Source organism: Talpa occidentalis, unplaced genomic scaffold (genome assembly GCF_014898055.3).
Source record: "Talpa occidentalis isolate TD23 unplaced genomic scaffold, MPIMG_talOcc4v2.1 talOcc4.11, whole genome shotgun sequence".
Taxonomy (NCBI): Eukaryota; Metazoa; Chordata; class Mammalia; order Eulipotyphla; family Talpidae; genus Talpa; species Talpa occidentalis.
In genome coordinates, this window is record NW_023601104.1 from 705,332 (window position 1) to 837,049 (window position 131,718).

A 131,718-nucleotide genomic window follows, 5' to 3' on the forward strand; every position below is an offset into this window, starting at 1 on the left:
TTAATCATGGCGATTCTGAATTCTGTGTCTGACAGGTGAAAAAGCTCTTCCATGTCTTTGTGGTTTGGTTCTGGGGGTTTGTTTCCTCTCTGTGTTTTGTTACTCTGAGGACTTGCTCCGCTATTTATATTTCCCTTTCTCATTGTTTATTTGTATTTGGATGCTTTTGTTATATGTGATTCCTTATCTCTCACTGTCCTGGGCATTTACTTGATGATGGGTAAAGCTATTGGAGATTTGTAGTACCTGGGGTAGTGCTGTAGGGCCTTCCCTCAAGCACTTGCAGGACTGGTTTCATTGGCCAAAATGGCTGGGAGATTGTTGGGTCAAGAGGCTGAGTTGCTGTGACCTTGTCCCACCTGTTTCTGGTGGCCAGGAGAGTGGATGATTACTGAAGATCCTTCATGTAGATGAGGCCCTGCGCAGCCTAAACTATGGTGTGCTTCTGCTCCTGAGGTGCTGGCAGCTGAGCACTGGATAGGGGTGTACTTCCTGCTGCAGCTGGGGCCTGGTGGTGAGTGGCAAGCTCCTTTGCATACTAGACTGGGGTGTGCATTTGCTCTTGAGGAGCTGGTGCTGGACCTGGAGTCAGAGGTGCTTACCCTACGGTTGTTGAATATCTCTAATGTAGAACAAGTCCATGCATAGCCTAGACTGCATCTGCTTCCAAAGCACTACTTGCTGAGCACTGAATGGGGTGCATTTCCTGTGAGCCAGCACTGAAGGATAAGCCCCTATGCAGTTTGGACTGGGGTGCGTTTCTGTTCTTAGACTGGTGGCTGAGCACAGAGTGCCCTTCCTGGGTGTTGCTGGGGGCCAACATTGAAGGGAGTGCCCCAGTACAGCCCAGAGTGGTGTGTTCATCTGCAGCTTAAGTGCTGATGGCTGGGCTTAGAATCAGGGATGTTTATCAGAGAGTTATTGGGGAATGTTGAAGATCCTTGATACATAATGAAGCTGTGTATTGCCCAGTCTCTGGCCTGATCCTGTTCTTGAGGCACTGAGTGGGGTGTGCTTACTTTGTGTTTTTTACACTTGATTTTCATTAAAAATTGATATTTGTGAGTTTATATTTTCCCCAAAATTTAGAGAAAATTTGGTCTCTCTTCAGAAATATCTTTTTCTGCCCCACTCTTTCTTTTCTAGAATTTGGTTTTTTTTTTTTGGGGGGGGGGAGGTTTGTTTTTGGCTATGTGCTTTGTTAAGGAAATACTGATTTTGTGATTATTCCCCACTTTAAGGCATTTTGTCCTTTTGCATATATGGAAATCCGATTATGAGAAAGAAAATATTGCATGTCTGTGCATAAAAATATGGAGTGAACAATAAAATGTATTGTGACATTTGATTATTGATATAAAAATGAGTATGGAATGCTAGTCCATGCTATTAAAGTATCAGTTCTATAGAGAATAAAAGTTGAAATGTAAAGGGCAAAGTTTTGGGCATTGAAAAAAGATTTATAACTTCAGAATAGAGAAATTATGAAAATATAATGGAATACATTGCCTATAAAAATTGATTGATAAATTTGATGACATTAGGTTGGTAAATTTGTGTATAATAAAAAGAACTATCATAGTTCTAACACTAGAATTTGAATTGCACTGATGATAAAGTGTTTAATGTTGTTTTACAAGTCTGTGATTTTAACTTTGGTTTCGATATGCATAGTTCTTTTGTCTTATATGATCTTCTCTTCTGCTATATTTTATCTTCTATTAAAATCTTCCGGTGTATGTTTTATTCATATGTTGCATTTTACATCTCTACCGGTTCCTTCTGGTTTTTTTTTACAGTTTCAACTTCTCTGTTTTCATTTGTTCTTTTTTCTATGTATAGTTTCCTTTATTTTCTTTAACATATTCATGAGATTGATTGAAGTCCATTATATTTGTCATTTCTCTCTAATTTTTTACTGACATTTTTTCTGAGCATATTACTTGTGCTATTATTTTCTTTATTTTCACCAATTTATTACACAGTTTAAGTGTTGCGGTGATAGGTATCTGGATTTTGTTCATTTACTTAACAAAATGTATAATTTTTTTTTGTCCTGTGAGCTTTTTTTTTTTTTTTTTTCATTATGTTCACCAGAATTTATTGACTAAACACTGCAAATAATCAACCCCAAGTCAAAGGATAAGAGAGTAAACTCCATCTATCGTGAGGTCATGGTGAGGCCAGGCTTAAAGATGATACCCAAATCATGTAACTATACTAGGAGAACAGTCCCTTGATGAAAACTTAGAAATTCTAGCAGAATACACATAGTAAAATTTAGAACAAAAAATTATTATGATTGGTAATATTTTCCCATGGGATATTTTCCCCTATTGTGGTTTCCAAAACCAGAATCCTTTCTTAGAAGCATATTCCTGGTTACTTCTTTCAGACTTTTTTTTTTTTAATATTAAATTTTATTTTTATATTCCCCCATACAATTGCAGCCCCCCCCATTCTGACCCCAATCCTTCCCCTCCGCCCCCCACCCCCCAAAAAGTGTCTCTGGTTCATAGTTTTTTGTTGATTTTGATTTTCACTTTCTTATTATATTCATTTTCCTGGTCCCTTATTTAAGTTTCTAGATTCCTGCTATGAGTGGGACCATCCGGTATTTTTCTTTTTCTTTTTGGCTTATTTCGCTGAGCATGATCCCTTCCAGTGCCATCCATGTTGCTGCAAATTGCATGTGTTTATCTTTTTTGAATGCTGAGTAATATTCCATGGTATATATGTACCACATCTTCTTGATCCAGTCATCTATTTTTGGGCATTTGGGTTGTTTCCAAAGCTTAGCTATTGTAAACAGTGCTGCTATAAACATAGGAGTGCAGGTGCTCTTTGGAATTGATGTTTCTGTGTCCTTTGGGTAAATACCTAGGAGTGGAATTGCTGGATCATATGGAAGCTCTATGTTTAGTAGGTCCAGAAATCTCCACACAGCTCTCCATAGTGGTTGGACCAGTTTGCACTCCCACCAACAGTGCAGAAGAGTTCCTTTTTCTCCACACCCTCGCCAACATTTGTTGTTGCTAGTTTTTTTAATATGTGCCATTCCTGTGAGCTTTTTTTTTTTTAACTCATTTTGTTTTTAAACTTTGTTAGGTGGTCCTAGAGTGCTAGATTGACCCTAACCATAAAGTCTCACCTTTGTGAATAACTATTATGTTGTTACCAGTTATAGTATTTGTAACTCAAAGATCTCTCAGTTTTGTGCAAGCTTTGATAGTTGTTTAGCATATTGTTCCCTAGTTGTTGCTTTTTCCCCAGCTGTCAGAAATTTTGCCATGCCTTTGACAATTATAGCCAGAGACTATAGGACCTCTGAAGAGATTTCTGGATTTTATCTGCACATATATCTTCTTCTTTTTTTATTCTGCTCTCACAGTTTTTAACTATTTCCATGTCTATTAGACTTAAATTCTTTTTGTTATTCTTCTTCTCCTATATACAACTGTTTGAAATGTACCTTTAGGCAGAACAATGAGGCAGTCATGATTTTTCCCCTTTTTTATAGGAAATAATTATACATGAAATACAGCAACTTAATATATAATTTAGGAATTTTTATAGATGTTTATAACAAAGGTCAGTATGACAGTTGTTACTCTGTCATGACTGAATACAAAAACTGTCAAATCCAAAAGTGAAATTAGCATTCCCTTTTACCAGTGTTATTTTTGCTGTCGTACTCACCATCATCTGTAGTACTGTATATTTTAATAATTTTCCCCACATTCTCTTTCTTCTTCTCCTATCAGGAGGTAAATTTCATGAGGATTTTTGCATTTACATTCCTGCTGGCAATTAGTAGGTTTTCAACAAACATTTGTTAAAGCATTAAATGAAATTGGATTATGACTTTAGTGATTCATATTACTGGGATTTCTTTGGCCCCTTCAAAAGAGAGAAATGGACCGAGTATTACCGTCATAAATCAGAAGTCAGACTCAAGGCATGGTGGTCTGTTCCAAAATTCATAGGATAGGTAGTGAAGGTAAGGCTGCAGGCATTTGTCTCAAGATAAGCTAAAACTTGAATTATTTGGTCTCTCCCCAGCCAGTTGTATAATAGCAAAGACAGAATTAGCAGGTGGTTTAAACTGTATGTATGTGGTCTAGACCAATTAGTAGTGTTCTATGTGACATATATGTAAATGAAGAATCATAAAGAGTGCATGTGGTTCCTTGAAATTTTTGAGATTCAGACAGATCTTTTCTGAAGAAGGGTTCTATGGGTTTCAGAGCTTTGGTTATTGCTGGAATTTAGCTGGAAAGGATCCATCATTGGGCTGAGAGCACTGAGAAAAGCAAGATTGGTGCTAAAACTGTAATCAGTAGACTAAGTTTTAGGACAAAAGAAGAAGAGATTAAACTAGAACCTACATTTATGGAATAGATTGTCACTGAGCTATAGTTAACATGAAGGTAGGAATGGGGGAGGGAAGGAACTACTAGTTAGAGCCATTTCAATCCACAGGCTTTCAATGTGGATAACCAGACCTTTGTGTGCTATGTTGACACTCTTAGACATCACCTTTGATATCCACTAGTAATCACTAGCCTAACAGATTCCATTTTTGTGAGTATAATTGACTATCAAGAAGATTTTCACAAATGGGGCGTGGAGCAAAATGGGAGGATTTGAATCATGTGTATATGCATTTATATCTATATATCCGTAGATTTGAATATGTATACATACATACAAATGAATATATGAGAAAGTTCATATGCATTTTTTGTATTGATATATATATACAGACATGCAAGAATTTATATTGGTCTGAGAATTGAATTGTGTTAGGGTTGGATCAGAATTGACCAGTGGGCCTAACGATGGAGATGAGGATCTAAGTTGAGCACAGGAGAGACTGAGAAAAGACATAGGACTTTAACTATTACAGAATTCTGATTTCAAGGTGGTTTTTTTTTTTAAGATTTATTTATTTATTTATTTATGCAAGAACCGGGGTACAGGCTAGATGTGTGGGAGGGTAAGAAGTTTCAGTGGAGACAGAGTGGGGAGCAGAACAGGCAGGCTGACGAAATACACTGCTGAGGGGAGCAGCGGGCGAGACAGGAGAGGTCTGCCTCGCCATGTGGGACCCTCACCAGCCGGCCAGGATTGAACTGGCACTGCAGAGGCTGCAGACAGCTTCACAGCACGGCACTCAACCACCTGCACCACCAGGGGAAGCCTTGATTTCAAGCTTTAATGTAAACCTAATGTCAAAGTTGAGTGTTAAATCTGTTTTTGATGCTTTGCATTTTTTTTTCTATGTCTTGGTTATTTACTTCAGAAATTCATTCTTTATATATTTGAATAGTTGTGTTATTTGTGTGCAAAGGTGAGTGAGATAAAGTATACCCTTATAAAGTTTACAATATATAAAATAGGTAAATTATTACATGAATAACCATTATATGTGAAGAGTATCCAAAATAGCAACAGTAAGATAAGCATAAGTATTAGATGAATTCCTGGGAGAATAAACTAAGTTATAACTGAGGTTAGTCATGGAAAATTGCTGATAATAATGATGATGGTGATAATAAATATATAAACACAAAAAATGTATTATATTTATTGAGCTTTTACTATGCCCAATATGAGCAAGATTATAAAACAATCTATCAATGTTCATTGTATTGGTATTCAAAGAACAAAAATTTGGATAACAGTTTCTGTATCTAGTAATAAGGAAACAACTGAGTATGGTACATGATGCTCTCAGAAGAATTAAAAACATGGCATGTGCTTGTGAAACATAATGTGAAAATAAGTCACAAATTGTAGATGTAGAGTATACAAGTTATTTTTGTGATTCATGCTTATATAGAGAAAAAATTAAAAGAAAACACGAACATGTGTATGTGTGTTTTGACAACAAAAATTAGAAAATCTTTTCTATTTTTATATATTTGCATATATTCTCTTATGGAGTTGTGTTGCTTAAAATAAAGTGGAACAAAGCAATTTAAAAAATTTCAAAATAGCAATGTTCTTATATGCCAGTAAATAGGTTTTATTGTGGGGGGCATGCAGAACTTTGAAACTTTTTTAGACAGGAAATAATAGGTTATAACAGCATGTGTAATTTGATTATATCAACAAAAGCAATTCTCAGGCAGTCATAACAATTATAGAGAACTCTAAAGAGTTTTTGTTTATAAATACCATACTTAATCTGTATTTATAGTATTAGAAGTTAAAACAGTGAAAAATTTTATTTTTTTAAATTTATATTCTTAGTTTTATTTTCTTTTCGGAACACTTAGTTGTCATTTTATTTTTCTTTCCAAATTAAGTTTATTAAGGTAAAGTAGGTTTTGTTTTATTTGCTCTAGGGGTTTTAGGTTCAGACCTCATGAATGTATACTTTCACACTCTGCCAACCACCAATGCCCCAACAATCCACCGCCCTATACCTTTTGTCCTTGCCTCCCACACTCCCACCCTGCCACCTTTCCCCTCTGGTTGCCTCAGTTTTGCAGTCAGAAGTTAAGAGTCTCTTAAGTGTTTGGTTTTGACTGACCCTTTGTTATGTTTCTCTGTGTTTTACATATAAGGAGACCATCTTGTGTTTTGTCTTTCTCATTCTGACTGATTTTGCTTAGCACTGTCTCTCCAGTCCATCCAGGTTGTTGCAAATGGCAGGAGTTCATCCTCTTTGATAGATCAATCATATTACATTATGTGTATATTTTCTGATCCACTCCTTTGCTCTTGGGCAGTTAAGCTGTTTCCAAAATTTAGCTTTTATAAGCAGGGCTCTAGTGAACACAGGAATGCACATATCCCTTTGAATTAGTGTTTTTTGCATAGATACCTAGGAGTCCATTTGGTGGGTCATATGGTAGATCCATTTTTAATATTTTGAGGATCCTCTATACTGTTTTCCATAGAGGCTGGACAAATCCACATGCCTCTACATCCTTACCACCATTTGTTATTTCTGGCCTTCTGGTGTGATCCATTCTCACAGGTATGAGATTGTATCTCACAGTGATTTTGATTTGCATTTCCCTGACGGTAAGTGATGATGAGCATTTTTTCATGTGCCTGATGGCAATTTGTTTGTCTTCTTTGGAGACTTCTCTATTTAGCTTTTCCAAACTTTTTTTTTTTTTTTTTTTACTGATTTGTAAGTTTTTGAGTTGTTGAGTTCCGTGAGGTTTTGGTGTATTTTGGGTATCAACCCTTTGTCAGATGTGTTACGCAAATATTTTCTCGCATTTATTAGCATGTCTTTTTGTTTTACTGATAGTTTCTTGAGGTAATCCCATTAGTGTATATTTGCTTTACTTCTGTTGCCTCTGTAGACCAATTACCAAACCTATTTCTGAAGTCAGTGTCCTAGAGTGTTTTATGTATTTTTCGTCAGTATATTTTAGAGTTTTGGGTCTCATATCCTGGTCATTAATGCATTTAGAGTTAACTTTTTTATAAGGTGTTAGATGTTGATCCAGTTTCATTCTTCTGCATGTGACTGTACAGTTTTCCCAACACCATTTGTTGAAGAGACTGTCCTTTCCTCAGTGTATACCCTTGGCTCCTTTGTTTTAGATTAATTGTCCAAATAGGTGTAGGTTTATTCTGGGCTCTCAGTTCAGTCCCATTGGTCTCCATGTCTGTTTTTGTTGCAGTACCATAGTACCATAGTATTTTAATTAATGTATTTTTTGTGGAATAGTTTCAGGTCTGGTAGTGTGGTACCACCACTGTTCCTTTTTTTTTTTTTTTTTTTTTGTGAGGATTGCTTTGGCTCATTGTTTTTGTGGTACCATGTGCATTTTATTACTATTTGTTGTATTTCTTTGAAGAGTGTGTTGGCACCTTGATAAGGGTTACATTGAGTCTATATGTTGCTTTGGGTAGGATGTCCATTTTAACAATGTTTGTCCTCCTAATCCATGAGCAGGAAATATCCATTCCCTTGTGTCTTCTTCTGTTTCTTTTAACAGTGTCTTACAGGTTTCATTGTATGGGTCCTTCATCACCTTCTTTGCTAAGTTTATTCCTAAGTATGTAATCTTTTTTTCTTTTTTTTAGTTGGCTTGTTTTTGCAATTGTTAATGGGAGTGCTTAGTTAAGAGCTAGATTGTCAGTCAGAGGTGAGCTGAAACCCCACCGGAGCCAAGCCCTGCAATTGCAGTGAGACTAGCCCAGAGGGGGATCCAGCAACTGCTGGGGAAGACCGTGCACACATGGGAGCTTCCCCAGACACACCATCTTTAAGATAGGGAGATTCACCTCTGGACCTCACCAAAACTGTCAGAGCTTCCGACATCTCAGAAGCAGCTCACCAAAGAGATGCTGGCCAGTATCAGAGACACAGTGTCCCAACGCATAGGACAAATCAGAAAACAAGAAGCAGGGAGAAGAAAAAACTACAAGCAACCAGGCAAGCCCTCAGGAAAAAGACATACCACAAAAAGAAAATCAACCACAAGACTGCAACAACAGTGAGCTGGAAAAACTTCTGAGCCTTCCCAAAAGAGAATTTAAAATTTCCATGATTAAAAAACTGAAAGAAGTCAAAAATGATATGGCAAAAGTAATCAGCGATCAGAAGAATGAAATTGAGTCCCTAAAGAAGGAAGTGAAAGAAATGCAGGAGATCAAAGATTAATGGAGGAGCTGAAGAACTCTGGGAAATGCAGTGAAAGCTGAATAGATGAAATGGAAGAGTGAATAAGTACTCTCAAAGACACAGAAATAAAAAGAACCAAAACAGAAAAGGAAAGAGAAGTACGAAGGAAAAGACTGAAGAAAGACTTCGGGAACTATCTGACTCCATGAGGAAAGGAAATATCAGAGTTATAGGAATCCCAGATGGAGAGGAGAGAGACCTAGCAACAGAGAAAATGTTCAAGGAAATAATCGAAGAGAAATTCCCAAGCATGAAGAAGGAGCTGAAAGTAGACATACAATAAACAAGAACACCACCAAACTTGCATGATGAAAGGGAAAATACAGCAAGACACATAATAGTAAAGCTTCCAAGAATCCAAGACAGGGGAAAAATAATGAAGCTGACAAGAGGGAAGAAACAGATAACATTCAAAGGAAAACCAATCAGGCTGACATCAGACTTCTCCAAAGAAACACTACTGACAAGGAGAGAGTGGAGGGACATAGTCAACAGACTCCAAGACAGCAAACCAAGAATACTCTATCCTGCAAAGCTTTCCTTCCTCTCTGAAGAAAGAATAAGGACTTTCCCAGACAAACAGAAACTCTGAAATTTTATTACTACTAAACCCCCACTCCAGAAAATATTACAAGGAGTCCTAAAACCGGATCCAACAGAGGGATGAATAAGAACAAAACAAGACAAAAAATAAAACCACAGAAAAGACAAACGAAATGGCAAATACAGATGCTAACATATCAATATTAACTGTAAATGTGAACCGACTAAACTCCTCAATAAAAAGACAGTCACAGGCTGGATAAAGAAACAAAACCCAATCTTTTGTTTCCAGGAAACAATCTTTTGTTTCCACAACACTAAAGTTCTAAATAAGGATCTAGAGCTCATGGGCTTGACAGACATCTATAGAACACTAAACCCAAAAAAATCTGAGTATACATTTTTCTCAAATGCACACGGATCATTCTCCAGGATTATTTTTTTTGTTTTGTTTTTTTATAGAGGCATGTTTTTTATTTATTTATTTGTTTTTGTTTCTTTGTTTATACATGCACTGGGTACAGTCAGAAGCACGGGAGGGTGAGAGAATTCACCAGAGCCAGAGCAGGGAGCAGAGCAGGCAGAAGAACCAAAGTACACTGCTGAAGGGAGCAGCGGGCGGCAGGAGAGGTCTGCGCGCCATGTGTTACCCTCCTCTGGTGGCCGGGGAGCAGCCGGGGATCGAACCGGCGCCGCAGAGGTCGCCGGCAGCTTCGCAACCCAGCGCTCAACTGCTGCGCCACCGGGGAGGCCCCATTCTCCAGGATTAATCACATACCAGGCCACAAGACAAGCATCAACAGATACACTAAGATTAAAATCATACCAATCATCTCTTCTGACCATGAAGGCATCAAAACTAGAAATAAAACATAAAAAGAAGTAAGGAACCCTCCTACCTTATGGAGATTGAAACCCACACTACTGAAAGACCACCGGACTAATGAGGAGATCAAAGAAGAAATTAAAAAATACTTTGAGTTAAATGACAAGGAGGATATCAATTTCCTAAATGTACGGGATGCAGCAAAAGCAAAAGTAGACATACAAGAAACAAGAACACCAAACTTCATGATGAAAGGAAAAATACAGCAAGACACATAATAGTAAAGCTCCCAATAATCCAAGACAAGAAAAAAATAATAAAGCTGACAAGAGCGAAAATACATAGCAATACAGGCTCACATCAACAAACAAGAAAGGACTCAAAGAAACAGTGTAATCTCACATCTCAAAGAGCTAGAAAAAGAACAATCAAAAAAACCCTAAAGGCAGTAGAAGAAAGGAAATAATAAAAATCAAATACGTGAAATAGAAACTAAAAAAAATCCAAAAGATTGACGAAACCAAAATCTTTGAAAAAATGAATAAAATAGACAAACCCCTACCCAGGCTCACAAAGGAAAAATGGGAGAAAGCCCAAATAAATCGAATCACAAATGAAAGCGGAGAAATCACAACAGACACAGCAGAAATCAAAAGAATAATCAGCTACTGTTATGAACAGTTATATGCAAAAAAGTTCAACAATCTAGAAGAGATGGACAAATTCCCACAACTTTACAATCACCCAAGGCTAGATAAAGAAGATATAAGACACCTAAACAGCCCAATTATAAGCAGTGAAATTGAAATGGTAATCAAAACCCTCCCCAAAAACAAAACCCCAAGACCAGATGGATTTACAAATGAATTCTACCAAACATTCAGAAAGGAACTAGTGCCTATCTTTCATAAACTCTTTCAAAAAATTGAGAAGGAAGGGATAATACCAAACACTGTCTATGAAGCCAACATTGCATTAATACCAAAACTGAACAAGGGCAGCACACAAAAAAGAAAACTACAGGCCAATCTCTCTAATGAACACCGATGCAAAAATCCTCAATAAAATTTAGATATCAGAATCCAACAATGTATTCATAAGATTATTCACCACAACCAAGTAGGATTTATTCCAGGGACACAAGGATGGTTCAATATCTGAAAATCAATCAATGTAATCCAACACATGAACAAAAAGAACATATGATAATATCAATAGATGCAATAGGAGAAAGCAAAATACAATACCCATTTATGATAAAGACCCTTGAAATTCTCAGGATACAAGGAACATACCTCAACATCATAAAGGTGGTATATGACAAGCCCACAGCCAATATCATTCTCAGTGGTGAAAAGTTGAAAGCACTTCCATTAAGATCTGGAACAAAACAAGGATGTTCACTGTTACCACTCCTTTTCTATATAATACTGGAAGGCCTAGCCAGAGCAATAAGACAAGAGAAAGACATGCTACAAATCCAAATAGGGAAGAAAGAAGTAAAACTATCACTATTTACAGATGATAAGAAACTATGCATAGAGAACCCCAAAAACTCCACAGAAAAACTAGTCAAACTAATCAACCAATTTAGTAAATTAGAAAGATACAAAATCAACACACAAAAATCACTAGCCTTCCTATACTAAAACAATAAATCTAAAGAAGAAGAAATCAAGAAAACATCCCTTTTCTTATTGAAACAAAAAAAAAATCAAATACTTGGAAATAAATCTAACAAAAGAAGTAAATGACCTATACAAAGAAAACTATAAAACACTGTTAAAAGAAATAAGACACAAAGAAATGGAATGACATCCCCTGCTCATGGGTTGGAAGAATTAACATTATCAAAATGGCCATGTTACCAAAAGTAATTTACAGATTTAATGCTATTCCAATAAAATGTTCAAAGACATTCTTTAAAGAAATAGAACAAATATTGATGAAATTCATATGGAGCCACCAAAAACTCGAAATAGCCAAAGCTGTCCTGAAAAAAAATAAGGGAATGGAAGTAGCACACTACCAGGCTTCAAACTATACTACAAAGCCATAATAATCAAAACTGCTTGGTATTGGAACAAGAACTGACATATAGACCAATGGAACCGAATAGAAAATCCAGAAATAAACCCACAGATTTATGGTCAATTAATCTTTGACAAAGGAGCAAAGAATATGCACTGGGGCAAAGAAAGTTTGTTCAATAAATGGTGCTGGGAAAACTGGGTCGCTACATGCAAAAGAATGAAGCTTGACTACTACCTCACACCATGCACAAAAACCAACTCAAAATGGATTAAAGAACTAGACATAAGACCTGAAATCATAAAATATATAGAAGGAAATATAGGCAAAACACTACATAACATGCACCTCAAACATATCTTTAGAGACCCATCACCCAAAGCAGTGATAGTGAAGGCAAAGATAAACAGCTGGGTCTACATCAAATGAAAGAGCTTCTGTACAGCAAAGGAGACAATAACCAAAACCAAGAGAAACCCCACCAACTGGGAGACATTTTTGCACCCAAAACTAATGATAAAGGACTGATCACAAAAATCTACAAAGAGCTGACGAGACTCAACAAAAATAAATAACCCAGTCAAAAAATGGGCATAAGAGGGGCCTCCCTGGTGGTGCAAGGGGTTAAGACGCAACCTATGAAGCTATTTGCAGCAACTGCAGTATGAGTTTGATCCTGCAGCATGAGTTCGATCCCCAGGCAGGGAATAACCGACATGGTGCAGCAGACCTCTTCTAACTCTCCCGCCATTCCCCTCAGCAGTGTATTTCGGTCTATCTTGCTGTTCTGTTTCCCACTCTTGTCTCTGCTGAATCCTCACCCCCCACACCTCTGGCCTATACCCCAGTTCTTGATTGCATAAATAAATAAATCTTTTAAAAAATTTTTTTAAATGGGCAGAAAAGCTAAAAAGAAACTACTCCAGAGAGGAAATGCAAATGGCCAATAAGCATATGAAAAAATGTTCAGTATCATTGATAATCAGGGAAATGCAAATCAAAACTACAATAAGATGCCACCTTACACCATGAGAATGGCACATACTAAAAAATCTAGCAACAACAAATGTTGGTGAGGATGTGGAGAAAAAGGAACTCTCTTGCACTGCTGGTGTGAGTGCAAAATGGTCCATCCACTGTGGAGAGCTCTGTGGAGCATCAGTCTGCTAAATATGGAGCTTCCATATGATCCAGCAATTCCACTCCTAGGTATTTACCCAAAGGACACAAAAACATTAATTCAAAAGGGCACCTGCATCCCTATGTTTATAGCAGCACTGTTTACAATAGTTAAGCTATGGAAACAACCCAAATGCCCAAAAATAGATGTGGGATGAGCAAGATGTGGTACATATACACAATGGAATATTACTCAGCAATCAAAAAAGATAAACTCATGTGGACCTCCCCTGGTAGCACAGGCAGTTGAGTGCTGCGCTGTGAAGCTGTCCACAGCCTCTGCAGCACTGGTTCTATCCCGGCCGACCGGCAAGGGTCCCACATGGTGAGCAGACCTCTCCTGTCTCGCCAGCTGCTCCACTCAGCAGTGTATTTCGTCAGTCTGCCTGTTTTGTTCCCTGCTCTGTCTCTGGTGAATTCTCTCACCCTCCTGCACATCTGCCCTATACCTCGGTTCTTATATAAATAAATAAATAAATCTTTTAAAAAAAAATTAACTCATGCTATTTGCAGCGAGTTGGATGGAGCTGGAAGGGATCATTCTCAGTGAAATAAGCTAGAAAGAAAAAGAAAAACACAGGATGGTCTCACTCATGGCAGGAATTTAGAAAACCTAAATAAGGAATCAGGAAAAAGACTAATTATAATAGGATAAAAATCAAAATTAACAAACAACTATAAACCCGAGACATTCTATAGGGGTGGTAGGAGGGAAGGGAGTAGGATCAAAACAAGGGTGTCGGATGGGGGAGAAAGGAGTAGGATCAAAACAAGGGAATTGTAAGGGGACTATAACCAAGATGAAAATGCATACATTGTACAAAAATGAAAACTGATGAAAAAAATACACAAAATTAAAAAACCAAAAATAAAAAAAATTGAACATAAAAATTTTTAAAAAAGAGCTGTCAAATCTTCTATATATAATGTATGTTCAGCTCTATTGTATACTTATAAGAGAATGAGAGAAAAACTTTTGACCTTGTGTTTCTCTCAAAGTCTCTGAGATACTTCAGTATCATATCATGCTGGGTATTATGCAAGAAGGAACTCAGTAAATGGTAACTGTTAGGTTGCTTTGTTAATATCATTAAAATACTGAAAACACAGGCTAAGGAAATTTAGACCACTTATGTCAAAATCATTTGGGATCTTTCTTTAATACCACATTCCTGGGCTTCACCTGTTGATTCTGATTTATTTGGTTTTAGAATCAACATTATAACAAGCTCTCAAGTGCTTGTAATTTCACCACCTATTTGATATCTATTGTTATGGGAAATCATGGACTCTTAGAACTAGAAATGTCCCTGTGAATTTAGCTAATTCTTTTCTCTCACAAGTAAGGAAAACAGGCTCACGAAATATGACTTTCCAAAGATCACACTTCAAATAAAAAACTTCTTTCCCATCAATAGATGATTGTAATAAGATGTGACATATATGCTCTATGAAATACTATTCAAGTTATTAGGAAAAATGAAAACCAGTAATTTACAGTAGAATGGAGGGGTTTTGAGAGAATTATATGTATGAAAGCAGATCAGAATGACAAGAACAAATACTAGACATTAATAGATAATTTTTGCAAAGTAAAATACTTAGAAAAGCTAGCAGACATAAATGCAGTTAGGATTTTAAGGTTAATGGAGCAGGAGGAAGAAAGGGATAAGGATATAAGAGGGATGGCATGGGCTGCAGAAGAGGATGTTTTTGCAGTTATTTTCTCATGTTTTCATTCTGCTGATAGAGCATCATTTCCATTAATATCAGAATCATATCCATCCTGATTTCCTTTTACAGTGGACACTGAAAATTTCGGTCAGATGGTTAAGCAAATTAAACATCTCTGCTAAAAGCAAAACAGAAACTTCCTCACACAATGTAATTTGATTATAGTTCAGTAAGGATTAAAATAAAATACCATAATGCTTAACCCAGACATGTGGTGGAGGAGATGGATAGGAAAGGAAATCTGAGATAGATGATGTGGACGTCCCAATGGGAGTGAGGAAGACTCTAGAAAATGTTAAGTATATGGTGGTGATTTTGAATAAAATAGAGGCACCCATAAAAAAGAAGATAATTTTTCCTTTCATGACAACATGGATAGCTCTCAAGTGTATGCTACGAAGTAAGAGACGTCAGAGATATACTGTATGACCGCACTCGTGTTTAATGCAGAAAAGTAGAACTCAGAAATGGAGAGTAGAATGGTGGTCACCATGGCCTCAGATTTGGAGGATTTTTATTTATTTCTATACTGTTCCTCTATGCTGTTCATGTAAGATGTACATGAACAGTTACCTTATCAACCTTGTTAATATATACTGTATGTTTAATGCTTAGTATAATAGGTGAATGTTGGCCAAAGGGTACAGATAATTTCTGGGCATAGAATGTCCAGAATGTAACCATATTGTATTATATATGTATTATATGCTTCAAAGTTGCTAAGAGAGTATGTCTTAAATGTTCTCCCCATACACAGAAAATGATGATTATGTGAGGTAATAAAAGTGTTAAGTGACATGACTGGGGTAGTCATTTCCCAGTATATATGTGTATCAAATCACATTGTATACTTAAATTACATAATGCTGTTTGTCATTTTATCTCAGTAAAGCCTGGGGGTAGGGCAGATAGGAGCTTAGATAGAGATAATGTGGCTAAGGCTACAGTAAGTTGACTTGAGCTCTTTAAGGGGCATCCTAGAACTGGTAGACATTGTTCCCATTTTAAGCCTGTTCAATGTCTACTTATTCTTTTTAATTGAAATTTATTTTTATAAGAATGGTTGTATCTTATTCTTTTTTAAAAATATATCTTTTACATCATTATGTATTCCCTGTAAAATTCTCGCCACCAATTCACCCGTGCACCATCACCGTAGTTCCTTGGGCTCTGCTCTCCCGTTTTAGTCCCTTTTCCTCCCCCTTCCTTGCAGAATGTCTCTGATTTATAGTTATAGTGCTAATTTTTTAAAAATTATCTTCCTATTCTTCGTCATCTGATAGTCTGTGTAGATATTAATCAAGCTATGCTGCCCCCTGGTGGCAGCGTCATAACTGGGAAAATCTCTCAGAGTCACAGGAAAAATAAAAAGTCTCAAAAGTGGAGTGTGCATACCCAAATTTGTAAAATGCAAATGCTAGTGTCAGAGAATACAAACTTGGAGGATTAATATAGACTCAAATTATGGAGATCCTTAATGTTACTTGACAGGTTAATGGGAAAGGAACCACTATAGCTATAGTAACAAGGGGAGTAATATAAGGAATTTAGTGATTTGGAAAGATATGTCACATGTGGTATAGTGGTAGAACTAAAAGGTTGAGAACTTGGGTGAATAGGAGTTTATTTTACTTATCCAGCCATGCATTAATTGTGCATTTACTAATAGGCATGACTAAAAATAGATTAAAAAGGACGTATTCAAGAAGTATTTTAATAAAATTATATTGGATGGAATATTGATTATTTGAAAAAAGTAAATGAAGGTATGTTTGAAATTTCAAACATAGATACTACTGAGAAATGTGGTAAAGTGAATATACAATGGTAAGAATGAGTTTATTTTTAAAGATATCAAGGACAGTGTGAAAGGTGAAATAAAGATCTTGAAGAGTTTGACATTTGGACTTGAAAGCTAAACTTATATATTAGCATTCAACATTAAATTGCAATTATTGAGAATAGTTAATATTAAATGGAAAAAAAGTAAGGGCTTGCAGAAGGCAGCGAAAAGTCACAGGACTGAATACAAAGGGAAAGCCATTGTGTTTGGTGCTAATGCAGCTCATGTGATTTTCAAGAAAGTATTTTTTATGAAGTAGAATATTACAAATAAGCTAATTTCTGTATCCATTCTTCCATTGCTGCCGTTCTCTTTTTTTTTTTTTCATATATCTCGGTTGTTGGCACTTGATGTTCCCTCTACCCAACCTGAGCTTCCTCTAAATGTCCCTGGGACTGGTTCCTTCATTTCATCCTGTCTTATGCTTAAATGCTTATTTTTCAGATATCTTCCTTTATTATGCCTTCTGTAAATCCCACAACTCCTCAACACACACTTATATATCCAGTCTCTTTGTATTAATTGTTCTATTTTCTTAATAGCCGCTATTATTTTCAGATACTATCATTAAATTAATTTTTATTTATTTCTATACTGTTCCTCTATGCTGTTCATGTAAGATGTACATGAACAGTTACCTTATCAACCTTGTTAATATATACTGTATGTTTAATGCTTAGTATAAATTAGATAAATTGTGGATACTCAGTAATATTTGTTGAATGAATTAGTGAAACAATGAATGTGTGAGAAACTGAGAAAGAAATAATGGTACTAAATCAAATTTCATTTGCTTTCCTCTGAACTGAAATTATTTCGGTATATTACATATTGGCAAAACTAAAGTGAAAAATGAGACACAGGAGTTTTAATTCTAAGAAGAAACTTTACTTCTGTAACACTATTTATATTTTTTGTATATGTTTGTAATAATGCTTGTCGCCTAATATGTTGTATAGATTATAAATAGAAAAGCCTTTGTCTCATGGTCTGAAAGATCTTTCAGACTGAATTTTTTTTTAATTAATTTATTTATTTATACAAGAACCGTGGTATAGGACAGATGCGTGGGAAGGCGAGAGGATTCACCAGAGACAGAGCAGGGAACAGAATAGGCAGACTGACGAAACACACTGCTGAAGGGAGCAGCTGGCGAGACAGGAGAGGTCTGCCTCACCAGCTGGCCGGGATTGAACTGGTGCTGCAGAGGCTGTGGACTGCTTCATAGCGCGGCGCTCAACTCCCTGCGCACCGGGGGAGGCCCTTTTCAGACTGAATTTAACATGTAATCCTGGTCATATTTTCAGGATATCTGAAAGAGTATATTATCATGTCCCAAAATATTCACTAATAGGAATGGGACATTGATAATTTGATTTAGAGTCTGTTTTGGTTAGGTAATTCCTTATTTTAAAGTATGTACCTTAGAATATGGCTTTAAGTAAAGTGGAATTTGATATTTATTTTTGGAAAGCAGAGATTGAAACTTATAATTATTAGCTCAGATCTTGATCTATTGCAAAAAAAAAAAAGACCTCATCTTGTCAGTTACATTTTTTATGAACTTTCTACTAGTATTAAGTTGCTAAGTCATTCTCTCCAGTGACTAAATATCATGCAAATCATGCTGCATTAATGTGGGAGTAAATGTCAATAATCTTTTAAAATAATCATTGTTAAATATTGTAAAGGTAATGTGGAGGAAAATTTAGAATAGATTAGAAGATTAGAAGACAACTTTAAGCAAAAATGTTGACTATCATGAAAGCAAATATAATTGTCTTTGATGTTTACATAGTTATATGTGACTGTTAAATTTATATGTTCAACAATTTATTATACTTGAGCAGTAATAGTTGGAGACTTCAGTACTCCACTTTCAGTAATAACTAGGGTAACTAGACTGCAGATTAGCAAGATAATAAAAGGCTTGAACATTATAAACTAGACCCAATAGATGTATGCAACCATTGCATCCCAAAACAGCACAATACATACTCTGCTCAAGTGTACATGGAATATTCTCCCACACATATTCTCCCATATATATTAGACCACAAAACAAATTTTCATAAATTTTAAAATATAGAAATCATACAAGGTATTTTTCTGACTACAGGGAAATGAAATTAATAATAACGAATACATCTGGAAAATTCACAAATATAAAGAAGTTAAACAAGACACTTTTTTTAAAGATTTATTTATGCATTCAAGAACTGGGGTACAGGCCAGAGTTGTGGGGGTATGAGGATTCACCAGAGACAGACTGGCGAGCAGAACAGGCAGACTGACTGAAATATACTGCTGAGGGGAGCAGTGGGTGAGTCAGGAGAGGTCTGCTGCTCCATGTAGGTATCTCCTTGGCTGGGGATCGACTCGTGCTGCAGTAGCTGTAGATAGCTTCATAGGTTGTATCTTAACCCCTTGCACCACCAGGGAGGCCCCCACCATCTGCTTTTTTTTTTTTTTTTTTTAATTTTTTTGAACAATATTTGCTTTCCCCCACCCCCTTAGGTTGAGTCCCCATAGGATTTCCTTCCCCAAGGCACCCATGCACCATCACCATAGTCTTCTCTTCTCCCTCCCTCCTCCTGATCTCTCTCCCTCCTCCTCCCTTGCAGTATGTCTCTGATTTGTGACTGTAAACAAGACACTATTTTTTTTTTAAAGATTTATTTATTTATTTATTTATTTATTTATTTATTTATTTATTTATTTACACAAGCACTGGGTACAGTCAGAAGCGCAGGAGGGTGAGAGAATTCACCAGAGCGGGGAACATAACAGGCAAACTGATGAAATACGCTGCTGAGGGGAGCAGCGGGCATGGCATGGCAGGAGAGGTCTGCGCACCATGTGGGACCCTCTCTGGCGGCTGGGGATCGAACTGGTGCTGCAGAGGCTGCGGGCAGCTTCGCAGCCCAGCGCTCAACCAGGGGAGGCCCTAAACAAGACACTCTTTAAGGGTTAAGCAGCTGGAATTCCCATACTTAGCTGATAGAAATACAGATTGGAATGATCACTTTTTAAGTATTTTGGTAATTGAAGGTTAAGTACATGCTTATCATATGACCCAGTAATCCCACTGCTAGATATTTATCCAAGAGAAACCTGGATAAGACATTTGCCCTTGCAACAGCTTGTATGCCAATGTTCATGGTAACTTTATTTATAATAGCTTAAATCTGGAAAGAAGAGAAATATGTAGCTGGTGACTGGATACCAAGCAGTCAAAAGGGGTGAACCAGTAATACATCCAATATGAAATGATCTCAAGAGATTTGTGTTAAATGAATTAATCCAGATACAGTAAGGCATGTGTGATTGTAATAACTTGGTATTCAGAAAATGATAGTAGGAAACAGATGAATGGCTTCCAGGAACAAGAGAATTGGGTACAAGATTGACTACAAGAGATTCAAGAAAATTTTGTTGGGTGGTGGAAATGTTCTGTCTTACAATTTTGGTTTTGGATATCTTTAGTAAAACCTCATCAAATTATATACCTAAAATTAAAGTTTTTTATTATATATAAATTATACTTAAGTAAAGTTGACTCTAACAATGAAAATAAAAATTACAAAGACCAAAAATATTAACACTTTGGAGCCAAGAAGTGAGAGAAAACACTGTTACAATGAAATAAGAATTTTTTAAGAGTAACTCAAAATGGAAATCAAAAACTACTTAAAATTTGTGACAGTAAGAGCATGATACTTAGAAGATATGTTCAACACTTAGCTCAGAAAGAAAACTTCAGTTTTAAAAATTTTGTTACCAGTTGAAGTGAAAATAACCTCAACAACTCAAGTTTTTCATTTAACAAATAATGCATGCTACTTATAATGCACCTTATATCTTTATAAAGATAAAATCATAAATGTTGATAAAACTAATTCTTTGAGAGTATCAGTAAACGTGAAAGGCCAACAAAAAATAAAACCAAATAAACAAGTATCCCATGTTATGGCTGAGAAAGAGTATAACCAAAATGACTTGGAGATTGAAAATGAGGGCTGCAGCATACAATACTAAAATGATAAAATTTTGAATCTTATTAAAGTAGGTCCTTGTCTAAGAAATAAATTGTAAGTATTGTGACAGAATTTCTGTTCCCTCAGCATAAATTGTATTTTCCTTCTTGTTCAGCACCGTTTACTCCTCTCAGCTTAAAATGCCATTTCCTCTGTTCTTGTGTTGAGATGGCTACCTATTTTTCAAGCAATAACATGTTGCATGTCCTTCAGGAAACTTAGCTTGCCATCATAACTGGAAATGAGTACTTGTGACAGTGCTCATCTGTCACCAACTCTGCTCTGTAGAATTACATATCTTTCAGTGCTCTTCCTTCTCTTTTGGAGAGTAAATTCTTGAATATTCCCACAAATTTGTCTCTATCGTCTATCTATAATCCATCCAACCATCCATCTATCCATCCATTCCTCCCTCCCTCTTAGTATCTCTTATAGTCTAGTTTATATAGAGTAGGAACTTTGGAAATAAATATTAAATTGATTGCTAAAAGTGAATTAAGAAGCTTAAGAAAAATTGGATGATGAATTTCTAGTTATGTGCATGAGTAGTAGAATGGATTTAGTCCTCCTTACTTTAAGTTCTAAGAAATGTGTGTTTGGGGGCCTCCCTGGTGGCTCGAGGGGTTAAGCACCCCACTATGAAGCAATCTGCAGCCTGTGCAGCACCAGTTCGATCCCCAGCCAGCCAGGGAGCAACCCACATGGCGCGGCAGACCTCTCCTGACTCGTCTCCTGCTCCCCTCAGCAATGTACTTCAGTCAGTCTGCCTGTTCTGTTCCCCACTCTGTCTCTGGTGAATCCTCTCACTCCCCAATCTTTTTTTAAAAAAAAGAAAAGAAAAAGAAATGTGTGTTTTGATAGAACAGTCTTCTCCTAAATCTCAATTTCTTCTTCATAAAATGAGGATAATGCCATATTAAGGTTTGTAGACTATGGCAATGAATGTATGGCTCCAGGACAATGGTTGGAAAATATTAAGTACTTTTTGAATAAGGCCTCAATTACTTGCACCTACAGAGTGGTTATTCCCCAATTTGATATGCCTTAATATTTTGGGGCTGATAGCAGTAAACGTGTGTAGGCTGAAACAATACATGTTTAATGTTTAAATCTAATTTAGTTCTTCCTTCATTCCTTAGCATAACCTGTGCTAGTTGCTTTTCGCTCATTAGGTCTGTGTCATTTGCATTCTTCACTTTTTTTTTTTAATCAATCATTTTTTTTTTATGGAGCAATGTTAACTTTCTCACCTGTCATTGCTGTCTGAATGGGTATACTTTGTGACTTATTCTTTCATGAATCAGTGGAGTAGTTCTTTGAGACTAGGTCCCTTTGAGTGGGAATTTACAATTTAAATTAACATGAATTAACATGTCTTTTTCATCCAAAAAGAGAAATTGACAGATTAAGTGACTATTAGGCTGATTACCTTTAGATGGCTCCCAATTACTAGTTCAGGCAAACTGGAACCTAGCTAGACAATGACAGTGAAGTGTTATTTCTGATTTTTTTCAGACCTGTGGCATTTAATCAATGTAAGCAACAAAACCAAACTAAAATCTTTGAGTGGCTTGTCAACTTATTTCCACATCCTTTGAAATTACTTCTAACATTGCATGACTTTTCTTTGCCTTTATTTTTGCATTACATATCTCTGAAGGTGTATATAGTTAATGTGCCACCAACCTCTCTCTCTCTTTTTTTTTTAAAGATTTATTTATTTATTTATTTATACAAGCACTGGGTACAGTCAGAAGCACGGGAGGGTGAGCGAATCCACCAGAGCCAGAGCGGGGAACAGAACAGGCAGACTGATGAAGTACAATGCTGAGGGGAGCAGCGGGCGGCAGGAGAGGTCTGTGCGCCATGTGGGACCCTCGCCCAGCGGCCGGGGATCGAACCAGCGCTGCAGAGGCTGCGGGCAGCCTTACAGTCCAGTGCTCAACTGCTGCGCCACCAGGGTGGCCCCACCAACCTCTCTTATAGAAACTTAATGTGGCCTCAAATTTAATTATACTGACTTCAATATTTCAGAAAACAAGCACCATCGTATACTAGGTCTGCAAACTTAGAAGTGTTCTTAAGAATCTGTTCTCTGTCTTGTGTGAAAATAAGTATTTTTCAGTCTTTTGGGATACTATTGATAGTATTTTAAAGAAACAGTTTCAGAAAGCAGAGTGTTAAAATTAAGGTGTTCCTGGTCCTAGGAGAAGAAAACACCACCAAGATTTTATTTTGTTACAGAAATTAGCATCAAAATAACAGTGATAAAACTTTTTCTTTTCAGGGCCAAGGAATATGAGAGTTTAATAGAAACATCAAATTCTGGCTCTGACTCACCTTACAAGGCAAAGTGAGTATTTTATCCATCGTTCTCACTCTCCATCTCTTCTCCTTCTGCATGTTACCAAGGTTTATCTGAACCATCATTGTTTGCCTGTGACCATGGACTTTGTATCTGATACTTAGAACTTAAGTCTCCTAAGACAGTAGTATCCCACTGGGGATTGTTTTGACAGGAGACATTTTGCTCTGTCTGGGGTATGTGATAACATGTTGGTTATCACAACATGGGGACATGGTATTACTGGCATCCAATGCATAAAGGCCAGGAATGCTGTTAAACATTCTTTAGTGCACAATGTCAAAGGTGCTGAAGTATAGAGACCCTCTTCTGACAGAACAGATTCTGGCAAGTCCGTGCTGGTACTTGCTCTGAAAAGATCTCTTCAGGACATTCAAATCATTGATAATACATTACATCATTATAATAGCAATAAAAAAGTAAACTTCAAGAATAAACTAGCAAGAAATATTAAGGTTCTATAGAAATGAAACTTTAAAATGTTAACAAGAAATACAAAGAAAGACTTATATAAAAGACAAATTCCCTTATAGACGACACATATAATACATTTTCTATAAGTTCCCCTATAAATGTAATATAATTGCAATAAAATAACAACCTTTAAAAAGGAGATATAGAATCATTTTAAAGAACATGTGGAAGCTCCACATACATATGGAATAGACTGGAATCAACCTTTCTCCATGAAACAACGTTAAAAAAAAAACTGAAACAAGTTCTCAGCGAAACCCAGATGCTTTGAACTGGCTATATGACACCAGAACTTTTACAAGATACCCAAAATCCACAAAGGGGGCAAAAGGAAGAGTCCATTTTCTTCAGGCCTCAGGAAGCCCATCCCCCCAAGCCAGCAAATACCCCCAGCCAGGACTGGGGCCCCAGCTCGAAGCCCCCGGGGTCCCACCATACATTTGAAACTACCAGATACCCCCAGATGCGCAAACCAGACCTCGGTATCAGTTGCCAACTCCTCGGGATGGGACAGAACTCTACTTTTCTCTTTTTGTCCTGAGCTACAAGCTAGGAGTAAACCACCACCACATTGGGAAGCCATCCCACTCTGCCTTCTGCCACCTAGAAAACAGGGCCACAACACCAGCCACCAGCACCTCTAGAGCAGCCACCAGAACCACCACTCTAGAGCAGAGCAGAGGGAATCCTGAGATACAGCTTTTGTGCTTTTTCCAAGATTGTGAGCAACAATCTTGAAAGATCAAGCACCAGGACACACCACTCAGCTGGCCCACACCTCTAAGCAGACCAGGTCATGACTAAAACTTTGCATTGCCATGTCCTACACTGGGGACTCTCAGCTATCTCCAGCTACACCAGGAAGTGAATCCCACTCAGCCTACTGCCCTCCTGGCAGACAGGGCCACAGCCAGAGCCTTGTGTTGCCAGGCTGTACATCAGGGATCTTTGGATACCCCAGTTGGTCTGTTTGATAAAAGCCACACGACATGATATGAGCCCTAGCCCCCACCCAGCTGCCACAGTGACCCAGACAGCATGCAGATTCACCCATGCCCAAGTAAGAGTAGTGGGACATCCTGCCGGCCAGCAGTGATCTGGTGAACAGGACCATGGGAATCCCCGCCCCCAAACTTGCCCATATGCCACAGTGGCCCAGGGAACATGCAAATCTAGTCACGGCCTGTAACAGCACCCAGAAATCCTACTGACCATCAGAAGTAGCCAGTTGGTGTGACTGAAGGGAGAGCAGCAAGAGGACCCACCCTCACCTCCACCCACCACCAACAGCAACCTAAGGTCCAGGCAGACCCATACACGCTCTGGTAAGAACACACAGGGTCATGCCCAATGACACCAGTGGCCACATGGCCCTACTAGAACAAGCACTAAAGCAACAATAGGGAGAAAGAAAAATATACTTGGTCAAGTAAGCTATCCTGGGAACAGTACACCACAGAAAGAAAATCAGCTTCCAGATCCCATGACAATAAAATGGAAGAATTTCTCTCCCTGGCAGATAAAGAATTCAGAATCACCTTAATTAAAAAAACTAAAAGAAGCATAAAAGAAACAGAATACTGAGAAATACAATCAACAAACTGAAAGATGAGAATGAATCTTTAAATAAGAAAATAAAGGAACTGCAGGATGTTAAAAGATCAACAGAGAAATTAAAAAATTCTAGACAAAGTCATGAAAATAGAATAGATGAAATGGAAGAACAAATCAGTATTTTTTTTTTAGATTTATTTATTTATGCAATAAGAGCTGGGGTGTAGGGTAGAGGTGTGGAGATTGAAAGGATTCACCAGAAACAGAGTGGGGAACAGAACAGGCGGATTGACTGAAATACACTGCTGAGGGGAGCATTGGTTGAGCCAGGAGAGGTCTTCTGCGCCATGTGGTTCAGCTCCCTGTCTGGGGATTGAACTCCTGCTGTAGTAGCTGCAGATTTCTTAGCCCTTTGTGCCAACAGGAAGGCCCCACAAATCAGTATTCTTGATGATACAGATATAAAATGAGTCAAAAAAGAAAAAGAGAGGAACAAAGGAAAGAATGAAGAAACACTTCAGAAATTATCTGACACCTAGAGGAAAGGAATTGCTATATACATACATACATACATATTCCTATATATGAGTTACAGGAATCCCAGGAGAACAAAGAAACCAGGGAACTGAGAAGCTATTCAAGAAAATAACTGAAGGGAATGTCCCAAACCTGAAGAAGGAAATGAAAATAGATATACAGGCAACTAGAAGAACACCAAACTACTATAACGAAAACTACAGCAAGATGCATAATAGTAAAGCTACTGAGAGGCCAAGGCAAAGAAAAAATAATGAAGCTGATGAAGGGAAAGAAACAGGTAAACTATAAAGGAAATCAGTCAGGCTGACATCAGACTTTTCTGAAGAAACACTATGGACAAGAAGAGATTGGAGCAACATATTCAGAAAATTCCAACACAGAAGGTGCTAGTCTAGAGTACTTTATCCTGCAAAGCTCTTTCCTTTATGAGGGAAAAATAAGGACCTCCTCAGACAAACAAATCTACAGAAATTCACTATTACTATACCCCCACTCCAAGAAATATTACAAGGAGCCTTAAAATCCAAACCAACAGAGGAGTGAGCAGGAAGAACTGAACAAGGTGGTGAATAGAACCACAAAATGACCACCAAAATGGCAATAACAAACTTCTATGTATCAATAATCACCCTTAATGGACTGAACTCACCAATAAAAAGGCAGAAAATAGATGGCTGGGTTAAAAAACAGAATCCAACCTTCTGCTGCCTCCAGGAACAACACTAAAGCTCTAAAGATAAACATAGATTTGAAAGTAAAGGGTTGGAGAACAATTCTACAGGCAAATGGTCCCCAAAAGAAGGCAGGGGTAGCCATACTTAGATAAAACAGACTTCAAACCAAAAAAGGTGACACGAGACAATGAAGGACACTATATAATGATCAAGGGGATAACAACACTAGAAAGACACAACGTTCATCAATATACTCACCAAACAAGGGAGCACCAAATACATTAGACAGTTACTATCATCTCTGAAAACAGACATTGGAGAAAATATACATGTGGTAGGAGACTTCAACATCCCACTCTCACCATGAGGTAGATCAACAAGACAGAAATTAAACAAGGACACAAAGCCCTAAATGAAGATATAGACCACATGGGCATAATAGACATCTATAAGACACTGAAGAGATAAGGACTCCATGGAGACACCAGCAAATAGCCAAAGGCCAGTGGTAAGCTTTTGCAGAAAAGCATGCACATTCGAAAAGCATGCGCGGATCTCAGCTGTCCAGGTCCCCGTGCCCGCGACCTAGGTTCGTGGGGAGATGCACAACACATGGGAACCTTCACTGAGGTGAATGACCCTCACTGAGTAGTCAAAAACCAGGCTCCCGGGCACAGGAGCAGGGTGCAAAAGGTGCCATTTCTGTTTCTGTGGACATTGAACTGGGCTACTGCCCACATCCTGGATCTGAGGGCTTCGGAACTGATAACCGGGGCATGAAATTCAGGGCCTGGAATCCCCACGACTGTGGGGCACAGGACAGACAGCTCTCCCATGCCATTGAGGCACTCCATGCCACCCCCACTCTATTGCTCAGGGACCCACGGAAGGGGAAGGGGGGCGTAGTTCTGGAAGGATACTAGGAAAGATCTCTGGTGCCACCTAGTGACCAGAACAAAATCACCAACTTCCTGATAGTGGGAAGGCAGGGATCCCAAAACTACCCTCAGGCTCTGAGAGAGGATGGGCCATGCAAATGGGGGTAAGAAAGGAAACAAGGCTTGGAGCAAGACCCCATTCTGGAACTGAGAGCCAGGTGCAGGATCTGGGCCTGGGACACATCATAACAGTGGGCACTGCACAGGGTGTCAGCCAACATTTTGGATCTGATAGCACTGGAACTGACACCTACGCACAGAATTCAGGTCGCGGGATCCATACAGCTGTGGGCACAGCACCAGTGAACACAGGGCAGACACAGCACCACCAGCTTGAAAAAGAGCCCCTCTGTTGAGGTGCTCCCCTCCCCCCTTCTTTTCTCAGAACCACTGGGAAAAAGCACAGTTCAGCAAGTACAGGTCTCTGGCACCACCTAGTAACCAGAACAAAATCACCCGCTAGCTGATTCCCTGCTGGAACTGAGTAAATACAGAGGGAGGGAACTGTAAGGGACATTGCCCAGCAACACAGCATCAACCCCCTGGTGGGGTTTGGCATATGGTCCTGGACACGGTCTGGTAAACAGTTTCTGAAAACACTGAAGGAGCACCCCAAAAAGATTCCTGCCAACACCAGTGGCACAACGTCCCAATACTTAGAACTAATTAGAAAGCAAACAGCAGGGAGAAGGAAAAATATAAATAACCAAGCAAGCCTGCAGGAGGAGGACACACCACAAAAAGAAAAAAACAGTCATCAGAACTCAACAATAATATGGTAGAACTTCTTGGCCTGTCAAATAGAGAATTAATGATCATCATGATTAAAAAGCAGAAAGAAAATGAAAAAAAAAAATGGTTTGAGACAAATAATCACTGAACTGAAGAATAAAATTGAGACCTCAAGAAAGGAAAGAAAAGAAATGGAGGCGATTAAAAGATTACTAGAGGAGATAAAGAACTCTGGGAAAAGCAATGAAAACAGAATCGATGAAATGTAAGAATGGATCAATACTCTCGAAGATACAGAAATAAAAACAGCCAAAAGAGAAAAGGAGAGAGAAGTGCAATGGAAGAAGTATGAAGACATTCTTTGACAATTATCAGACTCCATGATGAGAGGAAATGTAACAGTAATAGACATTCCAGATGGTGAGGAAAGAGACAAAGGAACTGAGAAATTATTCAAGGAGATAATTGAAGAAAACTTCCCAAGCATGAAAAAGGAGATGAAGATAGATATACAGGAAGCAAGAAGAACACCCAGTTACCACAATGAAAAGAAAACTACAGCAAGATACATAATAGTAAAGCTTGCAAGAGTCCAAGACAAGTGAAAAAACAATGAAACTGGCAACGGGGACGAAACAGATAACTTAAAAGGGAAAACTAATCAGGTTAAGTTCAGACTTCTCTGAAGAAACACTACGGGCAAGAAGAGAATGGAGTAACATATTCAACAAACTTCAGCACAGCAAATGCCAACCAAGAATACTTTACCCTGCAAAGCTCTCCTTCCCTTTTAAAGAAAAAATAAGGACCTTCTCAGACAAACAGAAACTCCTGAAATTCATTACAACTAAACCCTCACTCCAAAAAATTCTACAGAAGTCCTAAAGCCAAAACCAACAGAGGGATGAACAAGAAGAACAGAATAAAGCAACGAATAAAATCACAAAGAAGGCAAACAACATAGCAAATCCGGATGCCAGCGTATCAATATTAACTCTAAATGTAAATGGATTGAACTCATCAATAAAAAGACATAGAGTAGCAGGCTGGATTAAAAAGTAATAGTCAACATTCTGCTGTCTCCAGGAAACACATTTAACCATAAAAGATAAACATAGACTGAAAGTAAAAGGTTGGAAAACAATACTACAAGCAAATGGTCCAAAAAAGAAAGCAGGAACAGCTATACTTATATCAGATGAAATAGACTTCAAATTATAAAAAGGTACAAAGAGACAAAGATGGACACTACATTATGATCAAGGGGACAATACACCAGGAAGAAATAACACTCATCAACATATACTCACCAAGTGAAGGCGCACCAAAATATATTAGACAATTATTATCAATTCTGAAAACAGACATTAAAGAAAATACATATATAGTGGGAGACTTCAACTCCCCACTCTCACCAATGGACAGATCAACAAGACGAAAAATAAACAAAGACACTAAAACCCTAAATAAAGAAATAGAACTCATGGACTTAACAGACATCTATAGGACACTGCACCGCAAAAAATCTGAGTATACATTTTTCTCAAGCATGCACTGATCATTCTCCAGAATTGATCACATGCTGGGCCACAAGATAAACATCAACAGATACATGAAGATCAAAATCATTCCAACTATCTTCTCTGATCATAAAGGCATCAAACTAGAAATAAATCATGAAAAGAAAACAAGGAAACCTCCCACTTCTTGGAGATTGAAATCCACACTACCGGAAGACCGCTGGACTAATGAGATCAAAAAGAAATTAAAAAATACTTTGAGTTGAATGACAAGGATACCACTTTCCAGAATGTATGGGATGTAGCAAAAGCATTAATAAGAGGAAAATATAGAGCAATACAGGCTCACATCAAGAAACAAGAAAGAACTCAAAGAAACAACCTAATCTCACATTTCAAAGAGCTAGAAAAAGAACAACCAAAAAAACCCTAAAGCCAGTAGAAGAAAGGAAATAATAAAAATCAAAGCAGAAATAAATGAAATGGGAATAAAAAAAAAATCCAAAAGATCAATGAAACCAAAAGTTGGTTCTTTGAAAAAATAAAATAGACAAACCTATAGCCAGGCTCACAGAAAAAAAATGGAAAAAAACACATATAAATAGGATTATAAATGAAAGAGGAGAAATCATAACAGACCCAGGAAAATCAAAAGAATAATCAGAGATTACTATGGACACTTATATGCAGACCTATTCAACAACCTAGAAGAGATGTACAAATTCCTAGAACAATATAATCATCCAAAGCTGGACAAAGAAGAAATAGAACAACAAAACAGACCAATTGCAAGTAGCGAAATTGAGGCAACAATCAAAGCACTCCCCAAAAACAAAACCCAAGGTCCAGATGGCTTCACAAATGAATTCTACCAAACATTCAGCAATATATTAATGCCTATGCTACACAAATTCTTTCAAAAAATTGAAAAAGAAGGAATACTACCAAATACATTCTCCGAAGCCAACATTACAGTAATACCAAAACCAAACAAAGACAGCACAAAAAAAGAAAATTACAGGCCAATCTCCCTAATGAACACTGATGCAAAAACCTTCAACAAAATCCTTACCAACAGAATCCAACAATGCATCAAAGGGATAATACACCACAATCAAGTAGGAGTCATCCCAGGGGCACAAGGATGGTTCAACATATGAAAATCGATGAGTGTTATCCAACGCATCAACAAAAAGAAAAATAAAAATCACATGATCATATCAATAGATACTGAGAAAGCATTCGACAGTCCAACATCCATTTATGATGAAGGCCCTTGAAATTCTCAGGATAGAAGGAGCATACCTTAACATGATAAAAGCCATATATGACAAACCCACTGCCAATATTATTTTCAATGGCAAAAAGCTGGAGGCCTTTCCTTTAAGATCAGGAACAAGACAAGAATGTCCTCTCTCACCACTGCTCTTCCAGTGGAGGTCCTAGCCAGGGCAATAAGACAAGAGAAGGATGCACAACAAATCCAAATAGGGAAAGAAGAAGTAAAACTATCACTATTTTCAGATGATATGATAATATTCATAGAGAACCCTAAAAACTCCACAGAAAAACTACTCTAAATAATCAACCAGTTCAATAAAGTAACAGGATACAAAATCAACACACAAAAATCAGTAGCCTTCCTATACACAAACAATCAATCTGACGAAGAAGAAATCAAGAAAACCATCCCTTTTATAATTGAAACACAAAAAATCAAATACTTGGGAATAAACCTAACAAAAGAGGTGAACGACCTATACAAAGAAAATTATAAAACACTGCTAAAATAAATAGAAGACACAAAGAAATGGAAAGACATCCCCTGCTCATGGATTGGAAGAATTAACATTATTAAAATGGCCTTCTTTCCCAAAGCAATATACAGATTTAATGCTATTCCAATAAAATTCTCAATGATATTCTTCAAAAAAATAGAACAAACACTGAAGAAATTCATATGGAACCACAAAAAAAAAAAAAAAAACAAAACTGCGAATAGCCAAAGCCCTACTGATGAAAACAAAGGAGAAAGGAGGTATCACACTTCCAAACTTCAAGCTATACTACAAAGCAGTAATAATTTAAAAACTATGGTATTGGAACAAAAACAGACACATATAGACCAGTGGAATTGAATAGAGAGCCCAGAAATAAACCACACTTATATGGACATCTGATCTTTGACAAATGAGCAAAGAATATGCAGTAGAACATGGACAGTTTGTTCAGTAAATCGTGCTGGAAAAACTGGACCTCCACATGCAGAAAAATGAAACTAGACCACTACCTCTCACCATGCACAAGAATCAACTCAAAATGGATAAGAGAACTGGACATAAGACCTGAAACCATGAAATATATAGAAGAAAATATAGGTAAAACACTACAAGACATACATACATCGCAATAACATCTTTGAAGACTCATCACCCAAAGCAAAGATAGTCAAGGAAAAGATAAACGCCTGGGATTACATCAAACTGAAAAGCTTCTGTACAGCCAAAGTGACATTAACCAAATCAGAGAGATACCCCACTGATTGGGGGAAAAATCTTTGCACTCCATTCTACTGATAAGGGACTGATACAAAGATACACAAAGAACTCATATGACTGAACAAAAACAAAATAAACAATACAGTCAAGAAACGGGCAGAAGAACTTAAAAGACACTTCTCCAAAGAGGAAATGCAAATGGCCAATAGGCACATGAAAAAATGTTCACCATCCCTTATTATCGGAGAAATGCAAATCAAAACCACATTGAGATACCACCTAACACCAGTAAGAATGGCACATATCTTGGCCTCCCTGCTGGTGCAGGTAGTTGAGCATGGTGCTGAGAAGCTGTCCACAGCCTCTGCAGCATGGGTTCAATCCTGGCCTGCTGGGAGATGCCCACATGGCGCGTCAGACCTCTCCTTCCTCGCTTGCTGCTCCCCTCAACTTGTGTATTTCGGTCAGTCTGCCTGTTCTGTTGCCTGCTCTGTCTCTCACCTTCCTGCACATCTGGCCTGTACCCCAGTTCTTGTATGCATGAATAAATAAATCTTAAAAAAAAAAAAGGCACATATCAAAAAAACAACAAATGTGGTGAAAAAGGAACTCTCCTACATTGCTGGTGGGAGTGCAAACTGGTTCAACCACTCTGGAAAGCTGTCTGGAGGTTTCTCAGTCTACTAAAAATGGAGCTACCATATGACCCATCAATTACACTCTTAGGGATCTACCCAAAGGACACAAAAACAATGATTCAAAAGACAACCTGTACCCCTATGTTTATTGCAGCACTATTTATAATAGGTAAAACCTGGAAACAAACCAAATGCCCAAAAACAGATGACTGGATCAAGAAGATGTGATATATAGACACAATGGAATATTATTCATCAATCAAAAAAGATAAAATCATGCCATTTGCAGCAACGTGGATGGAGCTAGAAGGAATTATGCTCAGTGAAATAAGCCAGATGGAAAAAGAAAAATATCAGGTGGTTTCATTTATAGCAGGAATATAGGAATATAGGGGAACCAAGTAAGACATCAGTGTAAAAAAATAATAACAGTACAAAATACAACAAAGCAAAAACAGACAATTATAAATCAGAGACATACTGCAGGGGAGGAGGCGGGAGAGGGATCAGAGGGAAGGAAGGAGGAGCACAGGGGACTGAGGTGATGGTGCACGGGTGCACTGGTGAAAGAAATTCTATGGGGACCACACCTGAGGGGGTGGAGGGAAGCAAATGTTGTTGAAAACTGAACAATGTTGTAAAATAATAAAAAAGTTTTATTTAAAAGAAGAAAAGACACTGCACACCACAAAATGGAGTACACATTTTTCTGAAATGCACATTGATCATTCATCAAGACTGACCACATATTAGGTCACCAAAAAACAACAAATACATGAATATTGGAATCATACCCAGTATCCTCTCTAACCATGAAGGCATCAAACTGGAAGTCAAGTATGAAAAGAAAGCAAGGAGCTTCCCCATTATATGGAGAGTGTACAACATGCTACTGAAAAACCATTGGGTTAATGAGTAAATCAAAGAAGAAAATAAAAAAATATCTTCAGACAAATGACAAAGATGACACAACTTACCTGAATATATGGGACTCAGCAAAAGTGGCATTAAGAGCAAAGTATATAGGGCCTCCCCGGTGGCACAGCGGTTGAGCGCTGGGTTGCGAAGCTGCCCGCGGCATCTGCGGCGCTGGTTTGATCCCCAGCTGCTCCCTGGCCACCAGAGGAGGGTCCCACATGGCGCGCAGACCTCTCCTGCCGCCTGCTGCTCCCCTCAGCGGTGTACTTCGGTCCTTCTGCCTGCTCTGCTCCCCACTCTGGCTCTGGTGAATTCTCTCACCCTCCCACGCTTCTGACTGTACCCAGTGCATGTATAAACAAAAAAACAAACAAACAAATAAATAAATAAAACATGCCTCTATAAAAAAAAAAGATTTATTCTGGATACTTTCATATTTTGAAAAAAAAAAAAAGAGCAAAGTATATAGCAATGCAGGCCTACATCAAAAAGCAAGAAATAACCCAAAGAATCAGCCTAATCACCTGTCTTGAGGAACTAGAAAAAGAACAACAACAAAAAAAATCCAAAAGCCAGTAGAAGAATGGAAATAATAAAAATTCAAGCAGAAATAAATGAAACAGAAATAGAAAAGACAATCCAAAAGATCAATGGACCCAAAAGATGGCTCTTCAAAAAAAAAAAAGTGGACAAACTCCTAGCAAGCCTTACGAAGAAAAAAAGCAAGAAAACCCAAATAAGTGGGATTATAAATAAAAAGAAGAAATTACAACAGAAACAGCAGAAATCCAGAGGATAATTAGAGATCATGATTTTCAAAGCTCAACAATCCAGATGAAATGGACAAATTCTTAGAACTATGCAAACACTCAAAACCTGACAAAGAAATAGAAAACTTAAACCAATTACAAGCAGTGAAATTGAAACAATAATCAAAGCCCTCCCAAAAAACCATAGCCCATGAGCAGATGGTTTTACAAATGAGTTCTACCAAATGTTCAAAGATGAATTGGTGCCTATCCTACAAAAACTCTTTCAGAATTTCAAGAAAGAAGGAAAGCTACCAAGTAGGCCAACATTACACTAACACCAAAACCAAACAAAGACACACAAAAAAAGAAAACTACAGGCCACTCTCCTTAATGAACACAAATGCAAAAATCCTTAGTAATTTCTTAGTAAAATGAATCCAGTAATGCATCAAAAGAATTAAATTTAAACATCACAACCAAGTGACATTTATCCCAGGAACAAAAGGATGGTTCGGCATCCAAAAATCAATCAATGTAATTCACTAAATCAACAACAAAAATTAAAAACCATGTGATTATATCAATAGATGCTGAGAAAGCATTTGATAAAGTCCACCATCCATGTATGATGAAGGCTCTCAAAAAAAATAGGATAAAAGGTATATATCTTAATAAAAACCACATATGACAAACCCACAGCTAACATCATCATTCATTAATGGTGAAATATCATTAAGATCTGAAACAAGACAAGGATGTCCACTTTCACCACTGGTTTTCAAAGGAAAAGTTCTTTAATGAAATAAAAAGTGCTATTTCTGTGAACGCATGCATGATAAAAAGTGCTGTGAACGCATGCATGATAAAAAGCAAAACAGCCTTATTGCCGATATGGACAAAGTTTTCATGGTCTGGATAGAAGATCAAACCAGTCACAACATTCCCTTAAGCCTGAGCCTAATTCAGAGCAAGGTCTAACTCTTCAAGTCTGTGAAGACTAAAATAGGTGAGGAAGATGCAGAAGGAAAGTTTGAAGCTAGCAGAGGTTGGCTTATGAGGTATAAGAAAAGCAACCATCTCCATAGTGTAAGTGAAATAACAGGTCCTGCTCTAGAAGCTGCAAGTTATCCAGAAATTCTCACTAAGATTACTGATGAAGATGACTACACTAACCAACATATTCTTCAGTGTAGATGAAGCAGTTTTATATTAGAGAATGCCTCAATCCCATTTAGGACTTTCATAGCAACACAGAAGTCAGTGCCTTGCTTCAAATGACAAGGTGACTCTTGTTAGAGACTGGTGATTTTATTTATTTATTTTTTTTAATCTTTTAGAAATTTTTAAAATTTATTTTTTATTTATATATTTTTTATATGATTGCTCATTTTTAAGCAGTGTTTGCTTCCCCACCCACCCCCAGGTGTAGTCCCCATAGAATTTCCTTCACCAGTGCACCCATGCACCATCACCTCAGTCCCCTGTGCTCCTCCCTCCCTCTGATCCCTCTTCTTCCCCCTCCCCTGCAGGATGTCTCTGGTTTATAATTGTCTGTTTTTGCTTTGTTGTGTTTTGTACAGTTATTTTTTTTTTACACTGATGTCTTATTTGGTTCCCCTGTATTCCTACTATAAGTGAAACCATCCGATAGTTTTCCTTTTACTTCTGACTTACTTCACTGAGCATAATTCCTTCTAGCTCCATCCATGTTTCTGTGAATGACATTAGTTTATCTTTTTTGAAGGCCAAATAGTATTCCATTGTGTATATATGCCACATCTTCTTGATCCACTCATCTATTTTTGGGCATCTGGGTTATTTCCTGGTTTTACCTATTGTAAATAGTGCTTCGATAAACATAGGTGTACAGGTGTTCTTTTGAATCAATATTTTTGTGTCCTTTGGGTAGATCCCTAGGGGTGAGAGTGCTGGGTCATGTGGTAGCTCCATTTTTAGTAGACTGAGGAACCTCCAGACAGCTTTCCATAGAGGTGGGACCAGATTGCACTCCCAGCAGCAACATAGGAGAGTTTCTTTTTCACTACATCCTCGCCAACATTTGTTGTTGCTGGTTTTTTTGATATGTGCCATTCTTCCTGGTGTGAGGAGGTGTCTCATTGTGGTTTTGATTTGTGTTTCCCTGATTATAAGTGATATTGAGTATTTTTTCATATGCCTGTTGGCCATTTGCATTTCCTCTTTGGAGAAGTGAGAGACCCGTGATTCTAAATGGAAGCCATTGTTTGCTTACCATTCTGATCTAGGACCCCTAAAAAATATGCTAAAACTACTCTACCTATTCTCTATGTACGGAACAACAAAGCCTGGATGACAGCATATTACATGGTTTACTGATTATTTTAGGCCCACTACTGAAACCTACTGCTCAGAAAAAAAAAAAAAAATTATTTCAAAATAATACTGCTGGGCCTCCCCAGCACAGCGGTTGAGCACTGGGCTGTGAAGCTGCCCACAGCCTCTGCATTGCCGATTCAATCCCCAGGCACCTGCGAGGGTCCCACATGGCATGTAGACCTCTCCTGCTGCGCCTGCTGCTCCCCTCAGCAGTGTATTTCGTCAGTCTGCATGCTCTGTTCCCCACTCTGGCTCTGGTGAATTCTCTCACGCTCCCGTGCTTCTGACTGTACCCAGTGCTTGTATAAATAAATAAATAAATCTTTTTTTTAAAAAATTTTAAATTAAAAAAAAAAAGTTTAAAAAAATACTGGTCATTGACAGTGCATCCAGTTCTCCAGACCTCTGATATGTGCAAAGAAATGAGTATTTTTCATGCTGCTAACACAACATCCATTCTGCAGCCCAGGTTCAAGGAGTCATTTTGACTTTCATGTCTTATCATCTAAGACTATAGATTGTAAGGGTAAAGAAGCTACAAATAGTGATTTCTCTTTGGATCTGGTAAAGTCAATTGAAAATGTTGGGAAAGGATTCACCATTTTTAGTTGCCATTAAGAAAGAATATTCATGATTTCATGGGATGAAGCAAAAATATCAACATTTGTATGAGTTTGGAAGAAATTGATTCCAACCCTCATGGATGACTTTGCGAGGTCCATGGCTTCAGTGGAGGAAATAACTGAAGGTGCGGTAGAAAAAGTAAGGGAATCAGAAGTGTCACCTGAAGATGTGGCTGACTTGCTGCAGTCTCAAGATAAAACTAATGAATGAGGAGTTACCTCTTACTGATGAGCAAAGAGAGTGGTTTCTTCACATGGAAACCATTCCTAGTGAAAATGCTGTGAGCATTTTGAAATGACAGCAAAGGATTTAGAGTATTACATCAACTTTGTTGAGAACACGGTAGCAGGACTTGAGAGGATTGACTCTAACTTTGAAAGAAATTCTAACATGGATATGATACTATCAAGCAACATCTCATGCTACAGGGAAATCTTGTGAGAGGAAGAGTCAGAGGACCCACCAGACTTTATTGTTGTCTTATTTGAAGAAATACCCACAGCCATTCCAGCCTTTGCAAACACCATCCTTATCAATCAGTAGCCGTCAACATTGAGGCAATACCCTCCACAAGCAACAACGGAGACCCAGTCCCTTCTTACACTTTTACAAATAGTCCATAGTGATCCTAAGGAAAACCCCCAAAACTTTACTGTAATGAAAGTGAATGTTTCTTACAAAGATGCATTTCTATTTCATATTTACCAGTAACAGGTTTGAACTTAGAGTTGTTGGAAATTGTTCTAGTGTTGAGAAAAAATATCTGACCATACAGCCTTCACCACAAAGCTGTTTACCTGACATATACTTCTCATGTTCGAGGCCAGGAGTTTCAAAGCCTCCACTTTTTTTTTTTTTTTTCATGCTAGAAAAATTATCTGCCAGAAGTGACTCAAATAACAATTTTTATGTTAAAAACTGCACCCTTTCTAAACAGCTCCCATTATTGCCCTGTAAGGGAAATACAGCTTTCAGGGCTTGACTCCTGTGACCCTGTATAATAATTTATAGTATGAATCAAAGTCAGATGCTTTTTACTTCAGAGAGGCTATATTATTTGTTATATTTCTGTGGAAGCAGGGAATGAAACAGAGGCTTAGCTCATGTTACCTAAGCATCCCCTTGATTTGGCATTCTTCCTTGAAGGGTAGGTTCATATGAATCCCAGATTTGATTTACCTCAGGGTGAAATACAAACCTCTTATACTCTGTGAATTAGAATGGTCCTTGTGCCTCCCTAAGTACCTCTGATTTTCAGTGGAATGTGAGCATTCTTGGTAAGAATACTGTTAGATTCATATGCATCCATTGCTGTGGCTGGATATTTAGTTACATGGTGTGCAGGCTTTATTCAGCCAAAAGCTGAAGTGACTTCTTATCTGTCACACAATGAAATTCACTGCCAATATTGTTCCACATGATAAGGTCAGTAACTTTAATTGGATAGGACTGCTGCCCATATTCGATTAGAAGGGAAAAATATATTATTCTATTTTTGTCTTTTTATATTCCATTTTTCCTTTTGTTAGATTGAGACATCCTGTCAATAACAAGAGGTTTTGTTTTGTTTTGTTTTTTTAAAGATTTATTTATTTATTTATATAAGAACCAGGGTACAGGCCAGATGCACGGGAGGGTGAGAGGATTCACCAGAGACAGAGCGGAGAACAGAACAGGCAGACTGACGAAATACACTGCTGAGGGGAGCAGCGGGTGAGGCAGGAGAGGTCTGCTGCACCATGTGGGACCCTTGCCAGCCAGCCAGCCAAACCAGCGCTGCAGAGACTGCAGGCAGCTTCATAGCATGGCACTCAACCCCTGTACCACCAGGGGAGGCCCAACAATAGTGGTTTTTAGGGAATATTTACTTTATTGAATTGTCTTAAGTACATTACATATCTCTGATCTTCAAAAGCTATGAAAGGAAAATACATATATTATCTCCACTTTTAAGATGAAGAAACTGAGATTCAGACTAGTTACATGCTCTCCCTACAGGTTTACATATGTGATATGTACTGGAGCCAGAAACCAAGCATAAATATTTTTGGTTGTATTCAGTCTTTGACTTGTCAAAGTAAAACTTCATATGGGTAGCTTAGGTTTAAACTGGTGTTACCATTGCCTTTTTGAACTACATTTGCTGTTATATTCTTTGAGAAATTTTTAGTCTTACAAAAATAATTTTTTAGGTGAGATTGTATTCTAGAAAATTATTCATTTGTGAATAAAAATTTCTTATTTGAATAGACTAATAGGTTTGGAAACAAAAATATGATATTTGAAAATCAAAACCCTAGGTTTCAAGTCCATTAAAAGCTTTTACCAGTTGCAAAACCTTGAAAAAGTCACCAAATTTCACTGAAACTTACTTTCTTCATTTTTCAAATGGGGATAATGCCAATTGACAGTACTTTTGAGAGATTAAATAAGGGTCAAGTACATAAAATATGTTGAAACCTATGAAATTATGAATATTACAAAATTAAGAAATTTCTTCTTAGACCATTATTTCATGTCTGTCGAGTGCACTTAAGAGGAAGTATGTTAGGTGGAATGGATAAGGCAGTCAGTGGGTAGATGAAATCCCATTCACATGAAGTTAATACTTTGTTTCTGTACCAGCCAGTATCGTAACCTCTGGCGACATAGGACCATTTAAATTTAAATTATTAAAATTCAGTTCCTCAGTCATTCTGACTGCATCTCAAGCACATAGTGACCACATTTGGCTAGCAGTCACTGTGTTGGGCAGTAAAGAGCATTCCTGTCACTGCTTTACATTCTGTTGTAAAGTTCTGCACAGGAGAGACTTGTGATGACTGGCAGAAGAGTCAAATCAGAGGAAGTAAGGCTTGAGCTAAGAAGGGAAAAGTTGGAATTTTTAAATAGTATGAAGGGGATGGAAGCATTTCAAAAGGAATAAATGAAGAGTATTTGTAAAGACCGTTGAAGCAGGAAGAAGAAATGAATTTAGATCAGAAAGTCCTCATGCGTGCAGAGCCTGTATGGTAGGAATGGCCCTACTTGGGAGAAATTCATCGTCTTTGGTTGTAATGGAGAAGCAAAGAGTGGGTGAAATGCAGATTGACATGTAGATTTGTGGTAGAAAATGAGGATTTTCATGTCCCAAGAGCTTCCATTTTCTATGTAAAATGAAAGATTTTCCAGTGAAACCTAGTGGTATAAACAGATGGGTGGAGTTTGGGAGAGATTGGGGGATGTGTGAAGCAAATCTTCATGGAGAGATTGTAAGAATAAGTGAACAGAGCAGATGGATTTAGTAAGATCTTAGATCTGTAGTCATACCAATCTTTAGTGTGGTATGACTTTTTCTTATCAGCAGTGGAAAATACTGGCAGATGTTTATTAATCCAGCTAAATGAATTAACGTATGCAAGGTAATGAGAATGTTTCCTGGCCCACAGTGAGAACTAACATGCATCACTGACTATTACTATTACTGGCATTTACACAGTAGGAGTAAAACAGAACAACAAACAGGGGATTAGCATCTTTACAAGAAAGTGATTGTATTTTGGCCCATGGAATTATATATAAAAATGGAAGTGAAACATTATTCTTATGGATAAAAATGATAAAAAAAAAATCTGGGAGAGTATCTTTAGATGGGATGCTCAAGCAAGGGAAAAGGGAAGGGGACTGCAACAAATGACATTCAGCAGAGGCAGGGAATCCCCAAATTGTCTGTAAATTAGAACACAGGGAATTAAACATTGAGAGTTTTCAATTCTTAGAACATCATATCCAAGCCTATCTTGAAGATTTAAATCAAAACATAAACACCTCCTGAGGGTCTTACATTCATCTCCTGTGCTGTCATCCTCTTACTCATTCCTCATCTCCAATACTGTTCTGGTTTAAGCGTCACACAGAACATGGTAGCCATTGTTCCAGCTAATTCTGTGGATTGACAATTCTGTCCACTATCTTTCTCTTATGCCTTGTGGACTAGATTGGTGTTCCTGAATAAAGTAGGTCCAGCCTGATGCGTAGCTTGCATTTGCTTCCCCTTGGGTACTGTTAAGTAATTTCCTATACAATTATCAAAATACCTTTTCTTTCAATATGTTTAAGAAAATGAGGTATTACAGTGTAACGTATTAATGTCATCCTTTCATTTTGTATTGAAGACTTCAGCGATTAGCCAAAGATCTTCTAAAACAAATTCAAGTACAAGACAGTGGCTCATGGGCAAACACGAAAGTTTCTGCTTTAGATCGTACCCTTGGCGAGATCACTAGAATACTGGAAAAAGAGGTATGTATCTAATCTGTGCCGTCTGGTCTTCATCTTTGTGATTCTTTCTAACTATGACAGAATTATAGAACTATGAGGCAGACTCTCAGTATATGTGTTTCTTCTGTATTTCCAAATGGTCACCCATCGGTGGATATTTTTCCCTTTTGTCTTAATGAAATTGAAGTTTTTTTCAGTTGTTTTAATTAAAGTCCTCAATGGCAAAAAAAATGTTTTTCAGGTCATGGTTTTCTCAGTCATAGCTTTTTGCACATCAACATGAAATAATTTTAAATGAAATCATAGTAATAGATACACAATTTTAAGGCAAAAATAAAAGTCTGAATTATAAAGCTCATAAATCACAACCAGATATTCAGAAAATGTCAATATCCTTCCTATTTCCAGCAGAAAAATTGACATTTTTTTTAATGACAGCTTAAAAAATCCTTAATGATTTCTAAAATAATATTATTCACCATGGAAATTTTAAATGTACAAAGAAGTGAAATTCCCTGTGATATTCAGTATTAAGATTTTATTGTATTTTCTTATAATCCTTTTACTGTGTATTTAAAAAATTATTTTATCTGGATAATTTTATTACAAATATTTTCCCACTTATTTAAAAATTCTTGTAACTAAATGGGCCTATCATGGTTTACATTATGTACATCTCTCCAGTGTTTTCTATTTTGTATTTAAGTTAATGATTATCTTTGTTTATTAAGCTGCATTTATTTTTGTTTTCTGGGCTTAAAATTTATTTTGTAATATTTGATATATAGAAAAGAATCCAGTGATAACATGACATAAAGATGGTGACCAGCTATGAACTCACTACCCACCTTAAGAACTTGGCTGTTCCTAGTATTTATGGCTCCCGGTGTGAGCCTTCCTTACCCGCACCCCTGCCTCTGCGGCTCTGAGGGGTAACACTGGACCAAATTAAAGGCGTGGGTAGCCTTTCCCTTTTTAAAAAAACTGGCTTCATTGCTTTATCACATAAATGCATTGTTCAATAATAAATTACTTAGTTTTCCTTGTTTTTTAACCTTTACAAAATATTATGCAGCAGACTGACTTCCGTGGGTTTTTTTCCCCCAATTAAAGTTATGGTTGTAGATTTTATTTAAGCTTATAAATATAGCTGTTTGTCATTTATGTATTCTGTTACATAGTGAGTACTTCACTGTGAATGTTACAATTCTTTTATCCATTCTCCTAACAATGGAAATTCATTTTCTGGATTGGATATGAGTGTGTATTGGGTGGGTGGGGGTGTGTGTGTGTGTGTGTGTATGAGAGACAGAGAGAGAGAGAGAGAGAGAGAAGAAAGAGAAAAGAGAGAGAGAACGCTACTCAAACAATCATACATCAGAGCAAATGAACAAGAATTTCTTTAGAGAAAGTAGGGAGTCTCCAACTCTAATCTGCATCATAATCACCTAGAAGACTTACTGAAACATAGATTGCCAAGCACCACCTTAGGATTTCTGATTCAGTGGACCTGAAGTGGGTTTCAAGAATTTGTATTTCTAGCCAATTCCCATGTGGCATTGATGCAGCTGCTTCCAGGATCATACCCAGATCATTGCTTTGGCCTTGGGTACATGCTTTATTGTGGATTCTCAGGCGTGTGAATGCCCCAGTGTTCAAGGTAGTGCTCAGCTGTGTTTTGGCATCAGACAATACAACTCCTTGTAGGCGCTGACAGCAGCAGCTTCACTGTGGCATTGTGGCCAAGCCATTAGATTGTTTTTCTGTGAAACACACCCCTTTTTAACCTTAAGGAATTCAGAAACTGGTCATGTCAAACACATACTCTATGGAATGTATTTTAGGTCATGGTGATTCCTTGTGAAAAATCTGATTTTTAAACAGTTAACACATACTGATAAATTTTGTTTTGATTAAGGCTACTTCTTCTTTGAACTAACAGGTTAACAGGTATTTGCTTGAAGATACCACTATGTGTGCTTTATTTCATGATTGTTTTAGATTGAAGTAATCACAGATTTTTTTGAGACAAATGCAAAATGATTTAAGAAAGGCATTTAGTATGAAAATCTAAGTAAAGTCATTTCATTCACTGAGGGGCAATTTACTAGAATACCACTGATTCCTTCTAACTTGGGGGAGAAAAATGCTGTCTGGCTCCCAGTCTAAATGGTGTGTATCAGAAGCCTTGCTGTAATACTGTCCCGAGAGTATACACTTCGGGACCACCTAAGAGTCCAAACTTAGCTACAATAAGATCCTTTTGCTACTTTTATAACTAAAACCCCTTTTACCTAGCCAAAACAGACTCACTTTATGTGAAATTTCATTGTGTAGACTTATACTGACATTTCAGTGTAATTCAGCTGATGATATTTATGATTTAGTCTAGGAATTGTAAATAACCATTCCTTTTTGTTTGGAAAACTGCCTGGAGTAACAAAATCATTAGAGCCAAAGCCAAGTACCCAATGAAGGATTTGCAGAGAACCTAGAAATGACAAGGTGGAGCTGGAGGGACTTGGGCAGGCACTCATTGAGGCATGGTGAGAGATGAAGCTTGAGGTCTTTAACCTCTTAATTTGACCTTAGTACACTGAGGTTTTCTATTATTCCCTTGACACAGTTTTCCTTCATAGTTTTTTTCTGAAGTTTTGAGCCTGTGTTAGAGTTAGTGGGTTAAACTCGTGAGGCACAAAAAGAGAGCTGGGTTTTATAATACTATGTGTCTTAGGCCCCCTGTCATATGGGGTTCTCTGATTCTTTCAGACATAAAAAGTTTAAAAGCTTTATTATGTAAGTCATACATTTAACAAGAATTAGCCACTTCTGTAAGAAATACTGTGGTCTAGGTTATACACAAACTCTACTAACAAAAACACCTAAAAATGCTGGAAAAAATGAAAAATAATTTATTTTTTTAAGATTTATCTTATTTATTTATACATACAAGAGCTGATGAGTAGGCCAAAGTTGCAGGGAGTGAGAGTATTCACCAGAGATGGAGTGGGGAGCAGAACAGGCAGATCTACTGAAATATACTGCTGAGGGGAGCAGCGGGCGAGACAGGAGTGGTTTTTTTGTGCCATGTGGGTAGCTCCCTGGCCAGGGATCAAACTTGTGCTGCAGTGGCTGCTGATAGCTTCATAGTGCTGAGACTTAACCCCTTGCACCACCAGGGAGGCCCCCAAAAGTAATTTCTTTAAAAGCATCAAAGAACTAAAAAGAAATTAAAGAATTACCCAAAAATCAAGAATTTAGAAGTTTGTGCATATGAAGAATGCCCCAAGAGCATTTTCCAGGCTGGCAAATGTGACTCACAATTTTATAAGCCTGAAGGGTGAGGGGACAAGCGTGAAAGCCTACGGGCTGAATAGGTTATAAAGTCTTAATAGGAGTATTTCCCTTCATATCATAATCATAAACCCTTCCACCCCTACCATCAAAGACTAAAGAGAAAGCACCTTGGCATCATATAGAAGCTATAACCATAATGCAATTCTGGAGTAGATTTGCAGCCCAAATTCACATCACTGTATTCTTTCAAATGGTGAGATGAATTTAAAATAGTCCCAGGTTGACTGATTAGTGGTTTACCTAGGAACCTGGCAGAAGAAATTGCAAGTCTTCATTGGAAGAAAACATCTTTCTCCTAGGCTTCAGTTAAGTTCTGTCAGATTTATACAAACAAATGGTTACAATCAAAAAAACACAAAAGTAAGTCATTATGAGTGGAACCAACTGAAATTAATACTGCTGGACTTGGTAAATACCGGTCACAGATAATATAAATGTGCTTTTTATCTTTTAAGAAAATGAAAGACACACTTGAAAGTATTTATGGTAATGGATCTAACAATAGTGACAGTATAGGTAATTCAGAATAGTCAGTTAATAAAGCTAGATGAACTATGAACTGGAACAGAATTGTTGACAAAGTAGTAAAGAATTATTGGGCCAAGATTGGGAACATGGCCTTTTGGAACTGAGCACAATTGATGATCCAAAATAGGAAAACGAGAAGCTGAGTAGTAATTTGGACATCTTAGAACTAAAGAGGGAGAGGGTGTGTTGGAATCTAGGACTGCCAATTGTGAGGACTCTGACCTTACAAACAAATGTCTTGGGATAGCATTGTAAAGGACGGCACTGGAAGGAGAATAGATAGGACATACGCTGGTCATTGCATGTACCACAGCACAAGTTCAAGTCATCTGTGTGACTGGGAAAATAACAATCACTGAAAAAAGAGTACGGTGCTGTTAATTAAATATCATATTAATAGATTGAACTCACTGTAGTATGTGCCTTTCTTGTCACTTGATTTGTGCAATCCCAATTAAAATATATTATGAAATTAAGCCATTATTTTGTGGAAGTTGAAATGTAGAATCTAAAATTTAAAATGGAACTTCAAAGAATCCAAACTGACCAAGACAATATTGAGAGAGAATGATGCTGGATATTTGTTATATCAGGCATCGTAGCTTATTATAAAATTGCTATAATTAAGATGCTGTTAGAGAAAAAGAAAAATGGAACATAATTGAATTCATAAATATCCATTCAAATGCTAATTTTTGATGTATGATTTGTGAGTCACTTCTCCATGATTATATGAAAAAAAAAAGCACTGGCAAGAATTAGGGGGAAATATGTTCTATTTTGTGAATAATGCTATACTGATTAAATATTACTATTTACTTACTTTGGGAATAACATTTCTAATATGTCAACAGTGCCTGTTCACAATGAAATTTAGTTTTAAATTGTTTAGTTTTAGTTTGTTATAACCTTGGTCCTCAAACCTTAATAGGCATCAGAAACACTGGTTGTTGCCTTTGGATTCAGAAGATTGGTGGGACCGCAACACATACATTTTAAATTTTTAGTTAAGTTATTTTTAACTGAGTTAATATTGAGGCAACCCCCATCATGAATTACCAGCACCCACCACCAGCTCACCCATATCCCACCACCACTGACCACTGTGCTTGCTCCCTCTCAGTTATCACCCCTCCCAAGTGGCCTCCCTCCCTTAGTGCTTCAACTCTGTAGTCAGCTACCAGGGGTTAGTTGGGTTTTTTTTTTTTTTTTATGCATTGTTTACATCATTTTTCATTTTTGCACAACTGTATGCATTTTCATCTTGGTTGTAGTCCCCATGCAATTCCCACACCCCTTGTTTTGATCCGACCCCCTCCTCCCTGCCCCCCTCACCTCCATAGTGTGTCTCTGGCTTATAGTTGCTTGTTGATTTTGATTGTTACTTTATTATAATTAGTTTTTTTAGTGGTCCCTTAGAAATAAGCCAGAAAGAAAAAGAAAAATACTGGATGGTCTCACTCATAGTAGGAATTTAGAAAAACCTAAATAAGGGTTAGTTATTTTTGTTTGTTTGTTTTTAAAGATTTATTTATTTATTTATACAAGCACTGGGTACAGTCAGAAGCGCAGGAGGAGGGTGAAAGAATTCACCAGAGCCAGAGCAGGGAACAGAACAGGCAGACCGACGAAGTACACTGCTGAGGGGAGCAGCTGGCACGGCAGGAGAGGTCTGCGCACCATGCGGGACCCTCGCCAGCGGCTGGGGATGGAACCGCTGGCAGCTGGGGATCGAACCAGCGCTGCAGAGGCTGCAGCAACTTTGCAGCCCAGCGCTCAACCACTGGGCCACCAGGGGAGGCCCAATAAGGGTTATTAGTTTTTAAGCATGTCCTTATCTATTAGTTACTTTATATTCCATATATTAGTGCCCATCCAGTATTGATCTTTCTCCTTCTTGCTTATTTCACTTAGCATTATTCTTTCCAGCTCCATTATGCTGCTGCAAATGTCATGAGTTTATCTTGGTTGATAACTGAGTAGTATTCCATTGTGTATATATACTGCATCTTGATCCAGTCATTTTTTTCTGGGGCACTTAGTTGTTTCCATAGTTTACCTATTATGAATAGTGCTGCAAAAATATGGGAGTGCAAGTTTCCTTTTGAATTAGTGTTTTCAAATTTGGGGTATAGATAGACACCTAGGAGTGGAATTACTAGGTCGAATGACAGCTCCATTTTTAATTGTTTTGAGACAAGCTGACTGCTTTTCATAAGGGCTGGACAAGTTTGCATTCCCATTAACAGTGTGGGAAGATTGCTTTTTCTCCACATCCCTACCAGCATTTGTTGTTTCTGATCTTTTCCACATTGGTCATTCTCACAAGTGTGAGATGGCAGCTCATTGTGGCCTTGATTTGCCTTTCTCTAATAATAAGTGATTGTGAAAAATTTTTCATGTAATACTGGCTATTGGAAAGTCTTCTTTGAAAAGGTGTCTGCTTAGTTCTTTTGCTCATTTTTTGATTGGGTTATTTGTTTTGTCTTTGTAGAGTTTTATGAGTTCTTTTTATATCTTTGATATCAGCCCTTTATCAGATGTATGTTGTGCAGATATTGTCCTCCATTCAGTAGGGTGTCTTTTCATTTTAGTTATGATTTCTTTTACTATACAAAAGTTTTTTACAGATGTAGTCCCAGCTGTTTTATTCTCTTGTTTTCCTTGCTGTTTAGGATGAATCCCTAAACATGTCAGAAATTTCTATAAATTCAGAGGAAAAAAACAGTGACCCAGTAGGAAAATGGTAACAAGGATAGGCATTCGAAAAGAAGGAATCTAAATAACCAAGAAGTAAATGCAAAAATAGTCATTCTCTTTACTAATCTGAAAAATCCAAATTAAAAGCTTAGTGTGTACTAAGTCACCTATCAGAATGACAAAAATTAAAGATTGAACATACCAAGTATTGGCAAAGATCCAGAGCAATGATAATTCTCACACACAGTTTGTGATAGCAGTTGGTACTACCACTTTAGAAAGCAGCTTTCCATTGTAGGCTGCATCTCATATTTGACTTCTAAGTCAGAGAAATTAAAGCATATATATTTGCGAATACACAATGTTCAGTGACAGCATTGTTTATAATTACCAAATGTGTGAAATAGCCCAACTATCCATCAATGGCTGGATTTGTATTATATGGTATAATCCTATCATGGAATATTATTGAAAAATAAAAACAAGTGAACTACATTTCATAGTAACAACATGGATGTATCTCAAAAAGTTTAGTGAGCAAAACAACATAAAAAATTACACACTATTACACCTCCAGTTATGTGAAGTTCAAGAATAGAACTTCACAAAAGTGCCTGTAGTTTTGGAACATATATACTGGTAGTAAAACTATAAAAATAATGAAAGTATTTCTCATAAAAATCAGGAGAGTGGGCCTCCCCTGGTGGCACAACGGTTGAGCACCAGGCTGCAAAGCTGCCCGCAGCCTCTGCAGCACCGGTTCGATGCCTGGCCACCAGCGAGGGTCCCAAATGGTGCAACAGACCTCTTCTTTTTTTTTTTTTTTTTTTGTTTTTCCATGAGTCCTAAAGGGAATATTTTTTTTTTAAATAATAGATTTTATTTTTATATTCCCCATACAATTGCAACCCCCCCATTTTGACCCCAATCCCTCCCCTCCCACCCCCCACCCCCCAAAAAGTGTCTCTGGCTCATAGTTTTTAGTTGATTTTGATTTTCACTTTCTTATAGTTATTCATTTTCCTGGTCCCTTATTTAAGTTTTCTAGATCCCTGCTATGAGTGACACCATCCGGTATTTTTCTTTTTCTTTCTGGCTTATTTCGCTGAGCATGATCCCTTCCAGCGCCGTCCATGTTGCTGCAAATTGCATGTGTTTATCTTTTTTGAATGCTGAGTAATATTCCATGGTGTATATGTACCACATCTTCTTGATCCAGTCATCTATTTTTGGGCATTTGGGCTGTTTCCAAAGCTTAGCTATTGTAAACAGTGCTGCTATAAACATAGGGGTGCAGGTGTTCTTTGGAATTGATGTTTCTGTGTCCTTTGGGTAAATACCTAGGAGTGGAATTGCTGGATCATATGGAAGCTCTATGTTTAGTAGGTCCAGAAATCTCCACACAGCTCTCCATAGTGGTTGACCAGTTTGCACTCCCACCAGCAGTGCAGAAGAATTCCTTTTTCTCCACACCCTCGCCAACATTTGTTGTTGCTAGTTTTTTTAATATGTGCCATTCTCACTGGTGTAAGATGGTATCTCATGGTAGTTTTGATTTGCATTTCCCTGATGACAAGTGATGTTGAACATTTTTTCATATGCCTGTTGGCCATTTGCATTTCCTCTTCAGAGAAATTTCTTTTTAGCTCTTCTGCCCATTTTTTGACTGGATTATTTTCTTTGTTGTTGTTGAGTCTCATCAGCTCTTTGCAGATTTTTGTGATCAGTCCTTTATCATTAGTGTTGTGTGCAAAAGTGTTCTCCCAGTTGGTGGGTTTCTATTTGTTTTTGTTATTGTCTCTTTTGCTGTGCAGAAGCTCTTTAATTTGATGTAGTCCCAGCTGTTTATCTTTGCCTTCACTATCACTGCTTTGGGTGATGTGTCTGTAAAGATGACTTTGATGTGAATATCACGTAGTGTTTCGCCTATATTTCCTTCTATGTATTTTATGGTTTCAGGTCTTATGTCTAGTTCTTTAATCCATTTTGAGTTGATTTTTGTGTATGGTGTGAGGTAGTGGTCAAGCTTCATTCTTTTGCATGTAGCGACCCAGTTTTCCCAGCACCATTTATTGAACAAACTTTCTTTGCTCCAATGCATAGTCTTTGCTCCTTTGTCAAAGATTAGTTGACCATAAATCTGTGGGTTTATTTCTGGATTTTCTATTCGATTCCATTGGTCTGTGTGTCTGTTTTTGCTCCAATAACATGCAGTTTTGATGATTATGGCTTTGTAGTAGAGTTTGAAGTCTGGGAGTGTGATGCCTCCATTCCCTTCTTTTTTTTTCAGGAGAGCTTTGGCTATTCGGGGTTTGTTGTGATTCCATATGAATTTCATCAATAATTGTTCTATTTCTTTGAAGAATGACATTGAAATTTTGATTGGAATAGCATTGAATCTGTATATTGCTTTTGGAAGGATGGCCATTTTAATAATGTTTATTCTTCCAATCCATGAGCAGGGGATGTCTTTCCATTTCTTTGTGTCTTCTTCTATTTCTTTTAACAGTGTTTTATAGTTTTCTTTGTATAGGTCCTTTACCTCTTTTGTTAGATTTATTCCCAAATATTTGATTTTTTTTGTTTCAATAATAAAAGGGATGGTTTTTTTTATTTCTTCTTCTTCAGATTTATTGTTTGTGTATAGGAAGGCTACTGACTTTTGTGTGTTGATTTTGTATCCTGCCACTTTGCTCAACTGATTGATGAGTTGAATTAGTTTTTCTGTGGAGTTTTTGGGGTTTTCTATGTATATTATCATATCATCTGCAAATAGTGATAGTTTGACTTCTTCTTTTCCTATTTGGATTCCTTGTATGTCTTTCTCTTGTCTTATTGCTCTGGCTAGGACTTCTAGTATTATATTGAAAAGCAGTGGTGAGAGTGGACATCCTTGTCTTGTTCCAGATCTTAATGGAATTGCTTTCAGCTTTTCACCATTGAGGATGATACTGGCTGTTGGCTTGTCATAGATGGCCTTTATGATGTTGAGGTACGTTCCTTGTATCCCAAGAATTTCAAGGGCTTTTATCATGAATGGGTGTTGCACTTTGTCGAAAGGTTTCTCAGCATCTATTGATAATATCATATGGTTTTTATATTTCTTTTTGTTGATGTGTTGGATAACATTGATTGATTTTCGGATGTTGAACCATCCTTGTGTCCCTGGAATGAATCCTACTTGGTCGTGGTGAATTATCTTATGGATACATTGTTGGATTCTGATAGCTAAAATTTTATTGAGGATTTTTGCATCAGTGTTCATTAGGGAGATTGGCCTGTAGTTTTCCTCTTTTGTGTTGTCCTTGTTCGGTTTTGGTATTAGTGTAATGTTGGCTTCATAGAACATGTTTGGTATTGTCCCTTCCTTCTCAATTTTTTGGAAGAGTTTGTGAAGGATAGGCACTAATTCGTCTCTGAATGTTTGGTAGAATTCATTTGTAAATCCATCAGGTCCTGGGCTTTTGTTTTTGGGGAGGTTTTTGATTACCATTTCAATTTCGCTGCTTGTAATTGGTCTGTTTAGGTGTTCTATTTCTTCTTTATCTAGCTTTGGATGATTGTAGAGTTGTAGGAATTTGTCCATCTCCTCTAGATTGTTGAACTTGTTTCCATATAACTGTTCATAGTAGTTACTGATTATTCTTTTGATTTCTGCTGTGTCCACAACAGACCTCTTCTGCCACGCCCGCTGCTCCCCTCAGCAGTGTATTTCATCAGTCTGCCTGTTCTGCTCCCCGCTCTGGCTCTGGTGAATTCTCTCACCCTTCCGCGCTTCTGACTATACCCAGTGCTTGTATAAATAAATAAATAAATCTTTAAAAAAAAATCAGGAGAGATTATTCAGAGAGGAGAGTTGAAGGTATAATTAGGGAGTTTCATCTATGTGTCTTCTAGTCTTTGTTAGTTAGACACTATTCAGGTTATATTCTTTAATTTCCAAGTTAAAATAAATTCTCCAAAGATCTGTTTGTTGCAGAAATGTTTAAGTATTTTAAATGCATATCTAAAACATTTTTGACTATGAAAAGGCATTTCCCTTATTTCTTGCCATTTTATTAAATTTGATTGGAGTATGTTTTGTATTTGTGTTGACTTTTCTCATTACTCAGAGATGATGAACATTACATTTAAGTTTGGATAGTTACAGCATCCCAGAAGCTTTCTGTGGTTTATCAGTAACATGAGACATTTGTATGTTGTTACTGTAAGTAAACAGTTTAAGCAGATGGATTGGACATGGAATTTATCCAGTTGCTTTTCCTGTCACTTTTAGAATACTGCCAAATTTAAATAGAGATTCAGCTGTGAATCACTTGGACCTAAGTAAGCAAGCCACATAGCTGGCAGCATTATTAATTTGAACTGAATTGAGAGTTGTCAAATCACAATAGAGTTTGTGATGCCTATAGCAAAGTGTACCACGATTTAGTCTTTTTGAAATTCATTGTGCAAAATCCTATCAACAGATAACTTTGGTAGGTAGCAAGATTACAAACTCTTCCCCAACCCATTCTTTTTTTTTTTTTTTTCCTGCTTTTTGCCAACTTGAGTGTTAGGTCTATTTAATGCATGCCCCAACTCAAAAGAGATAGACCACTAATCCCTAATTGTATTCAAAAAATTATGTTCACATCCTACTAGTCCCTGCTTACTCAAGCCAGACCTCATGATTTCATTGGGCTTTTGCTTCTTTTATTTCCAGCTGGAATTCTTCAGTTGAGCAGAACTGGAAAACATTCAATACTAACAATTTCTTTTGACCACTTAGTATGTTCTCAACTTACATAGTTGTTTCTCATAGCAGCTGATAAATAACTCTATATAGCTAGTATGACAACCATATATGGCCCAAAGTAAAATGAAAATGGTTTTCATATATTCAGAGACTACTACAAGAAATTATTATTTCAATAATCTGACATGTTTAAGTTATATAGGATATGCATTTTCAAAAAAGAAAGAAGGAAAAGGAAGGAAGTAGTCTTTGTGTTTTTGTTTTCAGGTGGTAGTTACAAAACTGTGTGCAGTTGACAGAATTCACCAAACTGAAAAACTAAATCTGTGCATTTTATTACATGTTTATTTCTATCAGTTAGATAAAATGATAATAATGATTAGGCAGATAATAATGATAATAGTTAGGTAATAATGATTCCAAAATAGTTTATATTACTTTTCAGATCATAAGGCTTACCTTGCTAAAAACACACTGTTTCTAGATGGTAAATTGTTGCCTGTGTGTCTTCTTTGTGAAAACTATTCTTATATTTTTTTAACAATTGAACAGTCCCATCAAACTACTTGATATAACTAATCTGATCCCTCTCCCTCCTCCTTCACTGCAGGATGTCTCTGGTTTATAATTTTCTGTATGTTTTGTTTTGGTGTTGCGTTTTGTTTTGTTACTGTTTTTTTCCCCTGATGTCTTACTTGGTTCCTCAGTATTCCTCCTATAAGTGAAACCATCCTATAGTTTTCTTTTTCCTTCTGACTTATTTCACTGAGCATAATTCCTTCTAGCGCCATCCATGTTTCTGTGAATGGCATTAGTTTATCTTTTTTGATTGCCGAATAGTATCCCATTGTGTGTATATATACCACAGCTTGTTGATCCAGTCGTCTATTTTTGGGCATTTGGGTTGTTTCCAGGTTTTACCTATTATAAATAGTGCTGCAGTAAACATAGGGGTACAGGTATTCTCCTGAATCAATATTTTTGTGTCCTTTGGGTAGATCCCTAGGGGTAGAATAGCTGGGTCATATTGTATATCCATTTTTAGTAATTAGAGGAATCTCCAGACAGTTTTCCATGGTGGTTGGACCAGTTTGTACTCCCACCAGCAATGTGGGAGAGTGCCATTTTTACCACATCCTCACCATTGGTTGCTAATTTTTTTGATATGTGCTATTCTTACTGATGTAAGGTGGTATCTTATTGTGGTTTTGATTTGCATTTCTCTGATTACAAAGAATGTTGAACATTTATTCATATGCCTTTTGGCCATTTGAATTTCCTTTTGGAGAAGTGTCTTTTAAGTTCTTCTGCCCTCTTCTTGACTGGATTGTTTGCTTTGTTCTTATTGTGTCGTGTGAGTTCTTTGTATATCTTTGTGATCAGTCCCTTAGCAGTTGTATGGCATGCCAACATTTTTTCCCAATCAGTGGGGTGTCTCTTTGTTTTGGTTAATGTCTCTTTGGCTGTACAAAAGCTTTTCAGTTTGATGTAATCTCAAGTGTTTATCTTTTTTTTTTTTAAAGATTTATTTATTTATGCATACAAAAACTGGGGTACAGACCAAAGGTGTGGGAGGTGAGAGGATTCACCAGACACAAAGTAGGGAACAGAACAGGCAGATTGACTGAAGTACACTGCTGAAGGGAGCAGCGGGCAAGTCAGGAGAGGTCTGCTTCACCATGTGGGTTGCTCCCTGGCAGGCCAGGGATTGAACTTGTGCTGCAGTGGCTGTGGATAGCTTCATAAGTTGCTTCTTAACTCCTTGTGCCACCAGGGAGGCCCTGTTTATCTTTTCCTTCACTTTCTTTAAAGATGTTACTGAGATGCAAGTCTTGTAGTGTTTTACCTGTATTTTCTTTTATATATTTTATGGTTTCAGATCTTATGTCCAGATCTTTTATCCATTTTGAGTTGGTTTTTGTGCACGGTGAGAGGTAGTGGTCTAGTTTCATCTTTTGCATGTGGTGGTCCAGTTTTCCCAGCACCATTTATTGAACAAACTGTCCATGTTCCATTGCACATTCTTTGCTCCTTTGTCAAAGATTAGATGTCCATATATGTGTGGCTTTATTTCTGGGCTTTCTATTTGGTTCCATTGGACTGTGTGTCTGTTTTTATTCCAATACCAAACTGTTTTAATTATTATGGTTTGGTAGTATAGTTCGAAGTTTGGAAGTGTGATACTGCCATTCTCTGTTTTTGTCAGTAGGACTTTGGCTATTCACAGTTTTTTGTGGTTCCACATGAATTTCATCAGTATTCTATTTCTTTGAAGAATGTCATTGAAATTTTTATTGAAATAGCTTTGAATCTGCAAATTGCTTTTGTTAGGATGGCCATTTTAATAATGTTAATTCTTCCAGTCCATGAGCAAGGAATGGCTTTCCATTTCTTTGTGTCTTCTTCTATTCTTTTAACAATGCTTTTATAATTTTCTTTGCATAGGTCCTTCACCTCTTTCATTAGGTTCATTACCAAGTATTTGATTTTTTTTTTGTTTCAATTATAAAAGGGGTGGTTTTCTTGATTTCTTCTTCAGCTTGATTGTGTATAGGAAGGCTGCTGATTTTTGTGTGTTAATTTTGTATCCTGCTACTTTACTAAACTGGTTGAGAACTATTCTTTTAAAAGCAGATGATTTTTTTTTTAAAAAAATCAGTGATGCATGGCGCGCAGACCTCTCCTGCCGCCCGCTGCTCCCCTCAGCAGTGTACTTTGGTCCTTCTGCCTGCTCTGCTCCCCGCTCTGGCTCTGGTGAATTCTCTCACCCTCTCGTGCTTCTGACTGTACCCAGTGCATGTATAAACAAAACAAACAAACAAATAAATAAATAAAACATGCCTCTATAAAAATAAATAAATAAATAAATAAATCAGTGATGGTTATTAGTGGTGCTAATTTATAAGAATATGTTTCACACAATTTGTGATCATTTCAATTCTGATCATGAAAAATGTGAACTATTTTCAATTTTTAAAATCTGCTTTATGTAATAAAATACACAGAAATTAATATCATATATACATGTACAAAATAATTACGTCGACAAATACCCCAGTGATTACTTGTTAACAAATAGAATATTTTAAAAAAGAAATAGAAATAGAGAGTGACCGTTGCCAGCATCCCAGAATCCTCCTCCCTACAACCATTTATTTTGCAATTTATATCTTTCTCTTAATTTTTTGATAAACTAGTTCTTTGACTTTTCTTCATGGCTTTTTCACATGGGAATCCATCCCTGAATAATATACAGTAGTTTAAACGTGTTTGGGTTTGAACTTTATATAAATGGCATACTTTTCTATAATTTGGTATCTTGCTTCTATCAAAAATTTGTAATTAAGAATTTATGTTGTTGTAGAGATTTTTTTTCCTTTGCTATATTCAGTGTCATTGTACAAATTTACCACATGGTATTTATCTATTTCATGAATTATGGGCAATTAGGTAGTTTTATGAAAATTTTGCTTCTGAACATTTCTCCTTGCACCCATGTGCAAGAATTTCTCTAGAGATTAAAATACCTGGGTCATAGGATATGTATAACTAACTTTTCTTGATAATGCTAAATTGTTTTCCAAAAGAGCATACCATTTGGCACTCCTACAGCAGAATATAAAAGTTCTGTTACCCACTCTTTTCTAATACTTGGTATTATCAGACTTTTTTTGCTGATCTTACAGGTATGTAGGGTGTTGTTGCTGTAGTTTTTATGTGCATCTTTATTGGCAGATATGTTTCGATTACTATTCTTATTTATTGGACATTTGAATTTCTTCTTTCCAGTATGTTTTTTAAGCTATTTTGCTCTTTTTTTTTTAACTGACTTGTATGTTCTAGATACAAGTCCCACAATGTTCTAATGCTTTAAAGATATCTAGTCCTAATGTGAACAAATTTATCAATATTTTGTGGTAACTATTGCTAAGTTGGCTCTTTATAAACTATTGACCCACTCCAAAGTAGAGATCGTTTTCTATATTTTCATCTTGAAGTTTTATAGCTTTTCCTTTTTTTTTTTTTTTTTTTTTTTTTTTTTGTCTCTTAGTCATCTAGAATTTTGTAGATGTGAGGCTAGAGACTGAGGCAGAGGCTTTATTTCTCTTTTACCATCTGGATGTTTGCTTTTTTTTTTTTAGCACATTTTATTGAAAATAACAGTTTTTTCAGTGGCTTCTCTATCATGTTGGTAAATATACGAGTATCTTCTGCTTTTTCTGTTTTCTAATTTAGGCTCATTTTATTTTCTCTGATATGCTCCCAAAAATATCCATCAAATTCTTACTTTGAATCACAGTATTTTATTTCTCATGGCTAGAAAGCCTGTATTATTAAAATCTGCTATGACTTTTTAAAAACATTTCTTGACTTTTGAAGATGTTTTCAAGTGTATCTTTTATTAATTTATGCACAGAAAAATAATTATTTTATGTTCTTTATTTGTAATTTCAGTATCTTATTTCTTGAAAGGTGTGTTGTCTGTTGTTTTTACACATTATCTGATATCTTGTTTGCTTTTAACCTGTTAATTTTTCATTGAGTGCTAACTGTTGTAGTTTTTGAGAACTCTTGCACCTTTATCTATAGATGGATATTAGTGTACAGTTTTTTTTCTTATGTCTGACTTTAGTATGAGGATGATATTGGTCTCAATGTGAGTTAGGGTGTATTCATGCAGCTCCTTTTTTTTTTGGAAAAGTTTTGATGAAACTTTGAAAAGTTTTTTTGAAAAGGTTTGATATTACTTTTCCTTTAAATATTTGGCAGAATTTGCCAGTCAAGAGATTTGGGTCATGAATTTTTGATTTTTGGGAGTTTTGTAATTACGGATTCAATCTCTTCACTTGTTACAGGTGTATCCAGGTTTCTGCTGCTTCTTAAATTAGCTTTAATGTGTTATGTCTATAGGAATATGTCCATTCCATTTAGGTTATCTGACTTGCTAGCACATAATTGATTATAGTGTGCTATTATAATCTTTTTTGCTTCTGTAAGATCATTGGTTAACATCCCCACTTTGATTTCCAATTTAGTCATTTGAGTCATTTCTTTTTTCCTTAGTCTAGCTAAAAATTTGTCCATTGTTTTCTCTACTGTTTTGCTGTTTTGTTCACCTCTACTCCAATCTTTAATATTTCCATTAGCTTAGGGTTTAGTTTGCTTTTCTTTTTTTTAGTTCCTTAAAATGTTAAATTACTGATTTTGGGTCTTTTCAGTGCACATATTTACAACTTTAAGTTCAATGAATTCTATAAGTTTAGTTATTTTGTGTTTTCTATTTCAAAATATTTTCTGATTTCCCTTATGATTTCTCCGTTGACCCATTAATTGTGCAAGACTGCATTGATGAATGTCCACAGACGTGAATTTTCCATTTCTTTCTATTACTGATTTCTAATTTCATTCTGTTGTACTCAGAGTAGAGACTTTGTACTTCATTCTTTTTTTTTTATTTTTATTATTTTTAACCAATATTTGCTTCCCCTCCCCCCCTCAGGTTGAGTCCCCATAGAATTTCCTTTCCCAAGGCACCCATGCACCATCACCATAGTCTCCTGTTCTCCTCCCTTCCTCCCTCTGCTCCCTCTCCCTCCTCCTCCCCTGCAGTATGTCTCTGATGTATAATTGTCTGTTTTTGCTTTGTTTTGTTTTGTACTGTTACTATTTTTTTTTTACACTAATGTCTTATTTGGTTCCCCTATATTCCTGTTATAAGGAAAAACATCTGTATTTTTCTTTTTCCTTCTGGCTTATTTCACTGAGCCTAGTTCCTGCTAGTTCCATCCATGCTGCTGCAAATGGTATGAGTTTATCTTTTTGATTGCTGAGTAATATTCTGTTGTGTATATGTACCACATCTTCTTGATCCAGTCATCTATTTTTGGGTATTTGGGTTGTTTCTAGATTTTACCTATTGTAAATAGTGCTGCAATAAACATAGGTGTACAGGTGTTCTTTTGAATCAGTGTTTTTATGTCCTTTGAGTAGATCCCTAGGAGTGGAATTGCCCGGTCATATGGTAGCTCCATTTTAGTAGACTGAGGAACCTCCAGACAGCTTTCCATAGTGGTTGGACCCGTTTGCAGTCCCACCAGCAATGTAGGAGAGTTCCTTTTTCACCACATCCTTGCCAACATTTGTTGTTGCTTGTTTGTTTGTTTGTTTTGATATGTGCCATTCTTACTGTGTAAGGTGGTATCTCAGTGTGGTTTTGATTTGCATTTCCCTGATGATAAGGGATGTTAAACATTTTTTCATATGCCTGTTGGCCATTTGCATTTCCTCTTTGGACAAATGTCTTTTCAGTTCTTCTGCCCATTTCTTGACTGGATTGTTTATTTTGTTTTTGTTAAGCCATGTGAATTTTTTGTATATCTTTGTGATCAGTCCCTTATCAGTTGAATGGAGTGCAAAGATTTTCCCCCAATCAGTGGGGTGTCTCTCTGTTTTGGTTAATGTCTCTTTGGCTGTACAGAAGCTTTTCAGTTTGTTGTAACCGAATAGAGAGCTCAGAAATAAAACGACACTTATATGAACAACTTATCTTTGACAAAGGAGCAAAGAATACGCAATGGAATACGGACAGTTTGTTCAATAAATGGTGCTGGGAAAACTGGACCTCCACATGCAAAAAAAATGAAACTAGACCACTACCTCTCTCCATGCACAAAAATCAACTCAAAATGGATAAAAGAACTGGACATAAGAACTGAAACCATAAAATATATAGAAGAAAATATAGGGAAAAACTACAAGACATACATCATAATAACATTTTTAAAGACTCATCACCCAAAGCAGTAATAGTGAAGCTGAAGATAAACACCTGGGTGTACCTCATTCTTTTAAATCCTTGGTGATTTGTTTTGTGGTTATTGTAGTTCAGTAATTTTAAGAACTGGTAGCCTAATATGATGGTTTCTTCTAGAAGCATTTTTATTTGTTCTTGGTAAATACTAAGAATATGAGTATTTCTGGAACCATCTTAATCAAGGTTAAGGCCTGGTTTTCCTTTGGCCATTTGGGTGTCCTGAACACAGGTTACATCTCTGTGGATTGGGAGACTGACTTAAATTTCATGCTTATCATGAGGATAAAACATTTTCAGAGTCTTGATTACTTTGTATTGCTCTGTAAATGTTTCCTGTGGATCAACAAAAGTAACTTTGAGGACTATACTTGTTACTTGATTTTTTTAAGATTTATTTATGCATACAAGAACTGGGGTGCAGGCCAGAGGTATGGGAGGGAGGTTGTGAGAGGATTCACCAGAGATAGTAAAGAGAAGAACAGGCCTAATAGCCTGTTTTGTTACTAAATGTAACAAAACAATAGATGTAACAAAAAATGTAACAAAAGAATAGCCTAATTTGTTACTAAAATGTACTGCTTAGGTGAGACAGGAGAGGTCTGCTGTGCCATGTGGGTCAGCTGTGCCATGTGGGTCAGCTTCCTACTGGGGATCAAGCTTAAGCCTCACTAGCTGGGGATAGATAGCTTGATAGCCCTGACTTTAACCCCTGTGCCACCAGGGAGGTCCTGTTTCTTTTCCTTTTTTTTTTTAAAGATTTATTTATTTATTTATACAAGTGTTGGGGCATAGGCCAGAGTCGTGGGGGTAGGGGGATTCACCAGAGACAGAGTGGGGAACAGAACAGGCAGACTGACCAAAGTATACTGCTGAGGGGAGCAAGCAGGCGAGTCAGGAGAGGTCTGCTGCGCCACGTGGGTAGCTCCCTGGCCAGCCATGGGATCAAACTCGTGCTGCAGTGGCTATGGACAGCTTCACAGGTTGTGTCTTAATCCCTTGCGTCACCAGGGAGCCCTGAGGCCCTGTTTCTTGATTTTTATCTTCTCCTGGATTTTTACTTACAATTCTCTGTCTCGTAACTTTAACTCTTTAAAAAATTATTAGAAGTGTTGTATTCATCCTTTAGTTGTTTTCAGTAGAAAGACTTGTCTTAATAGCCTAACTTGTTAATTTTCAATGAGATAGTCCTTCTAGTATCATTTTTAATCATACTATCAAAAGAAATATATAACATGGTGAAAAAATATTAAAATAATAGCTGTAGCATTAGTTTTGGGAATGACTGTCCCAGTTAAATTGGTTGTGTAACTAAAGATCAACCTGTTTTATATCAAGCCATGTTGCAAAACTTCAGTAACAGCTGTGTGTCATCTTCTGCTTAGAAAAATATCACACAAAGAGCATTTAGTTAAAAAGAGAATGAGGTCTATCTTTGCTGGTTCTGTATAGTGCAAGCCTTCATTTAGAAAAGTATTTCATTGATTACAACTATAAAACATTAGAAGATAGTTCACTTTACAGCAAAATCCCAGAGACATCTATTGCATGAAAACTGAAAACCATGTTCACCACTCATCTAGCAAGGTAAATGCCAATATTCTGTGATTAACCACCTTTCACTAAGAACAGTGTTTGGAGGATACTCAAACCTGTTAGATGCAAAAGCACATTTCCCTAGCATATCAGTTTAGTCAAACATTAGAGGCAAAAAAAATAATTTAAATGTTTTTCATACTCACATTTTTGTTCATAGCTATGTAAGACTATTTTAATATTTATTTTAAAGAAGTATAGTCTAGGGCCTCCTGTGGTGGTGCAGCAGTTGAGCGCTGGGCTGCAAAGCTGCCCGCAGCCTCTGTAGTACCGATTCAATCCCCGGCCTCCGGCAAGGGTCCCACATGGTGCGCAGTCCTCTCCTGCCATGCCTGCTGCTCCCCTCAGTAGTGTACTTCAGTCTGCCTGTTCTGTTCCCCGCTCTGGCTCTGGTGAATTCTCTTACTCTCCTCCCATGCTTCTGACTGTACCCAGTGCTTATATAAATAAATAAATCTTTAAAAAAAAAAAGAAAAGAAAAGAAACATAGTCTATAAAACACTTTGTGGTAAAATAATATATAAAGATTTTCAACAAGGCATGTCATGTCAATTACTGCATTAGATAAGAAGTACCATAAAAATGATGTTTCAGACCTGAAAGTGGAACTATGAATGACTTAACCTCTAATGATGATGCAACTGATAAAATTCAACAGAGTTCTTTCTTCACTGAGAAAGCTACATGTTCAGAACACTGCTGTTATAATTTTTTAAAACAGTAAGTAGATAATGCTGTGCATGAGACCCTTTCTGCTCAGCAGGTGACGTGAGTGATTGCACTTCTCAGGTGTAGAGATGTGCTTTCTGCGGCTTCTGCCCAGAGCATCCTGACAATGTTCCATCATTGCCCTGCTCTCTGGCAGTGTTCTGCTCTGGGCTCGCCTTAGTGAGTGATTGCTTGAAGGGAGTAAACACTTCCTGTTTCCAACCACATTTATATAGGTCTAGATTCTCGGAAATATTGACACTGAAAAAATGAGAAATTGCCCGTATGAGGACCTTAATGTCAGCTGTCTTCAGATCAGCCATGGCTGTTTTAGTAGCCTCCATGGCAGATACCTCTTGTATGAAGTAAGGCATGTAGAAAACTTCTCCTCCTCAATAGTATAGAATATCAAACTTTTTTGGTTAATAAATCACATAATGGTAAAGAATGAAATTAATTTTTTGTACCCATTCATTTAAGAAGGTTAAACTTTTTTTTAATTTTTGTTTTTCATGTGCATAAGTTTTTATTTTTTTTCATGTTTTTATTTTATATATTTTTTACATCACTTTTCGCTTTTGCACAATGTATGCATTTTCATCTTGGTTATACTTCCCATACAGTTCCCACCCCCCTTGTTGTGATCCTACTCCCTCCTCCCACCACCACCCCCACTGTAGTGTGTGTCTCTGGTTTATAGTTGCTTGTTGATTTTGATTTTTACTTTATTATAATTAGTCTTTTTCCTGGTCCCATATTTAGGTTTTCTAAATCCCTGCTATGAGTGAGACCATTCAGTATTTTTCTTTTTCTTTCTGGCTTATTTCGCTGAGCATGATCCCTTCCAGCCCCATCCATGTTGCTGCAAATTGCATGAGCTTATCTTTTTTGATTGCTGAGTAATATTCCATTGTGTATATGTACCACATCTTCTTGATCCAGTCATCTGTTTTTGGGCATTGGGGTTGTTTCCAAAGCTTAGCTATTGTAAACAGTGCTGCTATAAACATAGGGATGCAGGTGCCCTTTGGAATTACTGTTTCTGTGTCCTTTGGGTAAATACCTAGAAGTGGAATTGCTGAATCATATGAAAGCTCCATCTTTAGCAGGCTGAGGAATACTAAGGGAATTCCAGCAAATTGACAGAATAGTAAAGATGCCAGTCTCACCACCTCCCCTCCAGGTTCACCTTCTCCCCTGAATACAATAAACTATAAAGACAGTGTAGCAGCAAGAAGGCACAGAGCAGGTTCTCTATGATCGGAACAGACAGGGTAAAGGAGAATCCTGGATCCCTTGGTGACTTTTTCAGGCCTTTTTTGAGTTTACCAGGTACACGGCAAGCAGGGGTATCTGGGTCCCAGGAGGAGAGGGCCAGCCTCCTGGCCCCCAGCGAATCTTCACACTTCCTTGGCTCTCCTATGTTCTCTCATGGACTCGTTCTCTCTTCTGCTTCTCTTTCATTCCACTGCTCTTGTTCTCTTCTGGTGTTCTCTGCTGCTGGCATCCCCATGACGCCGCCCTTATGAGCCCAGTCTCAGCCCAGGTGTACCCACCTACGCCTGCTCACATCCTACTCCAGGTGCCCACCATCAGGCATGCATTCAGGACCACAGGGATCCATCATCAATGCTAATGGCAAGAGGGCAGAAAAACCTGACAATCATTTACCCTACAGACAGCAATCTCTGAAATAGATTGAAGGACTGGAGGATGAGCTCAGCCTCTCACTCACAGAAGAAAACTGTAATGATGGGGGTGGAGGGGTAGGAAAAATTGTAACATTTCACTTGGAAGTTGGCTGTTCAAGTGTTGCTATCCAAAGGGGTTAGAAGGAATCTTTTCTCTTTGGTGACTGAAGGCTTACACACATATTGGTGATCTTAGTAGCTAGGGGACATCATTAACAAGGGGAACACAAATAACCAGTGTGGAAAGTAGAGGGGCCTTCCTCTGGAGAACAGGATTCTCAGCACCAAAGATCAGTGACTGAGCACTGGATGGAGCAGATAGATTTCAGTATGGGCTGATATCATCCAATAGAACTCAATCTAGGGGCCTCCCCGGTGGCGCAGCAGTTGAGCGCTGGGTTGCAAAGCTGCCCGCAGCCTCACAGACCTCTCCTGCCGCCCCCTGCTCCCCTCAGCAGTGTACTTCAGTCCTTCTGCCGGCTCTGCTCCCCGCTCTGACTCTGGTGAATTCTCTCACCCTCCCACGCTTCTGACTGTACCCAATGCTTGTAAAAATAAAATAAATCTTTAAAAAAAAGAAAAAAGAACACAATCTAGGAACCAAACTGGAGGTGAAACACCATACATCACTGCAGTGAGGGCACCTGAGGCCATCAGAGTCGTTACAGATACTGGCAGTCAGCTGGACCCTACAGCCTCCAAGTATAGGCAGCTAAAGTTCAGGCCTTTGGAGAAGGTCCAATTAGTGGAACTTGTTGAGAGCAAAACAAGACCCACCTGTGACCCCTCACATCTGCAGCTCCTCTCTGCTTATGGTTCCTGTGTTATGCAAAAACAGTTATATCCCTCCCACCTGGGGCAATCACTGTGGTAACTTTCACCTATTATGCTTGCTATCTCTAGTCAGAGCTTGAAGTCCCCAGGCCTTGGGAGCAGGAGCTTGCACTTCCATGGAAAGCTAGATTAAGGAAATTGCTGGAACATACCTGGGTCACTTCTTCCTGACCATAATTCTCCCTGGAGCCACAACCACTCCACCCCCATGAGGATTAGGAGACAGATGCAAGGAAAGCAGTCTTATAGATGGCACCATGTACCCTAGGAAAAACACCCCCATTATCTACAAGTGACTGCTATTGGGACTATGACTTTCCCACTGTCTGGATCCATAGTTTCCAGATCACTCTGCTCGTGCCTGCACTCCAGTGAAAAATTCCAGGTTGCAGAGGCAGCAGGCAAGAGCTGGACCATAACCGAAGGGCATGTTAGCTCAAGGTTACTGAGAAAGTTCTGACTGAGCATCTGGTCTAGAGCAGAGGGTCATTGCTAATCTCACCCACAACCCTTGCGAGATTTGAATTCTTCATACTCTCAAAGAGGTTACTCTCCTGTGTAAACTCTACACATCCTACTTCCCCAGTTCCCACCATATGCTGGCAGTAGAATTCCAGTCAAACAAGTTCATAGGCATCTGTAGTGCCAGCAAGGCATGGAGCAGATAAGAGAGTCTTGTTGTGGGACCACAGGCTGGCAAGGCAAGTTGGCCAGGGGACTAGAGGCTGGCAGACCTCCCAGCCTCAGCAAATCTGTATTCTTTCTCTTTGAATGCCCTGACATTCTCTCATGGTCTCTTTCTCTCACAGCCATCACTCATTCTCTTGTAGCCATTCTCCACTGCCATCTTCCATCACCCTTATATTCTCAGCCTCTAGACCCTGTTGTGGACACTTAGACATGCCAACACCCTACACCAGGTGTCCACCATCAGGCAGGTGTGCCCGGAGCCCATGCTCCCAAGCGCTTCCTGCAAGGAAGCTGTTTAGCTCAACCTATAGATGTTCACATATGTAGTGGCAGGAAGGCATAGTTCAGGTTCTCTATAATCTGGGCAGATGGGTAAAGGAGAGTCCTGGAGGCCTTGGTGGCTTTTTCAGGCTTTTATTGAGTTTTTACATATAGTGAGGCAACCATGTACATGGCAGGTGGGGGGCCAGGGGGTCAGAAGGCTGGCATGGCTCCCAGTGCCCGGGAAGTCTTCACTCTTTCTGGGTTCTCTGGCATTCTCTCATGGTCTCTGCTGGTTCTGCTCTAGTTCTGCTGCTCTTGTCTGCTCGTTGCCTGTGACACTGCCCTTATAAGCCCAGTCTCTCAGCCCACGTGTGCGCACTTATGCATGCCCACACCCTACTCCAAGTGTCTGCCATCAGGCATACATGTAGGACCACAGGGATCCATCATTAATGCTAATGGTGGGAGGGTGGGAAAGCTTGATAATTTTTCACTTACCCTACAACATAGTTTCCAACAAATTAAAGAAACAGAGTAATACACCACAAATGATGGAACAAAACAAAACCCCAAAGAAAACTCTCAATGAACAGAAGTAGATAACTTATCTAAGAGTTCAAAATAATAGCCCTAACTACACTTAGTGAAATAAGGAGAATAATTAACGAATAAAATGAGAACTATAACAAGGGCATAAAATATGAGAAAGCTTCAAATAGAAATAATAGAGCTAAAGAACACAATAATTGAACTGAAAAATACAATAGATGAGCTCAACAATAGACAAGATGAAGCTGGTAGAATTAGTGAGCTGGAACACAGGGCAGAGAAAAACACCCAAGCAGACCAGCAAAATGGAGAACAATGAAAATGGTGTAAAAGCCCTTGGGATAACATCAAGAGGAACAACATCAGCATCTAAAACTCCCAGAAGAAGAAGAGAGAAAAGGGGGTATAAATCTTATTTGAAGCTAAAGATTTCCTAATTTGGAGAAGGAAACATATACCCAGATCCAAGAGGCTAAAGTTCCAAGCTAAATAAACCCAAGCAAACTCATGCCAAGACATACTAAAGTGCTAAAAGCTGTAGGTAATGGAGAAAGTACTGAAAGCATTTAGAGAAAAACAAATCATATACAAGGGAACCCCTATAAGATTATCTGTGGTTTTCTTGGCAGAAACCTTGCAGACCAGAGGGAATGATATGATATATTTAAAGTGATGACAGAAGAATGAGTCTCTCTTCTTAGTGCTATCAGAATGCCCATGGACCTCAAGACTCCTTGCTGAGCTTCCAGGTTGGTGAAACAGAGTGTATCCACATGTGCCAGTGTGCCAGATCACAAACTCCATAAGGACAAGCTCCTTTGTTCTGGACCCAGCCCTGTGTATCTCTTTATCTGGCAGTTGGAAATAGTCCCCAAACCCCTCAACAGTAGAATAAACTGTAGTGTACACATACATTTGAAAATTACAGAAAAAAGAGACTGAACTAAAGTTACATGTAATGATATGGATGATTCTGTGGAATCTAATGTTGAAAGAAGGAAGCCAGACACAAAAATTAAATAGGTCTACATTTTAGTGGTGGCTCCAGGGCAATTTGGCAGTAGAGACAAAAGCTGCAGCCTCAGATCCAACTGGGATGCTCCCCAGTTCTCTTCTGAATCAAATACCATCTAAATAGACTCCACAAAGAACTGAACAGGGAAATAGAAACTCAAAATTAATGATAAAATGGCAATAGCAGATAGTCATATAGCAATAATCAATAAATGTCAACAAACTGAACCCACCAATTAAAAGGCATGGAATGGCTGGTTGGATCAAAAACAATCCAACTTTCTGCTTCCTTCGGTGAACCCACCTAAGCTCCCAAAATAAACACAGGTTCAGATAAAGAGTCGGAAAACAGTTCTACAAGCAAATGAGACCCAACAGAGGCAAGGGCAGCTATTTACCTCAGATTCTACACATTTCCAGTTCACAAAGTTACAAGGGACAGGGATAAGCACTGTATAATGATTAGGAAACTATACATCATGAAGACATAAAACAATATAAACATCAATATAAACACACCAAACAAAGGAGAATCAAAATATATAAGGCAATTACTGTCAAATCTGTAAAGGACATTGGGAGAAAACATTAGTGGCCAGGGATAACAGCACCCCACTTTCACCAAAGGACAGATCAATCAGATAAAAAATACATGACACAATAGCCTTAAACAAAAAAGTTAGATCATATGGGCTTAATAGGCTTTTATAGAGCACATCAACCCAAAAAAGCTGAATACACATTCTTCTCGAGTGCACATGGGACATTCTCCAGGATTGACCACATATTGAGTCACAAAATAACTATCAACAAATTCATAAGGATTTAAATCATACCAAATGTCTTTTGTGGACATAATAGTATCAAATTAGAAATCAGCCACAAAGAGAAGGCAGGAAAAACCTCTAGTATATGAAGACTGAACCACAAACTACTGAATGAGTTAGTAAGGATATCAATAATTAAAAAATACCTCAAGACAAATGACAATGAGGATACAACTTTCTAGAACTTATGGTACACAAATTAGTAGTACTAAGAGGGAAATATATAGCAATACAGTTCCACATCAAAAAACAAGGAAGACCTCAATTAATCTTATCTCTTAAGGCACTGGAAAAGATGAACAAACAAAACCAAAAACAAATAGAAAGAAGGAAATAATAAAATTTGAAGCAGAAATATACGGTATCACAAACAGTAACAGTCTACAATGACAGTCCAAAAGATTAACGGTGAAAAACTCAAAAAAGATTTTCCACTAAGACTTGTTACAAGACAAGAAAGTTCTTTTTTCACTAGTACTGTTCAACTTAGTGCTGGAAGTCCTAGTTAGAGCAATTAGGCAAGAGAAGGATGTAGAAGTAATAGAAATTGGGAATGAAGAAATAAAAGTATTATTAATTGTAGACAATATGGATAGAAAACCCTAGAGACTCCACTATAAAACTAATTGAAACAATAAATCAGGTGAGCAAAGCGGCAGGTTACAAAATCAATACAAAATCTGTTGCCTTCTGGGCCTCCCTGGTGGCGCAGCGTTTGAGTGCTGGATTGCGAAGCTGCCCGCAGCCTCTGCAGCACCGGTTCGATCCCCGGCTGCTCCCCGGCCACCGGAGGAGGGCCACATTGTGCACAGACCCCTCCTGCTGCCCGCTGCTCCCCTCAGCAGTGTACTTTGGTCCTTCTGCCTACTCTGCTCCCCGCTCTGGCTCTGGTGAATTCTCTCACCCTCCCGCGCTTCTGACTGTACCCAACGCTTGTACAAATAAATAAATAAATCTTTAAAAAAAAAAAAAAAAGACTAAATTCCATTTAAAAAAAACCAAAAATCTTTTGCCTTCTTATATGCAACAATGAGCTAAAAGGGGAACTAAAACAATCCCATTTACAGCTGTACCCAAAAGATATAAATACCTAGGAGTAAATTTAGCAAAGGAGGTGAAAAGTATCTATACAAAGAAAACTATAAGACATTGCTAAAAGATATAGAAGTCACAAAGAAATGGAAAGATCTCTGGTCAGTCATGGATTGGAATAATTACCATTGCCAGAAAAGACTATCTTACCCAAAGCAATATACAGATTCAATACAATCCCTATTAAAAGTTCAGTGGCATCTTTACAGAAATAAATAAACATTGCTGAAATTCATATGGAACCACAGAAGAACCTAAAAGACCAAAGTAATACTAACAAAAAAGAATGGTGGTATTGTACCACCACAAACTATACCATGAAACCATAATAATTAAAACAGTATGGTACTAGAACAAAACTAGACACACAAACTAATGAACTAGAAATGAGAGCCAGAAATTAACCCATACCCATATAGACAGTTAATTAAGACAGAGAAGCCAAGTATATAAGTTGAAAAAGGAAAACTTATTCAATAAGTAGTGTCGGGGAAACTGGACAGCCACATGCAAAAGAATGAAACTAAACCATTACCCACACCATACATGAAATTCAACTCAAAAATGGGTAAAGGAATTGGATGTAAGACCTGAAACCATAAAAACATAGAAGAAAACAATATAAAATAGTCCACAATATAAGCATCCTAGATATCTTTGTGGGTTGATCTCCACAATAAGAAAAACAAAAAATATATATAAATAACTGTGACTAGTCAAACTAAAAAACTTCTGCCCAGTGAAAGAAACACTAAAACACACACGCGCGCGTACACACACACCCTACTGAATGAAAGTATTTGCACTCCACACATCTGACAAAATACCTAAATTCTACAAAGAACTCATGCAACTCAACATAAAGAAAAGAACCAGTCCAATCAAAAATCAAGCAGAAGGGCTAAGTACGCGCCTCTCCAAAGAAGACATGCAGGCGGCCACCAGATATATGAAAAAATGTTCATCATTACTTATCGTCAGGGAAATACAAATCAAAACCACAATGAGATACCACATCTCGGAGAATGGCCCATATTAAAAACAACAACAAACAACAAGTGCTGGCGAGGGTATGGAGAAAAATGAACCCTTTTACACTGTGTGTGTTGGAATGTAGACTGATCCAGCCTATATGAAAAGAAGTATGGCGATTCCTTAAAAACCTAAAAATAGATCTATCACATGACCCAGCAATTCCACTCCTAGGTATCTATCTAAAAAACACAAAAAAACTAACTCAAAAGGAAAGTTACACTCCTATGTTTAAAGCAGCATTATTTACAATAACCAAGATATGGAAACAACCTAAATGTTTCAGAACAGGCAAGTGGATCGAGAATATGTGGTATATATATATATGCACACCGTGAAATACTATTCAGCTGTTATAAAAGAAACTCTTGCCATTTTGCAAGAGTATGGATGGAACAGAGGGGAGAGATATATGGCAAGTGATATAAGTCACAAGGAGAAAACAAATGCCAGCTGATGTCAGATGTGGGATATAGAGAATCAAAGGATCAGATAAAGTCAAAGTAATAACCATTTTTAGAAAGCCAACAGTAGAACTGAGCCTATAACACCTGAAGGGGGAGGTCCGTACTTCTGAAACACAAACAATGATACAAATCAAAATTACCTCAGTTGACAAGTAAATAAAATAACTTTGAAAATAAAAAACATACATATATAAAATAAAAATGAAGTGATGAAAGAAAAGGATTTTCAACCAAGAGTAATTGATCCTGCTCAGAATATAAGGGAGGGATAAAGAGCCATATAGACGATCAAAAATTAAAAGAACTCACCACTGCTAAAATGGCCTTGTAAGAAATACTGAAGCAAATCCTATGAGGTTTAACCTAGAAAGAGGTTTAACCTAGGTTTCTATTTAACCTAGAAAGAGTTAAATATACAGTGTGACTGAGAGCGGGTGGAGATAATTGAGAAATGTGGACCATTAAAACAAGCTTTACATCATTCTGCCCAAAAGGTTATAAGTATAGAGCCTCAGAACAAAAATGTAAAAGAAACATTTAAGAACTTGGAAAGGGAATTCAAACATAACACACAAGGTTGATCCCAAAGCACAAGAAAAGAGAAAATAGGAGAAAAAATATATAAAACAAACTACCAAAGCACTCAAAGAACAGTGAAGTGGCAACAAAGAATTGTATTTTGTATTTCAATAATCACCCTAAAGGATCTTAATTTGCCATTTAGAAGACATAGAGTGGCTGAACGAATCTAAAACCAGACTCTGACATTTTGCTGCCTGTGAAAATTCATCTACATTCTGAAGGCAGATGGAGCTGCTTCAATATAAAAGGTTGGGGGCCTCCCCTGGTGGTGCAGCGGTTGGGCGCTGGGCTGCAAAGCTGCCTGCAGCCTCTGCAGCTCCGGTTCAATCCCTGGCTGCCGGGGAGGATCCCACATGGCACACATACCTCTCCTGCTGTGCCCACTGCTCCCCTCAGCAGTGTATTTCTTCATCAGTCTGCCTGTTCTGTTCCCCGCTCTGGTGAATTCTCTTGCCCTCCTGCGCTTCTGACTATACCCAGATTCTGACTGTATCTTTAAAAGAGTAAATAAATAAAAGGTTGGAAGACAATACTACAAGAAAATGTAACCTAAGAAAGTAGGTTAGCCTACTTTAAGTATAGCCATACTTACAGCAGATAAAATAGATTACAGCTTACAAAGATTAAGAGACAGTGATGGACATTATATACAGTGATTCAGGGTTTAATACAGTAAGCAGACATAACACTAACATGTCTCCATGAAATAACTAGGTATCAAAATACAAAAAGGATTGTTACTAGAACTAAAGACTGACCATATCACAATAGTAACATGGGATTTTAATGGTTCACATACAACCAATGACAGATCAGTCAGAGAATAATAAGCAATAACCTTATATGATGAAATAGACCAGGTGAGCTTAATGGACACTTGCAAATAATTTTTCTGATAAGAACACTATAAAACTAGAAATAAAACCACAAAAGAAAATTGGAAAACCTCTAACATGCAGAGACTAAACATGCTTCTCAATCATTATATTGTGTCATTGAGGAAATTAAAGCAGAAATTTTAAAATACTTGGAGATAAACTCAGGTGAAGGTATGAATTATCAGAATGCAGTAAAAGCTGTAGTAGGAGGAAAGGTAATATCAGTAAAGGCCTACATCGGCAAATAAGAAAAATCTTATTTTAGGTATAATTAAAATTTGCAATTGGAATGCAAAACAAAGCCAAAAGTTGGTAGAAGGAAGGAAATGATAAAAATCAGAGAGAATACAAATGAACTATAAGCCAACAGAGAGTACAAACGATCAGTGAACCAAGAGTTGGTTCTTCAGAAAGATAAACCAAATCAATAAAGCTATGGCTAAGCTCACAAAGAAGAGAGAAAACTTTGGTAAGTATAATGAGAAATGAAAGAGGAAAAATTATAACAGTGAAAAGAAATATAGCAGTTTTGGAACAATATAGCCTACCAAAATCAAACCAGAAAAAAAAAAAAAAAAGGGAAAACTTTGACAGATCACAATTACGGAAATTGAAATAGTAACCAAAAATACTCCCCAAACAGAAGGCCGGAAACAGATAGATTTTCTAACAAGTTCTTCAAAGAAATTTGAAGAATTTTGAAGATTTTCTAGCAAGTTCTACCAAATCTTCAAAGAAGAACTCACACCTATTCTCAAACTCTCAAAATAACTGAAGAAGAGGAAATGCTTCTGGACACATTTTATGAGGCTAGCATTACCCCAGTAGCAAAAGGTGATAAGAACATCACCAAAAAAAGAAAATTACAGACCAGTGTCTCTGATAAACAGTTAAAGTCTCAACAAAATACTAGGAAATTCAATTCAACAATACATTAAAAGGATCATTCACCATGACCAAGTGGTTTTGACATATACAGATATAATCAATTATATAGCACATCAGCAAAAGAGAAGACAAAAAGCATATGAACATATCAATAGGTGCAGAGAGAGCATTTGGCAGCATTTAATCCCCATTTATAATAAAAACTCAATAAAATGGGTATAGGAGAAACATACCTTAACATAATAAAGATCATATACTACAAATCCACAGTTAATATTATACTCTGTGGTCAGAATCTGAAAGCTTTTTCTTTAAGATCAGGAACAAGACATGGTTGTCGCGCTTAATTTTGTGTTAGAAGTTCTTGCCAGAGCACGTAGGCAAACAAGAAGAAATAAAAAGAATCCCGATTGGAAAATCGATAAAATGATCATTATTTGCAGGTAACTTAATATAGAAATCCTGAAAACTTCACCAAAAAACAAATGGAAATGATAAATGAGTACAGTAAAGTGGCAGGCTACCATATAAAATACAAATATCTGTTGCATTCCGGTATGCAAACAAATGAGAAGAAAAAAAAATTAAGAAAATAACTCCACTTATAATGCCATCAAATAGAATGAAATACCTACAAGTAAATTAAACAAAGGAGTTGGAACACCTACACAATGACAACTACAATATGGTGTCAAGAGGTATAAACAGGATGCAGAGATGGAACAATATTCCATGTTCATGGATGGTGGTTCATGGACATTCAAAATTCATCTTATCAAAAGCAATATGCACATTCATTGCATTCCCTATCAAAATTCCAAAGGCATTTTTAAGGTACTAGAGTTAACAAAAAAAGCAAACACTGAAATTCACATAGAACCACAGAAACCCAAAAATAGCTAAAGCAATTGTGAGATAAAAGAAGAAAACTGGAGGCATCAGGTTTCCTGGTTTTAAACTATATTATAAACAACAGTAATTAAAACAATATGAGAATATAGACAGGCAGATCAATAGAGCATGATAGGAAGCCAAGAAATAATATATCAAAATTTCATCTATAACAAAGGAGTTAACATGTAAAGAAAATCTCTTAGACAAATGTTTTTGGTGAAATTGAACAGCTGCATGCAAAAGAATGAAACTGGATCACTCTATAAATTTATATGCAAAAATAAACTCAAAATGGATTGAAGACCCAAATGTAAGACCTAAAACTATAATGGAAGAAAACATAGGTTATATGTTCCATAATATCAACGTTAGAGGTAACTTTGGGGACTTGACCCCAATGGCAAGGGTAATGAACACAAAAATAAACATTGGGACTACATCCAATTAAAAATCTTCTGCATAGCTAAAGAAATATCGGCAGAATGAGAGGAACCTACCTCTTGGGAGAAGTTATTTACACATCATACATCAAATAAACAATAAATACTCAAGGCATATAAAGGACTCGTGTAACTCTAGTAAAACAGTAACAAAAATTAACCCCATTGAAATGGGTAAATTTTTTTTACCCATAAAATCTTAATAGACACTTTTCTCAAAAAGACAGGCAAATGGCAAACAGGAACATGAAAATGCAAATCAAAACTAGTAGGTGTGAGATAGTATCTTACACCTGTGAGAATGGCATATATCACAAGGACTGATGTAACAAGTTTTGTCAAGGTGTGAAGAAACCATAAGATGATATTGGTGGGAATGCAAATTTGTGCATCCATTTTAGAAAACAATATGGACCTTCCTCAGCAAACGAAAGGTAGTTCTACCTTGTGGTACAACAATTTCAATTCTGGGTATACATATCCAAAGAATATGAAATCAGGGCCTCCCTGGTGGTGCAAGGGGTTAAGATGCAACCTATGAAGCTGTCCACAGCCTCTGCAGCACAAGTTCTATTCCCAGCAGGCCAGGGAGCTACCCACATGGCGCAGCAGACCTCTCCTCTCTCGCCTGCTGCTCCCCTCAGCAGTGTATTTCAGTAGATCTGCCTGTTCTGTTACCCACTCTGTCTCTGGTGAATCCTCTCACCCCCCACACCTCTGGCCTGTACCCCAGCTCTTGTATGCATAAATAAATAAACCTTTAAAAAAAAGAATACAAAATCATTCACTTGAAATGTTACATGCTCCACTATTTTATTGCAGCATTATTTACAATGGCTGAGATATGCAAACAAGCTAAGTGCCCACCTAGCTGACCAGATAAAAATGCACGGGGTGTGTGTGTGTATGTATGTACCTATACACACATACACACACGCAGTGGAATACTATTCAGCAGTAAAATATGAAATCTGGGTATTTACAGCAAAATGGAAGAAATACGAGTTGATTGTGCAAAGTGAAAAAAGTCAGAAGAAAGACAAATCACCTATATGTACAGTATATAAGGAAACAAAGCAGATGGACAGACAAGACAAAATAGAAGTAAAATTGAGGTTACCAGGGGAAGACAGTGAGGGTGGGAGCAAAGTTAGAGGGGGCCTACTTGTTAGGGGGGGTTGAACAAATATATTAAAAATTCTCAGTTTTTTCCTTGTAGATATAATGATTGTAGTTTTACTCACAAATATGATTCTTAGAAGAGAAGAGAGGAAGTTATAAAGAGAGTTAACAAAATGTAATTGGAAGCATCTCAGGAGGGAAGAAACAAATCAGCTGAGGCCATCATTTCAAAAGTCATGAGTAAAAATTTCCTATGATACACAAGTTTTAACAAGAAAAATGTTGAGTTTTATTTTTGTGAGATTTATAATTTGGATACTAGCAAGGAATCCACCCTAACATACCAACATGCCTTATGTTACTGTTTCTGCACCTCTTGTATATTATGCAGAATAACTGGTATTCTTTTCTTTGTACAAAACCTAAACTGTATATAAATAATTATACTAAAAATATAATTATGAAACCTTAAAGATTATTACTAGGTATAAACCCTTTATAGACACACACACATCCTTGGAAATTCACTTTCTCTGACACAGAATATTAGAATTCTGCTTAGAATAAGTTCAGTTATCTAGCTTGTCCTCTATTCTCAGGAATTATGAAGAAATGGGATTGTTGAAAGTTATATGGGATGTGGGTGACAATTGAACCATCAATGGAAAGGTTTTTGAGGAAGCAGATGAAAGCAGTATTATAAGCTTGGATCAAGGATATGCTGCCTCCATATTGTGTGATCCTGGACAAATTGATTAATCTCTATGGGTTTCCTGTTCAGCAAATTGTACAATGTTGACACATCCCAAAGGATTATGTGACTATTAAATGAAACAATTTATGTTAAACTCCTGCAATCAGCAGGCAGTTAACAGATGTTGACATGATATAATGCAGCCATTAATAGATCAGGATTTGAAGTTAGGGGCCTGAATTCAGATTCCAAAAAAGCCATGTAGTTGCTTTATTACTCACTTTTACAGACTTCAGTTTCCTCCTTTAAAAATTGTTGGTAGGATTGCATATCTAACTCATTCAGTTGTGAGAATTAAAATTTAGAAACAACATAATCAGATAGTATTTAGTAGAGGAATGAAAGGATATCACATCTAAAAACAAATTAATATAAAACGTCTTTTTAAAAATTAAAGAAGGACCTCCCTGGTGGTGCAGGGTGTTAAGACGCAATCTATGAAGCTATCTGCAGCCACTGAAGCACCATTTCGATCCCCGGCCAGGGAGCTACCCACATGGCGCAGCAGACCTTTCCTGACTCGCCCGCTGCTCCCCTCAGCAGTGTATTTCAGTAGATCTGCCTGTTCTGTTACCCACTCTGTCTCTGGTGAATCCTCTCACCCCCCTCCACATCTCTGACCTGTACCCCAGTTCTTGCATGCATAAATATATAAATCTTTAAAAATAATAAAAGTAAAATAAAAAATTAAAGGAGCAAAAATACCGATGAGATCAAAAGGCATAAATTAAAATTCGAACCTTAAGAAGAGCTTTCTGAAAGGTAGTTACCAAAACCTACAACAGATACCATATTTAATGATGAAACATTTCACTGATGTAGAGGATTAGGTGAGCCCAATACATCAAGAAAAAGCAGTGCTGTTATCTGACTGGTATTTACCAGTGAAGCCACATAGATTGATTAAAATCAGTCCTCAAGCCTGATTGGTTGATATCTGTGGGTTATGTTGACAAAATGCCCTAATTCATACCTGAATAATAAAAGATAAGCAGGAAAGAAAAGAAGGTTATGTGTATTTCCTAGTGATGTTTTTGTCTGTATTGACAATCCAAGAAAACCAACAAATTCTTAAAATCAAAGACAAAAACATCATGATATCCAGGATCAGTAACCAACAATTAGAAATATACAAAAGAAAATAAATCTTTCATGTTATTTTTTTAAAGATTTATTTTTATTTATTTATGCATACAAGAACTGAGGGATAGGCCAGAGGTGTCGGGGGTGAGAGGATTCACCAGAGACAGAGTGGGGAACAGATCAGGCAGATCGACTGAAATATACTGCTGAGGGAAGCAGCGGGTGAGCCAGAAGAGGTCTGCTGTGCCATGTGAGTTAGCTCCCTAGCCAGGAATCTAACTCAGGCCACAGCAGCAATAGCGTGATAACACTGAGACGTAACTCCTGCATCACCAGGGAAGCCTTTTAATGTTATTCTTACTATAGATACTTGTCTGTCTAGGAATAATCTTTAAAAAAAAAAAAAGATGACTTCTATGGTTAAAATTATAAAACTATTAAAAGTATATTTTTAACCAACTGGAAATAGGATATTCATGGTCAGCAACTTGACATCAGTAGTCAAATTCATACTAATTAAATCATAAACAAAATCCAATTAGAACTGCAGTAAACTTTTTCATGGAATATTACAATATCATACTAAAAGACCTTTAGAAGAAAAATAAAGATGAGAATAAACAAATGAATTTTAAGTAAAACGTAGCTGAGAGGTGGTGATATCAACATGGTGGGAAAGGGGTTTACTACCCTCTTACACCCCCAAAGAACACCAATTTAGGCAGTCAGTCACAGATGTGTGAACCCTTCTGGAAGTCCAGGTGTCCAAAAAAAAAAAACCCAAACAACAAACGTGTATATGCACTGAAGAAGATAAGAACACTTTCACTTTACCAGTGTCACTTCTCCAAGGCAGTGACAAGCAGCTCAGTGCTAGGAGAGAACTTTTCAGGCTGTGATTTCTCTTGGGGGGTGAAGTAAGAGGCTGTTAGTAGGCACTGTTTTCCCAGCTATGTGGGATGCTGTCAAAGTGACCCACTTTTTTCTAGCCTAATCCAGAAAACTGAAGTGTACTACATGACAAGGGTGGGGTAGTGTGGGGAATGACTGGGTAAACAGGAGCCAGTGTTCTAAAAGGACATTAAAGTGTCATGGATACTATTAGCCACATTGCCCAGAAACTGTTTTGTGTATATGTGTGTATATATACATATGTATGAGAGAGAATCTGGGTTTATGACATAAGTTGCATATTCATTAGTAGAAAAAGAATGGGCCCATTAGTAAATGGATGTAGGACAATTATTTTTCCATATCAATTAATAAACAGATGTATGAGTATTGAGTAAGTATGACCCCTATCTCACATCATATATAAAAATTAATTTCAAAATAACTTAATGACCTACATATGAAAAAGCGGAACTTTCATACATGAGAAGGTAATATATCTTTATTATATCAGTTAAAAATAATTTCTGATCCAAAAACATTTAATTAAAGCTATATGACATTAAATTTCTACATTAAAGTAAAAAATAAAATTCTTCAAATTCTTCAAAAAGTACTATGTCATAAAAAAACTTACATGCTAAGAATGAAAATGTGATATTTGTAGCACATACAACTAGAAAAATATATTAAAATCATCCTACAACTCAGTAAGAAAAAAATCAATCCATTAGAAAATGAAGTGAAGTCATTAAAAAAGAATCCAAAATGTCTGTTAAATATTTGGAAAGATGCTTAACCTCAGATTTATGTAATTTTAATCTGTAATCAGATTAAATAGTTAATAAGATATATCAGTATAAATCAGATAAGTCACTCCTGTTCTGGCAAAAGCTGAAAGTGCAAAATACTGTGGGTTGGAAAGCATGTGGGGAAAAGAATCCCTCATACACTACTGGTGGGAGTTTAAATTCAGACACTACTTTATAGAACAGTTTGGTAAGATCTAACAAAGTTGAAGCTGTGTATGTTCCATTTCACCCAAAAATTGTATTTTCCAGTTTATAATTTGGAAGAACTCTTATACCTGTATGCAGTGAAACATATACAGAGATGCATCTTGTAACTATCATTTGAATAGCAAAAGTCTGAAAACAGCCCAGATATTCATCAGTAGTGGGAGTGCCATTAATAGAACCAAAAAATTGCAGATCATCATCTAATAGAATATTGTGGATCAGTTTATTGATTCATTTATTGAAGATACTTTAATGAACACTTTGGGTACTGAGAATATGAGCAAGAAAGTCTTATATCATAAAACCTAAGTTCTGACAGTTTAAATGAATGGAGGCAAAGAGTACATGCACTTTGTAAGCTGTATACTTACAATCTATGTACTTCCTGTATATATACTTAAATAAAACATTTACTTTAAAAATCTAGTAAATACAAAAGGCAAATTTTAAAAGTCTCCTTACACTATGCTACCATTTATGTAACATTTAAAAATAGTCAAGGGAATGTTAGGCAGCTTAAGAAATAGTGTATTGGATAAAAGTATAAAAGCATCAATATAAAGAATATATAGCAATTCAGGATAGTCATTACCTTTGATTAATTTGGAAGGGGATCCTAACCCTGTTTTTTCTGTTTATTTAAAAAAAATAAATCAGATTTGAAAAAATAACATTTGTTAAATGCAGGTAGTAGGCATATAGATTTTGATTATGTTATTCTCTATACTTTTGTGAATATGAAATATTTTGTGAATATGAAATATTTCAGTATTCTGAATGCTGGTAATTTGAAAAAATAACATTGGTTAAATGCAGGTAGTAGGGTCCTCCCCTGGTGGCGCAGGCGGTTGAGTGCCGCGCTGTGAAGCTGTCCAAAGCCTCTGCAGCGTGGGTTCAATCCCGGCCAGCCGGCGAGAATCCCACATGGCGAGGCAGACCTCTCCTGTCTCGCCCACTGCTTGCCTCAGCAGTGTATTTCGTCAATCTGCCTATTCTGTTCCCCGCTCTGTCTCTGGTGAATCCTCTCGTCCTCCCGCACATCTGGCCTGTACCCTGGTTCTTGTATAAATAAATAAATCTTTATAAATAAATAAATAGATAAATAAATAAAATAAAATAGCATTTATGTATCTCAGGCACATATATGTTAGAGACATAATTCACATACCACAATATTCACCTATTTAAAATCATCAATTTAGTGGGAGTTTGTACATTCATAGTTGTGCAGCCTACACCACAGTCAATTTTAACACATTTTTATCACCCGAAATTAGACCCATTTAGCTGTCACTTGCCATTTGCATCTAACCTCATCCTAGGCAATCACTTAATCAGCTTCTTTCCAGTTGGATTTTCTATTCTGAAAATTTCCTGTAAATGGAGCCATGCAATATGTGAACTTTTCTGACCAGCTTCTTTAACTTAGCATATTATCCAGACTCTTCCACAACAACATTCCATTGAATGGATGTACCACATTTTATTTTATTGATAAACATTTGGTTTGTTTTTACTTTCTGACTATTTTAAATACTGCTATAAACATGGACAAGATCTAGTCATGGTTATGTTTTCATTTCTTTAGGTTATATGTCTAGGTATGGAATTGCTTAGATGTATAATGAATTGTATATTTAAGTTTTCAAGAAACTGGCAAACTTTTCCAAATTAGCTACACCACTTTACATTCCCACTAGCAAGGTAGGAAGATACTCATTTATCCATTTCATTGTTAATATCTGTCTTTTTGAATACAGAAACCCTAGTAACTATGAAGTGGTATCTTATTGTGGCTTTTGTTTGTGTTTCCCTGATGCCTAATGATATGGTGGAATATGTGCATTTGGATATTGACCAGTTGTATGTCTTCATTGAGGATTTGTACAAATCCTTTGCCTATTTTTACACTGGGTTATTTATTAATATTGGTGAGTTGTAAGCGTCCTTTATATATCTTGGATATCAGTCACTTGTCAGCAGTATGATTTGCAAATATTTTCTTCCATTGTTTGTATTATATTCTTACTTTCTTGATACTGTCCTTTGAAGCATAAAAGTTTTAATTTTGATGAAGTCCAGTTTATCTGTGTTTTCTTTGCTTGTGATTTTGGTGTCTTAATCCATAGTCATGAGATTTAGGTCTTAGTTTTTGTGGTACTAGGGAATTTCCTGCCTTATAAATAAAAGTGTTCTTAAAATATAACCCAGAAAACTTTTTCTAGCCTCCCTTGCAGCTCTTGCACAGGCGGATGATTTTGAATCGGAGTTTGAATCAGATTTTGAATCAGATTTTGAATCAGAGTCTAGGAGGTAAGAAAGGAAGCTCTACAAAGAGTCCATTCCAGTAAGGGTAGCAGCAGATACATCCAATTTCCAGATCTCAACTTTGATAGGAGTGAGAGGTATAGCACGCAGTTCCTTCTGTTGTTGGTGCAAACTGTAGCACTGTACCCAGAGGTGGCAAGCAGCCTCCACTGAAAACCTTCCTCTTACCATCAGTAATCCATCCCTGAAATGAATCCATTCGTGTGAGGATTCTAATGAAAGCCTACTTTCTGTTTTAAATAAGAAAAAGGCATATATAAGTAATATATGGCGTATACAGATAATAGTAGGCATGTATCAATAATAGTAAAAGGCATATATAAATAATAGACGCTCATTAGGATAAAATGTTTAAAACATCCTAATAACTAGATGATTGTTGCTGTTGTGCTTGGTATGCCATAGCATAACATACATCCCCTTTGTTGATACTGGAGGAATTATTTTAAGTGTGTCTACATGTGATTCTAACATCCTACAAGTGCAATTTGGAGTACAATTCAAATGCATATATTGTGTTTAAAATTTCTGAGTTTGGGGTATATACATAAGTATTTTTGAATATATATAAACTTTAAAATATTGTAATAAGAGCTAAATATGTTCTGTCAAGTTTGGGTATTAAAAATCAAGAGGCATTTTACCAGAAAGTTGTTAATCATAGAAACATTCTTCAGAAGTATGCTTCTTTTTATCATAGACATGCAGCATGCCAGGTGCTTTACATATGGTGTGATTCTTTTCTGCAAGTCTGTATTTTGAATAAACATGATTGTGTTTATTAACCCTGTCCTAGATACCCTGAAATTCTTCCTTCTTTATCCAGATAAATTCCACCTATACCTCTCACTGAGTAGAAAACTGTGAAGTGTCTCTTGAGATGATTTCTGGATTCTAATCCTAGTTCTGTTGGGTGTAACCTTAGACTAGCAACTTTCCTTTGCTGAGCTACAATTTCTTTATGAGAGAAGAGTGAATTAGAAGATCTCTATGTTGTGTTCAACTCTAAAACTACTTATGTACTTCAAACGCACCCTATATCCAGATCATATAAGGAGAAGATATTCAGATGTGTAAAAGTTTTTCAAATTTCTCCCTTCTAGAATGTTCAGATTATTCCTCAGTAGCTTTAAGTTTGTAATTACTCTCAGAAAAACCCAGTTGTTCCCCTTATTTAGAAAAATATGTATGGCTATTATAAGGGTAGGAGGACAGTGATCAAAAATTGTATTTATATCTTTATTTTGTTAATTTGATGTTACCAGTATTAAGAAAAAGAGCTCGAACCACGAAATTATTCACTTTTTATCATATATTTTTCTAGGTGAGTGTCTGTAACAGGAAAAGGGCAAAAGAAAGATAAATTTGGCAGTGTTAATAGGCAAGCCCTCATTGGAGTATTTTTTTTTCTTTTTTCAAGCATTACTCTGCCACCAGTGAAGTCTCATTATTTCTAAGTGTCCTGATCAATAAGGTCATGGAAGATTGATTTCAGGAGCTGTCACTGTGTTTATGACAAGAAGCACATAGAGTCATTTATGGGAGTGGGCAGTAATTCTCCCGTTAACTAGCAAGTCAGGGAATCAGTAAGCCCATCTTACATGTCTTTTGGTGGTGAGGAGAATGTCAATGGTGTCCATCACTGACAGAGGAAGAGACTCATATTGTTAATTGAATTCCCCTAAAGAGAACAAAAATATACCATCATAGGAGGGTAGGGAGGGAGCAAATCCATACAAGTCTCTAATGTCTGAGTTGGTTGCATTGATTTTTCTCTGCTGATGGTCTGGGATGGATACAGTATTACCCTCAGAAAATATATGTTGATTATAGCACCTCCTTTCAACTTAAAGATGTTAAGAATTGCTACTACCATTGTTTCAAAATATATATATATTTGGATATATTTAATTATAAAATAAGACACTTCTGTTTTATTCTATTACAATAATGTGTGTTATGGGAAATGTATAAAACTTGACATATTTTCTCTCTTTTTTTTTTTTTTACAAATACGATTATATTTTTTTTTTTTTTAGGGATGGATCTTTTTTTAAACTTATTTATTTATTTATACAAGAACCCAGGTAGAGTCAGAAGCGTGGGAGGGTAAGAGAATTCACCAGAGCAGGGAGCAGAACAGACAGACCAACGAAATACACTGCTGAGGGGAGCAGCAGGCGCGGCAGGAGAGGTCTGTGCACCATGTGGGACCCTCACTGGCTGGCTGGGGATTGAATCGGTGCTGCAGAGACTGCAGGCAGCTTCGCAGCCCAGCGCTCAACCCCTGCGCCACCAGGGAGGCCCTACAAATACAATTTTAATTACCATCCAGTATTCTGTCATATGATAGTTCCATAATTATTTGGTTAATTCTCTATTTGGGGGTTCCTCAGTTTCACAAAGCCTTTTATAAAAATGATTATTAGTGTAATACATGTTCACTGTTAAAAGCAAAATTAAAGAATATAGAAATTTATAAAGGGTATAAGTGAAAACCTTTCTTATTTTTCCTTCTTAGTCCCTCTCCTCAGACATAAGACTTGTCACCATTTTGAAAAATAATCTTCCATATTTTTTGTCTGTATGTATTTCTGTGCATGTATACATACACATTTTTTTCTCAAGATAGCAAGCTATGTGTATTATTAGTCTTTTCACTTAGTAGGCTATTACAAATAATATTCCACATCAGCTCATGAAGATTTATCTAATTATCTCCTTTTTAATTAGGTGGTTTTAATTTTCTAACTTCAAAAAAATGTCTACACATTTCCCCCCAAAATCAAACTATCCAAAAGGAAATACAATGAAAAGATATTTTCTTTTACTTTATCATGAAATTCATTTTAAAGGCTGTGTGGTAGTCCATGGAATAGTTGTACCAATTACAAATTTAACCACTTCTTTAATGATGGATATTTGTTAGATTGTTTTTGGTATTTTGTTTTATCAAACAGCGCTTCCTTTAGCGGATATTCCTATACACTATGCCATTGTAGTCTTGGGCTGAATTTCCATGACAGAATTACTATATGTGGAATTGAAATTTTGATTGAAAAACAAAAATTATCCCTGAGACATTTTGCAAAGTATTAACCTCCCTAGTCAATATAATTGGGACCAGAAGTTAGTCAGGTAAGCCCAGAGTTAAACCAAGGGAAACATGATAAATGATACCTAAATATGTGAAACCTATAAGTGTATGTATGTTCACCAGTCTTCTGATATAGCAACAGGGTTTTTCTTTGTAAATAGTTCTCTTTAGAATTTCATTCAGTTTCAAGTGACCCTTAGAATGCAGTATATACACGTTCCACTTTCAGATTTTTAAGTGTAAGACAATGAGTTCATGATCTGTTCTCTAGATTTTTCACTTGCCCTCCTCCTCACCATCTCTAGTCCTTTCACTTCTCTTACACCTGATTTGCTGGTGGTATTCAGTAGCGGTTACTATTCTTGAATCTTTCTGAAACATTCAACTTAGTTTTCATAGAAACTTTTTCCCAATATGCCATTACTGTACTTAACATTAGATAAATCATGTAAAGTGATAAAAAGTCAATTGACTAAATCTTGTTTGGGAACAGAAACTATTCACAGTGACACATGCAGGTAAGAATGATCGCTGGGTTGTAGGCTTCAACCTGCGGGTTTCGCAGAGGAAATGGGGCGTGTCCATTAGCCAGAGTCTCCTTAGGCCATCATTTTGGCTAAGTGGAGATCAGCTAAGAGTGTCATAGTATACCATGGTTTCCATGGGTCCCCTTCCACTCATTCTTGCCAAAACTAGGAATTGTTAATCCATGAGGCAATTTTTTTTTAAATTCTCATAGCTGCCTAGGAAGTAGTTCTTTTCTTTTTTTTTTTATTTAAGATCTATTTATGCATATGAGAGCTGGGGTACAGCTTCCTGCTTTGTCTCTGGTGAATCCTCCATGGGGCATTTTAAAGTTGGGAAACGTTTGTTGCTAAACAACAACAACAAAACCCTGGCATTTATTGAGCATTTATGCTCCTAACACTTTCTGCTATTGTCTCATTAACTTATTCATTCCGTAACTCTATAGTGTAATATAATGTTTCCATTTTAAAAACAAACACATTGGAACACAGAGAAACTAATTTGGCCAGCTTCATCAGTAAGTGGCAGAGCTGACTTAAAAAAAAATTTAGACAATTTTACATGGAAATATTTTTTATGTATTTTTTACATCATTTTTCACTTTTGTACAATGTATACATTTTCATCTTGGTTGTAGTCCCCATGAAATTCCCACCACCCATTCACCCATGAACTATCACCATGGTCCTTTGTGGTCTTCCCACCCATGTTTTGATCCTACTCCCTTCTACTCCCTGCAGTATGTCTCTGGTTTATAGTTACCTGTTGATTTTGATTTTTACTTTATTATAATTAGTTTTTTTCCTGATCCCTTATTTGGGTCCTCTACATTCCTGCTATAAGTGAGACCATCTGGTATTTTTCTTTTTCTTTCTGGCTTATTTCGCTGAGCATGATCCCTTCCAGCTCCATCCATGTTGCTGCAAATGGCATGATTATATCTTTTTGATTGCTGAGTAATATTCCATTGTGTTTATGTACCACATCTTCTTGATCCAGTCATCTATTTTTGGGCATTTGGGTTTTTTCCATAAATAGTAAATAGTAAATGAATACTAATAGTAAATAAATAGTAATAGTAAATAAATACTATTTATTTCCATAAATAGTAAATAGTGCTGCAACAAACATAGGGGTGCAGGTGCCCTTTTGAATTAATGATTCTGTGTCCTTTGGGTAGATACCTAGGAGTGGAGTTGCTGGATCATATAGAAATTCTATCTTTGGTAGGTTGAGGAATCTCCACACAGCTTTTCATAGTGGTTGGACCAGTTTGCACTCCCACCAGCAGTGCAGAAGAGTTCCTTTTTCTCCACATCCTCGCCAACATTTGTTGTTGCTAGTTTTTTTTAAAATGTGCCATTCTCACTGGTGTAAGATGGTATCTCACTGTAGTTTTGATTTGCATTTCCCTGATTACAAGTGATGTTGAACATGTTTTCATATGCCTGTTGGCCATTCGCATTTTGTCATGGAAATACCGTGTGAATGAGATATTGAGTATTGCAATTCCACATAATTCACACAAGAAGTTAAAACATTCTGGCAAATTACAGAAGTAGTCTGTAGCCTATGAAATGTATTTTCCTTTCATGACATATTCTTTCAGAGTGGTTTTTAAAATTTATACAACTAAGTAGCTATTGAGCCTACAAAGTTTACAAGGTTCTTTGCCATTTTTACAAATTTTCATAAAAGAACCATAGTGTTAGACATGATCTTGGCAGGTTTTTGGCCAACTCTTTCATTATTTTGTTTGTGGAGTATGTGAATGAAGTGTGTTGATGTTTCAAGTCTACTACCAGAATAAAACTAGAATATCTACTACCAGAATAAAACTAGAAAAAGATAGCATGACCGTATTTTGGGAATAATAAACCAATCACTCTATAATCATAAGTGTTAAATTCATTTCCATAGAACTACTTTGTCATCACTCTCTAGCATATTTCACAACACACATTAAGACCTATATTTCTGTTAATATTGAGCTTTACCTTTTACTATAGGTACTATCCCAATATAAATGAGACAGAGATAAACATCAATGTCCTAGGACACCATTTCAAAAGATGTTTTGTTTGAAAACCTTCTTAATTATGGGTTACTTTGAATTCTCACCTGTTCCATCCCCAAGATATGTTTTTGACATTGCAATCACAAAAAAAGAAAAACAATTCTTGATTTTACCCTATACTCTCCAATTTCTAAAATTGTGATTTTTCAAATCTTGCTGAGTTTATTTCTATAGGATACACTTCTAGAAGTAAAATTACAAAATTAATGTGTTGCATACAGCCTTTTATGAGAAGCTTTTCCTATCTTTTTGAGGACTCTAGGTAAAACCTTGAAGCATATGAAGTGCTGTTCAGTTGAGCAGAGGAACGGGATCTAATCCCTTCTCCATTCAGAATCTTAGCTAAACCAGGAAAGGGAGCTGTATTAGTGACAGCTGTAACCTTGGAGTGCCCCTGATATATCCCCATTTCTCCAATTATTAATGTCTATGACAAAACTAAAAACTGGAAATTCCATCATTGAAAGAACATAGTTTATATGTCATGTCCTTCAAAAGCCTTTCTTAGCAGGCTGCCCTTCTGTATCCATTCGCTTATACACACGTCTGTCCTCACCACCACAACAAGCTGCCCTTCCTTTATAACTCCATCTGCCCACGTTTGCCTCTCGTGACTCATCATTTCTGTATTGTAGTGGTTCTCAACTCTGTGCCTCAGATTTAGGAATTTTAAAAAAGTAAATGTGGATGACTGGGTGATTCTCCTTTTGCATTGTATTTGACATTTCTTATAAAAATTAAAAAGAGATGCCTTGACACCCCCCCCCAGTCTTACTAAGTAAAAACCTCCACCAATAATTTTTTAATATTTATTTTATTTATTTATGCATACAAGAACTAGAGTGTAGGCCAGAGGTGCATGCTACAGTGGTTCCCCATAGCTTCATACTTAACCCCTTGCTCCTCCAGGGAGGCCCTCCACCAATAATTTTGAGATGCAGCCAGGGCTGAGAATCAGATCTATTCCGGAATAGTTCATTTGTGTTTTGTCTTCTTATAGACTGTAGAGTCCTTGAGGATCCTTTTGTGTCTGTCCTTATAACTTACTTAGTCCAGAGTCTGACATAGTATTAGATACTCAGTAAAAACTTACTGAAGAAACCACAAAGTTAATGAGTGGGAGAGATTATTCAGTTAACTAAAGAGGACAAAGAGTAACTAATGGCTCTCTATATAAATGTTTTATATAAAAAGGGCTAAGATGCATGTTACAGTTTCTTTGAGGACAGAATGAAAAAGAGACCAAAATGCACAGCTTTATAGATTATATTTTGAAAGACTTTCTTGCCTCTAAGAGTTACTAAGCTACATCAATAAATAGATAACTTTTGAAGGGTGTGGACTTCATTTCATAAAATAGTAACTAGATGTTTGTCCTGTCACTGGGATTAAAGCCCAGACCATCCATGACATATGGTTCTAGACTTTGGAGCCAGGTCCTTGATGAAAAAAAGTTAATATAGTCCCAGGGTGAACCAAACCTACTGTAAAGTACTTAATTGAGGCTGTTGTAATGTAGCCTTGGTCTAAGGTGTGAAAATGGGGCAGAACATCTTGACTAATGTAAAAAACCTTAAGGCAGGACAGAAATGGAAGAAAAAACAGCAAGATTGCACCTGGAAGGAACAGAAGCAGGTGGAGATGGGGTCAAGAAGTAAGCTAGAACTGGGCTGTGATGCTGAGCTCCCTCTTTTCCTGGTTTCGGGTGTGTTCAGACACAGACATGGTAGTTTAAAAGAAACTGTCCAGGCCTTAATGTGTAACTAATACTCTATGAAAAACAAGACCAGTAGGAAGAACTGGACCAGGTAAACAAATCATGTTTTTTATCTTTAATTTTATTATCGCATGTTTTATAAAATGAATTTAACAGTTTTGACTTAAAATATAATGCTACAGAACAAGTAAAACTATGTCAGTTTTTATTTTAGCTGATGTGATCAAGGTAGACTCTCAGATTCTTCTGTTTTCATTTGCGTAGTAGGAATATCTCCCTTCTCCATTCTAAAAAGAGATCTTTGCAATGCATTTTGCACATTCAAAGTATTGGCAGAATGACTAAAGAAAATTAATGATAATCATTGGGGAAATTAAGGTGTTCATTTTGTATATAGTGCAATATGAATTGCCTCATATAGAATGTAAAAAATAATTTATCTTCGTTGTTTACTATAAGAAGCCAAGTTTCAGGCTTCATAGATTTCTTACCTTGTATAGAAGTAACCTCCATTCCATTTTTCAAGCACTTATATTTAGAAATTAAAAATTTTTAGTATGTGTCCACGTTGAAAGTTATTATTAGTCTTTAAGTATATGTAGCCCAGGAATACAGATGTAGGAATTATAAACACTTACAGAATGACATAAAATTTAATCAGCAATATTCTTACCTTATAATTTTTTAACATAATCATAATTTGGCATTATAATTTATAATTATAAAATGAGAGACTTTGGTCTGCAATGCCATCTTAATTAAAAGACAGCTTAGCGTCTTCAAAAGAACTGGACTAATCTCACATAACTTATGCACTAGACTTGCATAATTTTTCAGGAAAGCGGTGCAAAAAAGTAATAAAATTATCTCCCATGCAATTGAGGAAATTAAAAAATGAGATTCATTAAATTTTATAGAAAAATACAATTATAAATTTTATTGATACTCTTCCACTTAGAATCATTTAAAAAAGAAGAAATTAAGGTTAACAGATTTTACCCTTAGTGGTTTTCTAATTCTTTTTTCTCTCATGTTACTTATTCTTGCCTCAACTAACTTGTGACAATATCTGTGATGCATATTTTTTGAATACTGATGACAACACTTATGACCTCCCAAAGCTGCTCCCTTGGTGACCACTAATGGTTTATCTAGTGTCAAACAAGATTTTTGTTTTCTTGATTTTAGATAAATTTGCAGCCCACTACTTCACCATTCATGATGTCAGTTGTTTACATTTCAGCAAAATGTTTGTCGTAACTTTCAAATACAGGGGAACTGTAGACAGACGGTGTTTATCACGCTGTGGAGACTGTCAGAAATGGTTGGCCTCAACATAACTGAGTCGAGCTCAGTGTTTACATTTTAATCTACAAACTGTCAGGCCTGCTCACTCTGGTGACCAATTGCAGCATAAGAAGATGAATAGCACAGAATTTTCATACTAATTGTCATATATATTTGGAAAAAACTGTGAACTAGTCTTTTCCAAAAATGTGTTTTATAGTGACTAAGGATGAGAAGAAGGCATTCCACAATTGAAAATGATACTATTATTTTGGTTAACGACCCACTGCCAGAAATGTGGAAACCAATGTGCAGAATGTTTCCTGTGGTGATTCTTTTCTATCATCTCTAGGTTTGGTCAGAAAAATGTGCTGACAGGTAGACAGGTGGAGGAATTCTAAGGAAGAGGAGAGTGTCCCTCTGCTTGTGCTGTGGTTGTGTGAGTGGTCACTGCCAAATTATAGCCTGTTTCTCAATTTCAGGCATTTACTCAGTCATAGTGCTTAAGTTATGCCCATCAATGATGTGTATGTATGTAAATATTGGCATATTGTATTTTTAGCAACATACTTTCTTCTTGACTGCCTACATGCTGTTTCCCCTCCAAACCAACCACTCCCCAAAGTTTTCCCCTGGTCATTCTCCAAAACTAATTCTCAGTGATCTCAGCATCAGAAACCCTTACCCCTGTCTGATTTTAATTTTCTTACCCAACTTACTCATAGCTGCATAATGTAATTTGTCATTTCTACTACATGATTATTGATTTTCTTGTGTGTCTCCACTTCTAAAAACTGTAAGCTCTTAAAATGTAAGGACTTTTTATTTTACCATGTGCCACTAGTGCAAAGCAGAGTTTGGCATTTAGTAAGTGCTGAATAAGTATTGAATTATTAATTTAGGATCATTACCCACACTAGAAACCCAGCAATTATGGCCTCCCTCCGCATTTCCTTGTGATGTTGCATCTGTAATAGACCTCATTTCTTCTGCTTAGCTATGTCTGTCTTTTCTTGAAAATCATGTTCAAGATACTTTCCTTTAGAAAACCTGTGATTAACTCAGTCCTTGATGCCATAGAGGACCTGGTGGGTGTGATAGGCTACTAAAATAATGAATGAGAGATAGATAAGTGATGCACGAAAGGTCAACATTAACCTGTGACTTAAAAGAGAAAAAATATATCAAACAAAGAAGAAAATAAGTGATGGGAAAAATAACATTAGTGGAGTTTGCATGCAATCGTGTGTTTCCCCTTGCAGTCAGGGGCATCTCTCTGGCAAGCAAAGGCAGTGCTGCAGAAATGAGGGGCCTCAGCCTCTTGTCCCAGATCTGCCATTGCCTGGATCTGTGGGTGCCCGTGAGAATGACAGCTTTTAACCTCAATTTCTTTATCTATGAAGCAGTAGTTTTTTTGTTTTTTGGTTTTTTTGTGGGACCCTCGCCGGCAGCCAGGGAATGAACCCGTGCTGCAGAGGCTGCGGGCAGCCTCACAGCCCAGTGCTCAACCACTGCACCACCAGGGGAGGCCCTATGAAGCAGTAGTTTTTGAAAGCTTCTCCAATATTGGGCTAGATTAGAGAGAGTGCCAAAACTGTTTTCTGGGTGGAACTGTTTTAAAGGCTGATTGGGGAGCAAAGTAGAAAACAAGGCAGGAAGAGAGCATGGTGGAGGGTGGTGGTGGAGGAAAAACTATGGTGGCTGTACCTGAGCAGAGAAATCCTATATTGTGAAAAAGTAAACAAGGATATTTAAAAACAAAAATTTAAAAAATAAATTGTAGCTCCCTTCTTTGCTGAAAAGATTATATAGTCGTGAAAGGGGTTAGGGGTTTTATTATTTGATTAAAGAGGATGGTTATATCATTCAAAGACAATATCATTCAAGGTAAATTTTATTTTTTTAAAACATTGATTTATTTATACAAGAACTGGTGGTACTGGACAGAGGCGCGGGGAGTGTGAGATAATTCACCAGGGACAGTGGAGAGAACAGAACAGGCAGATGGACCAAAAACGTTGCTGAGGGGAGCAGCGGGCGAGGCAGGAAAGGTCTGCCGCGCCATGTGGGATTGTCCCTGGCCGGCAGGGAATCGAACCCATGCTGCATACACTGCTGACAGCTTCACAGCGCCGCGCTCAACCCGTTGTGCCACCAGGGAGACCCCAGAGTAAATCTTTGATGTTTTTCCTCTCATTGCCTCAAACACAGCTATAGGAAAGTAAAATATGAATTTGAAACTTTCCTACTCAGAAATTGGTGAAATCTCAGAATAGATGCACCATTTCACCAATCCCATAATTTTAATAGTAAGTATGCCTGTATTTGCAGACAGCATAGTTTCCAAAGAATCTTCTGCACTTCATTCCTCATATAAGCAGATCGTCTTACAGAGGGTAAATCAAAACTGATGGACCAAGTAAGAGAAAAATGAGTACAAGGAGACTCGTGTAACTAGTAGAGGGGCAGGGAAGACAGATTTTCTGTTCTGTCAACTTCATCAAAGAGAAGATGTATAATGCTGCTGGGGGTTGTGGATTTCTACCATGTCCTGATTCTAACAGAAAAAGAATGTGCTGATAAAAAGAATGTGGACACAACCCAGTTCATGAGACTTTGCTAAAGACTGGTCAACAGGCCACTGGTTGTCCTGGGTACACTGAAGGCGGCCTTTCCTCGGAGCCAAAAGTAGTGGGAAGTGCAAGAACCATCTCTGCACAGTGTGACTAAACAGGTGCAGACTAAGAATCGTAAATGACTTTTATTTTGTGTCAGGCTCCAATCTAAGTTTTTAACACATCTTAACATACTCTAATCCTCACAGAAGCCCTGTTACTTGTATTGGCCCCCATTTTCCCAGTGAGGAAACTGAGGTACACATCAGTTCTCACAGCAAATAGATGGAAACAGTTTACTGCCATTGTGCCATTACTCACCTCCGTGTGCTAACAGAAGCCAGCTGCCTCTGCTCTCACACACGTGCACCTGGATGTGACTGCCTAGCTCATCAGAGAGTATCAGGACTGTCTTCATGCATTCTTGGAAAGAGTCGCCTTTCAGCTTCAGAAAGATAGCTTTCTGGAGTGTTTTTCCAGCCCAGTAAGGAAGACAGGCATTTCTTCCCAAGCCTTTGATCTTCTGATTTCCTTTATCAACTTTATTCAATTCTCTAGGAGGTTTTACTGCAGACTGTGAGTGCCCTCAACTTTTTCTTGAGTGAATATACTCAAGAGAAATATTAGTATTCTTGAAGGCAAATGTGTTTATAACCAACTGTTTTATTCTGAGATTTAAAAACTTTCAAGTTTTTGTTTTATTCAATCAAATAATTGCTTTCTTCTTTATAGTCCAAATCTGATTTCTAACTATATTCTTTGTGATTTGGGTTGAATGTCATATATATATATTTATGTAGATATATATAGATATAGATATATACACACACACATAACTTTAAAGTTCTTTAATTATAATATGCCTTCTGGTTATTTTCTCCTTTCCCTTCCCAGCATTGTAAGTTGTTTTGTAAACCATGCTACAGAATTAATATGATGGTGATGATTTCCAGATCCATGGCCCGTTCACAGGAAACAGATGCTCTCTAGTTCCCCTGGTGCAAAATTATGTGCAGGTACACTCACTATGACCATTTATTTGGAAAAACCATAAGACCAAGATCCTCATGAGTATGACCACAAAGGGGTTGATAAATTTGCCATTGTGTCTTTGGAACAGATCTTTCTAGACAGTGGAATCCAGTACATGCTACCATTAAATTTTTCTTATTATGAAACTACATTTAGATAATTTGTACTTGAATGGCTCAGAACATGGTTTAGAAGGTAGCAGTACCCATTCCTCCTTTAAAAGAGTACAGTGACCAAAAAATAAATAGGGTGCCTGAGAGCAGGTTCCTTTAGTCATTGAAAATCAGAGTCATGTGGTCTTGAAACATAAAGATAGTTCGTTATACTATGTGAATAGTCTCCTCTTTACCATAGTAAAAAACAGATCCTTAAGAAGTAGATCATTTTTCGGGCCTCCCTGGTGGTGCAGCAGTTGAGCGCTGGGTTGCGAAGCTGCCTGCAGCCTCTGCAGCGCCGGTTCGATCCCCAGCCACCAGTTCAATCCCTGGCCACCGGAAAAGATCCCACATGGCACGCAGACCTCTCCTGCCGTGCCCGCTGCTCCCCTCAGCAGTGTACTTCGTCACTCTGCCTGTTCTACTCTCCGCTCTGCTCTCGTGAATTCTCTCACCCTCCCGCGCTCTGACTATACCCAGTGCTTGTGTAAATAAATAAATAAATCTTTTAAAAAAAAAAAGGTAGATCATTTTCTCAGCAAATAAAAATGGTTAAACTGTCAGATCCTGCCCACAATCTTTTTGTCTAATCGCTAACTATAGGTAAGTAAAAAAGGCAGTTGTACAATAACCAGTTTCCTTGCTTTCATCCTAGTTACTTTTCAGTCTGCTCACTACATAGCATCCAGAGTGATTGATAAGTCAGATTATATTGCATCTCCACTCAGCCTCCTCCAATGGCTTCCCAGTATCTTTGTACCAAAAGCTAAAGTATTTGCAATGGCCTAGAAAGCTATAGATTTGCCCTACTCTTTACATCTTTTCTTTCTCTTACTTTTTTTCCCTTTCACTGATTGTACTCCAGCGTCATGGGCCTTGCTGTTCCTCAAATGTGTCAACATTCTTCTGCCTTCAACCGTTTGCACTTACTCTTCTCTGTCTGTAAAGCTCTTCCTCCATGTAGTTGAATGGCTTATTCCTCACCTTCTTCAAGTCTTTTACTCAAGTGCCATCTTAGGAGGCCTTCTCTTACCACCCCATTTTTCTTTTAAGATTTCTTTTTTTATTTTTTAGATTTATTTATTTATTTATACAAGCACTAGGTACAGTCAGAAGCACAGGAGGGTGAGAGAATTCACCAGAGCAAGAGCAGGGAGCAGAGCAGGCAGAAGGACCGAAGTACACACTGCTGAGGGAAGCAGCGGGCGGCAGGAGAGGTCTGCACGCTATGTGGGATCCTCCTCCGGTGGCCGGGGAGCAGCCAGGGATTGAACCTGCGCTGCAGAGGCTGCAGGCAGCTTCGCAACCCAGCGCTCAACCGCTGCGCCACCAGGGAGGCCCATACCACCCTATTTTAAATTGCAGCCCCCTTTCCTTCCAGAATCCCTAGTGCCTCTTCTCTACCTAATTTTCTCTCTGTAGTTCTTTTCACCACTTAACATATTTATTTATTTTTTAAATGACTTTCTACCCCAATGGACTATAACTTTCATGAAGTAGGGATTTTTGTCTGTGCTTAAGAAATACTTGTTGAATCACTCAATGAATAAAAGTTATATACTAGGTACTATGAGAATACGTAATCTATTAATGGATTTCAGAGACTTTTAGGTTTCATTGAAACTAAGATTTGACAGGTGATTTTTTCTATTTTTTCATGTATTTGTATATATTTTACATCATTTTTCATTTTTTTACAATGTTTGCTTTCTTTTCTCAGGTGTAGTCCCCATAGAATTTCCACCACCAAGTCACCTGTGCACCATCACCATAGTCCCTTTTGTTCTTCCCGCCCTCGTTTTGATCCCTCTCCCTCCTCCTCCCCTACAGAATGTCTCTCTATATAGTTGTCTGTGTATTTTTATTTTGTTTTGTTGTTTTTTATTGTTACTATTTTTTCCTAATGCCTTATTTGGTCCCCTTATATTCCTCCTATAGTGAAGTCATCCGATATTTTTCTCTTTCCTTCTGACTTATTTCACTGAGCATAATCTCTTCTAGCTCCATCCTTGTTACTGCGAGTGGCATTAGTTTATCTTTTTGATTGCTGGATAGTATTCCATTGTGTATCTATGCCACATCTTCTTGATCCAAGAGTTTTAACAAAGTGTTTCAGGAAGAGAAATTAGCATTTGCAAAAGACCCAGAGAAGCACAGAAGAGTGTGTAGTAGTCTAGTCAGTCATTCATTGTAACTGGAATATAGCAAGCATGGGGAAGAGTAAGCACCAAGGCTGAGAGATAGAGAGATCAGATAATGAAGCACAGGATAGAAATGGGGAGCCACTGGAGGATTTCAAGCAATGTGTGAAGCAATTAGGTTTGCTGTTTCTTTTGGAAAGATCCTTCAGGCTTCGCTGTGGTCAGTAGATCTTGTAGCAAAAAAGTCTATGAGGCTATTTTGGATATTTAAGTGAAATGGTGGCTGACTAAAGTAAGTTGACAGTGCTAGGGATAAAAAAATAGGTGCATTTTAAAAGTAAGAGACAATCCATATTAGCTGTGAAAAGTAAGGGAAAGAAGGGAATGATAATCTTAGAGTAAGGAAAGGGTAGAAAAGAGAGCATCCTGAGCAATATCATTTCCTGCAGAGATCGTTAAACTGTGCCCCACGGACCAAAGCTGACCAGTTTCTTAATGGTTCACAAATTCAAGAATATCCTCTACATTTATTAACAAGTGCATTTTATGATAGCCTTGATTTTACCTCTTTGTAAGACTTAAAATATTTACTTTCTGGTCCTTCAAGAAAAAGTTTGCTAATCACTGTGTTAGGCACAAGGAGACAGGTCTTCAAAGGCAAATGAAATATTAGTGAGAGTGATGGAGAAAACACTAAGAGTGATTGCCATGTAAGCCAAGAGGAAAGCCGAGATTTCCAGATTAGTTGGGTCATGTTGCCATAGTAAATTTATGCACTGAGACATCTCTTGTGCTTCAGATGCCTAGCAGTAAATATATATATATATATATATATATATATATATATATATATATATATATATATATATAATTTTTAAAGAAAACTCAAGGGGACATAGATCAAAAACAAAATAGAAGGCCTCCCCGGTGGCGCAGCGGTTGAGCGCTGGGTTGCGAAGCTGCCCGCAGCCTCTGCTGTGCCGGTTCGATCCCCAGCTGCTCCCCGGCCACCGGAGGAGGGTCCCACATGGTGCGCAGACCTCTCCTGCCGCCCGCTGCTCCCCTTAGCAGTGTACTTTGGTTCTTCTGCCTGCTCTGCTCCCCACTCTGGCTCTGGTGAATTCTCTCACCCTCCCGCACTTCTGACTGTACCCAGTGCTTGTATGAATAAATAAATAAATAAATCTTAAAAAAAAAATAGAAATTTCTTTGGATTACAAACAGAATGAATAAAAACACAAAGTCATAAAAAGGACAGAAGCCACAACTCTGTAACACTGGCAGTCCAGAGGTTGACTATAGTGACAAGAATTAGGCTCCTGTGGACTACAGGAGGATCATATGCCCCTAACAAAGCCATGTTCACATCTTAAGTTCAGAACTTGGGGTAGGAACTTTGCCACTCAAGAAAGGAGGTTTCATAAAACTGCCTCTGGCCACTGCCTAGTACATCAGCTCATAGGAGCTTCCAGGCCTAGGGAGAGGAGAACACACAGCCTCATAACCAGAAATTGAACCAAGCCACCTGTCAGCTCGGTTACTAAATCTACAGTAGCTCCAGGATCACTGCAGGAGAGCTCCTACCTCTGAGTTGCCATTTATGTGACTTGGAGCCCTGGATGCCCAGGGGAAGCAACTAGGAAGCTGCTAGGTAAGGGGCATAAAGGAATACACAGACTAAAACAAAATGTGCCTTCAAACAAAAATCATACCATGAAATAATCAAATGTTAGGAAAGACAGCCAAAAAATGTTTTTAATGAAACAATACTTTCATTAAATTTATAACAGATGAAATAAATTTTACAGAAATACCTGAAAAAGAATTTTTTAAATTATATGTATGTTCAAAGGGATAAATGAAAGCACTCATTTCAAATCAACAGGAAAGTATGAAACTTTGACAGAAATTAAATAGATAATATTAAAAAGAACTAAGAAATATAGGAAATCAAAATACAGTTTTTGAAATTAAAAATTAACTGCAGATAAAATCTAGATTGGAAGTAGAGAGAATTAAAACTTGGAAGATAGTATTGAGGTATTTTGGAGTAAACAGATGAAAGGGTAAGAGAATGGTTAAGAGTCACTGAATGTGGACTGAGGGGCTTCTGGAGTTCCAGAAGAGAATGAAGAAAAATAGTATTCGACACTTAACCCCTGTGAATTTTCAAGAATTGAGCAAAAGCATAAATTTACATCATAGGGAGACTGCAGAATATCAAAGAGGACAATCACCATGTTTAACATAGTCTTATTTCAGCCTTGACAGTCACTTCAGTTTCAGAGTCAAGAATTAATGGCATATATGAGGAAACTAAGGTGGGAGAGGTTAAGTGAATTCACCCTAATCATACACAACAATTGGGGTTTTTGATACATGATTTATGCCCCCTTTTTTCATGACTAAGACACTGACATAGAAAGTATATCATCCTCACCAGTATACATAACATGCTGTAATAGTGATTTTTCATCTATAAAGCATGTATGTTCATAAAAAAACAGCGAGCAATGATTTCTCCTGTTCCATGTTCTTGGAGGCCTCTGATTGAACATTCACTATTGCATCAACCCAGGGAGTTTGGTGAGTTGTCTTCCTGTGTCTGTACAGACACATCTACTGTCTGGCATTGGATGAAGGCCTGAAAATATTTATTGAATGAATGAATGAATGAATCCCTGACTGTCACTTAACTTTAAAATTCGGGTGTTTAAGGTTGTTTATATTATCATATATTTTCTGAAGCACACAGATGCTGAATCTCTTTTGATTTTTGGTTGGTCCTATCAGATTCCCATAAAGGTTAATCAGCGACTGTCCTGAAAACTAGTAACTCAATACTTCTGGGCCTCAGTCTAATGTGTGTGAGAGAAGGAAACATATCAGAGACTTCTGTCTTAGTCTGAATTTTGCTCATTTTGTACAGATATATATTTCTGATCTATTATTTAAGATTCCAGTTTAAATAACTTAAAATCTTTAATAACTCCAGTGCTATCAACTGAGTCTCAATCTTTTGGAAAGTAGAAAATATTTCTATAAATAGTGTCATTCTAATTTGAATTTTATGTATCATGTTTACTTAAAGCAGTGTGCCATTTAACTGCCCAAAAGTTAAGTTAATCCATCTGGTTGGAATTGCTGTAAATGTTTAGGTAACCAGTATGTCAATAAATTTTGTGTTTTTTAATTAGACCATTTTGTTAACATTATAGTCGCTTTATTGAGGTATAATTCATACAGCATGTAAATTTAAAGTGTACATTTCACTGGCTTTTAGTATACTCGCAGAGTTGTGCAGCCATCCACAATCAATTTTTGAGCATAGTCATAGCACGCAGAAAGAACTCCACACCCCTTAGTCATCACTCCCACTAGCATTTTGCTAACATTTACCTTTTGGTTGAAATACTTATTTCCTACCCTGTGTTAGGTTACAAATAAAAGTTTCACATTTTGTGTATGTGTTTCAACCACATATTTCTCTGTACAGTCCAGGTTTTCACATCTTGTAAGTTACACATTTAAATGAGCTTCAATTTAAGCAATTAGAAAATTATCATTTTACTAGTTTCCCTTCCAAAAGTAAAACTTGGAAGTGAGATTATGTATAAAAAACAACCATTGCTTAATAAAAGACTTAAAAAACAGCAATCTTTAAGCTGACTCACTACCCATTAAATGCTGGCTATACAATGATTGAAGAAATAGCTCTACACCAAATTCAAACTAGAATAAGTTATACTGGATGAAGCTCTCTATGGTAGTTTGGATTATGTGTATTCAGTTCATGCTTCTTGACCTAAATTGTTGTTTTTCATAGATTTGGGCAATTATAAGAAAATTAAAGTTACTCACAAAGCAGTTTGAATTTTTCAGAATAGAAAACCCCTTGTAATTGACAAATCATGTTATGATATACTTATGTACACTAATAGTCCATTTTGATTAATAGAATTGCTATGCAAATCACTTGTAAAAAAAAAATGAGATTTTTTTTTTATCCTTGTCACTAAATTCTTGCTGGCACAAAGTATTTTCTGAATTAAAATCTCTAAGACAAGCAGTAAAATGCATAATGTACTTATGAATAATACATTGACAGTATTATAGTCAAGACAATGATAAACAAATCGGTAATCTAGTGTCTGGGGACACATTAGGCCACTGGGTCCATTTGATAGGGGACTTTTTGAACCTATCTAATATCTTTTTATCAAGTGCCATAGAAACAAATTTAATAAATTTCTTATCTAACTCAAATGCAGACTTGGGTAAATCTGTGATGAATCTCCCAGCTTCTGTGAGATCTTGTTTGTATAGCTTTGTGTGTCCTACGAATATACTTCACATAAGTTATATCATCTATATTTTTGTGATACCTAATTGTAACATCAGGGACACAATGGGTTACTAAAGGACAACCAGGAAAGGTTGACACTTCTTACCACTTTGATTTATTAACTAATAAAATTTACTTTGTATACATTGATTAACTTAAAGTGATAAATTTCTTTTAGAGATTCTTTCTGGTTAAAGCATTCACCAGGAAAAAATTGAATAGTACCTCGGGATCTAACTTTCACTGAGTTTATAATCTTTACATATTTGTGACTAGAAATTAATATACCAAACTAGAATATAAGACTATAAACTCCACAAAAGTGTAGATATGTCTGTTTATCTGTCCCAGGACCTAACACAAGAATATAATGGTTGCTTGATAAATATTTGTTGAATAAATAATGAAATGTTAAGCAACAGTAGGCAGACTGTACTAAAGAATTAATGTCTTGGATGACATTCAGTCAGAGAAATAGTAACTACTATAGGCATTTCAAGAAGAGAGACATTTAAAAGGAAGATTTCATTACAAAAATTACTGAACAGATTAGAGAAGCATAAAGAAAGGGGCTGTGTACCCAGAGAGTAGTAACTGTGGGAAGCTTCTCCATCTGCTGCAGCAGCACCCAGAGCTAGGGGAGCGGAAAAGGGAAAGTGGTGTCTCTGGAACTTCTGTGTCCATACCAGCCACTGGCAAAGCCAGGGCTCTGCTTCTACCTTTTAAAATGTAGTTTTTCTAAATAACTGCAATGTCTGCCTTGCATGGTCATACCCCACATGGCAATTTTCATTCCGCTGCAATGTGCGCGGGCAGAGCAGTCTGTGTGGCTCATGGTCTCGTGCAGTTTGTTCGTTTTGTTACTTCTTCTATTTAGGGACTGCAGTGTTCTGAGTCATTCCTTTGTAGACTCAGCAGTGCTTCTTAGTACAAAAATATTCATTTTAAATTCCCTAAATAAGTACCAACTTGGTGCCAGAAAAGATTATGAAAATTAATTTTTAAGTGCCACTTGTAATTTTTAAGCAAATTTACCTGATTTACCCTTACATCTTTGTGTATATAGAAGGTGTTGAAGCTTATCTGTTAATAAAAATTTGTGACTTAATGGTTTTTACCCTCCAGTTTACCTTGAAAACCCCTAGTTCTTTCTATCAAGTCTACTGTCCTTTAAAAAAGAGAGAGATAACATAACCAGTAGCTGCAGCTACTGATTGTTTGGCCCTATCCCTCATGTGCCAAATGAAATGTGCTAATTCTGTTTCTTGCAGTCTAGAGAAAAGATGACTTTCAGAAATCAGTTTACTTAATAAAATGTAAATTCTGAGAAGGTGCATTTGTGTCTGTGAGTAGCAAAAGCTAACAGAGCTCACATATGTTCTACCTCTGAGCCTAATGCTGACTAGTGCATGGAAAATACGATGGAATCATTAGATTTTAGCCTCCTCTTTGAACTGTTTCATGCTGTCTGTGCTTTGGTGCAGTTTACAGTGGCCTCTGGGGTAGCCCTGGGGTAGCTGTGAGCAGAGATACCAAATCAGTAGCTACTTGTAAGTGCCACTTGTAATTTTTAAGAAAATTTACCTGATTTACCCTTACAGCAGGGTAAAGGTCTTTAGAGAATAGTGGTAACTCTATGGTAATGACATAGGAATCCTTGAATTGCAAATTAGGGAGAAAGTAGACTTTTGTACAGAGTACATGAAAACCAATAATATATGCTATCCTTTTGGGGGAAAGATTGCCTTTCCTAGAAAAAGGCGGCCTATCTTGTATTTTCTTTTCCTTTCTCCTTTATATTTCACTCTGTCTTTTCCATGTAATTAATGTTATTGAACAGTGATAGGTAATTAATGACAAATGCTGTGAAATCTGTCCAGTTTTCATTTCTCTGTAGCGGTATCCAGTTTGAGCTACTGTTTTACTCACCAAGGTTATCTACTAAAAAGTCAAATGTTCTTAAAGTTTTTCGTTTGGCATTATGAGTAGAAGGCATGAGAATACTTCCTTTCCTGCTCTGCCTCAGTGCTCTGATTTCCGAATACTCATTTAGCACTTGTAGGGGCAGGAATGGGCCGCCACTGAGCAGGTTTTCTGATCCAGTGGACCAGGTAAAGGAGGAGAGAGTCCTGGAGCCCTCGGTGGCTTTTGCAGGCTTTTATTGGGATTTACCAGGTACAGGGCAGGCAGGGGCGCTGGGGGACCAGGAGGCTGGCAGGCCTCCCAGCCCCCAGCAAGTCTTCACTCTGGGCTCTCCGGCCTTCTTTCAACGTTCTCTCTGCTCTTATCATGGCTCTGCTTCTCTCTCGGCTTTTCTGCTCCTGCTGGCGTCTCCGTGACACTTCCCTTAAAAGCCCAGTCTCAGCCCAAGTGAAACCCATCTACATCTGCCCACACCCTATTCCAGGTGCTGCCATCAGGCATACATTCAGGACCGCAGGGTTCCTTCATCTATCCTGATGGTGGGAGGGCAGAAAAGCCTGATACTTTTTACCTACCCTACAGCACTTAAATGTTATCTGGAAAATTGTTAGATTCTTTTTTATACCTAGTTTACCCAACTGAGTTCTAAGATCCTTCATGGCGGAGATTCTGATCTGTACCACACCAGTTTGTATCTCTTATGCCTTAAATAGAAAAGATGATTAATAAATTGACTTCTTTTTTCCCCTGGCTCCACATCTAATCAGTAGCAAAACCTGTTGCTTTTTCTTGTAAATACGGATTTTAGCTATCCATCCTACCTTTCTATTTGAATTATCATTGGTGGCGTTGGGTCTGTAATTGTATCTCAATTGAAATACTGGGTTGTCAGAAAAGTCATGATGTATTTTTTCTGTTTTTGTTGCAAGAATGCATCATGGCTTTTCCGACATCCCAATATAATGGTTCCCTATTTGAGTTCTTTCCTTTTCATCTTAACCTCCTCCAGTTTGTCCTCCATATAGCTTTCAGGTTATGCTTCCAAAGGTGGAAACATGAGTTCTTCACTCTCTGCTTTAAAGCCTTTTGGTGACTCCGCTGCTTTAGAATAAGATTCACACTCTGTATCTTTTTTTTGCATACAAGATCATTGAAAAATCTTTTCTCCACCATCATTTCTCAACAGCCCCACCCCCCCAACTCATGTCACACTCTAACCATTTTCAATGGTTTGTTGTTTTATTTTCAGTGGATTCTGTTCCCTTTAGCTCTGTACACATCATCCCTTCACATGCCTTGCTCTCTTCCGCTGAGTCCATTTGCCTCCTTCCCCCTTCTCCCGCCTGTGCAAACATGTATTCACCTTCATCACTTCCAGTGTCCCCCTACTATAGGATGTGCTCCCTGTCATTCCCCTGATCTTCACCCAGACAAGTTAGGTTCCTACCATGTAAACCCATGGTGCATCCTGTATCCCCCACAGGACTCATCACACTATGCTCCCCCCCCTTTGTCTTAACATCTCTCTATTCTAGTTGAATGTGAGGTCCTTGAGGGCAGGTTCCAGTCCTCTGTGCTGCTATAGTTCTTCCATTTACCAAGTACTAGCCATATCGTTGGCAGACAATTAATTGAGTGGATTTTGTGACTTGTCTTCCTGTTAGTTCTTGCCTTGAGACAACTAATGAATATTCAAGACTAATGCTTCTCTGAGCCAAACAGCTTATTTCATAGAAGTAACGAACTTGGTGGGTTTGGCTAACCAAGAAGGGGTTATTTCTGGGAATTACATCATGAAGTCGGTCTGTTGAGAGGGAGAAATTGGTGTGTGTTGTCGTGAAGTGTTGCAATACTAAGAATGACTCACTCATTGTGAGTTACTGTGTTTGCTTTCATTTGTTTTGCTTGTATCCCAAGTTTACTGTGCTTTATTAAGGACCTGAGGAAGCCAGAAAATGAATTCTAAAATAAAAGAGGCTGTAGTTTATTTTTTTTTTTAAGATTTATTTTTATTTATTTATTTATTTATAAGCACTGGGTACAGTCAGAAGCGCAGGAGGGTGAGAGAATTCACCAGAGCCAGAGTGGGGAGCAGAACAGGCAGACTGATGAAGTACACTGCTGAGGGGAGCAGCGGGCAGCAGGAGAGGTCTGCGCGCCATGTGGGACCCTCCTCCGGTGGCCGGGGAGCAGCTGGGGATCGAACCTGCGCAGCAGAGGCTGCGGGCAGCTTCGCAACCCAGCGCTCAACCGCTGCGCCACCGGGGAGGCCCGCTGTAGTTTATTTATTACCATGTATTTCTTGAATACAAAATCCAAAGTACGGGTGTCAGTTATCTTAGATTTGTTTTTTGCTACCCTTAGGTTTGGCCTCCTAAAGCACCTTCTATTTTCTGAGTACTAGATAGATTGATTGCTGAGTTAATATAATAAGTCTGGGGCCCCCCGGGTGGCGCAGGTGGTTGAGCGCTGCCCTGTGAAGCTGTCCACAGTCTCCGAGGTGCGGGTTCGATCCCAGCCGGTCACGGAGCAACCCACATGGCGCAGTAGACCTCTCCTGTCTCGCCTGCTGCTCCCCTCAACAGTGTATTTCAGTCAGTCTGCCTGTTCTGTTCCCCATTCTGTCTCTGGTAGATCCTGTCACCCTCCCACACATCTGACCTGTACCCCAGTTCTTGTATAAATAATAAATCTTTAAAAATATAAGTCTGTTCATTTATAAATCTAAGACAAGTTGTAAAATAGATCATAAAAATCTAGCAGGATTACAGAGCACATGACATTTGCCAAACTACTCCAAATGGCCACCTTGATAAAGTCTCTGGCACATGTTCACTTGATCTAGCATTTTTGACTTTCCTAAGGCAATTAGATCATTTTCAAATTCCTTCTTAGCCTGAAATCCTTAGGTTCTATAAGTCCTTTCTGTGTCATATCATCAGTAACCTTTGTCTTAGGAACAATGTTGAGCCATGTCTAATCTAGAAGTTTGAAAGTTTATTATGTATCTAGTGCTGTGGTGTCTAGGGAAACTTCCCAGCACTGACCCTAGTTCTGTCAGACTCTAGAGTCTGTCATACCTGCTTTTGATTCCTACTTCAGCCCTTAGCCAGTGACACAGTCTTGAACAAGTTACTTATCTTCTCGGAGCTGTAAGTTCCTCTTGTAAATGGGAATAGTTACTGCATCAACCTCTTACTGTGGTGGTGAGTATTGTGTGAGATAGTGCTTGCAAGACAGCATTTGAAAGAATGCCTGGGATGTGAGAGAGAGAGAGAGAGAGAGAGAGAGAGAGAGACACACGGAGGGAGAGGGAGGGTGAGGGAGGGAGAGGGAGGGAGAGGGGGAGAGAGAGCACACGCATATACGTGCTCAACAGATACTGATTTCTTTATAAGCCAAGCGCATGAGAAACAGTAATAATTAAGCAAATAGAAGTTGTGCCTTTCTTGACACTTCAGCAAGTAATGGAAAGAAAGAGGGATGGGTGTTTGAGAAAATGATTGAGGAAGTAAAGAGTTGTTCGGGGTTGTGATAGGAAGACGGAATACAACCTCCAAGTCAAAGAACACCCCTTTGAGGAAGTGATGTTGAGGTGAGACTGCCAGTGTGAGAAGGCAGACTCTTAGCTAAATGTAGGCAGTAATGAGAGAAACCATTTTAGTGCAATAGACATTTCACAAAAACCCCAGGATGTATGTCCTCAAGAACAGGAAGAGTCTGCTGTCGTGGGTAGTACTATGAAATAAACTGGAAATGAAATGTGAAGTCTAGAAAAAGCAACAATCTTCACGTGGTAGAAACTAATATTTGTTTGATAACAATACGGTAAATACCTTGCTAGACAAAGGGGACGAAATCATAAAGATGATGAACGCTATATTTTTGCACACCAATTTATTTATCCTCTCAACACCTACTTGAGATGGAAATGATGTACCTTCATTTATGAATAAGAATGCTGGGCATCAAGAGGATCAGCAGTTTGCCTGATGTCAGATGGCTAACAAGTGGAAGAGTTGGGGTTCAGTCCGTGCTAACCGTTCCTGCAATGAATACCACACAATTTGTGCCCCTAAAGAACTCACAGTTGAGGACAGTAATTGTTCTGGGCTATAGCTACTAGGGGAAGAATTACTTTGCAACTCATTATACCACTGAGTTAGCAATCCTCACTGGTCTTTCTGCATGACTCCTCCCGTACCGTATGTTTTTTTTGCCTGTCTTTCTCAGACCTTTACCTCTCCCCCTCCCTGCTTTAAAAAGGCCTCCTAGCATTGTATGCCATTTAATGTTGACATACGAATGTCTTCAGAGCTGCAGTCTTTTTCATGATCTTTACATTTCTTTTCCACATGGTGATTTTATGTCCCCCTATTGGGAGGATATGGATACATATGCTTGCTTAAAAATAAAACCTAGTTCAGGGGGCGGGAGGGGGGGAGTAAAAAAAATAAAAATAAAAACAAAACCTACTTCAGAATTGAAACTAAAGACAGTATAAGTTGATTGTTGAATTTTTCTTAAAATAAATTTGAATATTCCTTATAAAAGGAATTATATTGCTTTTTTATAAAGAAACAAGAGTCTGTGATGATCTGGTATTCTCAAGACTTAATGACGCCTCTGAGTTTTGTTTGCCTTGAATTATCAGGCTTTTAAAAAAAACATTTTAGTTCACCTTTAGTAAAAGTCTTGTTCTCACTCCCTGAGAGCTGCTCTGAAGTTAGAATTCAGGAAGGCAGCATCGACACTTGGCTAACATTTGATCATGTTTGCTGTGGTAAAATGATGACGACAGACCAGATAGCCTAAAACGGTTTTCACACTGTTATCCACATAAGAAGGTATAGTCTGAGACATTTTAGGAGAACAGAAACTTTGCATTGCCAGTCGCTTTTCATCCATGACAAAAATAGAAGTCACCACGATCATCTTTAAGTCCCAGATCTCAAGAACTAATCGTTTTTGCCTATTTCCTTGCCACATTTTGTATCAGTTTCATAAGTAACAGGTTTTGTCCTTTTTTCTTATTTCCATTTCCCGTACGTACCTTTAGGTGCCAGAGGAAAGGTTTCTGAACCAGAGTGGATGCTCCAGATAATCCACCTGAGAAAACAGTGCCTATCACTAGCATTTTCCTTCTTTCATTAAGCAGACCCAGTGCTTTCCTAGCAGGAGCATTTCTAAAACAACTGTTCTTGACTTTCCTAGTACCTTATCACAAAGCTGTTAACCTTGCTGCATCTTGAAAAATACTTGCAATAAATATTCTAGCCTGGACCCAAACGAGGAAGGCATACTCTAGAGCAGTTCTGTGCTGAAGTTGGAAGCAAAGCCTACAGAGATTTCACCGATGTTTAGAAAGGAAAGTGTTTAAAAAGACCGTCCTAACTGAGAAAGTATTGAAGCCAGTTGGGAGTGGAGCTGTGGGGAGAGTTTCTTCTACTTCTGGCCCCACATTCCTTTCCTCCTCACCCAAGGCTTGCCCCCCCTGCTGTGCACATTTCTCCCCATTTCCTGACAGTTGCAAGAGCTACACCACCCCTCAAAGAACTGCTCATATTTCAGTCCCTCAGAGTCTATTTAGCCCTCATTTCCTTTTTCACTTACTTGTGTTGGTCAAACTTGGCATTCTTTTACATTCTCTGAGTCTGGATCATTTCAAGAATTTTTTTTTTTTGGGGGGGGGCCTAATGAATGCTAATAGAAGAGAGTTCAGGATCCCTTCTCTAATCTAAAAGTAACTTCACCTTGTCCTCATAATAGTATTAAGTAATGTGGTCTTCTAGATTTGATTCTGGAACAGAGAAAGGATCTCAGTGGAAAATGTAGGAGAAATCCAGTTAAGAGTCTGTAGTTCAGTTATAGTACAGTTTTAATATGATTTCTTAGTTTTTATAAGTCAATGTACCATGGTTATACAAGATGTTAAGTTGAGATAAAGTTGAATTAAGGCGTACAAGTACTCTGTTATTCTTGGAACCCTTCAGTAAATCCAAAATTATTTCAAAATAATATTTGGTATAAAAATTTTAAATAGCTCTAGTTCAAGATTTTATAAAATTGGCGTGTTTAATAATAACTACGCTAAAAGTCAAACACAATTCTATACCACACACTGGATTTTCCAACATTCCTTGTAGGTCCGTCATATAGAGTTCAGATAAACCTAGACTCCATCCACCTAGTTATGCCATTAACTAGCTATGAAATCTTAGGCAAGTAACTGTCTCTCCTTACATATATTTCTGATTTCCTATAATGGGTAATAATTCCAGACTCACAAAGTTGTTGCAAGGGCATATCTAAAATAATAGCCCAGGACCTGCCATGTGGCAAACATGTCACTCTCAGACCTTCAGGGTGTCACTTTGAAAAAAGTAAAAGTTTGGTTTCCTGGTTCACTACTTAAGTTTATTTTTACTCCTTAAAACTGCTGTCTCCCTCTTTCTTTAAGGGCATAAAAGTATCTGGAGACTACTTGCCTTCAGAATAGAGTGAAAAAATATGATGCCAAAATGAGTTAGGACCAGTAATAAACAAAGATAATTAGCCTTCGCATCCCTGATCTGGCCTTTCTGGGCTTGTCCCCTTTAGACAAGCCTAACACCAAGACCTGGCCTGTCAGCTTCCAGTTTCTAGCTTACTGTACTCTGGCCTTGACTTTGCCAGACAAATGGATGTTTCTAAATCTTTTCTCTCTCATTTTGGATTCATGAATTTTCCCTCTTCTTAAGAGAATTTCTGGTATTAGAGGCCCAGAAATTAGGCTGTACTTTTATTCTTTAATTCAACAAATATTATTGAATACCTATCTTTTGCTAGACTCCTGTATAAATATAATCCCAACTGACAGCTCACAGCGTATTTTATGATTAAATAATCAGTATGATAATTTACAGTTAAATAATAGAAAAAATCAGAGAAGAGCTGCAAGCATTATGATGGGGAGAGCATCAAATGCAGAGGACACAGTCTCTCCCTGCCCTTGCTGTCTCTATGAAGAGCCTCTGAGCTCTAAGGTCTCACCCTTCATATTCTGCTGGGAACCAGCGGGTCGCCTGGAAGTTGAGAAAGCTGGAAGAGTGAAGGGATTGCACAAGGAACCTCACTTATATAGATCCTTGGTCTTTTAATTTCTTCGCACAATAACTAGAAAACTGTCCACACTGACACCTGTTGTTTCCTGAAGAGCTAGTCAAAGGAACCACTTCATCTGTGCATGCAGCTCTTTTTACATCCCCTCGTGACACCCGTCTCCCTGTCCTGCATTTATCTATTTTTAATCTCTCTCTGTGATTGAGATTGCTGGACCTGGCCCAACAACTGCCACTTGGCAGCTTTGCAGAATTTGAGGATGAAGGAAATCAAAATAACTTTGTGAACATTGTTGCATAGCAGTAATGAATTCTGTAAACCAATCTTTGGTCACCTATCTCTTAACAGCATACGGTGTCATGCCCTGCTTTCCTCCTTTAACTCCTGCACCGCCCCCAAGCACTCCTTATCCTGCCCTCGTCTCACTTAGTTCAAACAGGTCAAAAATGGCACAATTCAGTTCCTTCAGGGAGAGCCTTCCAGAGGGCCCAAGTTCTGATTAGCATCACAAAGCAGTTTTGCCTCTCTTCTTAGGAAAGCTTTTCTAGCCTCTCTCAGACCCATTTACCTTATTACCAAATCTTCAAACTGTGTGTTATGATTTTACTCTTTTTTGCACAGCATTCCCATAGACGTATACTTTTACCCCGGTGGTATCCTTAACCCCAGAACCTGAGTCCCTCAAATGTGGATGTCTGTAGCTTATAAACCAAGCCTAGACTTTATGTAGATTATGGGAATATGAAGAAGTCGACATTAGAAGAGAAAAATCACACAACAGAACCAGCTCATTATACTTGCTTCTTCTAGGCCAACATTACCAGGTAAAGTCAGTGGAGAGGTAGTGATATATGTCTTCGGTATTGAGAGAGTTTCCCCTGTGGGAAAAACAACCCTAAAAAATTCACTTTAGGATCTTCTCATCTCTATAAATTGGGCTGCTGAGTTCTAAATATATGGACTTCCCAAAACCTCCTTGTATTATCTCTAAACAAGTCTTAAAGTGTCACGGATGCTCAGAACAAATGTAGCCTATCCTGCTAATGAACATGCAAACAATTTTCTCCATCTGCCACCTCTTTCTAAAGGGCTGGGAAGGTCTTCCTCCCTGATCACAAAGAACATAATTACTGACTACAGAGAAGTCAAGTACAAAGGCCACCAGCCTTTGCAGGCCACCAGAGATCAACAGCTGCCTCTCCTTTGATTGGGAGAGGTAATAACAGTTACTCTAGTTAATAATTGAATGGATTCCCAGGCCATGTAATTCAGATTGAAACTGTCATTTTTGCTGGCCTTTAACTAAGCTGGGTTATTAGAATGGAGCAGCTAATCCTATTAGCTGTCCAACGCACAGTGGGAGGGAGCAGAGGAAGGCTGAGCTATTAAGGTGTTATGCCAGGTACATAAGTAAAACCATACATTTCCTCTTACAAGCATTTTCCCCACTCCAATCAGAATAAAACTCTGAGAATCTCAGCTTCACCTATTTGAAGGCATAATGTTTGGGAAAGGGATAAGACGAAGAAGGAAAGGTACCTAGTCTGCTTTTTTGTAATGAGATATCTTCGATCGTTGAGCAAACTTGTTGCCCACAGTGTGTGTGCTTAACCCTGACCGAGGACATAGGGCTAGGAGAGTTTAAGCTTTGCAATCTGGCACATGAGCACAAATAGCTCTGGAATAATGTGAAAAGTGATCAGGGCCACAAGACAGACACAATTCAGTATGCACAAAGGACTTTGACTTTAGCTGAGGAGATCAGGAAAGGCTTTCTGGAAGAAGCAACATTAGATCTGGGTCTAAAAGGCTTGAGAGACAGCACATGAACCCTACAAGTTGAGAGGTAGCAGTTTGAATAGAGAGAATAATTACGGTTTAGCCTTTGTAGCCTACTTGCTTTTATCTAGACACTGACAGGGACAGAAACAAGTGTAAGACAGCGTATTTGAGGAGCCTGTACTCTCCCTGTGATGCTCAAACAGCCAGGATTGTAGAGAGAGCAGTGTGTACCGGAGGCCCCAAGGATTGTCCCAGCAGTGAGTGTGGTGGGGAGAGGAGATGGGAGGCTCTCTGCTTCCTGTAAGTTTACTTGGATTGTTGTTGTATGAAAGTTATTTCCATTTTTATTTGAATGTAGTGTTTAGTACCACATGTTTAAGAAGGTGGTTTTTCTCTTCATTTCAACGTTTAGGCAGCTCATCATCAAGCTTGTTATCCTTTTCTGCCTCCCTGAGGTGAGAAGGTCTTAGACTAGCAAAGGATCTTTTCTTCCACGTTGAGGTAAAGAAGGGGGAGGGGGAATGGAGCCAGTAGAGGGTGTTCACAGTCTTTGCCTTACGTCATCTGTCTTTTCTCATGGGACATTTTTCTGTCCAAAAGAATCTTTTCATCTGGTCACCCTTTTGTTGAGTCAATCACCTGTCACATATTTACATTCCTGGTGCGCCAGCGTGGGACTGCAGAGGTGAGTGAGCCACCACTCTGGAGGAGGCTGCAGTGGAGCAACTGGGGCTCTGAGGTCAGGCAGAGGGGATGGGTGAACAGGGATTGATGTGGGACATGCAGGAGAAGTTAGTAAACCAAGTAATGTTTCCACGTGGCCATGCTTATAGGAGGGCCCAGAGTGGCTTGTTGCAGCCATAATCCAGAAGTACACAGAACCAGGCAGGACCCTTCTTGACTCCATGGGAGATTTATAAGTTGTTTTTTGTTGTTTTTTTTTTTAATTTTACTGTTGGTTTTGTTTTTGGCTTTATTTCCTTGAAAAACTGCAAGTGATAAATTAAAACTTCAGTTTCAATAATACATTAGTGAAAATTTGGCTTTGAATGGCCTTTATCATCCTGAAATTAGCTTATTTTTCCTGCTTAATGTCTATTAGCGCCTATGTCTAATGTTTTTCAAGAGGTCACATCCATGTTGTTGGCACCGCATAAAAGGCTTTGAGTTTTGTTTTTAAGGCATACATGTATACATTAAACTGGTCTGCTTTTACTCAGTCCTTCTCCCCTCGACTTCCACAGCGCTGACCTAGTTCTTTCTCATTTTCTATAGACAGATTGCATCAATCTGTGCATCTGCTCAGTTTGAAGCATGATGTACTTTGTTCTGAGTTGAGAGACATCCATATGTGAAGACCTTATATTGAAATGGAGCACAAGTAAAGACTTTAAGCTCCTTTCTTTTCGTTATTAAGGAGACTCAAGGTGAACATGTCCCTCAATCTTGAAAAACCGAACTTCATTCTTTGATCATGAAATTCAATTCTAGTGAAAAACCATGCTATAAGGCATGCACAAACACAGGAATGAAAGATGTTATCCTGGGATCATTCCAGAGAAATTATTGACTGTGTTTTCACAAGTAAGATCATATGAAAGTATCAGCTTTCTTTCCCAAAACTGTCATCCAGCCACCACTGACACAGCATTTACTGAGTGCAGTCCCCACCGCTTAAGTGTTGGGAAGGTGGTGATGGAACAGACGAGGTCCCCAACCTCAAACAGCTCAGCTTAGTGGGAATACAAAGTTGAAAAACTTGAGGATCATCTCTTCTGGGGAGAAACAGTGTATGCAGAAGCACAGAGTTTACAGGAGCATTGGGCCACGTGGGAGATTGGGATGAGAGAGAAGGCAGGAAGGAGGCTGTTAGAGACGGAGCATATCTGAAGAGTTATGCTAAGCAGTGTGGGCCTTACTTTATTCTATAGACAGTGAGGAAGAAGACATTCAAGTGCTTTAACAAGGAGTGACGTGATCATGTTTACTCTGGAAAATATCATCCTTATTGCACTGCAGGCGTTCAGAGCAGGACTCCTCAAAATTGTAGTCCATGAGCCAGCGCCACTGTCACAAGAACATGGGAGGGAACTGCACAAAGCAAGAGTAGATTTTAGCAAATTAACAGTAATTTTATGTTTCTTGCATATATTTAAATGTGGTCTCCTACTTAGTACTTCTTTATTTTTAATGTTTCAGTCTTTTGTTTGTGTTACATTTTACAAAAATATTGGTCTACAATGGAGTGAAATAAAAAAAAAAAAGCCATAGACTGGGTAGCTTAAATGACATAAATTTATTTTCTCGTATTTTGGAGGTTGGACATCCAAGATTAAGGTGTTAACGGGTTTAGTTCTGCCTGAGGCTTCTGTCCTTGGTTTCTGCAGCCTTCTTGCTGTGTCCTCCCGCACCTTTCCTCTATGCATATGACCCCTGGCATCTCTTCCTCTTCTAATGTGGACACCAGACATGCTGGATTAGGGCTCCCTTAACAAGCCTCGTTTTAACTTAACGACATATACATACATACATACACACACACAATATATATATATACATATATGCGTAGTTTTATATCATTGTTCATTTATGCTTGTATGCTTTCTCCTTTCAGATATATTCCCCACAAAATTCCCACCACCAGTTCACCCATAAACTATCACCATAGTCACTTGTGCTCTTCTGCCCCCGTTTTGATTCCTCTACCCTTGCAGAATGTCTCTGATTTATAGTTGCCTGCTAATTTGGTTTTTTTATTTATTACTACTGTTTTTTGTTTGTGTATGTGTGTATATTTTCTTTTATTAAAGACAGTTACATTCTGAGGTACTAAGGGTTGAGACTTAAGTATAAGACTTGTGGGTGGGAGTTGTAAAGTCAGCCCAGAGCTGGTTTCAATTCAATTCAATTTTTACATGAAGATGAAGGTATCTTCATCTTAAAAACTAATACACTTTATGCTTCCTCTCCCCCTGCCAAAGGAAGACAAAGAACTTGGAGAAGTTCCTTCCCTCCAAAATCATATTCAACTCAGACATCGTATTTGTATAGATATAATCATAGTCATTTGATTATTATTGATTATTATAGTGGCTACTATATATTATATACGTGTGTGTGTGTATTATAGTGGCTGCTTAATATTTTCCTAAAAGAGCTGAAGTAATTTAAAAGAGTATTAATTAAATGTGATTAAAAATATTAGATTATTTTGTATTACTGAAGAAAAATGTTCTGGGAGAGGAAACACTGTAGAAGTCAATTTGTCTTATAGGTGGTAATGTTAATTATAAAATAATCTGGTTGTTTTTATAATAATGCTGAAGAGTTCTGTATAAAATTCTCTTTTCCTCTGCTTGGATCACATCATCCCTTCCCCTTTTACCCGTCTTAACACTTCCACATTCTCAGAGAAGCCTTTGCTGACCCTTTCCCCAGTGTAGAGTCGGTTTCCCCTTTATTCTCAGTACGGCTTTCTATTTACTTCAAAATACTTATCACAATTAAAATAATTTTATTTGTAATTGCTTAATTTTGGTCTCATCCACTAAAATGTAGCTTCACAGGGGACAGCAGTCGTGTATTCTCTGCACACCACTTTTGACCTACAATTCCTAGCACTAAGTATTCAGTAAATATTTGTAGAATAATTCAACCAATAGAATGTTTCAGAGTACAACTAAATTTTTCATTTGGCTATAATTTCATGCCTGCGAAATTGGGCTAATTTATATTTTTATTTCTGTCTAGAATGTGGCAGATCAGATTGCATTTCAAGTTGCTGGTGGATTAACAGCCCTTGAACACATTCTTCAAGTTGTGGTCCCAACCGCAAATGTGAGCACAGGTTCACGGATTCCTCCTAAGTAAGTATAGTTTTTTCATCTGTCTTTCACATTTCATTTGTGAATCATTTCTGCCCTATGGTTTCCATATGGGGGTCCACAAAAATTTTTATGTGTATTCAGGCTTAAATAGCAAACGCTTACGCTCCTCATTGGGGAGAAAAACAGAGGTGCTGGATGTCGCTTACACAACTCAGATTGAGCCTAAAAACCTTATAGAGAAAATCTCTTTGGTCTCTCTAATCCTAAATCAAGGAGAACTGATAAATTCCTGGGCAGTTCTAACAGTTTACAGAAAATGAGCAGGAATGCATGGAAGTGAGGGGAAGCTCACTTTGTGTGTTGCGTATAGAAAAGAGGTGAATAAGCACATGAGCAGAGGCCTGAGCTATGAAACTGGATGCCCCTGAGTCCAGGAAGCGCAGTCTGAGGCCAGGACTGCCCCAGTCCAGGGCCCCAGCCAAAAAACTGGGAACTGAATTGCATTTTTCGTCTTTACTACAAATTGCTCTTTGTCATAGGATCCTGCAGAGCCATTAGACCTAAGATCTGCTTTCCTCGACCACCTGGAAGGTAGTAGCAAGCAGTGTTATTTCAGAACTATTGTATTCCTGTCCATGTGTAACTTGCACAATTTCTAGATACTTTATAGAATCTCTCATTTACAGTTTAAATGAGAGATTTTGATAAAAGTCTGTTTTTATCACTCAGAAAGCTTTTAAATGTTTAATTACCCCAACAAAAGTTCTTCATTGGATTCAACAGAAAAACAAATTCCAAGAATATGTTTTCTTTTTCCCTGAGAGATATTTTAGTAAAATGGAAATACCAGCAGTTTCAGAGTTAGGCTAGTATGGATTCAGTTTTACCCCTGCCAGTTACTAGCTGGGAAATTTTGGGCAAGTGCCTTAATTTCATTTCGTCTGTTTCATTTGTTAAACAGCAGTAATCATACTCATATTCACCAGGCATTGCTGCCGTGGAGATCAGTTGAAGTAATGTATGTGAGAGTTTTGCTAACTTCAAAGTGTTATGTTAAATGTTAGGTGACAGTTTGTAAAGTAGTAGTCTGGTTATCTGCTTGCCTTGGACTTGAGACATTTCAAGTGCAGCTCTGAAATGAGTTTGCGTTCCTCTGCTCTTCTGACAAGGTAGATCCTAAAGGCAGAAAGTACAGCTATCCTTCAAGTCAGGATGTCTCTTTGTAGCCCAGAACTCGCTGTCGGGCAGTTCCAACACACACAGGGGTTTTCTACCCCGAGACAGTTGGTATTCCTGATCAAAATGGACTTCACTGGCAGTGTATGGCTTTGGCATCTTGTCGTCACTCCGTGTAAGTTCATTGACAGGGAGGGAGGGAGGAAGGAAAGAATAAAACAGATATTTGAGATAAGAAAGGAAATGCCATTTGATTTGGGGGAGCAGTGCTTTGGTAACTGTTACTAATTCATGCCATTCATCTTAAATGGACCTATAGTTTTTTTGTTTGTTTTTGTTGTTTTGCTTGTTTTCTGGTAGTCTCAAAATGCATGACTCTACCTTCCTTGGCTGGTAACCTAGATTGAATACCTGTCTCCCAGAAGCTGCTTGTAATATCATGGTAAAGAACTTGTTCTGGTGCTTCTGAGGGGTATCTGTGCCTCTCATTTGGGGAAGAGGTTACCACAGTTTCTAAAAAAAAAAAAGGGGGGCCTCCCCTGGGGGCTCAGGCAGTTGAGCGCTGCACTGTGAAGATGTCCACAGCCTCTGCAGCTCCGGTTTGATCCCGCTGGCCAGCGAGGGTCTCACATGGTGCGGCAGACCGCTCCTGTCTCGCCCGCTGCTCCCCTCAGCAGTGTGTTTCAGCCAATCTGCCTGTTCTGCTCCCCACTCTGTCTCTGGTGAATCGTCTCACCCTCCCGCACCTCTGGTCTACACCCCACCCAGCTCTTGTATGCATAAATAAATAAATCTTTAAAAAAAAAATAATAAATAAATAAAAATAAAAACATAAAAAGCCTAAGCAAGATTTGCACACTCACTTTGGAAGCCCTGAAGACCAGACCAGTGCTCCTCTGATGCCCACGAGCCAGCCACGGTGCCAGGATTACAGTTTGTTCCCTCATCTGACCGTATGACAACAGATGTGTGTTTTTATCAGGCCCCACTGACTAAGAAAGCCAGCACGCAGGATGGTGGGCTTCTGGCACTGACTCAGCTCAAGATCGTGACTCTGATTTCTAAGCTAACCCTGCTTCTCAGTGCTGCGGGATGAGTTATGAAAATGTTCTGCTGCTCACAAAGAGAAGGACAAGAGGAGCTCTACCGCTATTTCAGACTAAGATGTACACGTAGAGCACACTGGTAGTCATGAGTCAGCGACTAAATTCAGATGGTTTTTTTCCTCAGATTTTTCTAATTGCACTCCTGCATGGACTCCTGCCCTGGCCTTGAGCATTCCCTAATCCCTGCACACGCTCCCCCAGGCCCCTGGCACACCCCCTCCATGGCATGCTTCCTGAGTTCCTGGAAGTATATCCCTGACCCTGTGTGTTTCATTGGCTCTCTGCAGGCCCAGGCCCTCCTCTCATCCCTCAAGGGCTCCTGTGTTAGCACGCTGTTCCCTTCCCCCGTGGCATTTCATGACTCTACCTCAGGAACTGAGTTTTTTTCTCTTGCATTAATTAATTTTTTCAGTGATAAGCAGAGATTTTCTGGCATTTTGGCCAATTTCTAATAAGTGACCTTGTAGATCATCTACAGTTACTGTGTAGATTACCTGTGACTATGAGCTGATATTTCATCGCCCCTGTGACCCTAAGCTCCTTGGTCCTCTTTTTTTTTTTTTTTTTTTTTTAAATATTAAATTTTATTTTTATATTCCCCCATACAATTGCAAACGCCCCATTCTGACCCCAATCCTTCCCCTCCCGCCCCCCACCCCCAAAAAGTGTCTCTGGTTCATAGTTTTTTGTTGATTTTGATTTTCACTTTCTTATATTCATTTTCCTGGTCCCTTATTTAAGTTTTCTAGATTCCTGCTATGAGTGAGACCATCCGGTATTTTTCTTTTTCTTTTTGGCTTATTTCGCTGAGCATGATCCCTTCCAGTGCCATCCATGTTGCTGCAAATTGCATGTGTTTATCTTTTTTGAATGCTGAGTAATATTCCATGGTACATATGTACCACATCTTCTTGATCCAGTCATCTATTTTTGGGCATTTGGGTTGTTTCCAAAGCTTAGCTATTGTAAACAGTGCTGCTATAAACATAGGAGTGCAGGTGCTCTTTGGAATTGATGTTTCTGTGTCCTTTGGGTAAATACCTAGGAGTGGAATTGCTGGATCATATGGAAGCTCTATGTTTAGTAGGTCCAGAAATCTCCACACAGCTCTCCATAGTGGTTGGACCAGTTTGCACTCCCACCAACAGTGCACAACAGTTCCTTTTTCTCCACATCCTCGCCAACATTTGTTGTTGCTAGTTTTTTTAATATGTGCCATTCTCACTGGTGTGAGATGGTATCTCATGGTAGTTTTGATTTGCATTTCCCTGATTACAAGTGATGTTGAACATTTTTTCATATGTCTGTTGGCCATTTGCATTTCCTCTTCAGAGAAGTTTCTTTTTAGCTCTTCTGCCCATTTTTTGACTGGATTATTTTCTTTGTTATTGCTGAGTCTCATCAGCTCTTTGCAGATTTTTGTGATCAGTCCTTTATCATTAGTGTTGGGTGCAAAAATGTTCTCCCAATTGGTGGGGTTTCTCTTTGTTTTTGTTATTGTCTCTTTTGCTGTGCAGAAGCTCTTTAATTTGATGTAGTCCCAGCTGTTTATCTTTCTCTTCACTATCACTGCTTTGGGTGATGTGTCTGTAAAGATGTCTTTGATGTGCAAATCCCGTAGTGTTTCGCCTATATTTCCTTCTATGTATTTTATGGTTTCAGGTCTTATGTCTAGTTCTTTAATCCATTTTGAGTTGATTTTTGTGTATGGTGTGAGGTAGTGGTCAAGCTTCATTCTTTTGCATGTAGCGACCCAGTTTTCCCAGCACCATTTATTGAACAAACTTTCTTTGCTCCAATGCATAGTCTTTGCTCCTTTGTCAAAGATTAGTTGACCATAAATCTGTGGGTTTATTTCTGGATTTTCTATTCGATTCCATTGGTCTGTATGTCTGTTCTTGTTCCAATACCATGCAGTTTTGATGATTATGGCTTTGTAGTATAGTTTGAAGTCTGGGAGTGTGATGCCTCCATTTCCTTCTCTTTTTTTCAGTAGAGCTTTGGCTATTCGGGGTTTTTGGTGATTCCATATGAATTTCATCAATAATTGTTCTATTTCTTTGAAGAATGCCATTGAGATTTTGATTGGAATAGCATTGAATCTGTATATTGCTTTTGGTAGGATGGCCATTTTAATAATGTTTATTCTTCCAATCCATGAGCAGGGGATGTCTTTCCATTTCTTTGTGTCTTCTTCTATTTCTTTTAACAGTGTTTTATAGTTTTCTTTGTATAGGTCCTTTACCTCTTTTGTTAGATTTATTCCCAAATATTTGATTTTTTTGTTTCGATAATAAAAGGGTGGTTTTTTTGATTTCTTCTTCTTCAGATTTATTGTTTGTGTATAGGAAGGCTACTGACTTTTGCGTGTTGATTTTGTATCCTGCCACTTTACTGAATTGATTGATGAGTTGAATTAGTTTTTCTGTGGAGATTTTGGGGTTTTCTATGTATATTATCATATCATCTGCAAATAGTGATAGTTTGACTTCTTCTTTTCCTATTTGGATTCCTTGGATGTCTTTCTCTTGTCTTATTGCTCTGGCTAGGACTTCCAGTATTATATTGAAAAGCAGTGGTGAGAGTGGACATCCTTGTCTTGTTCCAGATCTTAATGGAATTGCTTTCAGCTTTTCACCATTGAGAATGATACTGGCTGTTGGCTTGTCATAGATGGCCTTTATGATGTTGAGGTATGTTCCTTGTATCCCAAGAATTTCAAGGGCTTTTATCATGAATGGGTGTTGCACTTTGTCAAAAGCTTTCTCAGCATCTATTGATATTATCATATGGTTTTTATATTTCTTTTTGTTGATGTGTTGGATAACGTTGATTGATTTTCGGATGTTAAACCATCCTTGTGCCCCTGGAATGAATCCAACTTGGTCGTGGTGAATTATCTTATGGATACATTGTTGGATTCTGATAGCTAAAATTTTATTGAGGATTTTTGCATCAGTGTTCATTAGGGAGATTGGCCTATAGTTTTCCTTTTTTGTGTTGTCCTTATTCGGTTTTGGTATTAGTGTAATATTGGCTTCATAGAACGTGTTTGGTATTGTCCCTTCCTTCTCAATTTTTTGGAAGAGTTTGTGAAGGATAGGCACTAATTCGTCTCTGAATGTTTGGTAGAATTCATTTGTAAATCCATCAGGTCCTGGGCTTTTGTTTTTGGGGAGGTTTTTAATTACCATTTCAATTTCGCTGCTTGTAATTGGTCTGTTTAGGTGTTCTATTTCTTCTTTATCTAGCTTTGGGTGATTGTAGAGTTGTAGGAATTTGTCCATCTCCTCTAGATTGTTGAACTTGTTTCCATATAACTGTTCATAGTAGTTACTAATTATTCTTTTGATTTCTGCTGTGTCCGTTGTGATTTCTCCTCTTTCATTTATGATTCTGTGTATTTGTGCTTTCTCCCTTTTTCCTTTGTGAGCCTGGCTAGGGGTTTGTCTATTTTATTTATTTTTTCAAAGAACCAGCTCTTGGTTTCATTGATCTTTTGGATTGTTTTTTTAGTTTTTCAATTCATTTATTTCTGCTTTGGTTTTTATTATTTCTTTTCTTCTACTGGTTCTGGGGTTTTTTTGTTGTTCTTTTTCTAGATCTTTGAGCTTCGAGATTAGGTTGTTTCTTTGAGTTCTTTCTTGTTTTTTGATGTGAGCTTCTATTGCTATATATTTTCCTCTTATTACTGCTTTTGCTGCATCCCATACATTTAGGATATTGGTGTCCTCCTTGTCATTCAATTCAAAGAATTTTTTAATTTCTTCTTTGATCTCCTCGTTAGTCCAGTGGTCTTCCAGTAGTGTGGCTTTTAATCTCCATGAGGTAGGATAGTTCCTTGCCTTCTTTTTATGATTTATTTCTAGTTTGATGCCTTCGTGGTCAGAAAAGATGGTTGGTATGATTTCAATCTTGGTGTATCTGTTGATGTTTGTCTTGTGCCCCAGTATGTGATCGATCCTGGAGAATGATCCGTGTGCGCTTGAGAAAAATGTGTACTCCGTTTTTTTGGGGTTTAGTGTTCTATAGATGTCTGTTAAGCCCAAATGCTCTAGGTCCTTATTTAGAGCTTTAGTTTCTTTACTTATTTTTTGTCTTGTTGATCTATCCATTGTTGATAGTGGTGTGTTGAAGTCTCCCACTACATATGTGTTTTCTCTGATGTCTGTTTTCAGAGAGGACAACAGTTGTCTGATATATTTTGGTGCTCTTTCGTTTGGTGAGTATATGTTAATGAGTGTTATTTCTTCTTGAAGTATTGTCCCCTTAATCATAATGTAGTGACCATTGGGGTCTCTTTTTATTTTTTTGAGTTTGAAGTCTGTTTTATCTGATATAAGTATAGCTGTTCCTGCTTTCTTTTTTGGCCCATTTGCTTGTAGGATTGTTTTCCATCTTTTGACTTTGAGCCTATTTTTATCTTTGTAGCTAAATGTGTTTCCTGGAGACAGCAAAAGGTTGGGTTTTGTTTCTTAATCCAGGCTGCAACTCTGTGTCTTTTTATTGAAGAGTTTAGTCCATTTACATTTAGAGTTAATATTGATATGTTAGCATCTGTATTTGCCATTATGTTTGTCTTTCCTTTGATTTTATTTATTTATTCTTTTAATAACTTTTTTTTTTTTTTGGTCTTCTTTCGTTGTTATTCGTCCCTCTGAGCTTCTGGCTTTAGGATTCCTTGTAGTATTTTTTGGAGTGGGGGTTTAGTCGCAATGAAATTCCGGAGTTTCTCTTTGTCTGGGAAGGTCCATATTCTTTCTTCATGGAGGAAAGAGCTTTGCGGGATAGAGTATTCTTGGTTGGCATCTGTTTTCTTGGAGTCTGTTGACTATGTCCCTCCACTCTCTCCTTGCCCGTAGTGTTTCTTCAGAGAAGTCTGATGTCAGCCTGATTGGTTTTCCTTTGAATGTTATCTGTTTCTTCCCTCTTGTCAGCTTCATTATTTTTTCCTTATCCTGGATTCTTGGGAGCTTTACTATTATGTGTCTTGCTGTGTTTTTCCTTTCGTCGTGGAAGTTTGGTGTTCTTCTTGCTTCTTGTATATCAATTTTCAGCTCCTTCTTCTCATTTGGGAAGTTCTCTTCAATTATATCCATGAATATTTTCTCTGTTCCTACATCTCTCTCCTCTCCTTCTGGAATTCCTATAACTCTTATATTTCCTTTCCTCATGGAGTCAGATAGTTCCCGAAGTCTTTCTTCATTCTTTTTCCTTCGTACTTCTCTTCCTTTTCTGTTTTGGTTCTTTTTATTTCTGTGTCTTCAAGATTACTTATTCGTTCTTCCATTTCATCTATTCTGCTTTCATTGCTTTTCCCAGAGTTCTTTAGTTCCTCCATTAATTCTTTGATCTCCTGCATTTCTCTTACTTCCCTCTTTAGGGACTCAATTTCCTTCTTCTGATCTATCACTTTTTAATCATGGCAATTTTAAATTCTCTTTCTGGAAGGCTCAGAAGTTCTTCCAAGTTGCTGTCGTTGCAATCTGGGGAGTGGTTTTCTTTTTGTGGTGTGCTTCTTTCCTGAGGAGTTTTTAGGTTGCGTGTGGTTCTTCTACTCCCTACTGTCTGTTTTCTAATTTGTCGTATGCGTTGGGACACTGTGTTGCTCGGACTGACTGACATCTTGGGTGAACTTCTCCGCTCCCCTCTGGCTCTTCCAGGAGCCATCTCTGTCTTCTGGGGGAGCTTTCTGCTGGTTTTAGGCAGTTTTTTACTGAAGAAATGTCCTTGTTCTCAAATGGCGAAGCGGGATGCAGTCCCTGCACCTCCGGTTTCAGGCACACTCTTCTGCGCACCCGGTCTGCCCCGGACGTGGGTGCCTGCTCCCTCTGTGGGCTCAGACTGCTGGTCGGAAGGGGCCTGGCGTGGAATAACTTCCCGGCTGGCCACTGGGTCCTCCAGAAACCTTCTGCCCTTTTCAAGCAGTCTTAAGAAATGTCCTGTTTTATAGGGTGTTAGTGACTTTTTTTTCCTGGTCGCTAGGTGGCGCCAGAGATCTCTCCTATTGTCCTTGGGGGGCTGTTTTTCGCCTCCCCCCACCCCGTGGGACAGAGAACAGAGCGGGAATGGTAGGGTACACCTCAACAGCTTTGGGGTGCTGTGTCTGCCTTGTGCCCCACCGTCGTGGAGAAACCACGCCCCGAATTTTCGTGCCCCGGGTCTCAGTTCAAAGCCCTCAGTTCCAGGACGCGGGCTGTAGCCCAGTTCAGTGGCGCGGGAATGGCGCCTTTTGCACAGCTCCCGTGCCTGGGCGCCTGGTTCCTGCTCACTCAGGGAGGGACCTTCACCTCAGTGAGGACCTCCGCGCATCTCCCGCAAGCCTAGGTCGTCTCCCAAGCCTAGGTCGCAGGCGCGGGGACCTGGGCAGCCGCGATCCAGGTCTGCACTTGCTTTTCAAGTGCGCCGAGCGCGCAGCTTTCCCGCGCAGGCTTACCGGCAGCCCGGGCTGTGTGCGCGTCTCCCGGGGTCTTTGTTCTTCTCTAATGGCGCCCGGAGCCGTTCCCTCACCGCCGCGGCGGATCCTGCAGGGTTCGCCTCAGCTCCCGTTCACCGGGTGTGGTGGCTGCCATAGTTCCTTTCCACTCACAGTCCCGCTTGCTGTGTCGTTTGTTCTTGTGGGTCGTTTTGGTTTGTTGTTTCCTCCTCTCTGCGGGTCGGAGAGTGCCGCCTCTGTGGGCGGGGAGGGGAGCAGGGTTCTGCGCTTCCCTCCCTTCTAGTCCTCTTTTATGGCCACTTTCTTCTTCGGGCAGTTCGCTGGCGTCACCCGTTTATCTTCCGTGTCCTGGTTCTCACTGGGACCTGCCGCTTTTCCTCCCTATTTACTTTTTTTAATGGGAGATCTTACTCGCAGCGTCTCCTCGCCGCCATGTTGCTCCGCCCCCCCTCCTTGGTCCTCTTTTCTTAACCACTCTGCCCCTCTCCTTTTTCACTTGAAGGATGCCTTAATTAATTCATTAATATACACTATAATTAATTATTCCTAGGTATCTTTCTGTGAGTGAATTTTTGTTCCAGCAGAAATTTTTAAATGTGAAATTAAGAATTATAAATGTTTCTGAAAATTTAAATTTTTGAAACTGTCTTGAAGCTGTAGTGGGTGATTTGCATTTGTGAGAATCAGGGAAAGTCAGTAAATCTGCTTGAATCTGTGCCTCCCGGTGGCGCAGAAGTTAAAGACAGCGCTATCAATCTATCACCAGCCACTGCATCGTGAGTTTGATCCCTGGCCTGCCAGGGATCTAACCCACATGGCACAGCAGACCTCTTCCATCTCGCCCGCTGTTCCCCTCAGCAGTGTATTTCAGTCTATCTGTCTGTTCTGTTTTCCACTCTCTGTGGTGAATCCTCTCACCCCCTTATCTCTGACTTACACCCCATTTCTTGTATGCATAAATAAATAAATCTTTAAAAAAAAAAAACCCGCTTGAATCCTTTCCAAATTATCATGTGAGGACTTAGGTGCATGCTATTCCAAAACCAAACTTCTTAACAAATGTGCTCCACCAGAGCTGTCTTCTGTGCTAAGAAAGGTTGACTTGAAGCAAGTCTCTTTCATGCCACATGTATCTGCCTTTGGATGGCGCATGTTGCCCCACCTCCTGACTCACTACCGAATGCAAGCCCGAAAGAATGGATGACTAGTCTTTCCTTCTTTTCAGCTTATGCTGATAATAATTATTTAACATAGCTTTTAATATTTGAAGTGAATAGTGGTTTGTCATTTTCTTTGAGCATAAAGAATTCCCTATATTATGTAAATAAGAAATGGGTCTGCTGTGATTAGGAGCTGTGGCCAAAACTTTGTTGTGTTTTTATAGTATATTTACATAGGGGCAGTGATAATAAAATTGAAAACTACTACTTGCTGGTATTCCACATCTCACACGCTCTTCAGCAGCACAAAGAAGCCAGTGAATCTTTGGACCTATTAAAAATGACCACTGCACTGATCTTGTCCTGCTTGCCTTTACTTATTTGGTCTTCTCTGTTCTTGACAAACACTCATGGGCAACAACAGGGCCAAATTGTTAATGCACCAGGTCACTCTAGGTTGTTCTGTTGGAGAACTAACTGGCCCTATTTTTTCTCTCTCAGTCTTGCTTATCTCCTTACAGTGTCCCTCTGGACACAATTTTTTCTAGAGAAATAGTTTCATCAACATGAAGCAAAGCAGACAGCTTGGTATTGTGGAAAAATATACAGACTCTGCAGTCAGATCTGAACTTAAATCTCTGCTTTTCACCTTCAGCCAAATCACTGTATAACAGAGCTTCAGTAAAGTGGTTAACACTACCAAACTGGGTGGGGCTAATTATTGGCTGTTGGGAGAATTAAAAGTACATATGTTTATTAAGTGCCTACTACAAAGCAAACACTTATTTAATATCAGTGATTTTTGTTTGTAATTGTTATTGTTTTGACTCTGCATCACAGTACTTAATTGCTGAGCTTTAAAGCCCTAAGTCTTTGTTATTTGGCTTCTAAGAAGGTATGCTCTATTAATTTTACTTGGACATTTGCTTCTTTTACCTTAAGTCCAAACTTCATCCTGGTAAATTTTAACCCTGCCTGTCAAGATCCTTTTTTGGATCCTGATTTGGCCTGCAATTTAGCTTCTTTAACTTTGTGCCAACATTGAAGTTGATCTTTAGAACATAATGTATCTTCATCTAAATCATTGGAGGGAAAATGTCAGGTTGGAGAATAGGTCTTTCAACACTTTATTAATGACTGTATTATCTGGTACTCAATTTGTTGTGCTATCATCTCCCTAAATAGATTGTAATTTCTTGGGATAAGAAACCCAGATTCATTACTTGTAAATCATACAGCATCTTAGTAAGTATTGTTTGACTGCATAAGTGAGTTCTTTCTCTCATAAATGGACATAAGAATAGGGAACGCTGTATCAAATAGTGGTTTCTGTGGACTTAGACACAGTCACATCTGAGCCATTACCCTTTCATCTCCCTTCTTGACTTACTTTACTTTATATTCATCTTAGCCTCACTGCTGTTGGTGTCCTTTTCTTCTGGTTGTGATGAACACTGCCACGTTTAGGCATCGCACCCGTGTTCTTTTATATCCATGTGATGCTCCCTCAATGGCCAGCCCCTGATTAATCCAAGAGTAGACCTTTGACTTGAGGTATCTGTCCCTCCACTAGCCAGCTGGAACTTAAAATCTAGCCCAAAAAGTTAAACTAACTGTTACAGGGCAGGATGAGAGGCACCCCAGAATCCAAACCTCCCCTCTAAATGGATTCTGCCATCCGCTGCATCAAGACAAAACATACTCTAGTGCACAAGATCTTTAATGGAAAAGAATTTTAATACAATTAGTGTCAGTCTCCTCTCCAGCTTTTCTCCACCCTCCAGCTGCACCCTCCCTGGGTGGGGCAGGGAACCTGGCATCTCCCCTTTACCTGGGGGGACCCCCCTGTTACATAACCTGGGTCATTCAGGTTTCTTAATCATGAATAGGCATTTAAAAAGTTGTAAAACCCCATCTTATCTTTTCTTCGGTATTTGAATTGAAAAATCATGTAGAGTAACTTCTGGGATGGCCATTGCAGGGCTGGGTTTACTGTTGAGTTTAGCAGTCCTAACAAAAGCCATTTGGGAAAAAAAGGAGACCAGAACTGCCTCATGAGCGAGTGAGATGGGGGCTAGAAATGAGAGCAGTACAGGTCACATGGTGGGCATTTTTCCCACCCTCCTGAGGCCTGGTAGTTCATTTTCTCCTGAATATACATGGAAGTTCCTGGTAGCCTTACAATAGATGGATTTTTTTACTTGAAATATTTTGAATGAATTTCTGTCCCCTCCAAACAAAAGAGCATGATACCTTTAAACACAAATACCTGTAAATATAAATTTTTTTAAACTTACACAAAGTTGAAAATGTGCTGTGAAGCCTTTCATGTGACCTCAGAGTTGTTTTTCTGAATTCTTTCATATCAAGAAAAGAATGAATTTAAGTGCCCACAGCGTAGAGTAGAAATAAAGAGAAAATGCACACTCTACAAGTTCAGTTCTCAAGGGTACAAGCTGGGACTGGCTGAACTTTACTTTCTTCTTCTAACCCTAGCTTGGAAAATCTGTGTAGAAAATTATGTGCATTAAACTTGCTGTCCCAGGATCTAAGGTAAACACACTTAAAAGTAAAAGTGCATTCTTATCTTCAGAATCAAAGGTAGGAAAATGTATGTATTGTTCAAGAACTATAAACATTCCTATAAAAACAAATAGCAGTGCTACTCATGTTCTTTATCACTCTTTCTTAGTGGCCCTTGGCTTTCAAATTGCTTATCTTGTCATTAATTTTAGAATTAGAACTTAGTCGAATCCCAGTACATCGTCTTATATTTACAAACAACAGAAATGTGTGTTTCCTTAGACTCTGCTGTCTCAGACTTGATCATAACGGACCATCATTAAACATGGTAATAACAAGTTTGTCCATGTGGCACTTAATCATTTTGCCAATTATTTTCTGAAATTGCCTATTTTGAATATGAGGTTAAGACATTTAGAAGGTAAGAAGATTACAAAATAGTTCTCCTTCCAAGCCCACTCTCAAAAAGCCCTAGCAGCAATATGCAGCTCTGAAACTAATCCTGAAGGTCAAGATGATGCTTTTTTTAAAAACTAGGTCTTTATTATTACATTTCACAGTGCCATTTCAACTGTAGGAAGAAGGTCCATCATATGGAAAAGACAAATGAGGCTTTGTTAGTGAAGTCATTTTATAGCACTTATTAACAGAAGGAAGAAAAGCATTGGCTTATATCATTTCAGGGGAAATATTTTTGGAATTAGTTTTGTTCCTCTAAGGGAAGCCATTGAGTCTCCCTATATTATTAAATATCTGTCCCACAGCATGTCGTCCTCAGGTGCCTTACACATAGTTCAGGACTTTGCATTGCCTCTTGCTCCTCTCTTTCCCCAAAAAGAAATGCATAATTGTCATTCTATTAATAGATGGGATTAAGTTATTTTACCAAAACCGCACTGGTAAAGGATGGATCCATGTTTTCTGATAAAATTAGCAGTTTTGAGACTTTTTCTTAGCCCAGTCTGTCCTCAGGCATGTCCTTTCCATGTGCAAAGCTCTCAAGTAATAGCAATAGTTACTTACTGACTTAACAGAATCTGTAACTTGACCTGTCATTGTTAAATCGCTCCTGGGACATTATTCACAATGTATTGAATCTCTAGATTGCTTGCTGTTTCCTTTACACTAATGGTTTCTCCAGAGGATTGTTTTCTTCTTCTTTTTTTTTATATATATTTTTTACATATTTTTTTTTCATTTTTTGTACAATGTATGCATTTTCATCTTGGTTATACTCCCCATACAATTCCCACCCCTCCTTGTTTTGATCCTGCTCCCTCTTCCTCCCCCCCCCCCCCCCTGCCAATGTGTCTCTGGTTTATAGTTACTTGTTGATTTTGATTTTTACTTTATTATAGTCTTTTTCCTGGTCCCTTATTTAGGTTTTCTAGATTCCTGCTATGAGTGAGACCATCTGGTATTTTTCTTTCTGGTTTATTTCGCTGAGCAAGATCCCTTCCAGCTCCATCCATGTTGCTGCAAATGGCATGAGTTTATCTTTTTTGACTGCTGAGTAATATTCCATTGTGTTTATGTACCACATCTTCTTGATCCAGTCATCTGTCTTTGGGCATTTGGGTTGTTTCCATAGCTTAGCCATTGTAAATAGTGCTGCTATAAATATAGGGGTGCAGGTGCTCTTTTGAATTAATGTTTCTGTGTCCTTTGGGTAAATACCTAGGAGTGGAATTGCTGGGTCATATGGAAGCTCCATCTTTAGCAGGTTGAGGAATCTCCATACAGCTCTCCATAGTGGTTGGACCAGTTTGCACTCCCACCAGCAGTGCAGAAGAGTTCCTTTTTCTCCACATCAGAGGATTGTTTTCATTAACCCTAGCTATTTATTATTGCCTTAAGAAAATCAAAATTCATATAAACAGTTCTCTGCACTGACAATTGAGTTACTATGCATTCACATCTCCCCTATTTTTTCAAATTTATTCATTCAACAAAGATTGTTAACAAGCTAATGTCTGTTAAGTGAGTCCAAATTTCTTAATTTCTTTTATAGAAACAGAAATGTATTTTTATGGTGATGTGTCAATGCATTAACAATTGATGTAAAACTCATGGCCAAATCCCTTGATGTTCTTGACATTGGAAAACAGCAGTTTTAATGAAACACTCTGAAACTCTTTGAAAATTATGAACACTTTCCTAACTTTGTCATCTCTTTTATCATCTTCGCAGACTTGGATTCTTAAGATCCATAGAGCAGAAATTATATTATACAAATACATACCTCAGTATATGTGTTTTCTAGACTAAAATTTACTTCTATAAATATATTTATATATTAATTTACTTCTGTGAATATGAATATAGTCACTTTCCCACCTGGTTAGTTCTAGAACTCATGCCAAAAATACCTGTATATAGAATTTGAAAGAGGGTAATGTGATTCACTGATGGATTCAGCTCAGCTGGGATTTAGAATGGGCACATTACAGTTACACCAGCTTTGCTGATGTGTGATATGAACCCTGTCTCTTAAGACCTTATGAACTAGAGTGTTTTTCTTTTCTGTGTTTTTCAGTTGTCGTGTCTCTTTGATCACCTTTATTTTTAATTAATGAATTTCTTAATGAGTACCATTGTCTTAACCCTTGTTAATATTTTGAAAGTATGGCATTTCTCCCCTTAGATGCGGTCACTGTAGCTCTCCCACCACCCAAGCACCCCTAGCCCTCCCCCATGATCTATTGTGCTTTCCTCTCCCACCTTCTCTTTCACTCCCCTCTGTCTTCTCCTCCCCTCCTGAATGCCTCAGATCTACAGCCACCTTTCAGGGGTTTGGTTTTAAAGTTTGTCTTTGTCTGACCCTTTGTTTGGTTTCTCTGTATTCCACATATACATGACACTATCCAGTATTCACCTTGCTCCTTCTGGCTTATTTCTTTTAGCATAATCCTTTCCAGTTCCATCCAGTGTTACCACAGATAGCATGAGTTTATCTTTTTTTTTTAATTGCTGAGTAGTATTCCATTGTGTATATACACCACATCGTTAGCTACTCATCTGTTCTGGGGCCTTATGTTTCAGTATCTTGCCTATTGTAAATAGTGCTGCAGTTAACATCGGAGTGCAGGTTTCCTGTTGAATTAGTGTTTTCGTGTTCTTTGTGTTCCTGGAATGTGTTTTTGTGTTCATGGAATGGAATTTCTGGGTCATATGGCAAATCCATTTTTAGTCTTTTGAGGAACCTCCACACTGCTTTCCACACAGGCTCAACCAGTATGCGTTCCCACCAACAGTGTAGAGGGTTCCTTTTTCTCTACACTCTCACCAGCACTTGTTTTTCGTTTTGTTTTGTTTTTTAATGTGAGCCATACTTATTGGTATGAGGTGGTATCTCATTGTGGTTTTGATTTGCATTTCCCTGATAAGTGATGATGAACACTTTCATGTGTCTGCTGGCCATCTGTTTATCTGTTTGGGAGAGTGTCTATTTAGCTCTTGTGCCTACTTTTTTGATTAGATTGTTTGTTTTCTTTTTGTTGAGTTGTATCAGTTCTTTGGATATCTTCAGTATAAGTCCCCTGTCAAATGTATGCTGTGCAAATGTTTTCTGCCACCAGTATGCTCTCTCTCTCTCTCTTTCGGGTGCTCTCTCTTTCACTGTGCAAAATCTTTTTAGCTTGTCATAGTTGTTAATATTCTTTTTGTTTGCCTTGCTGAAGCCACAAAGATATAACTGAAGTTTATGTCATGGGGGTGTTTTGCCTGTATTTTCTTATATGTATGTTATGGTTTCATATCTTATAGCTAAGTCCTTTATCCATTTTGAGTTGATTTCTGTGTACGGTGTGAGACAGCAGTCTAGTTTTGTTCTTTTACATATGACATTACAGTTTTTCCAACACCATTTATTGAAGAGGCTTTCCTTGTTCCAATGTATATTCTTATCACCTTTGTTACAGATCAGCTGTCCTTATATGTGTGGTTTTATTTCTGGGTTCTAATTTTATTTCGTTAGTCTGTATGTCTGTTTTTGTTCCAGTATCTTGCTGTTTTAATTACTGTGGCTTTATAGTACACTTTGAAGCCTGAAAGTGTGATACCACCACTAAATAGTCTTTTTGTGGTCCAATTTAAATTTCAGTAATATTTATTTCTTTAAAGAATGCCATTGAGGGCCTCCCCTGGTGGCGCAGCAGTTGAGCGCTGGGCTGCGAAGCTGCCGCAGCCTCTGCAGCGCCAGTTCGATCCCCAGCTGCCG

General features: G+C 37.9%; 1 long non-coding RNA gene across 1 annotated transcript; it reads left to right on the forward strand.

The window, feature by feature from the left end:
* The first annotated feature begins 23,115 nt into the window (after positions 1-23,115).
* LOC119238389 (uncharacterized) lies at positions 23,116-115,170 on the forward strand. The gene is made up of 3 exons (XR_005123565.2): positions 23,116-23,205; positions 41,589-41,715; positions 115,022-115,170. It is a non-coding gene; the product is annotated as an uncharacterized LOC119238389 (long non-coding RNA).
* Positions 115,171-131,718: the final 16,548 nt, after the last annotated feature.